The sequence below is a fragment of the Hyperolius riggenbachi genome, chromosome 10 (assembly GCF_040937935.1).
Source record: "Hyperolius riggenbachi isolate aHypRig1 chromosome 10, aHypRig1.pri, whole genome shotgun sequence".
NCBI classification, from domain to species: Eukaryota; Metazoa; Chordata; class Amphibia; order Anura; family Hyperoliidae; genus Hyperolius; species Hyperolius riggenbachi.
In genome coordinates this window covers 271156189-271278084 of record NC_090655.1, presented here as the reverse complement: position 1 = coordinate 271278084, position 121896 = coordinate 271156189, and the positions used below count along the sequence as shown (strand labels likewise).

The 121896-nt window shown below is 44.8% G+C and overlaps 1 pseudogene; it reads right to left on the bottom strand.

Annotated features, from left to right (window-relative positions):
* Nucleotides 1–23409: 23409 nt before the first annotated feature.
* On the bottom strand, nucleotides 23410–92239 carry LOC137535435 (zinc finger protein 585A-like; annotated as a pseudogene).
* Between the last annotated feature and the right edge of the window lie 29657 nt (nucleotides 92240–121896).

Genomic DNA, 121896 nt, shown 5'->3' with positions numbered 1-121896 from the left:
TTTTTCTTGGATTAGTAAATCGGTTGTGTATATGCACAAATGTGATGATTAAATATAGAGAGTGCTGAGTATATTTTCCCAGCGCATGTAACAAACTCATTTGTGATGATACCACCTGCAGTTATTTCTGAATGTAGTTCTGTTGCATTGTAAATCTCACCTGCTCCCGCTGCAGTGACTCCCGGTCTCCTCCACTGTCTCCCTGTTCCATTGTCACATGTAGCCACCAGGTGGCAGCACTCGGGGGAGACCAAGGAGGAGACTGGGAGTCGCTGCAGCTGGAGCAGGTGAGAGTTACAATGTTTGGGCACCGGAAATATTTACATTTGGAGATACAGCGGTATTAGTCGGTTATTGTGATATCGCATGCCACTACTTGCACCTCATCCACCACGTCAGACCAAGATTTTCCAGCTTGATTGACCGATGCATTTGACCAATTTCAGATCAAAATGGTATCAATAAAATTATTTTATTGGATGGTCGATTGGGCCACAATTTCACTAGCTGTATGGCCAGCTTTACTGTTACAGAGATCAACATGGGTCAATATAACATTTTAGTAGTGTTGATATTTGTCCCTGAGAATCTCATGGAGGAAACAGGATTATCCTTATTATAAATATTATATATGTGACTTATTTCTTCCTATGGAATGACTTGGTGACCCCTGTAGGTGTAGTTACTGGGAGAACTATAATAAGCTGTGATAATGAGGGCATTTAGTGGCCCTAGACTGAAGCATTGGAGGCCCCCAGGCCTCATTGCATTTGTGGAGTGATGGATAGAGGGAGCAAGAGCTCATTTTCTGCTGACACTCCCAGGCTGCCATTGTGTATGGTTGGTGTGAATATTGGCAGAGCCTTCTCCGGGCGCACCGATAGAGCACACATTCATTCATGATATATAAAGTCAGACACACTTATATATTATAGGAAAACAACCTCAGGTTAATATAGATTACAGACCAGGTAATAGCTGCTATTGTACTAGATCAGGGGTCTCAAACTCGCGGCCCGCGGGCCATTTGCAGCCCTCGATACAATATTTTGTGGCCCGCGCCGGCAAAATCTTCCTTATAGTTCGCTTCAGTGCTCCCAAGTAATCCGCCGCATCTCCGCCGCTAAACGAGGGCTGCAGAGCCCCCAAATCGCACGGGGGGCAATCCGCCAGCATTTCCTGGAAGGGGCAGAGCTTTCAGCTTCAGCTCTGCCCCTCCTGACATCAATCGCTGCACGGATCGCCGCCTCTGCCCGCCCCTTTCACTTTTCCTTCACAGAGAGGGGCGGGCAGAGGCGGTGATGCGCCGCGATTGACATCAGGAGGGGCAGAGCTGAAGCTGAAAGTTCTGCCCCTTCCAGGAAATGCCGGCGGATTGCCCCCCGGGCGATTTGGGGGCTCTGCTGCCCTCGCTTTGCAGCGGGGACACGGCGGATTACTTGTAATGGGAGCACTGAAGCGAACTATAAGGTAAAATAGGCAAAATAGTTCGCTTCAGTGTGATTTTGAAATAAAAATCAATGCAAGGGGGGGGGGGGAGGGGGGAGGGCCAGGAGTTGGTGATTGATTCATTGATTGATTCCCTTATGCGGCCCAGCCTCATCCTGACTTTGCCTCCTGCGGCCCCCAGGTAAATTGAGTTTGAGACCCCTGTACTAGATACTAGATAACAAGTTGTCCCTGTCTTAGGCCTTGCTGGTGGATAATATAAGGCACTGTGATAAATGGTGGATGCGACCATGCTAATGCATTAATGGGGTAAGATCTAGACCTATGACTGTTATGACTTATAGTGTCACTGTGACTTTAAGTCTCAGTGGCACTAAAACTTAGAGAGTTTGAAGCCTTCTAAAATCATCTTTTTATTAGACATTTATCTTTAGCAATATCAGCAGTGCTAAAATGCCGCATTCCCATAGCAGAACTATGTCATTAAACCCCACAAATCCCCGGGGGAAAATGCGGGGAGCGCTTCTTGTAAGAGGCAGAGCTTTGTGCTGTAGCTCTACCTCTACTCACGTCAATCCCCGCTGATCACCGCCTCTCCCCGCACTGCTGTCTTCCTTTATGTAAGGAGAGGCGGTGATCAGCGGGGATTGACGCTAAAGGAGGCAGAGCTACAGGGCTAAGCTCTGCCTCCCAGGCAGCAAAATCAACAACTTGGAAAGTCGTGAAATCTTGCCCCGGTATTTTGGGGGTTTAATGACATTGTTCTGCCACGGGAATGCAGAGTTTTAGCACTGCTGATATTGCTAAAGATAAATGTCTAATAAAAAGATGATTTTTAGAAGGCTTCAGACTCTATTTAAGTGATTACGGAGGGGGACAGCAGAAGAATGGCTGAGCGTAGGATGATGGCAAGAGAGCAAGAGGACTTCTGGGGGCTGAAAGAAGTCCCAGGTAAGTAAATGATAGTGTTGTCCGGATCTCCCCTTCTCTGTGTGTCCACCCCCCTCCCCTTCTCCTGTCCTGCTAGTCCTTTTCACCCCCGAATGCTTCCCTTGTAAAATGATCCGAGATTCGGATCAAAGATCCGGATCTTTTCAATGATCCGATTCGAATCATCCGGATCATTGAAAAGATCCGAACTTCGCATCTCTATTTTACATCACTTCCTTTCTTTGGCAAAACTACTTCCTTTGTGTGTGATCTCCATCTTGTGGTGAATAAGCTAATTGCAGCTTCTATTTGTGAAATCACCTGCATTAAGCCATCTAATATTATTCTCATTGTATTATTTTATGTTGCTGCATTGCAGTAATAATAATAATAATAATAATAATAATTGTTATTAGTTCCCAGACTGGAGATGTAGAGTAGTGATGGATGAATATGTTTTTCAGCAAACAGTTCCTGGTGAACTATGTTCACATTTACGTTTCCCCCATTAGTCAGTAGAGGCGGTCACCTGGAGCGCCGTGCAGGGTGTGGCCTGCCGTCACATTTACCTTTGACACGCTCCCTCACTTGTGCCTCCCTGACCAAAAGAGCACAGTCAACAATGCTCTTCTCCCCCCCCCCTTCTCCTAAAGCTGGCCACTGCTTCTCCATTAGCCACCACAGCCCACAGGTAGTCATTTGAAATGTCTGATGACATGGGTTCCATTCCCGCTGTCAGCAGCTTCCCTGCCTGTGTCTCCAGAGTGCAGACTGCAGGTGATGCTAGTAGCTGAGCTCCTTGGGGTAACGGGATGTGCTGTGTGGGGGAGGAGGAGGTCCAGGGGGACAGAGAGCTTCTGTGCAGAGAAGGGATGAGGCTGCAGCTAAAGGATGTACTCAGGGAGATAGGAAACTCCAGGCCCAGGACACATCCCTTCTTTCTACTGGGTGAGTAGTAGCAGGCTGTCTGCTGTACAGGATGGCCAGGCACTTCTCAATAATCACTGACTATTCAGTGATTGTGCCAGAATGCAGTATAAACTGATAGAGCATAGTATTGTATATGGGAAGAGAAATCGGGGATACAGGTGATCTCTTCCCATTCTCTTTTGAGAGCTAATGTTCTTGTGATGTGTTTTTTTTTTGTGTGTGGCTCACTGACACTGTATATACAGCCCTGTCTGTCGCAGCTGGCCCTTGCTAATTGCTATACTGTGCCAGGCCCAGCACATTCAGTGCATACCTTTTCACTGCACCTGTGTGACTGCACATTGCATTATACCACCAACAGTCACTGCATACCTTTCACTGCATCTGTGTGACAGCACGCTGTTTTATATACCAGTCAGTGCATACCTTTTCACTGCACCTGTGTGATTGCACATTGTGTTATCCTACTAGGTATCCTAAAACACACTGCCTTTATATATTTTATCGTATACTACCCCTCCTCTTGTTTCCCCCCATTTAGATTGTAAGCTCGCAAGGGCAGGGCTCTCTCCCCCTTTTGTGTCTTGGAAATCATTATACATTTTATTCATTATGTTACTTTTATCACTGTCATTACCACTTCTGTATTTTGTATTCTGTATGCTGTATCATCTTTTGTATTTTGTCACTAATTATGTATCTTGTATATTAGTGTACACCATTGTCTGTATTATGTACCCCATGTTTGTTTCTTACTTTGTACAGCGCCACGGAATATGTTGGTGCTTTATAAATCAATAATAATAATACCAGCAGTCAGTACCTTTAACTGCATCTCTGTGACTGCACATTGTATTATACCAGTCGGTGCATATCTTTCACTTGAATGGATGGCAGACTTGCCCTCCATAACAGATACTCCTTATAGGATTTCAAGTGTATGTATTTGTCTCATCATTATACAGCAGTCAGTGTATACCTTTCACTGCATCTCTGTGACTGCACATTGTATTATACCAGCAGTCAGTGTATACCTTTCACTGCATCTTTGTGACTGCACATTGTATTATACCAGCAGTCAGTGTATACCTTTCACTGCATCTGTGTGACTGCACACTATATTAGTCAAGTCAGTGCATACCTTTCACTTCATTCCCCCCCCAATATGGACAAAACAACAGGCAGAGGCAGGCCACCCGGCAGGTCTGTTCGAGGTCATGCTGACGTAATTTCGTGCGGCCCTTGACTAAAATACAGTGTTCAGAAGGAATGTGCCATCAACTCCCAAGATTGTCAGGTTGTAGTTTAACACAGAACACATCATCTTTCTCAGCTTCCGCATGGAACCATGACATATCTTCCTCCTCCTACTCTGATTCTGGCACCCCACTTAACACTCAGTCAGCAGCCACCACCAAAGTGCCATCATCCCAGGGCTCAGAGGTGTGGAAATTTTTGTGTGTGTCTGCCTCAGATAGAGCGATGCCATCTGTACTCTCTGCCACCAAAAATTGAGCCGTGGAAAGACCAAGACCTGCGTAGGGACAACTGCCTTACGAAGGCACATGATGAAAAAGCACAAACTGCAATGGGATGACCACCTGAGGAAATGCAGCACACAAAAGCAAAGCCACACACCGCAGTGGAAGATACCAGGCCGCAATTATTTCTCAAAAAAAAAAGGCAATACCCAAACTGTACAGTGATGTTGAAAGGCAAGTAGTGTCATCTCTGGCACACAGCGTTGGGTCAAGGGTCCATCTGACCACTGGATGCCTGGTCTGCAAAGCACTGTCAGGCCTGCCCAAAGACTAAGTCGGTCCCCACACAGCATCTCTGCCTGTAGGCTGCTTGACTGCTTTCTCCGCCACCATCAACAGGGTCCAGGACTCCAGGTGGATTCCTAAATTGTTACGGCCGCTACTAGCAGCTGCCGCTAACAAACACAATAATAATTTGTTCGGGTGTACATGCCTACCTAATTTTTCTGGCTGCACTGTGGCTGCAACAACAAAACAAAAGGCATGTACATGTGTCAATTCCCCTTCTTGATCGTTACCTTGCAGCGGTGAAGGGGCTTGCGTATCACAATGAAGCAATGACCGGCTATATGTGTGTTGGGGGGCACACCCAAGATAATAAGGTCGTTGCAGATGAAGGAGGATCCGCAAACTCAGTGGAATGGTAAAAGCTGGAACTCTATTAAAAAAAACACATACAAGAAACATGAAAAAGCCACAGGAACAACTGACGCTTATTGGGCTCAGGATTCACCATTAATCATAGTTGTACTAAACCTGGAGGGGAGGTGGGAGCTTTATGGCCGGAATGGGGAAGGGAGGGAAAAAAAACCCCGCCTCCACCGGCCAACAAAGAAACACATCCCTCTTAAAGAGACAGGTACATATTGTTTAATACATTATTGAATATTATCATAGTATCACTAAACATGTACAAAAGATAAACAAAATGCTCTAAAACCACTTTCTTATTTAAAATATGCACAAAAAAGTACAAATAAGGAGAGGAAAGGAACAGGGGAAAAGAGGTACAAATACCTGGCATGAAGAACAATTCATAGTAGTTTGGAAATTTAGAAATCGTATACGAGACATATCCCGACGGGTGTTGAGACTTGCCGGGGTACGAGTGCCCATACGATGAATCCAGAAAGCTTCTCGTTTGAGGAGGAGTCTCTGTAGATCTCCACCTCTAAATGGGGAAACTACTCTTTCCACTCCCTGAAATTTAAAAGAGGTCATATTCCCATTGTGACAGTTCTCGAAATGTTCAGACACTGCAGATTTTTGGAAGGTGTTCCAGTTGGCCCCACAGTAGTGTTCACCTATTCTTGCCCGAAGATGACGGGTGGTGCAACCTACATATTGTATACGGCAACTGGTGCAAGAATTACATAAATTGTGTATTTAGTGTCACAATTGATATATTGCACAATGGGAAAAGACCTATTCGCTGTGAATGAAAAAACGGAGGTGCCCCTTTGATGACACTTGCAATAATGACATGTGGAAAAGCCACAAGGATAAGAGCCCACCATAGTGAGCCAGGTTGGAGGCGGTGGATCTGAAGAGGCTAGGGGACAGTGTGGACCCCAGAGTGCGTGCCCTTCCAGCCGAGAAGCGACAGCCTCTGTCAAGAACCCGCTTGAGTTTTGGGTCTGAATGCAGAACTGGAAGATATTTTTTGATAATATCAATAATGTTTTTGCATTCCAGACTGTATTCTGTTACAAACGTCACAGCTCCTGTCCCCGTCCGGTCACGCCGCCTCCGGCCCCCCAAGTTCACTCCTAGATTTCTTGGCAGCCTTGTTTCGGCTTGACTTAAGCTGTCTGTCAGTATAGCCTCTCTGTCGCAACCTAGACTCAACCAGGGTGCACTCATCATTGACATCCTTCATATTAGAGCAATTACGAATGGCTCTAATGAATTCACCAGTCGCGATAGCATTAATGGTATGTTTAGGGTGGCAGGAATTGGCCAACAAAATAGAATTGCCTGATGTCGGTTTTCGAAAGTTGCGTGTAGATATTGATCGTGACAAAGGGTCAGCAGTAAGAGTAAGGTCCAAGTAGTCAATAGTGTTTGCATCAGTATTCATTGTGAAATTCAAATTCAATTGGTTATCATTCAGATAACTCAAAAATGAGGCCAGAAGCCCAGGAGGACCCCCCCCCCCCCCACACACACACACACACTAACAACAAATCATCTATATACCTCCCATACCATTTGATATGGGAGGAAAAAGGGTTGTCATCCCCAAAGATGCGGAGCTCCTCCAACCAGCGCATATAAAGGTTCGCCAGGGAGGGGGAAAACTTTGCCCCCATAGAAGCTCCGCATCTCTGTAGATAGAACCTAGAGTCAAAAACAAAAAAATTGTGTGCGAGGGTTTTAGAGCATTTTGTTTATCTTTTGTACATGTTTAGTGATACTATGATATTATTCAACAATGTATTAAACAATATGTACCTGTCTTTTTAAGAGGGATGTGTTTCTTTGTTGGCCGGTGGAGGCAGGTTTTTTTTGCCCTCCCTCCCCCATTCTGGCTATAAAGTTCCCACCTCCCCTTCAGGTTTAGTACAACTATGATTCCTGAGCCCGATACGCGTCAGTTGTTCCTGTGGCTTTTTCATGTCTCTTGTATGTGGTTTTTCAATAAAGAGTTCCAGCTTTTACCATTCCACTGAGTTTGCGGATCGTCCTTCATCTGCTGCTATTCCTGGTTTGGCATACCTGATCCTGCACCAGTGGATGGATTTCATGGGGGTTTAAGAGCGTATTGGCTTTCTGCCTACATAATAAGATCGTTGCTTCATTGTGGAAAGACCATATTCGATCAGCTGGACAGTCAATGTTGTTCTGTCATTGAGCTACCTCAGTCCGACCATATGGGCTTGAAAACCGCCATTGCCTGCACTCTCGCCATGGTGCGCACCAGTCCAGCAAGGCAGTCACTACACAAACAGCTGTTTGCGGTGCGTTGCACAGTGAGTTTGGTCTGTCAGTGTGAAGCAGTACACTAATTACACTACCTGCTGATCCATGTATATACAAGCAACATGTTTTCAAGCACTTTATGCCTCCAGTTTAGGAATGCAATGTGATTTCTGCCCTTCAGGGATTATAACGCTGCTGTGCGTCAAATCTGTAATGTTTCCCAGGACTTTGGGCATGTATCCCACTCCGCCATGACCCCATCCAGGTGTTAGACCCCTTGAAACATCTTTTCCATCATTTTTGTGGCCAGAAACAGTGTTTGTAGTTTTGAAAGTTCGCCTACCCATTGAAGTCTATTGCAGTTTGCATATTTCGCGCAAATGCAAACTTTTGCGGAAGTCCGTGTTTGAGGTTCGTGAAGCTAAAATCAGAGGTTCGAGCCATCTGTAATAAAGTATTGGATCTTATTTCACATACACTGATCTGCTGTTTTTTGGTTGTCATGGTGATGGTCACCGGTCTATGACATTCTTGAGCACTGGGGGACCAACAGGAAAGCAAGCGCTGAGGATTATAGTTCTACATTTGTTTTTCCTTTTCACTTTGTTTTATTGCCATAGAAAAAGTCATAATAAAACTTACAACAGTGAACTGACCAATCAAGGCCAATATCTACAAAACAGTGCAATTTAAATTTGCAGATTATCCATAGAATGCATGAACTGGATATTTAAGACAAAGTGACTCTAATTATAAGAACAAAAGAAAATACTAATAAACAAGATACCACTCCTGTAGGTTTTCCTGATAAAATAAAGCACAAAACCCATCCCTTAAAAGGACAATACAACATATGTCTCCCGGGTCAATACCACAAGCTAATTATCAAGAAGCACACCCTGAGGCCAAAGTTCCCAGTTAAATTGGAATATTTGATAAGTATCATGTAAAGTATGGTACAAGTAATCCACTAATCTGATATCCTCCACTCTTCTGAGCATTAGGGATAGAAGGCGATTTCCAATTTCTAGCCACTGCCCATAGAATCGCACATATCACCGCATAATAAATTATTTTCCACTTTTTGGGAACACTTTCATTATATTTAAGTAATAATACATGTTGGGGTTCCAATTTGATAGAAGTTGAGGCAACTCTAGATAATTTATTTCTAAATTTATGGCAGATAGTACTTACTACTGGGCATTCCCAAAATAGGTGTAAGTAAGAGCCCTCTTGGTTACACCCTCTAAAACATAATGAGGAGATATTGGGGAAGATTCTATGTAGTTTTTGTGGGGTTCGATACCATCTCGTAGCCAGTTTAATCCCAGTGTCTCTAATCATTGGGGTTTTGGTGATAGACATCATATTATCTCCAATTTTGTGCCATTCTTCCAAAGAAAAATTCACATGAAGCTCTGCCTCCCACTCCTTCATGCCCTTAGTTTTATTTAAATTTGAAAGAGCAATCATATGTGAGTATAGCCTGGAAATGGCTCCGGTTATGGGGGCAGAAGATAAATACAAGTGCTCATTAAAAGTGCAATTGAGAAGGCCATATGGGCTAGAGTGTTTTAGAAAAAAGTGGCGTATTTGTCTATACCTGAAGTATTCTTGTGTAGGTATATCTCTGCCAAACTGTAGAGTCTGGAAAGAGATAAATTTATCTGCCAACCAAAAACCGTTGGAAGTAGTCATCAAATTCGATGTCCACCACTCGAACTGAGAGTGATCTTGCAAAGCAGGAGGAAAATCAGGATGACCTATAAATGATAGTCGCGGATGCTTAGGGGAGCAGAGCTTCATGCTATCTCCATATAAAGACCAAAGCACAAAATTTTCGTATACTATAAGGTTTAAGCCTTGAATAGAGGCTTTCATATTAGGTGAAAAGGTGGGTATAGAGGCCAAATTATAAGGGCAGACCGAATCTGCTTCAAAATACAACCAGGGTGTATCTAAATTTAATGAGAACCAAGGCAATATTTGAGCAAATCTGGCTGCAAGAAAGTAGTAGCAGAGATTTGGAAGGCCTACCCCGCCATCTGACTGAGATCTGTATAAATGTGTGTTTTTGAAGCGGGCAGGTTTGGAGTCCCAAATAAATTTGGTGAACAGCTTTTGAAATTTTGTTATTAAAGAACGTCCAGGATTAAGAGGAAGTGCCCTAAAGTAATAAAGAATGCGGGGTAAAATAACCATTTTCAGAGCAGTAGATTTACCTAACCATGAGATCTGATAACGTGACCATTCCTCCAGGGTATGAGTAATAGACTTTAATAAAGGGAGGTAATTAGCCTTGATTAGTGAGTCATAAGATGCAGTTAGTTTAATACCAAAATATGAGATACTTGAAGCGACCCACTTAAAATCAAAGTTAGCCTGATATAGTTTTACTGCTTGTAGTGGTAGATTAACTGGGAGTGCCTGGGACTTAGAGGTGTTGACTTTTAAACCCGAGAGATTGCTAAATTGATCCAGAAGTTGGAAGAGAATTGGCATAGAGGTAATTGGTTGTGACAGAAAAAGCAAAGCATCATCAGCATATAAGCTAATTTTATATTCTTTATCTTGTTTAACCTGCTGAGCGGTCTGGACGAGCTCAGCTCGTCCATTACCGCCAGAGGCTGCCGCTCAGGCCCTGCTGGGCCGATTTTAATGAAATAAAAAGCAGCACACGCAGCCGGCACTTTGCCAGCCGCGTGTGCTGCCTGATCGCCGCTGCAGCGCGGCGATCCGCCGCATGCAGCGGCGAAAGAGGGTCCCCCCAGCCGCCTGAGCCCTGCGCAGCCGGAACAAACAGTTCCGGCCAGGGCTAAGGGCTGCATCGGAGGCGGCTGACGTCAGGACGTCGGCTGACGTCCATGACGTCACTCCGCTCGTCGCCATGGCGACGAGGTAAGCGAAACACGGAAGGCCGCTTATTGCGGCCTTCCGTGTTACTTCTGGCCGCCGGAGGCGATCGGAAGAACGCCTCCGGAGCGCCCTCTAGTGGGCTTTCATGCAGCCAACTTTCAGTTGGCTGCATGAAATAGTTTTTTTTTTATTTAAAAAAAACCCTCCCGCAGCCACCCTGGCGATTTAATCAGAACGCCAGGGTGGTTAACATATCCTTTGATATCTGGGTTTGTTTGAATGGCCAAGGACAAAGGCTCCATTGCCATTGCAAACAAAAGGGGGGAGAGGGGGCATCCTTGTCTAGTTCCCCGACTAATTAAGATTTGTTTGGAAAGGACCCCTGGAATACGTAGCCTAGTCTGAGGATTATCATACAGGGCCAACACTGCACTCAAAAATGGGCCGTGAATGCCCATCCTTATATACTCTATTTAAATAAGGCCAAAGTACAGAGTCAAATGCTTTATGCAAGTCAAGACTCAACAATAAGAGAGGTTGATTGAATAATTTGGAGTCCTGTAAGATGTTGCATGCCAATCTAGTATTATCTGTAGTTTGACGAGAAGGAATAAATCCAGACTGGGAGGGTGAGATTAATTTAGTGATTAGAGGATAGACGATTGGCCATGATCTTTGAGAAAAGCTTCACATCATTGTTCAACAATGAGATTGGTCGAACATTCTGTGGAAGTGTGTGATCAAGATTAGGTTTTGGGATTAGCGCAACAAATGCATTAGTAAGTTCCACCGGGAATTTCTGACCATTGAGTACATTATTGTAGAGGGTTCGCAGTTGTGGGGTAAGAATTTGGGCAAATTTCTTATAATACATACTAGTAAAATCATCTGGCCCTGGGGCCTTACCATTTTTCAGTGAGGAAATTGCATCCTCAATCTCTTTAGTTGTAATTGAAGAGTTGATACTAGCCAACTGATCAGCTGATAAACTAGGAATTGGCAACAAATTTAGCCAATCGTCTATTCTCTCATCAGCAGGTCTATGAGGGGCAGTGAACAGGTTCCTATAATAATCCTCAAAGATGTCCATAACTTTACCTGGGATAGTTTCTAGTGATCCTTTTTTATTCTGAAGCTTATACAGATGGGGCAGTTTATAAAATTGCTGTAATTTCCTCGCAAACATTGTACTAGAGGCATTACCGTACAGGAGAAACCTGGCCTTGGAAAACCTTAGAGCTTTTTCCGCCGCCTCTGAGAGCAACCTATGTAAAGAATGTCTCTTTTCTCTAATAAGAAGTAGAGTTGCCTGATCAGAGGTAGAGGAATGAATCCTATATAAATGGTCAAGCTCTCCTGTAAGGTTTAGTATAGAAGTCATTTTCTCTTTTTTCTTTTTGGCTGCCATCTGTATAAGCTTACCTCTAATGACAGTTTTATGTGCTGCCCACAAAGTACTAGAGGATACTTCCCCATTATCATTAATAATAAAATATTCCTCTAAGGCTTGTTGTAGGTCACTTATTATAAGAGGGTCCTGTAGAAGAAGTTCATTAATTCTCCAATTCTCTGGTAAGAAAGGGGTTCCAATTTCTTTCAATTCGACCAAAATTATCTGATGATCTGACCATACACATGTATTAATATTTGCGGATCTAGAACCAGCAAGCAATACGGGAGAAAGAAAAAAATAATCCAGTCTTGCATAGGTGTTTTGAGGATGCGAATAATATGAGTAGCTCCTGTATCCCATATTGTATGCCCTCCAAACATCTACCAATTGATGGGTTTTAATTGTGTAATTTAAACATCTGGGAAAAACCCTGCTATTTTCAGATGCAGTGCTTCTGTCTGTCAGTGGATTGCTTACACAGTTAAAATCACCTGATAGTATTAAATGATTAGAGAGATATGATTCTAAACGAGTAAAGACATTCTTGAAGAAGGTTGCCTGAGATGTATGAGGTGCATATAAATTACATAATGTAACCTCTTTACCTTCTAAGGTGCCCTGTAAAATTAAATAACGACTTTCCGGATCTTTATATATCTTTTTGATATTAAAAGAAACACCATTACGTAGTAATATGGCAACGCCTCTAGTCTTATTTGTAAATGAAGTAAAATATACCCTTTGGTAATCTTTATCAAAAAATTTTGGGGTGTTTTTAGTTGCAAAATGTGTTTCTTGTAAGAATAGGATATCAGCTTTTAGCTGCTTGTACTGCTTAAATGCTTTTTTTACGCTTTGAAGGCGAATTAAAGCCCTGGGTGTTATGACTTATCAAACGAAGGGGCATTGGATATTATAAAAATAATAAGCGATTGATGTTTCACTATATAGATACAACAAGAGGCGCAGCCATATTTTTCTATACCTTTTCACACACTTTGAACTAACCCGGGGGAACATAGCATAAAATGATAAAACTGTACAACAGTGATAATGACAAGTTTCCCTAAAACAAGGAAGCGGGTTAGTGCATTCAATGTTAGAGTTTCGAACCTGGTTCAGAAGGGAGCAAGAAAACAGAAAACTAAACATATAACCAATAAATGCAAACATGGATAGAAATAAACCGGTAGGTCCGCAGGTAATAACCCCAATAATATTTAGTAGGGGAGAGTCCTGTGGTACAACAGTCCCACTATAAACAGGGAACTGAGGGGGGAGGCAGTGCACCGTGCACAGCTCAACAGCAGCCGCATGGCCACGCCGCATTGTAATCTAACGTTATCATAAGATGGCGGAGAAAAAAAGTTAGGCCCCATTCACAAAAAAAGAAAAAAGCCATTTCCATTAAAGCTAGGTGAATATCCTCTTGGTTAGAGTTGGAATTACATGGTTCAGGTCAGTTCAGCAGAGGGTGGAGGTGATGTATTGCATTGAGAGCCCTTCCGAGACCAGATGGGGAGAGATGACGTTTTCCCTGTTTGGCTGGAGAAGAGGTAGGCGTAGAGCATTGTAATCCCAGCTTATGTATCAGCTTGAGTCCCTGTTTAGGTGACTGCGCCACATGAGTGAGGCCGTTATGCAACACAAGGAGTTTAAATGGGAAACCCCAGCGATACTTAATTTGAGCTTGCATTAATGCGGCTGTAATGTGCTTCATATTTTTGCGTTTTTCCAATGTTATGGGTGAGATGTCCTGAAATATCTGGATAACATGATCTTCATACCGGATCTCAGTAGAGCTTCTAGCCGCTTTAATGATCTGTTCTTTAATCAAGAAATCCTTTAAACACAGGATAATATCTCTAGGTGGCTGATCTGGCGCCGGTTGGGCCCTCAATGCCCTATGAATTCTGTCGCAGGTAAAAGCTGTGTCAGGCAAATCAGGCTGCAAGGATTTAAAGATTGCCAGCACAGGTGGAGTAATTTCTTGGTAAGATTCTGGAAGACCGCGTATCCGCAGGTTATTTCTGCGGTTCCGGTTATCTAGGTCTTCCGACTGTAGTTGTAAAGTGTCCACTGAATCTTTCAGAGTGTCATGCTCCACACGTAATTCTTTATGTGCGGTTAATAAATTGTCGTGCTTAGTCTCTAAAATGTCTGTGCGGCTGCCCAATGAGGCTATCTCCTGCGATAGTGTGGATTCAACTCTGCGCAGTTCAGATTGAAATTTACCTGCAAGATTTCTATACATCTGCTCCAGGCTCTCCTCGAGATCTTGCTTCGTTAGTGCTCTACTACGCTCTGGTTTGGAGCTGGTCCAATCCGGGCCCGTGTCTGAGATCGAGTCCTGTGAGCCCGTAGGGGAGCCGCGGCCATCTTGGGACGTCATCGCAGAGTCACGCGGCCTAAGGAAATAGTCTGATACTGGCTTCTGGCTCTGTGAAGGGCCGGTTTTCTTCCGCCCTGGCATACACCGGCGAGAGCGGGGATCGAGGATGATGATCTGTGCTCAAGATAAAGGCTAAAAACCCTGCGGTGCAGCTATCCGAGCTGGGCAAGAGCGGAGCTACATGAAGCTGCGTCCGTCTTCCTGCGCGCCGCGCATGCGCCCCTACATTTGTTTTTCCATGGTGATTTTCCACATGCACTGTCAATTTAAAATTTTAATATATGCACATGCAACTGTTTACCTTGCACTGGCCACCTATCATTTCACACCGGGGGGTTGATTCACTAACACACACACACACACACACACACACACACACACACGCGCACACACACGCACGCGCACACACACACACGCACACACACACACGCACACACACACACGTACACACACACACACACACACACACACACACACACACACACACACACACACACACACACACACACACACACACACACACGTAGTCCTCGGTTAACAAGATAGGGACTGTAGGTTTGTTCTTAAACTGTATCTGTCCATTATTAACACTGTGCCAGCTCAGTCTCCTGTACATCCTCTATGCCCCCCTCCCCCGTGCCTCCAGTATCCTCCTTTGTGTCTCCGCTGTTCTCCTGCGCCTCCTCAATGCCCCTGTGCCCTTCTCTGTTCCCCTGTGCCTCCAGTGTCCTCCTCTGTCCCCTGTGCCTCCAGTGTCCCTCTATACCCCGTGCCCTCCTCTGTCTCCCTGTGCCTCCAATGTCCCCCTCTGTCCCCCTGTGCCTCCAGTGTCCCACTGTGTCTCCTCTGTACCTCCTCTATGCCCCCTGTGCCCTCTTCTGTCCCCCTGTGCCTCCAGTGTCGCACTCTGTTCCTCTGTACCTCATCTATGCCCTCCTGCTCCCCCAGCGTCCTCCTCTGTGTCTCCTCTGCACCTCCTCTGCCCTTAGTGTACTGCAGCAAAATGTCAATTTACTGAATTGAAAAACATTTTTTATTTGATTTCTGTTTAAAACTACAAGGTCTTTTTCATTTTTCTTTTAATTGCTCCCACAGAATCAAATCTCAAAACAAGTAGTGGGCAGCACTCAACAAACCAGGTTCAGACGTGCTCAAGACTTTTTGCCTTGATCCTGGGATAGCCACGTAGTAGTAAAAGAGAAGAGTCCCAGCACCATCTTCAAAGTTAGTAATTATAGCTTCAATTCATGTATCAGCAGAACGGCATTGCAAAGGTGTAAACAGGCTCGTCATGATGGAATGAAGAAGACATTTCAAGAGGCAGCTCCTTCCTTTTTCAAGCCTGACAAGCATAAATACTAGTCTGTAAATTCCAGCTATACATATATATGTATTAATCAGCCAGTCACTGATCCAGCGGCGGTGGAAGAAAAGCATTTCTGTGACTGGCTGACATCGGGAGGGCTCACACATGAATGTTTAAACTGTCACAGGTTGACACAGTTTCCCATCAGGGCCGTGCACTAATGGGCGTGGTTATATGCCGCTCTTACAGGTAGCACTGGTTCTATTGGTCGCACGGCTGCCCACAAGTCCTTTTCGATTAGCTCTCAGTAAGAGCCATTCATATAAATAGCAGGAACTTGCTATTATACTGGACTTTGTGCATTCAGCTCAAATCTCCTCATGTTTCCTCATCGTTAGACAGCGAGAAATAGAAAGAAAACTCCTTTACACAGTTCAGTCTGGATGAATGGGAACTTTTATTATTGAAAAATCTGCAGCTCATAGTAAGTAAATAATGTTATATAGAACTTTCCTGGAGTCTCACATTCTTATTTTCACTTTAATAGATAAAATTCTGCACAGCAGCCATATCAGTGTGATGTAACATTAGAGTCATACAGCTGCCAATCAAAACAATCATCGTTTCATCACTCTCATTATCAGGTGTGTTTGCTCAGCCACATAAAGCGGTTTTGGCTTTTATTAACTTTTCAGCAGAGCCATGGCTGTATGTGCCTGCAGACCCTGCCTCATTTACATACATAAAGTACCAGGTTTATTAACCATTGCAGCAGTGGAAAAAAAAAAAGTTAACACAGGCATAATACTATACAGTATGTACCCATGTTAAAGATACTGCAGATACTTTTTATTATTATTATTGTTATTGTTTAGTATTTATATACTTACCTTGTTATATATACCTGGGGCTTCCTCCAGCCCCATGTGCACGGATCGCGCCCACGCCGCTGTCCTCCCGTGCCGGGTTACATAACTTCCTCCAGTCGCGTCCAGTCTGAGGCAAGTGAAATACGCTTCACTGGCCCAGAATGGCTGCGACTGATGGAAGCGACGGGACCTGGTTCCCAAAGCTGTGGGCAGCTGAGGATGGCGGCAGAGAGTTTAATGCTTTATAAACCAATGCACTGAGTAGCATGAAAGAGTCCTCAGGATTCAGTGTAAAAATATTTCCATGTTTAAGAAATAAAAGAACTATTGTAAAAGAACATTTATGGCCAAAACATTCTCCACACTCAACACACTAGCAAGCAGTGATTTATACCCAAAATACTTCCCACACTCAGCACATAATTAGGGCTTCTCTCCAGTGTGACACAAGGTTTTTATTTTCTTGAAAATATTTCCCACACTCTCCATATGAATAGGGCTGCTCACCAATATGAAACTTCTCGTGTGGCAAGCTGCGATTTCCACATTTCCCACACTCAGCTCAGCTCCCACACTCGACACTGTTCCCCACAAAAGTCTGGTGCAAAAGTTGAGGATGCAAGGACTGGGGAAGAGTCTGTGTTCATGGATAGGGAACTGGCTAATGGACAGAAAACAAAGAGTTGTGATCAATGGATCGTACTCAAAATGGGTGACTGTTAGCAGTGGGGTCCCACAGGGGTCTGTTCTGGGTCCAGTGCTCTTCAATTTATTTATTAATGACCTAGTAGATGCAGTAGTGAGCAATGTTGCTATTTTTGCAGATGATACAAAATTGTGCAGAATCATCAACTCTCAGGAAGATAGTGTCATATTGCAACAGGATCTGGATAGGATGGCTATATGGGCACATACATGGCAGATGAAATTCAATGTTGAAAAATGTAAAGTCATGCATTTTGGTCGTACTAATGGTCTAGCACCATACAAAATAAATGGGATACAGTTGGGGACATCAAACTTGGAGAAGGACTTAGGAGTACTCATCGACAACAAGTTAAATAATCGTACTCAATGCCAAGCAGCTGCAGCTAAAGCGAACAAAATTTTGGGATGCATTAAAAGGGAAATAAAAACTTGAGATGCTAGCATAATATTGCCCCTGTTTAACGCTTTAGTAAGGCCACATCTGGAATATAGAATTCAGTTCTGGGCACCACATTACAGGAAAGATATTGCAGTTTTAGAGCAGGTGCAGAGACGAGCAACAAAATTGATACGTGGGATGGAAGGTCTCACTTACCAAGAAAGGTTAGATAAACTGGGTTTATTTAGTCTAGAGAAAAGACGCCTTAGAGGGGATCTAATTAACCACTTCCCGACCGCCTAACGCACAGAGGCGGCTGGGAAGTGGAGCCCTGAAGGACCGGCTCACCCACAGAGGCGGCGGTCCTTCTAAGGGCATGGGCGGAGCGATCGCGTCATCCGTGACGCGATCCTCCGCCGGCGCCTGTCACCGCTCGCCCGCCGCAACATCCCGCCGGCTATACGGAAGCGCCGGCGGGATGTTAACCCCGCGATCGCCGCATACAAAGTGTATAATACACTTTGTAATGTTTACAAAGTGTATTATACAGGCTGCCTCCTGCCCTGGTGGTCCCAGTGTCCGAGGGACCACCAGGGCAGGCTGCAGCCACCCTAGTCTGCACCCAAGCACACTGATTTCTCCCCCCCTGCCCCAGATCGCCCACAGCACCCATCAGACCCCCCCCCCCGCCCACCCCCCAGACCCCTGTTTGCACCCAATCACCCCCCTAATCACCCATCAATCACTTCCTGTCACTATCTGTCAACGCTAATTTTTTTTTATCCCCCCCCTGCTCCCTGCCCCCTCCTGATCACCCCCCACCCCTCAGATTCTCCCCAGACCCCCCCCCACACCACCACCCCCCTGTTTACTGTATGCATCTATCCCCCTGATCACCTGTCAATCACCTGTCAATCACCCGTCAATCACCCCCTGTCACTGCCACCCATCAATCAGCCCCTAACCTGCCCCTTGCGGGCAATCTGATCACCCCCCCACACCAATAGATCGCCCACAGATCCGACATCAGATCACCTCCCAAATCCATTGTTTACATCTATTCTCTCCTCTAAACACCCACTAATTACCCATCAATCACCCATCAATCACCCCCTATCACCACCTGTCACTTTTACCTATCAGATCAGACCCTAATCTGCCCCTTGCGGGCACCCAATCACCCGCCCACACGCTCAGATTGCCCTCTGACCCCCCCTTATCAATTCACCAGTGCATTAATTACATCTGTTCTTCCCTGTAATAACCCACTGATCACCTGTCAATCACCTGCCAATCACCTATCACCCATCAATCACCCACTGTCACTGCCACCCATCAATCAGCCCCTAACCTGCCCCTTGCGGGCAATCTGATCACCCACCCACACCATTAGATCGCCCGCAAACCCGCCGTCAGATTACCTCCCAAATGTATCGTTTACATCTGTTATCTTCTCTAAACACCCACTAATTACCTATCAATCACCCATCAATCACCCCCTATCACCACCTGTCACTGTTACCTATCAGATCAGACCCTAATCTGCCCCTTGCGGGCACCCAATCACCCGCCCACACGCTCAGATTGCCCTCAGACCCCCCCCCCCCCCCTTATCAATTCGCCAGTGCATTAATTACATCTGTCCTTCCCTGTAATAACCCACTGATCACCTGCCAATCACCTGCCAATCACCTATCACCCATCAATCACCCCCTGTCACTGCCACCCAACAATCAGCCCCTAACCTGCCCCTTGCGGGCAATCTGATCACCCACCCACACCAATAGATCGCCCGCAGATCCGACATCAGATCACCACCCAAGCGCAGCGTTTACATCTATTCTCTCCTCTAAACACCCACTAATTACCCATCAATCACCCCCTATCACCACCTGTCACTGTTACCCATCAGATCAGACCCTAATCTGCCCCTTGCGGGCACCCAATCACCCGCCTACACGCTCAGATTGCCCTCAGACCCCCCCTTATCAATTCGCCAGTGCAATATTTACATCTGTCCTTCCCTGTAATAACCCACTGATCACCTGTCAATCACCTGCCAATCACCTATCACCCATCAATCACCCCCTGTCACTGCCACCCATCAATCACCCCCAGTCACTGCCACCCATCAATCACCCCCTGTCACTGCCACCCATCAATCAGCCCCTAACCTGCCCCTTGCGGGCAAACTGATCACCCACCCACACCAATAGATCGCCCGCAGATCCGACATCAGATCACCACCCAAGCGCAGTGTTTCCATCTATTCTCTACCCTAAACACCCACTAATTACCCATCAATCACCCCCTGTCACTGCTACCTATCAGATTAGACCCCTATCTGCCCCTAGGGCACTCAATCACCCGCCCACACCCTCAGAATGCCCTCAGACCCCAGCCCTGATCACCTCGCCAGTGCATTGCTTGCATCTATTCCCCCCTCTAATCACACCTTGAGACACCCATCAATCACCTCCTGTCACCCCCTAGCACACCTACCCATCAGATCAGGCCCCAATTTGCCCCATGTGGGCTCCTGATCACTCGGCCAAACCCTCAGATCCCCCTCAGACCCCCTTCCGATCACCTCCCCAGTGCATTGATTGCATCTATTTTCCCCTCTAACCACCCCCTGAGACACCCATCAATCACCTCCTGTCACCCCCCTAGCACTCCTATCCATCAGATCAGGCCCAATACAACCTGTCATCTAAAAGGCCACCCTGCTTATGACCGGTTCCACAAAATTCGCCCCCTCATAGACCACCTGTCATCAAAATTTGCAGATGCTTATACCCCTGAACAGTCATTTTGAGACATTTGGTTTCCAGACTACTCATGGTTTTGGGCCTGTAAAATGCCAGGGCGGTATAGGAACCCCACAAGTGACCCCATTTTAGAAAAAGACACCCCAAGGTATTCTGTTAGGTGTATGACGAGTTCATAGAAGATTTTATTTTTTGTCAAAAGTTAGCGGAAATTAATTTTTATTGGTTTTTTTTCACAAAGTGTCATTTTTCACTAACTTGTGACAAAAAATAAAATCTTCTATGAACTCGCCATACACCTAACGGAATACCTTGGGGTGTCTTCTTTCTAAAATGGGGTCACTTGTGGGGTTCCTATACTGCCCTGGCATTTTAGGGGCCCTAAACCGCGAGGAGTAGTCTAGAAAACAAATGCTTCAAAATGATCTGTGAATAGGACGTTGGGCCCCTTAGCGCACCTAGGCTGCAAAAAAGTGTCACACATGTGGTACCGCCGTACTCAGGAAAAGTAGTATAATGTGTTTTGGGGTGTATTTTTACACATACCCATGCTGGGTGGGAGAAATTTCTATGTAAATGGACAATTGTGTGTAAAAAAATCAAACAATTGTCCATTTACAGAGATATTTCTCCCACTTAGCATGGGTATGTGTAAAAATACACCCCAAAACGCATTATACTACTTCTCCTGAGTACGGCGGTACCACATGTGTGGCACTTTTTTACACCCTAAGTACGCTAAGGGGCCCAAAGTCCAATGAGTACCTTTAGGATTTCACAGGTCATTTTGCGACATTTGGTTTCAAGACTACTCCTCACGGTTTAGGGCCCCTAAAATGCCAGGGCAGTATAGGAACCCCACAAATGACCCCATTCTAGAAAGAAGACACCCAAAGGTATTCCGTACGGAGTATGGTGAGTTCATAGAAGATTTTATTTTTTGTCACAAGTTAGCGGAAAATGACACTTTGTGAAAAAAAACTATTAAAATCAATTTCCGCTAACTTGTGACAAAAAAATAAAAACTTCTATGAACTCACCATACTCCTAACGGAATACCTTGGGGTGTCTTCTTTCTAAAATGGGGTCATTAGTGGGGTTCCTATACTGCCCTGGCATTTTAGGGGCCCTAAACCGGGAGGAGTAGTCTTGAAACAAAAATGACCTGTGAAATCCTAAAGGTACTCATTGGACTTTGGGCCCCTTAGTGCAGTTAGGGTGCAAAAAAGTGCCACACATGTGGTATCGCCGTACTCGGGAGAAGTAGTATAATGTGTTTTGGGGTGTATTTTTACACATACCCATGCTGGGTGGGAGAAATACCTCTGTAAATGACAATCTTTTGATTTTTTTACACACAATTGTCCATTTACAGAGGTATTTCTCCCACCCAGCATGGGTATGTGTAAAAATACACCCCAAAACACATTGTACTACTTCTCCCGAGTATGGCGATACCACATGTGTGGCACTTTTTTGCACCCTAACTGCGCTAAAGGGCCCAAAGTCCAATGAGTACCTTTAGGATTTCACAGGTCATTTTGAGAAATTTCGTTTCAAGACTACTCCTCACGGTTTAGGGCCCCTAAAATGCCAGGGCAGTATAGGAACCCCACAAATGACCCCATTTTAGAAAGAAGACACCCGAAGGTATTCCGTTATTAGTATGGCGAGTTCATAGAAGATTTTATTTTTTGTCACAAGTTAGCGGAAATTGATTTTAATTGTGTTTTTTCACAAAGTGTCATTTTCCGCTAACTTTTGACAAAAAATAAAATCTTCTATGAACTCACCATACTCCTAACGGAATACCTTGGGGTGTCTTCTTTCTAAAATGGGGTCATTTGTGGGGTTCCTATACTGCCCTGGCATTTTAGGGGCCCTAAACCGTGAGGAGTCGTCTTGAAACGAAATTTCTCAAAATGACCTGTGAAATCCTAAAGGTACTCATTGGACTTTGGGCCCTTTAGCGCAGTTAGGGTGCAAAAAAGTGCCACACATGTGGTATCGCCGTACTCAGGAGAAGTAGTATAATGTGTTTTGTGGTGTATTTTTACACATACCCATGCTGAGTGGGAGAAAGATCTCTGTAAATGGACAATTGTGTGTAAAAAAAATTAACAAATTGTCATTTACAGAGATATTTCTCCCACCCAGCATGGGTATGTGTAAAAATACACCCCAAAACACATTATACTACTTCTCCTGAGTACGGCAATACCACATGTGTGGCACTTTTTTGCAGCCTAACTGCGCTAAGGGGTCCAAAGTCCAATGAGCACCTTTAGGCTTTACAGGGGTGCTTACAATTTAGCACCCCCCAAAATGTCAGGACAGTAAACACACCCCACAAATGACCCCATTTTGGAAAGTAGACCCTTCAAGGTATTCAGAGAGGGGCATGGTGAGTCCGTGGCAGATTTCATTTTTTTTGTCGCAAGTTAGAAGAAATGGAAACTTTTTTTTTTTTTTTCTCACAAAGTGTCATTTTCCGCTTACTTGTGACAAAAAATAATATCTTCTATGAACTCACTATGCCTCTCAGTGAATACTTTGGGATGTCTTCTTTCCAAAATGGGGTCATTTGGGGGGTATTTATACTATCCTGGAATTCTAGCTCCTCATGAAACATGACAGGGGGTCAGAAAAGTCAGAGATGCTTGAAAATGGGAAAATTCACTTTTTGCACCATAGTTTGTAAACGCTATAACTTTTACCCAAACCAATAAATATACACTGAATGGGTTTTTTTTTATCAAAAACATGTTTGTCCATATTTTTCGCGCTGCATGTATACAGAAATTTTACTTTATTTGAAAAATGTCAGCACAGAAAGTTAAAAAAATCATTTTTTTTGCCAAAATTCATGTCTTTTTTGATGAATATAATAAAAAGTAAAAATCGCAGGAGCAATCAAATAGCACCAAAAGAAAGCTTTATTAGTGACAAGAAAAGGAGCCAAAATTCATTTAGGTGGTAGGTTGTATGAGCGAGCAATAAACCGTGAAAGCTGCAGTGGTCTGAATGGAAAAAAAGTGGCCGGTCCTTAAGGGGTAGAAAGCCCTAGGTCCTCAAGTGGTTAACATGTATAAATATATCAGAGGGCAATTTAAAAGCTTGGCGGATGAGCTTTTTGTCCCTAGGCCTTCTCATAGGACTAGAGGACATGATCTGCGCATGGAGGAAAACCGTTTTAGCCATTTATTTAGGAAAGGGTTCTTTACAGTAAGAGTGATTAAGATGTGGAATGCATTGCCACAGGAAGTAGTTATGGCAAATTCTATACCTGCATTTAAAGGGGGCTTAGATGCTCTCCTTGCGTTGAAAGACATCCATGGCTACAATTACAAGGTAATGCCTAATGATGTTGATCCAGGGATTTTATCTGATTGCCATCTGGAGTCGGGAAGGAATTTTTTCCCTTTTGGGGCTAATTGGACCATGCCTTGTAAGGGTTCTTCGCCTTCCTCTGGATCAACAGGGATATGGTTGAACTCGATGGACGTATGTCTTTTTTCAACCCAAATAACTATTTAACTATGAATATGGCATCTCACCTGTGTGAGTTCTCTCATATATTACAAGCTGTGATTTACATCCAAAACGTTTCCCACACTCAACACACATGTCTGACAAGCCACGACTTACTCCCAAAAGATTTACCACACTTAGCACATGAATAGGGCTGCTCACCACTGTGAGATCTCTCATGTCTGACAAGATTTGAGCTAATCGCAAAACATTTCCCACACTCAGCACATGAATAGGGCTGCTCACCAGAATGAAATCTCTTATGAATGACAAGTTGTGATTTAAACCCAAAACATTTCCCACATTCATCACATGAATAGGGCTCCTCACCAGTGTGAGTTCTTGCATGTATGACAAGGAATGATTTTAGTGCAAAATATTTCCCACACTCTGCACAGGAATAGGGCTTCTCCCCAGAGTGAGATCTTTCATGTGTGTTAAGAGTTGATTTTTGTCCAAAACTTTTCCCACACTCAGCACATGAATAGGGCTTCTCACCAGTGTGAGATCGCTCATGTGTGACAAGGAACGATTTGTGTGCAAAACATTTCCCACACTCAGCACATGAATAGGGTTTCTCACCAGTATGAGATCGCTCATGTGTGACAAGGAACGATTTGTGTGCAAAACATTTCCCACACTCAGCACATGGATAGGGTTTCTCACCAGTGTGAGATCTCTCATGACTGACAAGTTGTGATTTCTGTACAAAACATTTCCCACACTCAGCACATGAATAGGGCTTCTCACCAGTGTGAGTTCTTTTATGAGTGACAAGATTTGATTTTTTAGCAAAGCATTTCCCACACTCAGCACATGAATAGGGCTTCTCTCCAGTGTGAGTCTTCTCATGTGACACAAGATTTTTCTTTTCTTGAAAAAATTTCCCACACACACCACATGAATAGCGCTGCTCACCAGCATGAAACCTCTCATGTGTGACAAGCTGCTGTTTCCATACAAAACATTTCCCACACTCAGCACATGAATATGGTTTCTCACCAGTGTGCATTCTCTCATGACTGACAAGCTGTGATTTCCATGCAAAACATTTCCCACACTGAGCACATGAATAAGGCGTCTCACCAGTGTGAGATTTCTCATGTGTTTGAAAGTTTCCTTTAGTTGTGAAACATTTCCCACACTCAGCACATGAATATGGTTTTTCACCAGTGTGAGATCTCGTATGTGAAACAAGCTGTGATTTCCAAACAAAACATTTCCCACACGTGGAACAGGAATGAGACCCTCCAGCAGGGGGAGAACTGTGCTGGGTATGAGGCCCCTCAGGGTTAGACAGCTGAGGGGAGTCTGGGGGAATATTTGGGGTAACCAGGATATCTGCAGGAGACTCTTGTCCAGTGACATCACCATCCGTTGTACAGTCTGTGGATACAGAGAGACGAGTCTCTGAGAGGTTCCTGATGCCGGGACTCCGCCCTGCAAATAGAGAAACATCATCACTTCCTGTTAGAGAATTCTGAGGGGAGGAACAATTATCATTAGGGAGGGTCAGTGAGCTGCTGATAATTCCAAGTTGATGCAAAGTTTATGCTGCAAGGAAATAGACCAGATGCAGCAGCTGCATAACTTTGCAGATGATACAAAATGTACAGAATTATCAACACTAAGCAGGACAGTGACCTCTATAGTATGGCCATATGGACAGACAGAGGGGAGATGACATTTCATGTAGATACATGTGAAGTCATAAATCTCACAGGTACAGTTTGGTTGAAAAGAAGACATCCATTCATCAAAATCTACCGGAGAAAAAAAAAAATAAGGATCACTGCCCTGAACCCGCACATATCCCAGCAGATCTTGGGAAAGACAGAAAACCTTTACAGGCCCAGCCCAATTAGCCTTATATAGGAAGAAATCCTTCCTGACTCCAGATGGCGGTCAGATAAATCCCTGGATCAGCTCTGCTGGGAACACCTGGACACCTAGGTTAGGTGATAACAACCAGGGAAAAATATATTACACCTGGTGTGTCTTGTGGAGCCTCTCCATAGCACACCTCAGCACATGGCAATCCCCTTTGCCCCCCCCCCCCCCCCCCCGGCCAGCTAAATTAGCCTCCACTGCCTAATTCCTAGAAGTTCAGAGTGAGCAGGAAGAGCCTGACGAGAGAGGTGACTGCAAGCTATGCATGTGACATGGAGTAATGGGGAGGGGTCAGTGTGTGCAGGAGCAGCCTGATGAGAGAGGTGACTGCAAGCTATGCATGTGACATGGAGTAATGGGAAGGGGTCAGTGTGTGCAGGAGCAGCCTGATGAGAGAGGTGACTGCAAGCTATGCATGTGACATGGAGTAAAGGGGAAAAGTCAATGTGTGCAGGAACAGCCTGACGAGAGAGGTGGCTGCAAGCTATGCATGTGACATGGAGTAAAGGGGAAAGCTCAGTGTATGCAGGAGCAGCCTGACGTGAGAGGTGACTGCAAGCTATGCATGTGACATGGAGTAAAGGGGAGGGGTCAGTGTGTGCAGGAACAGCCTAACGAGAGAGGTGCCTGCAAGCGATGCATGTGACATGGAGTAAAGGGGAGGGGTCAGTGTGTGCAGGAACAGCCTGACGAGAGAGGTGACTGCAGGCTATGCATGTGACAGCCAGGTGACTTCAGGCTATGCATGTGACATGGAGTAAAGGGGAGAGGTCAGTGTGTGCAGAAACAGCCTGACGTGAGAGGTGCCTGCAAGCTATGCATGTGACATGGAGTAAAGGAAAGAGGTCAGTGTGAGCAGGAACAGCCTGATGAGAGAGGTGACTGCAAGCTATGCATGTGACATGGAGTAAAGGGGAGGGGTCAGTGTGTGCAGGAGCAGCCTGACGAGAGAGGTGGCTGCAAGCTGTGCATGTGACATGGAGTAATGGGGAGGGGTCAGTGTGTGCAGGAACAGCCTGACGAGAGAGGTGACTGCAAGCTATGCATGTGACATGGAGTAAAGGGGAGGGGTCAGTGTGTGCAGGAACAGCTTGATGAGAGAGGTGACTGCAGGCTATGCATGTGACAGTCAGGTGACTAAAGGCTATGCATGTGACATGGAGTAAAGGGGAGAGGTCAGTGTGTGCAGGAACAGCCTGACGAGAGAGAGACTGCAAGCTATGCATGTGACATGGAGTAAAGGGGAGGGGTCAGTGTGTGCAGGAACAGCCTGACGAGAGAGGTGACTGCAGGCTTTGCATGTGACATGGAGTAAAGGGGAGGTCAGTGTGTGCAGGAACAGCCTGACGAGAGAGGTGACTGCAAGCTATGCATGTGACATGGAGTAAAGGGGAGGGGTCAGTATGTGCAGGAAAAGCCTGACGAGAGAGGTGACTGCAAGCTGTGCATGTGACATGGAGTAAAGGGGAGAGGTCAGTATGTGCAGGAACGGCCTGATGAGAGAGGTGGCTGCAAGCTATGCATGTGACATGGAGTAAAGGGGAGGAGTCAGTGTGTGCAGGAGCAGCGTGATGAGCGAGGTGACTGCAAGCTATGCATGTGACATGGAGTAAAGGGGAGGGGTCAGTGTGTGCAGGAACAGCCTGACGAGAGAGGTGACTGCAAGCTATGCATGTGACATGGAGTAAAGGGGAGAGGTCAGTGTGTGCAGGAACAGCCTGATTAGAGAGGTGACTGCAAGCTATGCATGTGACATGGAGTAAAGGGGAGGGGTCAGTGTGTGCAGGAACAGCCTGACGAGAGAGGTGACTGCAAGCTATGCATGTGACATGGAGTAAAGGGGAGGGGTCAGTGTGTGCAGGAACAGCCTGACGAGAGAGGTGACTGCAAGCTATGCATGTGACATGGAGTAAAGGGGAGGGGTCAGTGTGTGCAGGAACAGCCTGACGAGAGAGGTAAAAATAGCCAAATGTGGTCGTATCCGCTCTACTGAGCCTGTGAAGCAGAGCAGATATGATCGGGTTGGGCTATTTCTGCCTTAACCTGAATGGAGAGCTGCTTGTGCGCCTGCGCGGGATCGCAGAGAGGTAAATATTTACCTCGCTGCTGTTCGGGGGTCGCAGCGCTGGATTGCCGGGACACTGGAGGACGGGGAAGCCTTGTTAGGATCCAGAGGCTTCCCCCTCCCGAGGTAAGTACCCCCAGAGGGTTTTCTTTTTCTTTACAGGTTTTCTTTAAAGGACACCTGAAGTGAAGGGATATGGAGGCTGTCATATTTATTTCCTTTTGGGCAATACCAGTTGCCTGACAGCCCTGCTGAACCTCTGCCGCTAATACTTTAGCCATGGCCCCTGAACAAGCATGCAGCAGATCAGGTGTTTCTCACATTATTGTCAGATCTGACAAGATTAGCTGCATGCTTGTTTCTGGTGTTATTCAGACACTACTGCAGCCAAATAGATCAGCAGCGCTGGCAGGAAACAGGTATAGTTTAAAAGGAAGTAAATATGGCAGTCTCCATATTCTATTCTTCTCACTACAGTTCTGTCAGACTAAAGGTGGCCACACACCATACAATTTTTGAAATATCTTTTCAATTCAAGAATTCCAATAATTTTTTTCTGACGGATTGTAACATGTCAAAAATCTGACCAATGTACTACACACATGTTCAATTTTTCCTCAATTATGGAAAAAAAAATGATTGAAAACTCAGAAAAAAAATTGCTTGCGTCTGTACATCAAGACGTTGTTAATCTACCCTACGCCATTCAATTTTTATATAAATTGATCAGAAAAAACGAACACTCCCGAACTTCTTTTATCAAACAAAAACTGGAAATTCTATCAGATTTACTGAAAGAACAACCGATTGTATTTATCGAATTGGTGTAAAATTGGATCTTTAAATTGTATGGTGTGTGGCCACCTTAAGTGTTAGCGCGCTCAGATACCTTAGCATAGAAAAGTGGAGGAACTGAAGCGCTTTTTTATTACAAATGTCACATGCATGTCACATGTCTACAAGACTATATAACCCCTAATATGGCCAGTCTGTGAGCAGTGACAGTCATACTAACTAAACATATTAAATATTTAATGCTGATTACTCACCTGTTCTACCCTCTATAAGCGGGTCCTCATGTATAGTTGTCCCCATCATGTCACCCTCCTCCATACACTGATCACTCCTCACATACGTCTCTTCTTCTTCCTCTTTAATCACTCTTATTATATAACCTTCCTCCATAGACTGCTGATCACTCCTCACATACGACTCTTTTTCTTCGCCCTCTTTTTTAATAGTCCCCATCATGTCATCCTGCTCTGTAGACTGCTGATCACTCCTCACATATGTCTCTTCTTCCTCTTTAATTGTCCTCATCATGACACCATCTTCCATAGACTGCTGATCACTCTTCACATACGTCTCTTCTTCTTCCTCTTTAATTGTCCTCATCATGTCTCCCTCCTCCATAAACTGCTGATCACTCCTCACATATGTCTCTTCTTCTTCCTCTTTACTAGTCCTCATCATGTCACCCCCCTCCATAGACTGCTGATCACACCTCTCTTGTTCTTTGAGCTCAAATCTCAGTTCTGAAAAGGATAACAGATTATAGCTGTAAGATATTAGCAGTAATAAACAGAGCACAGAAAAGCACACAATTTGCTAGGGGGTGATAATCTCCCATAAGCACATTCAGTACCACAGTCCTCTCTTCCAGTGTGCCTTGCTCATCATCTGGTGCTTCTCTCCTCCTCTCCATGCACACATTCCTGGGAGGTTACAGCAGTGCCAGCAGCGGTAGATGGATGAGGATGTGAGGAGAGAACAGCTGGAGACAGAGGGAGATAGGAGCAGAGGCCTGCAGCTAATTGGCTATAAATTATCATTACTTATGGCTCTGGCACCTGATGGACTAGGCAGAGGGGACTGCAGCTCCATATCCTGACCATACCTGAGCCCACCTGTCCATCACCTACTAACCCCAAACCCTCCAAGAGCCGTAGCAACAAACCTCCCAGCTGGAGAAGTGCCAATACCAGGACCAAAGCAGCAGAGGCCACCCACCCCTCTCGGGGATAGAGGCGAGTTTCAAATCCCCTGCCGCTGGCTTGGAACTCTGCAGGGGATTGGGGGGGAGAGAGGTTGGAATTCAAGGAATGCGGCCCAGCCCTGGTCTAAAGGGATGCAGGGATGATGTTTTTCCTATGATGCACAGCAGCTGAAGATGTGTGTGATCCTGGCTGACAGCAGCCAGGAGAAAAGGTGACAGTGCACTTTCCTCTCCCGGGATCCCGGCAACACATGTGGAACCGCTCACAGAGATAAGCCTCGTACACTCCGGCAGCTTGGGAGTCTCAGCTACTTTCTGAGTGAAGTGCAGTCCAGCTGCTGCTAGCGTGAGGCTATCTTCAGTGCAGCAGTGTGAGCCTGAGAGCCTCAGATTACGGTGGCAGGAGGGAGAGAGAAAGGGAGGGACAGGAGGGGCAAGAGAGGGAAAACACACAGAACTGTGTCCACAGGAAACTGATGAGTGTATAGTATAATCTTGTTTTAGTGATCTCCAAGGGACCATGAAAGTGGTTTACTAGATCAGCAATTATCCTAGAAATGGCCCAGCATACCCTGGTACATTCTCTACTGCACAGGACCAGCTCTGTCCTCCCATTGCAAGTACAGTGCAAGCACTTGTCCTAGAAATGACCCAGCATGCCCTGGTACATTCTCTGCTGCACAGGAGCAGCTCTGTCCTCCCATTGGAGGTACAGTACAAGTACTTGTCCTAGAAATGGCCCAGCATGCCCTGGTACATTCCCTGCTGCACAGGAGCAGCTCTGTCCTCCCACTGGAGGTACAGTACAAGCACTTGTCCTAGAAATGGCCCAGCATGCCCTGGTACATTCTCTGCTGCACAGGAGCAGCTCTGTCCTCCCACTGGAGGTACAGTACAAGCACTTGTCCTAGAAATGGCCCAGCATGCCCTGGTACATTCTCTGCTGCACAGGAGCAGCTCTGTCCTCCCATTGGAGGTACAGTAAAAGTACTTGTCCTAGAAATGGCCCAGCATGCCCTGGTACATTCCCTGCTGCACAGGAGCAGCTCTGTCCTCCCACTGGAGGTACAGTACAAGCACTTTTCCTAGAAATGGCCCAGCATGCCCTGGTAAATTCTCTGCTGCACAGGAGCAGCTCTGTCCTCCCATTGGAGGTACAGTACAAGCACTTGTCCTAGAAATGGCCCAGCATGCCATGGTACATTCTCTGCTGCACAGGAGCAGCTCTGTCCTCCCATTGGAGGTACAGTACAAGCACTTGTCCTATAAATGGCCTAGCATGCCCTGGTACATTCTCTGCTGCACAGGAGCAGCTCTGTCCTCCCATTGGAGGTACAGTACAAGCACTTGTCCTAGAAATGGCCCAGCATGCCCTGGTACATTCTCTGCTGCCCAGGAGCAGCTCTGTCCTCCCATTGGAGGTACAGTACAAGCACTTGTCCTAGAAATTGCCCAGCATGCCCTGGTAAATTCTCTGCTGCACAGGAACAGCTCTGTCCTCCCACTGGAGGTACAGTACAAGCACTTGTCCTAGAAATATCCCAGCATGCCCTGGTACATTCTCTGCTGCACAGGAGCAGCTCTGTCCTCCCATTGGAGGTACAGTACAAGCACTTGTCCTAGAAATGGCCCAGCATGCCTTGGTACATTCTCTGCTGCACACGAGAAGCTCTGTCTTCCCATTGGAGGTACAGTACAAGCACTTGTCCTAGAAATGGCCCAGCACACCCTGCTACATTCTCTGCTGCACAAGACCAGCTCTGTCCTCCCACTGGAGGTACAGTACAAGCACTTGTCCTAGAAATGGCCCAGCATGCCCTGGTACATTCTCTGCTGCACAGGAGCAGCTCTGTCCTCCCATTGGAGGTACAGTAAAAGCACTTGTCCTACAAATGGCCCAGCATGCCTTGGTACATTATCTGCTGCCCAGGAGCAGCTCTGTCCTCCCATTGGAGGTACAGTACAAGTACTTGCCCTAGAAATGGCTCAGCATGCCCTGGTACATTCTCTGCTGCACAGGAGCAGCTCTGTCCTCCCATTGGATGTAGAGGACAAGCACTTGTCCTAAAAATGGCCCAGTATGCCCTGGTGCATTCTCTACTGCACAGGAACAGCTCTTTCCTCCCATTGCAGGTACAGTACAAGCTCTTGTCCTAAAAATAGCCCAGCATGCCCTGGTACATTCTCTGCTGCACAGGAGCAGCTCTGTCCTCCCATTGGAGGTAAAGTACAAGCACTTGTCCTAAAAATAGCCCAGCATGCCCTGGTACATTCTCTGCTGCACAGGAACAGCTCTTTCCTCCCATTGCAGATACAGTACAAGCACTTGTCCTAAAAATAGCCCAGCATGCCCTGGTACATTCTCTGCTGCACAGGAGCAGCTCTGTCCTCCCATTGGAGGTACAGTACAAGTACTTGTCCTAGAAATGGCCCAGCATGCCCTGGTACATTCTCTGCTGCACAGGAGCAGCTCTGTCCTCCCACTGGAGGTACAGTACAAGCACTTGTCCTAGAAATGGCCCAGCATGCCCTGGTACATTCTCTGCTGCACAGGAGCAGCTCTGTCCTCCCATTGGAGGTACAGTACAAGTACTTGTCCTAGAAATGGCCCAGCATGCCCTGGTACATTCCCTATTGCACAGGAGCAGCTCTGTCCTCCCACTGGAGGTACAGTACAAGCACTTGTCCTAGAAATGGCCCAGCATGCCCTGGTACATTCTCTGCTGCACAGGAGCAGCTCTGTCCTCCCACTGGAGGTACAGTACAAGCACTTGTCCTAGAAATGGCCCAGCATGCCCTGGTACATTCTCTGCTGCACAGGAGCAGCTCTGTCCTCCCATTGGAGGTACAGTACAAGTACTTGTCCTAGAAATGGCCCAGCATGCCCTAGTACATTCCCTGCTGCACAGGAGCAGCTCTGTCCTCCCACTGGAGGTACAGTACAAGCACTTGTCCTAGAAATGGCCCAGCATGCCCTGGTACATTCTCTGCTGCACAGGAGCAGCTCTGTCCTCCCATTGGAGGTACAGTACAAGCACTTGTCCTAGAAATGGCCCAGCATGCCCTGGTACATTCTCTGCTGCACAGGAGCAGCTCTGTCCTCCCATTGGAGGTACAGTAAAGCACTTGTCTTAGCAATGGCCCAGCATGCCCTGGTACATTCTCTGCTGCACAGGAGCAGCTCTGTCCTCCCATTGGAGGTACAGTACAAATACTTGTCCTAGAAATGGCCCAGCATTCCCTGGTACATTCCATGGCCTGGTACATTCTCTGCTGCACAGGAGCAGCTCTATCCTCCCATTGGAGGTACACTACAAGCACTTGTCTTAGCAATGTCCCAGCATGCCCTGGTACATTCTGTGCTGCAGCGGAGCAACTCTGTCCTCCCACTGGAGGTACAGTACAAGCACTTGTCCTATAAATGGCCTAGCATGCCCTGGTACATTCTCTGCTGCACAGGAGCAGCTCTGTCCTCCCATTGGAGGTACAGTACAAGCACTTGTCCTAGAAATATCCCAGCATGCCCTGGTACATTCTCTGCTGCACAGGAGCAGCTCTGTCCTCCCAGTGGCGGTACAGTACCAGCACTTGTCCTAAAAATATCCCAGCATGCCCTGGTGCATTCTCTGCTGCACAGGAGCAGCTCTGTCCTCTCATTGGAGGTACAGTACAAGCACTTGTCCTAGAAATGGCCCAGCATACCCTGGTACACTCTCTGCTGCACAGGAGCAGCTCTGTCCTCCCATTGGAGATACAGTACAAGCACTTGTCCTAGAAATGGCCCAGCATGCCCTGGTGCATTCTCTGCTGCACAGGAGCAGCTCTGTCCTCCCATTGGAGGTACAGTACAAGCACTTGTCCTAGAAATGGCCCAGCATGCCCTGGTACATTCTCTGCTGCACAGGAGCAGCTCTGTCCTCCCATTGGAGGTACAGTACAAGCACTTGTCCTAGAAATATCCCAGCATGCCCTGGTACATTCTCTGCTGCACAGGAGCAGCTCTGTCCTCCCATTGGAGGTACAGTACAAGCACATGTCCTAGAAATATCCCAGCATGCCCTGGCACATTCTCTTCTGCACAGGCACAGATCTGTCCTCCCATTGGAGGTACAGTACAAGCACTTGTCCTAGAAATGGCCCAGCATGCCCTGGTACATTCTCTGCTGCACAGGAGCAGCTCTGTCCTCCCACTGGAGGTACAGTACAAGCACTTGTCCTAGAAATATTCCAGCATGCCCTGGTACATTCTCTGCTGCACAGGAGCAGCTCTGTCCTCCCATTGGAGGTACAGTACAAGCACTTGTCCTAGAAATATCCCAGCATGCCCTGGTACATTCTCTGCTGCACAGGAGCAGCTCTGTCCTCCCATTGGAGGTACAGTACAAGCACTTGTCCTAGAAATGGCCCAGCATGCCCTGGTACATTCTCTGCTGCACAGGACCAGCTCTGTCCTCCCATTGGAGGTACAGTACAAGCACTCATCCTAGAAATATCCCAGCATGCCCTGGTACATTCTCTGCTGCACAGGACCAGCTCTGTCCTCCCATTGGAGGTACAGTACAAGCACTCATCCTAGAAATGGCCCAGCATGCCCTGGTACATTCTCTGCTGCACAGGAGCAGCTCTGTCCTCCCATTGGAGGTACAGCACAAGCACTTGTCCTAGAAATGGCCCAGCATGCCCTGGTACATTCTCTGCTGCACAGGACCAGCTCTGTCCTCCCATTGGAGGTACAGTACAAGCACTCATCCTAGAAATGGCCCAGCATGCCCTGGTACATTCTCTGCTGCACAGGAGCAGCTCTGTCCTCCCATTGGAGGTACAGCACAAGCACTTGTCCTAGAAATGGCCCAGCATGCCCTGGTACATTCTCTGCTGCACAGGAGCAGCTCTGTCCTCCCACTGGAGGTACAGTACAAGCACTTGTCCTAGAAATATTCCAGCATGCCCTGGTACATTCTCTGCTGCACACAAGCAGCTCTGTCCTCCCATTGGAGGTACAGTACAAGCACTTGTCCTAGAAATGGCCCAGCATGCCCTGGTACATTCTCTGCTGCACAGGAGCAGCTCTGTCCTCCCATTGGAGGTACAGTACAAGCACTTGTCCTAGAAATGGCCCAGCATGCCGTGGTACATTCTCTGCTGCACAGGAGCAGCTCTGTCCTCCCATTGGAGGTACAGTACAAGCACTTGTCCTAGAAATACCCCAGAATGCCCTGGTGTATTCTCTGCTGCACAGGAGCAGCTCTGTCCTCCCATTGGAGGTACAGTACAAGCACTTGTCCTAGAAATATTCCAGAATGCCCTGGTACATTCTCTGCTGCACAGGAGCAGCTCTGTCCTCCCATTGGAGGTACAGTACAAGTACTTGTCCTAGAAATGGCCCAGCATGCCCTAGTACATTCCCTGCTGCACAGGAGCAGCTCTGTCCTCCCACTGGAGGTACAGTACAAGCACTTGTCCTAGAAATGGCCCAGCATGCCCTGGTACATTCTCTGCTGCACAGGATCAGCTCTGTCCTCCCATTGGAGGTACAGTACAAGCACTTGTCCTAGAAATGGCCCAGCATGCCCTGGTACATTCTCTGCTGCACAGGAGCAGCTCTGTCCTCCCATTGGAGGTACAGTAAAGCACTTGTCTTAGCAATGTCCCAGCATGCCCTGGTACATTCTGTGCTGCACAGGAGCAACTCTGTCCTCCCACAGGAGGTACAGTACAAGCACTTGTCTTAGCAATGGCCCAGCATGCCCTGGTACATTCTCTGCTGCACAGGAGCAGCTCTGTCCTCCCATTGGAGGTACAGTACAAATACTTGTCCTAGAAATGGCCTAGCATGCCCTGGTACATTCCATGCCCTGGTACATTCTCTGCTGCACAGGAGCAGCTCTATCCTCCCATTGGAGGTACACTACAAGCACTTGTCTTAGCAATGTCCCAGCATGCCCTGGTACATTCTCTGCTGCACAGGAGCAACTCTGTCCTCCCATTGGAGGTACAGTACAAGCACTTGTCCTAGAAATGGCCCAGCATGCCCTGGTACATTCTCTGCTGCACAGGACCAGCTCTGTCCTCCCATTGGAGGTACAGTACAAGCACTTGTCCTAGAAATATCCCAGCATGCCCTGGTACATTCTCTGCTGCACAGGAGCAGCTCTGTCCTCCCATTGGAGGTACAGTACAAGCACTTGTCCTAGAAATGGCCCAGCACGCCCTGGTACATTCTCTGCTGCCCAGGAGCAGCTCTGTCCTCCCATTGGAGGTACAGTACAAGCACTTGTCCTAGAAATGGCCCAGCATGCCCTGGTACATTCTCTGCTGCACAGGAGCAGCTCTGTCCTCCCATTGGAGGTACAGTACAAGCACTTGTCCTATAAATGGCCTAGCATGCCCTGGTACATTCTCTGCTGCACAGGAGCAGCTCTGTCCTTCCATTGGAGGTACAGTACAAGCACTTGTCCTAGAAATGGCCCAGCATGCCCTGGTACATTCTCTGCTGCACAGGAGCAACTCTGTCCTCCCACTGGAGTTACAGTACAAGCACTTGTCCTAGAAATATCCCAGCATGCCCTGGTACATTCTCTGCTGCACAGGAGCAGCTCTGTCCTCCCATTGGAGGTACAGTACAAGCACTTGTCCTAGAAATGGCCCAGCATGCCCTGGTACATTCTCTGCTGCACAGGAGCAGCTCTGTCCTCCCATTAGAGGTACAGTACAAGCACTTGTCCTAGAAATGGCCCAGCATGCCCTGGTACATTCTCTGCTGCACAGGACCAGCTCTGTCCTCCCACTGGAGGTACAGTACAAGCACTTGTCCTAGAAATGGCCCAGCATGCCCTGGTACATTCTCTGCTGCCCAGGAGCAGCTCTGTCCTCACATTGGAAGTACAGTACAAGCACTTGTCCTAGAAATGGCCCAGCATGCCCTGGTACATTCTCTGCTGCACAGGAGCAGCTCTGTCCTCCCATTGGAGGTACAGTACAAGCACTTGCCCTAGAAATGGCCCAGCATGCCCTGGTACATTCTCTGCTGCACAGGAGCAGCTCTGTCCTCCCACTGGAGGTACAGTACAAGCACTCATCCTAGAAATATCCCAGCATGCCCTGGTACATTCTCTGCTGCACAGGAGCAGCTCTGTCCTCCCATTGGAGGTACAGTACAAGCACTTGTCCTAGAAATGGCCCAGCATGCCCTGGTGCATTCTCTGCTGCACAGGAGCAGCTCTGTCCTCCCATTGGAGGTACAGTACAAGCACTTGCCCTAGAAATGGCCCAGCATGCCCTGGTACATTCTCTTCGGCACAGGACCAGCTCTGTCCTCCCATTGGAGGTACAGTACAAGCACTCATCCTAGAAATGGCCCAGCATGCCCTGGTACATTCTCTGCTGCACAGGAGCAGCTCTGTCCTTCCATTGGAGGTACAGTACAAGCACTTGTCCTAGAAATGGCCCAGCATGCCCTGGTACATTCTCTGCTGCACAGGAGCAACTCTGTCCTCCCACTGGAGTTACAGTACAAGCACTTGTCCTAGAAATATCCCAGCATGCCCTGGTACATTCTCTGCTGCACAGGAGCAGCTCTGTCCTCCCATTGGAGGTACAGTACAAGCACTTGTCCTAGAAATGGCCCAGCATGCCCTGGTACATTCTCTGCTGCACAGGAGCAGCTCTGTCCTCCCATTAGAGGTACAGTACAAGCACTTGTCCTAGAAATGGCCCAGCATGCCCTGGTACATTCTCTGCTGCACAGGACCAGCTCTGTCCTCCCACTGGAGGTACAGTACAAGCACTTGTCCTAGAAATGGCCCAGCATGCCCTGGTACATTCTCTGCTGCCCAGGAGCAGCTCTGTCCTCCCATTGGAAGTACAGTACAAGCGCTTGTCCTAGAAATGGCCCAGCATGCCCTGGTACATTCTCTGCTGCACAGGAGCAGCTCTGTCCTCCCATTGGAGGTACAGTACAAGCACTTGCCCTAGAAATGGCCCAGCATGCCCTGGTACATTCTCTGCTGCACAGGAGCAGCTCTGTCCTCCCACTGGAGGTACAGTACAAGCACTCATCCTAGAAATATCCCAGCATGCCCTGGTACATTCTCTGCTGCACAGGAGCAGCTCTGTCCTCCCATTGGAGGTACAGTACAAGCACTTGTCCTAGAAATGGCCCAGCATGCCCTGGTGCATTCTCTGCTGCACAGGAGCAGCTCTGTCCTCCCATTGGAGGTACAGTACAAGCACTTGCCCTAGAAATGGCCCAGCATGCCCTGGTACATTCTCTGCGGCACAGGACCAGCTCTGTCCTCCCATTGGAGGTACAGTACAAGCACTCATCCTAAAAAATGGCCCAGCATGCCCTGGTACATTCTCTGCTGCACAGGAGCAGCTCTGTCCTCCCATTGGAGGTACAGTACAAGCACTTGTCCTAGAAATGGCCCAGCATGCCCTGGTACATTCTCTGCTGCACAGGAGCAGCTCTGTCCTCCCATTGGAGGTACAGTACAAGCACTTGTCCTAGAAATGGCCTAGCATGCCCTGGTACATTCTCTGCTGCACAGGAGCAGCTCTGTCCTCCCATTGGAGGTACAGTACAAGCACTTGTCCTAGAAATGGCCCAGCATGCACTGGTACATTCTCTGCTGCACAGGAGCAGCTCTGTCCTCCCATTGGAGGTACAGTACAAGCACTTGTCCTAGAAATGGCCCAGCATGCCCTGGTACATTCTCTGCTGCACAGGACCAGCTCTGTCCTCCCATTGGAGGTACAGTACAAGCACTCATCCTAGAAATGGCCCAGCATGCCCTGGTACATTCTCTGCTGCACAGGAGCAGCTCTGTCCTCCCATTGGAGGTACAGTACAAGCACTTGTCCTAGAAATGGCCCAGCATGCCCTGGTACATTCTCTGCTGCACAGGACCAGCTCTGTCCTCCCATTGGAGGTACAGTACAAGCACTTGTCCTAGAAATGGCCCAGCACGCCCTGGTACATTCTCTGCTGCACAGGAGCAGCTCTGTCCTCCCATTGGAGGTACAGTACAAGCACTTGTCCTAGAAATGGCCCAGCACGCCCTGGTACATTCTCTGCTGCACAGGACCAGCTCTGTCCTCCCATTGGAGGTACAGTACAAGCACTTGTCCTAGAAATATCCCAGCATGCCCTGGTACATTCTCTGCTGCACAGGAGCAGCTCTGTCCTCCCATTGGAGGTACAGTACAAGCACTTGTCCTAGAAATGGCCCAGCATGCCCTGGTACATTCTCTGCTGCACAGGACCAGCTCTGTCCTCCCACTGGAGGTACAGTACAAGCACTTGTCCTAGAAATATTCCAGCATGCCCTGGTACATTCTCTGCTGCACAGGAGCAGCTCTGTCCTCCCACTGGAGGTACAGTACAAGCACTTGTCCTAGAAATATTCCAGCATGCCCTGGTACATTCTCTGCTGCACACAAGCAGCTCTGTCCTCCCATTGGAGGTACAGTACAAGCACTTGTCCTAGAAATGGCCCAGCATGCCCTGGTACATTCTCTGCTGCACAGGAGCAGCTCTGTCCTCCCATTGGAGGTACAGTACAAGCACTTGTCCTAGAAATGGCCCAGCATGCCCTGGTACATTCTCTGCTGCACAGGAGCAGCTCTGTCCTCCCATTGGAGGTACAGTACAAGCACTTGTCCTAGAAATACCCCAGAATGCCCTGGTGTATTCTCTGCTGCACAGGAGCAGCTCTGTCCTCCCATTGGAGGTACAGTACAAGCACTTGTCCTAGAAATATTCCAGAATGCCCTGGTACATTCTCTGCTGCACAGGAGCAGCTCTGTCCTCCCATTGGAGGTACAGTACAAGCACTTGTCCTAGAAATATTCCAGCATGCCCTGGTACATTCTCTGCTGCACAGGAGCAGCTCTGTCCTCCCACTGGAGGTACAGTACAAGCACTTGTCCTAGAAATATTCCAGCATGCCCTGGTACATTCTCTGCTGCACACGAGCAGCTCTGTCCTCCCATTGGAGGTACAGTACAAGCACTTGTCCTAGAAATGGCCCAGCATGCCCTGGTACATTCTCTGCTGCACAGGAGCAGCTCTGTCCTCCCATTGGAGGTACAGTACAAGCACTTGTCCTAGAAATGGCCCAGCATGCCCTGGTACATTCTCTGCTGCACAGGAGCAGCTCTGTCCTCCCATTGGAGGTACAGTACAAGCACTTGTCCTAGAAATGGCCCAGCATGCCCTGGTACATTCTCTGCTGCACAGGAGCAGCTCTGTCCTCCCATTGGAGGTACAGTACAAGCACTTGTCCTAGAAATACCCCAGAATGCCCTGGTGTATTCTCTGCTGCACAGGAGCAGCTCTGTCCTCCCATTGGAGGTACAGTACAAGCACTTGTCCTAGAAATGGCCCAGCATGCCCTGGTACATTCTCTGCTGCACAGGAGCAGCTCTGTCCTCCCATTGGAGGTACAGTACAAGCACTTGTCCTAGAAATATTCCAGAATGCCCTGGTACATTCTCTGCTGCACAGGAGCAGCTCTGTCCTCCCATTGGAGGTACAGTACAAGTACTTGTCCTAGAAATGGCCCAGCATGCCCTGGTACATTCTCTGCTGCACAGGAGCAGCTCTGTCCTCCCACTGGAGGTACAGTACAAGCACTTGTCCTAGAAATGGCCCAGCATGCCCTGGTACATTCTCTGCTGCACAGGAGCAGCTCTGTCCTCCCATTGGAGGTACAGTACAAGCACTTGTCCTAGAAATGGCCCAGCATGCCCTGGTACATTCTCTGCTGCACAGGAGCAGCTCTGTCCTCCCATTGGAGGTACAGTACAAGCACTTGTCCTAGAAATGGCCCAGCATGCCCTGGTACATTCTCTGCTGCACAGGAGCAGCTCTGTCCTCCCATTGGAGGTACAGTACAAGCACTTGTCCTAGAAATGGCCCAGCATGCCCTGTTACATTCTCTGCTGCACAGGAGCAGCTCTGTCCTCCCATTGGAGGTACAGTACAAGCACTTGTCCTAGAAATACCCCAGAATGCCCTGGTACATTCTCTGCCACACAGGAGCAGCTCTGTCCTCCCATTGGAGGTACAGTACAAGCACTTGTCCTAGAAATGACCCAGCATGCCCTGGTACATTCTCTGCTGCACAGGAGCAGCTCTGTCCTCCCATTGGAGGTACAGTACAAGCACTTGTCCTAGAAATGGCCCAGCATGCCCTGGTACATTCTCTGCTGCACAGGAGCAGCTCTGTCCTCCCATTGGAGGTACAGTACAAGTACTTGTCCTAGAAATGGCCCAGCATGCCCTGGTACATTCCCTGCTGCACAGGAGCAGCTCTGTCCTCCCATTGGAGGTACAGTACAAGTACTTGTCCTAGAAATGGCCCAGCATGCCCTGGTACATTCTCTGCTGCACAGGAGCAGCTCTGTCCTCCCACTGGAGGTACAGTACAAGCACTTGTCCTAGAAATGGCCCAGCATGCCCTGGTACATTCTCTGCTGCACAGGAGCAGCTCTGTCCTCCCATTGGAGGTACAGTACAAGCACTTGTCCTAGAAATGGCCCAGCATGCCCTGGTACATTCTCTGCTGCACAGGAGCAGCTCTGTCCTCCCATTGGAGGTACAGTACAAGCACTTGTCCTAGAAATGGCCCAGCATGCCCTGGTACATTCTCTGCTGCACAGGAGCAGCTCTGTCCTCCCATTGGAGGTACAGTACAAGCACTTGTCCTAGAAATGGCCCAGCATGCCCTGGTACATTCTCTGCTGCACAGGAGCAGCTCTGTCCTCCCATTGGAGGTACAGTACAAGCACTTGTCCTAGAAATGGCCCAGCATGCCCTGGTACATTCTCTGCCACACAGGAGCAGCTCTGTCCTCCCATTGGAGGTACAGTACAAGCACTTGTCCTAGAAATGACCCAGCATGCCCTGGTACATTCTCTGCTGCACAGGAGCAGCTCTGTCCTCCCATTGGAGGTACAGTACAAGCACTTGTCCTAGAAATGGCCCAGCATGCCCTGGTACATTCTCTGCTGCACAGGAGCAGCTCTGTCCTCCCATTGGAGGTACAGTACAAGTACTTGTCCTAGAAATGGCCCAGCATGCCCTGGTACATTCCCTGCTGCACAGGAGCAGCTCTGTCCTCCCATTGGAGGTACAGTACAAGCACTTGTCCTAGAAATATTCCAGAATGCCCTGGTACATTACTAATCCGCCCACTGCTCCCCCATACCCATGGCTGTACTATTCTCCCTCACTACAATGTACACTACATCCTGTACAATGCCAAACAGACATACATTTGCTAGTATATAACAAGAACCACACAATTACCTCTTCCAGCAACGTCTCTTTATTTCCAGCTACTAAAACTTCCTGCTTTCACATCACTTCCTTTCTTTGGCAAAACTACTTCCTTTGTGTATGATCTCCATCTTGTGGTGAAAACGCTAACTGCAGCTTCTATTTGTGAAATCACCTGCAACATCTAATATTATTCCCATTGTTACTACTATTTTCTGTTGCTGCATTGCAGTAATAATAATAATTATAATTATTATTATTATTAGTTCCCAGACTGGAGATGTAGAGTAGTGATGGATGAACATGTTTTTCAGCAAACAGTTCCTGGTGAACTATTTTCACATTTATGTTTTAAGTTTTCGTTTCAAAGGATTGCATTTTCATCAGAGGTGGACATAGACCCGTGCAGGCTGTACAGCTGCACAGGGGCCCCATGTCCTCTACATACCTCCCAACTTTTTGAGATAAGAAAGAGGGACACTTTTAAGGATACCAGAAGTGACATATGACATGATGAGATAGATATGGGTATGTACAGTGCCTAGCACACAAATAACTATGCTGTGTTCCTTTTTTTTCTTTCTCTGCCTGAAAGAGTTAAATATCAGGTATGTAAGTGGCTGACTCAGTCCTGACTCAGACAGGAAGTGACTACAGTGTGACCCTCACTGATAAGAAATTCCAACTATAAAACACTTTCCTAGCAGAAAATGGCTTTTGAGAGCAAGAAAGAGATAAAAAGGGGAATTTCTTATCATTGAGGTTCACACTGTAGTCACTTCCTGTCTGAGTCAGGACTGAGAAAGTAAGGAGGTTGGTCAGCACACCGGCTTCTTCAATGAAGTGAAGTTTTAATCAATCACATGTCAACACTTAAGTTAACAATTGTTTCGGGGCCACCAAGGGTCCCCTTCATCAGAACAGTGCAGACAAATATTGTGACAAAGATTGCACCAATATATACACCAAGTGATAAAACAAAGCCACCCCCAATCATGAGATACACCCCTCCCTCATCTCGATGTAAACATTACGTTTCTATCCCCTAATTCAACAATCACAATTCCAGCAAATGCTTATATGTAATCACCATGATATAAGGAGATGAAAAACATGAGGCATGAGTAGATATACATGCATAATCATTATACATACTCCTAATCAGTATCCCACCATTACCTGTCAATAACACAAAGTTTCAAATCCATTGGCTCCAAGAACCGCGCCAAGCCGCCGCCTCCCGTTGGTCTGGCCGTTATCCCCGCCGGGTCTGCCTCCGTGGTTAGTTGCCAATGCAACCTGTTACCCATAGGACTGTGCGCTGCTAACAGGCCAATCCGCGCATCGCGGACTGGAGACTCCCCGCCTATCGTGCGCGTCACAGGTCATGCGTAGTGCGTATCATGGGACGCGTCTGCGTCGCTATGGAAACGACGTAGTGCGGGTTGCGATGGTAATCATAAACAAAGTTAGAACACAAGGATTGTGCGCATGCGTACTAAGAGGTACGGAGAGTTGCTATAGAACCGACGCTATGCAGGTCGCGATGGCAACACAGCCATCTGCTCCATACAGCCATAAACGCTAAGGGTCCTCCTGCTGCAAAAGGCAGCGGAGGACACTTCTAAGTGGTATGTCTGTGAAGGACAAGCAGTAATTGCTGTCTCGATCACAATGAGGTTAGGGAGTGCTTGGAATAGGTGGGTCATATGTTAGTATGGCCCATCATATATAAAAAGGCGATAATTACATGTAGGTCCAATTGGACTCACCCTAGGGAGGCAAAAGGCCACTCCTGTACAGTAATTATCATAAAGGAGCCAAAGGATTCAAAAATTACCTGTGAAAGCAAAACTTGTAGTTAGTAAACACAGGGGTGGGGGAGGGAAGGAGAAGGAAACAGGGAGCAGGAAAGGGAAGGGGATCAGGGAGGAGAGGGGAGGGGAGCAGAGTCATGATCAGCAGTGAACAACAGAGCGTGCAATAGAAATGCATATACATAAAACTCAACCGTGGAACCTATGTCATGGTAATGAAGAAATCATGAGCATCCTGCTCCAAAAGTTAATAATATTACGATGGGTTAGTCATCTATCATCAAGATAGCAGGTAAAAGAGTTATACTGATTCAGTCCTCTAGGGGCAACAGTGTCCAATGTATGTATCCAGAAAGTTTCCTTGCGGAGCAATAACTTATCTCGATTTCCACCTCTCCTCAGTTTCCTGACATGGTCAATGACCAGGCCCCTCAGTTCGCTCACTCGGTGACCCAATTGTACAAAGTGTACCGCTACTGGTTTAGATAGATCAAGTGGTTTGCTTTCTCGTTCTGCCTCAATTGCCAATCGTACATCACTCCTGTGTTTCTGGAATCTCACTTTAAATGCTCCAGTGGTCTTCCCTACATAGCCCCACCCATATGGACATTTAAGTAGATAGACACAATATTCAGTGTTGCAGTTGTAGTAATCTTTGATAAGGAATTTCTTACCAGTACTTGGATGCATGAAGTGGGTACCTGTAATCAGAGAATTACATATATTACAATTGTAGCATCTGTAGCAGCCCTTTCTGTCAGAGAAAGCAAATGGTTGTTTAGTATATTTATCATATGGATCAGCTTGTACCAAAGTATCTCTAAGACACCTACTCGATCTGTATGAAAACAACGGTTTCTCTTTAAGTGTTGGATTCAAATTTCTATCCGATTGTAGTATTGATATGTTTTTTTCAACTAATCTCTTGATGGTTGTAGACATACAATTAAAGTCTTGGACAAAGGGAATTGCATGATTATCTTTCTTGGATGCTTTGCCTTCAAAGATGGCATATGCTCTCGTGATTGCTTCTTGTAATATCTTATCCGGGTACCCTCTCTCTTTGAATCTCTCAAACATAGTCTTAATTTCCTTTCCCACATCACCAGGATCACTGCAAATCCTTAGTACTCTCAAAAATTGTGATATGGGTAGTCCATTCATCAAATGGTTAGGGTGGGCGCTATCATACATAAGTAAGGTGTTCCTATCTGTAGGCTTTCTGTAAAGTGTGGTGCTCAGTCCCTTATCAGTTTTGTTCACCATCACATCAAGAAAAGGTACCGAGTGATCAGAAATCTCTGCATTAAACATAATGCCCTCAAAAAGTGTATTAAGATATTCGACAAATCCTGTCAATGTGTCTCTATCGCCCCTCCATATCAAGAACACGTCGTCAATGAACCTTGTCCACATACTAACGTGTGCAAGGAACATTGACGATCTGAAAACAAACTCCTCCTCCAAGTATCCAACAAATAGATTTGCATACGCAGGAGCAGCCGAGCTGCCCATGGCCGTTCCCCTGCATTGTCTATACCATTTCTGCTCAAATCTAAAGCAGTTACATGTCAGTATGAGCTCCATGCCTGCTATGATAAATTCTGATGGTACAAGTTCACTATGTTGTTTTAACAGAAAGTGTCTTACCGCTCTTAGACCATCATCATTAGGAATGGACGTGTATAGAGAGCCTATGTCCATGGTACACAGAAACATCTCACCTTCTTCCATAGTAAATCCATTCAACTTGGTTAGAAAATGTTGTGTGTCCTTTAAATAGGCTGGCAGCGACTGGACCATTGGTTGGAGGTGAAAATCGATAAATTGGGCGATGGGTTGGGTCACCGAGTCAGTACCTGAGATGATCGGGCGATACTTTAATGGTTTGGTCCCCTTATGTATCTTCGGTAATCCATACAAGACTGGTTTCTGAGGATGATCCGGTAATAGAAACTCAAATTCCTTTTCTGTAATCCACCTGTTTAAAAGAGCTGATTGTATCAGTTCTTTAAGCTTACCAAGGATAGACAATGTAGGGTCACCGTGAATTTCACTGTAGCTGGTCTGAAATAAAAAGATTCCTAAAGGATTTCGTCTTGGTATCCAGCCCACGATCAGCCGTAACAAGAAGGAATTCTGTGAAAGGTGGTGTGCTATGTCTACACAACACTCGATGAATTATATGTTAATGGTGATTGAGGAAGTTCGAGTACTGCTTCTACAGGTTGAGAAAGAACTACACACAACATTTTCTAACCAAGTTGAATGGATTTACTATGGAAGAAGGTGAGATGTTTCTGTGTACCATGGACATAGGCTCTCTATACACGTCCATTCCTAATGATGATGGTCTAAGAGCGGTAAGACACTTTCTGTTAAAACAACATAGTGAACTTGTACCATCAGAATTTATCATAGCAGGCATGGAGCTCATACTGACATGTAACTGCTTTAGATTTGAGCAGAAATGGTATAGACAATGCAGGGGAATGGCCATGGGCAGCTCGGCTGCTCCTGCGTATGCAAATCTATTTGTTGGATACTTGGAGGAGGAGTTTGTTTTCAGATCGTCAATGTTCCTTGCACACGTTAGTATGTGGACAAGGTTCATTGACGACGTGTTCTTGATATGGAGGGGCGATAGAGACACATTGACAGGATTTGTCGAATATCTTAATACACTTTTTGAGGGCATTATGTTTAATGCAGAGATTTCTGATCACTCGGTACCTTTTCTTGATGTGATGGTGAACAAAACTGATAAGGGACTGAGCACCACACTTTACAGAAAGCCTACAGATAGGAACACCTTACTTATGTATGATAGCGCCCACCCTAACCATTTGATGAATGGACTACCCATATCACAATTTTTGAGAGTACTAAGGATTTGCAGTGATCCTGGTGATGTGGGAAAGGAAATTAAGACTATGTTCGAGAGATTCAAAGAGAGAGGGTACCCGGATAAGATATTACAAGAAGCAATCACGAGAGCATATGCCATCTTTGAAGGCAAAGCATCCAAGAAAGATAATCATGCAATTCCCTTTGTCCAAGACTTTAATTGTATGTCTACAACCATCAAGAGATTAGTTGAAAAAAACATATCAATACTACAATCGGATAGAAATTTGAATCCAACACTTAAAGAGAAACCGTTGTTTTCATACAGATCGAGTAGGTGTCTTAGAGATACTTTGGTACAAGCTGATCCATATGATAAATATACTAAACAACCATTTGCTTTCTCTGACAGAAAGGGCTGCTACAGATGCTACAATTGTAATATATGTAATTCTCTGATTACAGGTACCCACTTCATGCATCCAAGTACTGGTAAGAAATTCCTTATCAAAGATTACTACAACTGCAACACTGAATATTGTGTCTATCTACTTAAATGTCCATGTGGGTGGGGCTATGTAGGGAAGACCACTGGAGCATTTAAAGTGAGATTCCAGAAACACAGGAGTGATGTACGATTGGCAATTGAGGCAGAACGAGAAAGCAAACCACTTGATCTATCTAAACCAGTAGCGGTACACTTTGTACAATTGGGTCACCGAGTGAGCGAACTGAGGGGCCTGGTCATTGACCATGTCAGGAAACCCAGGAGAGGTGGAAATCGAGATAAGTTATTGCTCCGCAAGGAAACTTTCTGGATACATACATTGGACACTGTTGCCCCTAGAGGACTGTGGCAGGCGCAGCACTATGTAGTGCCTTGTGCGCTGTGGCATTAGAAGAATTATGCAATCTCTGTCTCTTTAGTCTAAGCAGACTGTCTATTACTCTGTAATTCCTCTAACACCGTTCTATGGAAGCAGTAGGTTTAAAGAGCACACCAAATACTTTAGAATAACTTCTTTAATAACTTCAACTTCTCTTCATATAACACTGCAACATGTGCAGCAGATACTCCATGTACAAAATGTGGTGGATAAAAATCACAAAAGGTGGTTTAACAGTTCAATCTTGTCAGATTACATAAGATTGTCAGATAACATAAGATGGTGGATGTATTTGACTCTCTGTGCTTGAATCTGTACTCTGGATCTGATTGGATCTATACTTTGATGATGAATCTGCATTTGATCTTGTATTTGTGCTCTGAATTTGATATTCAACTTGTATTTGAATTTGTATGTGTTATTCGATTTGATTTGCATTTGAATTTGTACTCTGAAGATGAATTTGCATCTTATTCAATTTGGATTTGATTTGGTGGAACTGCAAGAAAACATATAACAACAGATTCACTATATAGGCCTACTCTCACACTACTAAACAATAAGGGAACATAGATAAGTGTATTAAATACCTATTTGGCCTTCTGTACTTCCATAAAACTTCTCTGGAACTCTGGTCTCTTCTCTCTCTGATGAGCATTGACTCTAGAATGATCTAGCTAGGGGGTTTCCCACACAGGCTCAGTGTGTAACTAGCTGGGATTGGTTGAGGCTCTGGTGCAGTGTGAGGCTGGCTGTGATTGGCTCATCTATGTGATGACTCTTAAAGGCATATTTCCCCTGTTGCCTTTGATAACACAATGCATATATATTCTGTTATATAACATTCAGAAACATACATTTTAGCAATAACTCTGCTGTTTGGCTTAACCTTATGAACATGTGAACTGTACTGAGGTTACTGGCAGGTTTTGGTGTATATTTATATAAACTATAATGGCAACCTAGGACAGGTCTTAGCTGGCCAGCTACACTCCCACCAAAATTACCTATAATTCTATGTTCTCAGTAGTAGGATTTGAACATGAATTTGTGGAATTTTCTATCAGGTTCTCAACTCTCAAGTGTCTCTTGTTACTCTCAAGCAGAACAACTAACTTTTGTATTGGACGTTCCAACTTGAGTGGAGTTGTGAGACGTCTTCCTTTTTTGTCAAGTTTTGAGTCTCCTATTTGTAACAAAGCTCTTCTTACTAGCCCGTCTTTGTCCTTTTGAACTTCTAGGACTTTGGCCAACTTCCATTGGCTTCTAGGTAAGTCGTCTTCTTTTACTATCACTATGTCATCAACTTGGACATTTCTTCTGGGTGTTTGCCATTTACTTCTTAGCATGAGATGAGCTAAGTACTCTTTGTTCCATCTTTTCCAAAACTGTTCTGATAGATATTGAACTCTTCGCCATCTTTTTCTGGCATATAGATCCTCTTTGGTGAATTTGCCAGGTGGTGGCTGTATGTAATCAGACTTGAGGTGAAGTAGATGATTGGGAGTTAAAGGTTCCAAACTTGTTGGGTCGTTGATGTTGTCGACTGTAAGTGGACGACTGTTAACAATGGACATTACTTCATAGAATAGTGTCCTAAGTGAAGCATCATCTATTCTTCCGGCGTTCCTTTTCAACACTGAACTTAGCACGTTTCTTACAGTTCTGATTTGCCTCTCCCAAACTCCTCCTGTATGGCTTGCATTTGGAGCATTCATGTGAAAATCACACTGTTTCTCTAACAAGTACTCAGTTACCTTTTCTTTATCAATCTCTTTTAGAGCCTTGTTCAATTCGTTCTTTGCTCCAACAAAATTAGATCCTTGGTCAGATCTAAGCTCTCTGACAGTACCTCTAATGGCTATGAAACATCTTAAGGCGTTGATAAATGCGTCAGTTGACATATCTTCCAACATTTCCAGGTGAATTGCTCTGGAGCTTAGACATGTAAATATTAGTCCATATCTCTTGTATTCTTTGCGGTTCTGTTTGGTGATAAATGGACCAAAACAATCCATTCCAGTATAAAGAAATGGTGGTGATGGGTTTACACGATCAGCCGGTAGATCAGCCATTCTTTGTTCTTCTGTAGGTCTACGTATCTTTCTACAGGTTACACATTTACTTATGTACTTCACTATGACTTTGCTTCCTTTCACTATCCAGTAACCACCTTCTCTCAAACAACTTTGGGTAGAGCTTCTTCCTTGATGTAAGGATTTGTTGTGGTAATGATCAATAATCAATCTTGTGAAGGTAGAATTTTTAGGAAGAATTGCTGGATGCTTAACTCTGCTTGGCAACGATGCATTTTCCAATCTCCCTCCCACCTTCAGTATACCATCCTGCAGAACAAGATTAAGCTTGTACAATGGGTGGTTGTTTGGAAGCCTTTTTGGTTCTTGACTAAGTCTCTTCAGTTCTTCACTGTAGAATCTCTGTTGAATGAGTCTTATGACTGTTTCTTCAGCTTTCATTCTTTCCTCTACATTCAAGAATTCTTTCTTTCTGATTCCTTTTGCCAAGCGTTGAATTCGAGCTACTACGTTTATGACTGTATTCCACTTTGAACATCTGGCTAGTCTTTCAAGCATGTCATCTTGACACTTGGCAGCAGTGCTCAATGTTTGAACAACCTTTACTTCTGGATCACCAATAGACAGTTCTGTATAACCTTCACTGGGTATGATTTCCTTTTCCCAAAGGAACTCTGGACCGGTGAACCAGTTTGAATTCTTCAATTCTGTTACATTCAGGCCTCTTGAAGCATGATCTGCTGGGTTATGCTTTGTGTCAACATAATGCCAATGTTCTGGATTTGTTGTTTCTCGAATTTTCTGAACTCTGTTGGCGACAAAGATGTGGAATCTTCGAGCTTCATTGTTTATGTATCCTAGGACAACTTGTGAGTCTGTCCAAAAATACTCTTCATCTATTTTCATTTCCAATTCTTCTTTCAGAAACTGGCTTACTGATGCTGAAACAACAGCTGCTGTCAGTTCAAGTCTTGGTATTGTCTGAATACTGTTAGGTGCGACTCTGGCTTTTCCCATAACCAGGGCACAATGTACCTTTTCTTCTCCTATCACTCTGATATAGGAGCACTGACCATAACCATGACTACTGGCATCAGAAAAGTGATGAAGTTCTATCTTCCTGTACTTTCCGAAATTGGGAGGTACAACACATCTGGGTATTAGAACTTCTTTCAAATTTTGCAAGTCTCTTATCCAACTCTCCCATCTTGGCCTCAAACTTTCCGGTATGAGTTCATCCCATCCCAACTTCTGTCGGCACAACTCTTGCAGTATTTCTTTTGCTCTGAGGATTACTGGTGCCAAGAATCCCAATGGATCATATATTGAAGCCACAGCAGAAAGAATGGTTCGTCTGGTTGGAACTTTCTCTTCTATAGATACTTCAAAGAAGAAATTGTCGTTTTCTACATTCCATGCCAATCCGAGTACATTCTGAACTGGAAGATGATCATAATTAAGATCTACATTCTTCATTGTTGATGCACGTTCAGAGTCGCTTATGGATTCCAGTACCTCTCTGTTGTTCGAGATGAATTTGTGAAGGCGTAGGTTTCCCCTTGCGCACAACTCTTGGCTTTCTTTCACCAATTGTATTGCAGATTCTGTGGACTCTAGACTTATAAGACCATCATCTACATAAAAGTTTTTCTTCAGAAAATTTGCTGCTGATGGACAATCCTTTTCATTCTGATTGGCCAGATACTTCATACCATAATTGGCGCAACCTGGAGATGATGCTGCTCCAAACAAGTGTACTTTCATCCTGTATTCCACTGGCTCTGTATCTGTATCTCCGTTCTCCCACCACAGAAACCTCAAGAAGTCCCTATCTTCATTCTTCACATGAAACTGGTGGAACATCTTTTCAACGTCACACATGACTGCTACGGGATACTTTCTGAATCTACAGAGTACTCCAGGCAGGGTGTTTGTAAGATCTGGTCCTTTCAGTAAATGATCATTCAATGAAACATCATTGTACTTTGCCGAGCAATCAAAAACGACTCTGATCTTATCGGGGTTTTTTGGGTGATAGACACCATGATGTGGGATGTACCACACTTCTCCTACTTTAGGCTGACTATCAACTTTCTCTGCATGTCCTTCTTTGATGACGTCTTTCATGAATTTCAAATAATCATCCTTGAATTTTGGATCTCTTCCCAACCTTTTCTTTAAGCCTTTCAATCTTGCTAGGGCAAGATCTCTGTTATTTGGCAGACGCGGTCGTTCTCTAAAGGGTAGGGGCATTTCAAGATGACCTTGTTGATTTTGGTGAATATCATCTTCTAGAGTGTGTACAAACTTTATGTCCTCTTGGGATACATTCTTTTCACTGGAACTTACATCTGCAAAGTCGGATTCTAGGATCTTGATTACTTTCGCTGGACTTACAGTTGGTAACTCTTGGACAGATATTCGATGACACAATCCTGTCACCTGTCTTGAGTTTGCAATCTGCTGTTTTCCTCCAACAACACCCCATCCTAGATCAGTTTGAACTGCGTAGGGTTCACCCTTTCCTCCTGTGATTACCTTTCGTGGCACCAAGGCTTCGGGACAGTCATAGCCTATCAACAGTCCTACACCAAACTCCTTCAGCGGGGACATTTCATGAGATATGACAGACAGGTGCTCCCATTTGTTGGCTGTTTCACAGGTAGGTATGCGATCTCGATCTAGAGGTATGTCATCCTTTGTATAAGCTGGAGGTAGATCTATTATGCAGTTTGAATGAAGTCCTCTAACTCTCAGTCCTTTGACCCTTTGACTGTTCACCAGTGTGTCTCTTCCCGTCATTGTGGTGAGTTTGAGTTTCACTGGTTCTGTAGCCACTTGTAATTTCTTGCAGATTTCTTGATCAATGAAGGTGACATCACTTTGGGCATCCAGTAGCGCATAAGCGTATACTTTCTTGTTCCTCCTTTTAGGATTTGAAATGCACACTGGTACAACCATTGACGTGCCATTGAGTTCTCCTTCCCTCACTCTGCAAGAGAATACAGATACTTTCTTTTCTTCCTCAGTTTCTTTGAGCATTAAGGATTTCTCTTTCTTTGGACGCTCTTCGTGTAGTGGTGTAGGATGGTGTCCTTTACAGACATTGCATGTGGCCCTTTTCTTGCATTCCTTAGTAACATGGCCTTTTCTTAGACATCCAAAACACAGTTGGTTATCAAGTACAAACTTCTTCTTTTCATCTGGAGACTTTTCCTTCAATCGTTGGCACTTATGTATGGAGTGGTTCTCTCCACAGAACATACACTTGAAGGTGGTCTGAAGATTTGACTGTTCTGACTCTTTACTATTCCCAGTAGTGACTTTGTACTTGCTCTCATATGTATCTTGACCTTTAGTAGCTGTGTTGGTTGCAAAGCTAGTTGCTCTTGCGCGTCTTGTCTCTCTTGCAGGCCTTGTCTCTCTTGCAGGCCTTTCTTCAAAGGATTTTAAGACGTAAGATGCTGTTACTGGATTACATGCTATCCTTGCTTCCTCATTGACAAAATCAGAGAACTCTTTGAAACTTGGGAAGTTTTTGCCTTGATCTAACTGCTTAGTCACATAGCGATTCCATCTAGAAGCCACTTCTTCAGGTAGCTTGGCTAGCATCCTGTGATTTTCTAGGTAATCGTTCAGCACTTCTAGTCCTTGAACATGTGGGATTGCATTGCTGCATGCTTGCAGGAAGTCACCATACTCTTGGAGTTTGAAATGTTCTTTAGGACCTATTTTAGGCCAGTTTATCAATTTCTCTCTGAAAGCTCTTTGTACTAAGAAGGGATGACCATATCTTGCATTTAATTTGTCCCAAGCTTGCTTGTAGGCTTCTTCGTCTTTTCTATAGAAGTTACCTTCAAGAACTTTCTTTGCTTCACCACCAGTATATCTCTGCAGGTAGAATAACTTGTCAACTGGACGGAAGCAATGATGCTCAATGATCATTTCAAAACTTGCTTTCCACTCTATGAACTTCAGTACGTCTCCGGAGAATACAGTAGGTTCCGGAACAGGAAGTCTAGTGAGGAATCTTCTCTGAGGTCTAGTTGGGACAACCGTTGTAACATCCTCATGACCGTTGCCATAGCATACAGGAATAGAGTTATCTGGTTCTATTTTCTCACTTGGTTCTGACTTAGGTGAGTCTCTCTGAGCAGGGATGGAAGGACTGTGACTTATTTCTTCACTACATGCTGGAGATTTCCTTCCATTCTCCTGGGCGTTTGGAAGAAAGTAGGAGTCAGCTTCTTCACTTAGTACTGATTTTGACCCATGACTACCCTGAATTATATCCTCTTCATGTACTCTGAGTCTTGCTTCTATAATCTTAACTTCTTTTTGCCTTTCCAGACTTTTCATTTGTGCATCCATTTCAGCTATCCGTAGACGCTGTGCCTCAATGGCAGATTCCATCTCAATTTCAGCTCTCTTGGCAGCGAGTTGTTCAGCTAATTCCTTTCTTTTGGCTGAAGTATTTGAGGACTCTGATATGCAGCTGGCACTTCTGCTAGGAAAGGAAGTCCCACTTGAGATTGTGGTTCCCCCTAAGGACCTGGCATAGTCTTTCATGAAGAGCTCATTCATACCTTTTCGTGCTCTAACTTCATCATAGTTTGCTGCAGATGATAGTTCTTTCATGAGCCTTACTAAATCTCTAGTGACTGCTGTGCATGTGTCCATGTTCCTTACAATATCCTGGGAAGGTGTCATAGACGACCGCAGGTGGACATATGCTGCCATAAGTTCTGACTCAGATTCCTCTACTGACTCTATCATTTCACTCAGGTTCCCCATTATGCTTTCTTGTTTTAGCTTTCTACGAATGCCTATAATATATAATTTCCACCTCTCATACATTCTGGTGAACCTTTTTCCTTTCAGTGCTGCCTCTTGCTCTAAATTTTCTAGCACCTTTTGGGTAGGTTTTCTGTTACGTGATGAACGTCTCAGTTCACCTGTTTGGGCTATATCTGTTTGGGAGGCAACTACTGTTACATTAGACCTTTCTGGCTCTGACAGGTTCTCTTGCTCTTCACCTTCTACCATATCTATCTTTGCATTCTCTAATGGTGGAGTGATAATTCTAGGCTCAGACATTTTTGCAATAATAATACAAATAACAGGAAACTGTCACTTTACATGCAATACTGACAAATGCAAAGAAAAAACAAATGACTTTCACTTTAAATACTTTAGAGTCCGTATACTATAAACTGTCCTTTTTGCTTTAGACAAAAAAAAAGCAAAGTCTGTTTTTCTTGAACACACACAAAAAATAAATGTCTCTTGCAAAAAGCTTATGTGCAAAGATAAGTTATAAACAGGAAAGCTCTGACCTTATTTGAAGAGCAGGATACTGTGATCTGAAAGTTGCAGGAACAAATGTCAGTCTTAAAGGAGACTTGTCTTTTCTTGATGCGATGACTTGCGATGCTCTGATGACTTGTGATGCGCTGATAACTTGCGATGCGCTGGCTTGGATACGCTGCTGCAGGCTTTGGGCCTAGTGGCGGGAAACTAGCTGGCTGCAACACGGGGTCTCTCTGTGGATAGCGGTGCGGGCACTCTAACTCTGGACTCTGGCCTCCCACCATGCGTCTTCTACTCTCTCTAGGGATCGCAGGGAGGTTGGCGCTCTTTCTCTGATTATCTTGCCTTTGCCGTTCTGCCACTTTAAGAGTCGGCTGCAGTGTCACTAATGCACACGTTCTATGGCCTGTATGGTAGCTCTGCTGAGGTGTCCCTGCGTGCTCACTCAGGGAACAGTTGCTGCGTGGCGGTATATGCTGGCGTTCCGCTTCTCTAATGCACTCTTTACTTTGCTAGTTGAGGAACACTTTGCTTTGCCCTCTGAGGGTAATAGTTCCACTGAGGGTAATAGTTCCACTGTGGCAGGCGCAGCACTATGTAGTGCCTTGTGCGCTGTGGCATTAGAAGAATTATGCAATCTCTGTCTCTTTAGTCTAAGCAGACTGTCTATTACTCTGTAATTCCTCTAACACCGTTCTATGGAAGCAGTAGGTTTAAAGAGCACACCAAATACTTTAGAATAACTTCTTTAATAACTTCAACTTCTCTTCATATAACACTGCAACATGTGCAGCAGATACTCCATGTACAAAATGTGGTGGATAAAAATCACAAAAGGTGGTTTAACAGTTCAATCTTGTCAGATTACATAAGATTGTCAGATAACATAAGATGGTGGATGTATTTGACTCTCTGTGCTTGAATCTGTACTCTGGATCTGATTGGATCTATACTTTGATGATGAATCTGCATTTGATCTTGTATTTGTGCTCTGAATTTGATATTCAACTTGTATTTGAATTTGTATGTGTTATTCGATTTGATTTGCATTTGAATTTGTACTCTGAAGATGAATTTGCATCTTATTCAATTTGGATTTGATTTGGTGGAACTGCAAGAAAACATATAACAACAGATTCACTATATAGGCCTACTCTCACACTACTAAACAATAAGGGAACATAGATAAGTGTATTAAATACCTATTTGGCCTTCTGTACTTCCATAAAACTTCTCTGGAACTCTGGTCTCTTCTCTCTCTGATGAGCATTGACTCTAGAATGATCTAGCTAGGGGGTTTCCCACACAGGCTCAGTGTGTAACTAGCTGGGATTGGTTGAGGCTCTGGTGCAGTGTGAGGCTGGCTGTGATTGGCTCATCTATGTGATGACTCTTAAAGGCATATTTCCCCTGTTGCCTTTGATAACACAATGCATATATATTCTGTTATATAACATTCAGAAACATACATTTTAGCAATAACTCTGCTGTTTGGCTTAACCTTATGAACATGTGAACTGTACTGAGGTTACTGGCAGGTTTTGGTGTATATTTATATAAACTATAATGGCAACCTAGGACAGGTCTTAGCTGGCCAGCTACAAGGACTGAATCAGTATAACTCTTTTACCTGCTATCTTGATGATAGATGACTAACCCATCGTAATATTATTAACTTTTGGAGCAGGATGCTCATGATTTCTTCATTACCATGACATAGGTTCCACGGTTGAGTTTTATGTATATGCATTTCTATTGCACGCTCTGTTGTTCACTGCTGATCATGACTCTGCTCCCCTCCCCTCTCCTCCCTGATCCCCTTCCCTTTCCTGCTCCCTGTTTCCTTCTCCTTCCCTCCCCCACCCCTGTGTTTACTAACTACAAGTTTTGCTTTCACAGGTAATTTTTGAATCCTTTGGCTCCTTTATGATAATTACTGTACAGGAGTGGCCTTTTGCCTCCCTAGGGTGAGTCCAATTGGACCTACATGTAATTATCGCCTTTTTTATATATGATGGGCCATACTAACATATGACCCACCTATTCCAAGCACTCCCTAACCTCATTGTGATCGAGACAGCAATTACTGCTTGTCCTTCACAGACATACCACTTAGAAGTGTCCTCCGCTGCCTTTTGCAGCAGGAGGACCCTTAGCGTTTATGGCTGTATGGAGCAGATGGCTGTGTTGCCATCGCGACCTGCATAGCGTCGGTTCTATAGCAACTCTCCGTACCTCTTAGTACGCATGCGCACAATCCTTGTGTTCTAACTTTGTTTATGATTACCATCGCAACCCGCACTACGTCGTTTCCATAGCGACGCGGACGCGTCCCATGATACGCACTACGCATGACCTGTGACGCGCACGATAGGCGGGGAGTCTCCAGTCCGCGATGCGCGGATTGGCCTGTTAGCAGCGCACAGTCCTATGGGTAACAGGTTGCATTGGCAACTAACCACGGAGGCAGACCCGGCGGGGATAACGGCCAGACCAACGGGAGGCGGCGGCTTGGCGCGGTTCTTGGAGCCAATGGATTTGAAACTTTGTGTTATTGACAGGTAATGGTGGGATACTGATTAGGAGTATGTATAATGATTATGCATGTATATCTACTCATGCCTCATGTTTTTCATCTCCTTATATCATGGTGATTACATATAAGCATTTGCTGGAATTGTGATTGTTGAATTAGGGGATAGAAACGTAATGTTTACATCGAGATGAGGGAGGGGTGTATCTCATGATTGGGGGTGGCTTTGTTTTATCACTTGGTGTATATATTGGTGCAATCTTTGTCACAATATTTGTCTGCACTGTTCTGATGAAGGGGACCCTTGGTGGCCCCGAAACAATTGTTAACTTAAGTGTTGACATGTGATTGATTAAAACTTCACTTCATTGAAGAAGCCGGTGTGCTGACCAACCTCCTTACTTTCTGTGATCACTATGGATGTTGCTTAGCATCCCAGGTCATGCACCCGACATTCACCACTGGGACAAGTGTGCCTCCCCGCATCCTCTTCACTTACTTGAGTCAGGACTGAGTCAGCCACTTACATACCTGATATTTAACTCTTTCAGGCGGAAAAAGAAAAAAAGGAACACAGCATAGTTATTTGTGTGCTAGGCACTGTGTCTATCTCATCATGTCACATGTCACTTCGGGTATTTAAAACACACACAGGCCACACCACTTATCATGCCCTACACCTCAGAATTAAAAGATGTAGTTTTATCATTCACAGGGGCGTTTCACCCACCAGTCAGTACAGGCGGTCACCTGGAGCGCCGCGCAGGGAAAGGGTACCTTTGACACACTCCCTCACTTGTCCCTCCCTCTGCCTCCCTGACCAATAGAGCAGAGTCAACACTGCTCTTCTCTCCACCCCTCCTCCTAAAGCTGTGCTACTTCTTCTCCATTAGCCACCACAGCCCACAGGTAGTCATTTGAAATGTCTGATGACACGGGGTCCGTTCCCGCTGTCAGCAGCTTCCCTGCTTGTGTCTGCAGAGCGCAGACTGCAGGTGATGCTAGCAGCTGAGCTCCTTGGGGTAACGGGATGTGCTGTGTAGGGGAGGAGGAGGTCCAGGGGGAGGAGGAGATCTCTGTGCAGAGAAGGGGGAGGCTGCAGCTGAAGGATGTCCTCGGAGATAGGAAACTCCAGGCCCAGGACACATCATTTCTTTCTACAGGGTGAGTAGTAGCAGGCTGTCTGCTGTACAGGACGGCCAGGCACTCCTCATTAATCACTGACTATTCAGTGACTGTGTCAGAATGCAGTATAAACTGATAGAGCATAGTATTGTATATGGGAAGAGAGATCGGGGATACATGTGATCTGTTTATGAGTATATATTGCATGCTGTGTTATGCCTTGATGTAATATGGAAAAAGCTGAGTGCTTGTTATAGTGGCCCACTATGTGTGTATTTTATCCATTATTGCAAACTGTTGTATATTAGCAATAAAGTATTGGATCTTATTTCACATATACTAATCTGCTGTTTTTCAGTTGTCATGGTGATGGTCACCGGTCTATGACATTCTTGAGAACTGGGAGACTCTAAGTGGCTGACCAACAGGAAAGCAAGCGCTGAGGATTATAGCTCTACATGTTTTTCCATGGTGGAGTGGTTACCTGTGGCTGCTGCTACCATCTCTATCTGCGGCCAGCTGGAAGAGTTTATATACTTTTAGCAGTTCCTTTATATTGTACAGTATAGGCAAATCATTAGGTTGAGCTTTCTCTGTCTATAGCCAAGCAGCTTATATTGTAAGCCTTTGTCAAGGTCCTCCTTTCCGTAGTGATTGTGTGCTCCTTTCCTATGACAGCCTCGTACTTTTATTACTGAGCCTACCTAACCAGCCCAAATCACATGATCATGTATCTTGTACCCCCCCCCCCTTTTCCCTAGTGTAATCTACAGGATCGTGTGCTCCTTTTCTATGACAGGATCATACTTGTACTACTGGGCCTACCTAACTAGCACAAATCACATGATCATGTATCTTGTATCCTCTCCCTTCCCTAGTGTATTGTACATGATCGTGTGCTCCTTTCCTATGACCGCCTGGTACTTGTATTACTGGGCCTACCTAACCAGCTCAAATCACATGATCATGTATCCTGTACCCTCTTCCTTCCCTAGTGTATTCTACATGATCGTGTGCTCCTTTCCAATGACAGGATCATACTTGTACTACTGGACCTACCTAACTAGCCCAAATCACATGATCATGTATCTTGTACCCTCTCCCTTCCCTAGTGTATTCTACATGATCGTGTGCTCCTTTCCAATACAGCCTCATACTGGTATTACTGGACCTACCTAACCAGAGCAAATCACATGATCATGTGTCTTGGGGTTTGGAAAGGTAGAAGAAAGGACGGGAGGAAGACCGGGAGCCCAATCTACTGCAGTACTGTGAGTAACAATAGGTGTTCTTCAAAAATAAAAAGCTGTTATACCCACAAAAGATGGTTGCAGTAACAGCAACCACTAAGATTGCATGTGGGGAAGTACCGTCCCCACTCTGACTTTTCCGCTGATGGTCGCAGCTCCTTCAAAAAGTCCACTTGACACAGTTGTGACCCCAGTTCAGGGGTGAGAAACATCCATAGAAGGGTTAAGGAGGCGCCCGATGTATTTGCACAGCTGAGAGTGTGATTTATATGCTAGGGGGCAGTATACTCAAAGTTAGAAAGTAAAAAAAAATTCCTACCTTAAGAAAGTAGTCCATCCATTAAGTTTTGTAAAAGGGTAGGTATTTTATTGTACACTTAACTGACAATGCGTTTAGCTGTGAAAACCGCTTCTTCAGGTCGAATACTGTGCCTATTATATGCAGCAGCTATCCTGGGCGCCTGTAGCTACTGTAACCAGCCCAAATCACATGATCATGTATCTTGTACCCTCTCCCTTCACTAGTGTATTCTACATGATCGTGTGCTTCATTCCTATGACTGCCTCGTACTTGTATTACTGGGCATACCTAAACAGCCAAAATCACATCATCATGTATCTTGTACCCTCTTGCCTTCTCTAGTGTATTCTACATGATTGTGTGCTCCTTTCCTATGACCGTCTCTTACTTGTATTACTGGGCCTACCTAACTAGCTCAAATCACATGATCATGTACCCTCCCCCTTCCCTAGTGTATTCTACATGATCATGTGCTCCTTTCCCATGACCGCCTTATACTTGTATTACTGGACCTACCTAACCAGCACAAATCACATGATCATGTATCTTGTACCCTCTCCCTTCCCTAGTGTATTCTACATGATCGTGTGCTCCTTTCCTATGACAGCCTGTACTTGTATTACTGGACCTAACTAACCAGCCCAAATCACATGATCATGTATATTGTACCCTCTCCCTTCCCTAGTATATTGTACATGATCGTGTGCTCCATTCCTATGACTGCCTCGTACTTGTATTACTGGACCTACCTAACCAGCCCAAAACACATGATCATGTATCCAAATCATGAAGACAATGGCAGAGTGGTGTCCAAGAATGAACTATTCATGCGCAGGTGAAGAGTAGCTGCTTCCGCCCCAATTGGGGCCTAAACTGGGAATGATTGCAGGGTAACGGAGCCTGGCAGGGGAAAATGGAGGCAGCAATTCTGGTGAAGATACAGGCTCCTTTAATGTTTCCAATTTCAACTCTGATATCTTTTAAGGTTAGACTGACCACAGGTGGTTGAGGATAGGGCAATGGGGGGGGGGGGGGGGGGTTACCAGGCAATGAGGGTTGTAGTTTGGCTGCAGAAGCTAGTGTTAGGGGTAGGGTAGGACTAGGTTAGGTACCAACTGTAAAGGATCATACACACCATGCAATTTCCCATCAGATCGACTGGTTGATTGAAAATTTCCAGCATGTCCATTCTGCTTCTGATCAAGAAAGGGGTCAATTGTGTGCAGTACTGATCTCAAAATTGATCCCTTTCTTGATCTGAAGCAGATCGGACATGCTGGAAATGATTTATCAATTTGGAAAAAAATTGCATGTATAAGTCTTTAAGATCAGACACTAGGTAATCAGGGTTCTTGGCTGGGTTACTAGTGAGCATGCAGAATATTTCTGAGAAGATTACAGCTCCCCAGGAATTTCGTGCTGCAGTAATGGCCTGTGAAAGTGGGTTTTGACCATGTACTGAAAAGTGATATTTTGTTATGTCATAGTTGCTCAGGTTTATTTGTCACATTTGGGAAAAGAAGGGTCCCTCAGGATTGAGCATTTTGGGCCCCACCTCATGGTTGCTGCATTTGTCACTTAGGGCCTGTCTGGGATTGCTGCTAATAAAAGGGTTTGAAATAGCAGGTTGCATCCATAAATGTAGCCTAAAAAACGAATGTACATCCCCCCCCCCTCCCAAAAAAAAAAACTGCAACCACACCCATAGTTTAAGTGTGCTGTTGACTCCACCCCCTGTCCATCCAAAATTTTTGACTGTGGAATGTACTCTAGCTTGTCACTTATCTATATTAATGGCCGGACATGTGATAGCATTTCAAAGGGTTAAAAAGGAACTTATTTACAAATATACATATGTACACGTTATATCTTATAAGATATATGATATTACATAATTGCCCGCTACCCTACCAACACATACATGCATCTTGCGTCTGCTGAGCCAAGAATCTCTGCTACATGTGTCCACATTGCAAGTTACCAACTCCTTTCTGTCCATCAGTCAGCATTGCAAGAGACAGTGCCTTAGAAAAATAGTTCCTTTTATATTTCCTTTGAAGACTCCGCCTCCATGGCTTGGAGCCCTGGTTGGGAGTTGTTGATAGTCCATCTGTAGCTAGCCTAGCCCTTGACCACACCAAATTAACAGGTTAGGTGGCATCCTCAAACTTGGTCCCTTAGAAACTGTTAGAGGACCTTGAGGCCATCCCTCCATTAACGGTCAACCTTTGAGGGCTAAGCTATTGTCCATTGTTGGTTACACATTCATTTGCAGATGTTGTGTGGCTTTGAGAAGTAATTTATGACCCACAGCTGCTTGACATGTACTTTTAGTAAACCAGATCATTTATTTCCCTGAGAATTGAGTGTAATACAGGAATATCCCAACACACTTATCCATGCAGGCACACGTAAAAATATGCAGTTTATACCGATAAAATACAACATGGACATCCAGATTTTTGAGGGCCTTTGTCCTTCAAAAATTAGAATGTAGGTTGGCAACCCAGGTAGGAATGATGATGTGAAACAATCATGCTGAGCTGATGCTGCATTGCTGCTAATGTTCAGATTTCTAGCTGTTTTGCTCTTATATTCATGGGTGATGTTTTTAAGAGGGGATTTCCGGGGCTATACATGATAGCTGCCTGCTTATCAAGATCATGCTATGGCGCCAGCCCAAAAATATCCTCTTCCCCGCTGGGACCGCCCATGTATATAGGAAACACTGAGAAAACTGCAAGCTTTATTTTCAAATCAGCTTATTGAAATATGGAAGATTCAGAATCAGTTTCTCATTTCGCAAAGAGTTTCGAGAGTTGTACCTAGAATGGATTTTTGCACAACAGGGTCAGTGGTGGTACAGTAGCAGAGTGGTGCAATAAGCATACAGTAGATACATACGGTGGGACAATTGCATATGCATGCCTATACATGCATTTACCATATTCAAAGAAAACCTATACTGAGAAAAACCCTCCCCTGGGGGTACTCACCTCGGGTGGGGGAAGCCTCCGGATCCTATCGAGGCTTCCCCCGTCCTCCTGTGTCCCGCGGCGGCAGCAATAAAGCTCCCCGAACAGCGGGGATGTAAATATTTACCTTCCCGGCTCCCGCGCAGGCGCAGTATCAGCTCTCTGCCTCGGAGATAGGTGGAAATAGCCGATCACTGTTGGTCCGCTCTACTGCGCAGGCGCAAGTTTCCTGCGCCTGCGCAGTACAGCGGACACGATGGAGATCGGCCATTTTCGCCTATCTTCATGCAGAAAGCCGCTAGAGCCAGGAAAGGTAAATAAATCTAAGCTTATGATTAAAGAGAAACTCCAACCAAGAATTGAACTTTATCCCAATCAGTAGCTGATACCCCCTTTTACATGAGAAATAGAATGATTTTCACAAACAGACCATCGGGGGGCGCTGTGTGACTAATTTTGTGCTGAAACCCCTCCTACAAGAGGCTCTGAATAACGCGGTACTCCTGGCAAACTGCCACAATGTAACAAAGTTCACAGACAGGAATGGCTGTTTACAGCTGTCTAACAGCTAGAAACAGCTAAATAACCTGCCCACAGTAACAATGTCACCATGTAATAAATGTCAGAATGTGAATCTGGGAGAGGAAAGATTTTACAATGAGCAAACACTGACTAAATCATTTATACATAATTATTGTAAAAATGAAGCACTTTTTTTATTACATTATTTTCACTGGAGTTCCTCTTTATGAGCGCTTGTCAGGCTTGTCAAGGGAGGAATCCTGGGACACATCGGGAGAGCCAGCGCTGGACTGCCTGCAGCTACAGGGGTGGGGGAAGCCTCTTTGGGACCCTGAAGCTTCCCCCTCCTGAGGTAAGTACCCCCAGGGGAATTTTTTTTTGTTACAGGGTCTCTTTAAGAAGATGGAATCCTCTGAATCCTCTATAGGTTTGCTTCCTATGGCATCCTCTGTTCCCCATCACTGCTTACGGACGACCCCCATAGATTCCCGACCAGCGCCACACTTCTTTGCAAGCATGAACGCGGCTAAATTGGGCCTCTGCCAGTAAGCCACGCCTAAATAACCACAGACATGGCTGTTGTAGCTCAGGTGCAGCAGGGCCGTGCATGCACTTTAAGAGGAGTCACAGGTGGAGTGACAAAAAGGCTAGAAACGCCCCTGATCATTCAGGCCACACCGGTCCTTCCTATCATCATTAGTTTTCCTTTATTTTAACATTTGAAAATAATATATCAATTTAATTGATGGGAATAAAGTTTAGAATTAAACATTTTTTCTTTTTCAGTAGAAAAATACATATATTTGCACAGATCTGAACATAAGTCTTGAAAGAGGGACAAATGAAGAAGAAAGAGGGATTTGCTTCCCAAAGAGGGACATTTGGGCCCCATGCTCTCTAGGGCCCGCACAGCTGCAGCACAGTTAGGGCATGATTATTCAGTACGCTGTTCTCTGTGTATTTCTCTCTTCAGGAGGAACAGTGATACTTGCTTATGGCCCCAGTCATACACAAGTATGAAATGTGTGCTACAATAACACAGCGTCTAAAGAATGTCAACTACATTTATCCACTTTAATGCTATCAACATTATTTGGATCCAACAATAATCTGATAGGATTATGGCCACTCAATTTTTGGTTTTGTCCGCCACTGATTCACATTTAAAATTACAGGACACCCAAAGTGAAAATAAACGAATGAAATAAATGATTGTATCTATCTTCCTTCTCCTAAAAATACCCCTGTTTTATTTTATGTTTAAACCTACTTTTTAAGTTTTAACTGTTTTATTGTTTTTGCTCAACGACACATTCATTAAAGTATTTCAGAGCTAAAATAGATGAACTATTGACCCTTTTTATCTCTTTACTGCTCTCAAAAGCCATTTTCTGCTAGGAAAGTGTTTTAAAGTTGGAATTTCTTATCAGTGAGGGTCACACTGTAGTCACTTCCTGTCAGGACTGAGTCAGCCACTTACATACCTGATATTTAACTCTTTCTGGCAGAGAAAGGAAAACAGCATAGTTATTTGTGTGCTAGGCACTGTACATACCCTTGTCTATCTCATCTTGTCACACTTTAGCGCTTAATAGCAAATCCCCCATACATGCTAGAATCACCTCATTTTTAACGTCCCTAGCGTTCTGGACAAGCTGAGCTCGTCCAGAGACGCTAGAGGGCACCGCTCAGGCCCTGGTGGGCCGATTTTGATATTTTTTTTTTCAAACACGCAGCTCTTTGTTTGCCGCGTGTTTGCTCCAATCGCCGCCGATCCGCCGCGAAAGAGGGCCCCCCCACAGACCCCGTGCGCAGCCTGGCCAATCGCCGGCAGGCTGCACTTTGGGGTGGATCGGGAGTCCCTGTGACGTCACTCCGTTCGTCGCCATGGCGACGGGGGAAGCCCTAAAGGAAATCCCGTTCAGAACGGGATTTCCTTATGGGCGTGATCGCCGGCGGCGATCGTAAGGGTGGGAGGAAGCAGGAAGGGGAGAATCATGTAGCTAGCGCTAGGCTAGCTACAGGATTTAAATAAATAAAAAAAAAAAAAAAAAAAAAAAAAATCGGGCAAAAACAACCCTCCCGCGGACGCATGGCCGTGGGAATCAGAACGCCCAGCAGGTTAAGGGAAGTGAAGGAGAAAACTGGGAAACGATACAAAGAAAACTACTTTACACAGTTCAGTCTGGGTGAATGGAAGCTTTTAATATTGACAAATCTACAGCTCATAGTAGGTAAATAACAATGGTATAAATAACTTTTCCTGGAGTTTCACATTCTTATTTTCACTTTAATAGATTAAATTCTTGTGCACAGCAGCCATAGTAGTGTGATGTAAAATCAGATTCATTCAGCTGCCAACAAAAATAATCATTGTTTTCATCACTCTCTTGTTATTAGGATTGTCTGTTCAGCCAGATAAAGCTGTTTTTAGGCTTTCATTAACTTTTTAGGAGTGCCATGGCTGCATGTAACATTAGATCCCTCCTCATTTACATACATAAAGTACCAGGTATATTAACCATTGCAGCACTGAACAAAAGCAAATTCTAACTATATATAAGAGAGAGAGAGAGAGAGACATACACACACATACAGTGGCTTGCACAAGTATTCGGCCCCCTTGAAGTTTTCCACTTTGTCACATTGCTGCCACAAACATGAATCAATTTCATTGGAATTCCAAGTGAAAGACCAATACAAAGTGGTGTACACGTGAGAAGTGGAATGAAAATCATACATGATTCAAAACATTTTTTACAAAAACTGCAAAGTGGGGTGTGCGTAATTATTCAGCCCCCTGAGTCAATATTTTGTAGAACCACCTTTTGCAGACTCCAAGAGGTTTTCTTCCAATATTGCCCTGTATTTGGCTCCATCCATCTTCCCATCAACTCTGACCAGCTTCCCTGTCCCTGCTGAAGAGAAGCACCCCCAGAGCATGATGCTGCCACCACCATATTTGACAGTGGGGATGGTGTGTTCAGAGTGATGTGCAGTGTAGGTTTTCCACCACACATACCGTTTTGCATTTTGGCAAAAAAGTTCCATTTTGTTCTCATCTGACCAGTGCACCTTCTTCCACATGTTTGCTGTGTCCCCCACATGGCTTGTGGCAAACGGGACTTCTTATGCTTTTCTGTTAACAATGGCTTTCTTCTTGCCACTCTTCCATAAAGGCCAACTTTGTGCAGTGCACAAATAATAGTTGTCCTATGGACAGATTCCCCCACCTGAGCTATATATCTCTGCAGCTCATCCAGAGTCACCATGGGCCTCTTGACTGCATTTCTGATCAGTGCTCCCCTTGTTTGGCCTGTAAGTTTAGGTGGACGGCCTTATCTTGGTAGGTTTACAGTTGTGCCATACTCCTTCCATTTCTGAATGATCGCTTGAACAGTGCTCCGTGGGATGTTCAAGGCTTTGGAAATATTTTTTTGTAGCCTAAGCCTGCTTTAAATTTCTCAATAACTTTATCTCTGACCTGTCTGGTGTGTTCTTTGGACTTCATGGTGTTGTTGCTCCCAATATTCTCTTAGACAACCTTTGAGGCCGTCACAGAGCAGCTGTATTTGTACTGACATTAGATTACACACATGTGCACTCTATTTAGTCATTAGCACTCAGCAAGCAATGTCTATAGGCAACTGACTGCACTCAGACCAAAGGGGGCTGAATAATTACGCACACCCCACTTTGCAGTCATTTGTAAAAAAAAATGTTTGGAATCATGTATGATTTTCGTTCCACTTCTCATGTGTACACCACTTTGTATTGGTTTTTCACGTGGAATTCCAATAAAATTGATTCAAGTTTGTGGCAGTAATGTGACAAAATGTGGAAAACTTCAAAGGGGTTGAATACTTTTGCATATATATATATATATATATATATATATATATATATATATATATATATATATATATATATATATATATATATATATATATATACACACACATACATATATACATATATACATACATACATACATACACACACACACACAGTCTTAAATGCTTTATAAACCAATGCACACAGTAGAAGAAGAGTCCTTAAGATTCTTTGTAAATATACTTACATGTTCAAGAAGTGACATAAAAACATTGTGAAAGAACACTTATAGCCAAGACATTTCACAATCATGTCTGCCAAGCAATGATTTACAACCAAATTATTTCCCACACTCAGCACATAAATAGCGCTGCTCACCAGTAAGAAACCTCTCATGTGTGACAAACTGCGGTTTCCATGCAAAATATTTCCCACACTCCCCTCATGACTGACCTGCTGTGATTTATGTCCAAAACATTTCCCACACTCAACAAACATGTCTGACAAGCCATGATTTACTCCCAAAATTTTTCCCACACTTAGCACATGAATATGGCTGCTCACCAGTGTGAGATCTCTCATGTCTGATGATTTGAGCTACTCCCAAAACATTTCCCACACTCAGCACATGAATAGGGCTGCTCACCAGTGTGAAATCTCTTATGAATGACAAGGTATGATTTACTCCCAAAACATTTCCCACATTCATCACATGAATAAGGCTTCTCACCGGTATGAGAACTCTTATGTATTTGAAGGTTTCCTTTAGCTACAAAACATTTCCCACACTCATCACACGAATAGGGCTTCTCCCCAGAGTGAGATCTCTCATGTGTGACAAGAGTTGATTTTTGTCCAAAACTTTTCCCACACTCAGCACATGAATAGGGCTTCTCACCAGTGTGAGTTCTTTCATGTATGACAAGAAATGATTTGAGTGCAAAACATTTCCCACACTCAGCACATGAATAGGGTTTCTCACCAGTGTGAGATCTCTCATGCGTGACAAGGAACGATTTGTGCGCAAAACCTTTCCCACACTCAGCACACGAGTAGGGTTTCTCCCCAGTGTGAGATCTCTCATGTGTGACAAGATTTGATTTTTTAGCAAAGCATTTCCCACACTCAGCACATGAATAGGGCTTCTCTCCAGTGTGAGTCCTCTCATGTGACACAAGGTTTTTCTTTTCTTGAAAACATTTCCCACACACACCACATGAATAGCGCTGCTCACCAGCATGAAACCTCTCATGTGTGAGAAGCTGCGATTTCCATGCAAAACATTTCCCACACTCAGCACATGAAAATGGTTTCTCACCAGTGTGAGTTCTCTCATGACTGACAAGCTGCGATTTACGTCCAAAACATTTCCCACAGTGATCACATGAATAAGGCTTCTCACCAGTGTGAGATCTCTCATGTATTTGAAGGTTTCCTTTAGCTACAAAACATTTCCCACACATAGCACATGAATATGGCTTCTCACCAGTGTGAGATCTCTCATGTATGACAAGCTGTGATTTCCAAACAAAACATTTCCCACACATGGAACAGGAATAAGACCCTCCAGCAGGGGGAGAGCTGTGCTGGGTATGAGGCCCATGAGGGTTAGACAGGTGAGGGGAGTCTGGGGAAATATTTGGGGTAACCAGGATATCTGCAGGAGACTCTTGTCCAGTGACATCATCATCCGTTGTACAGTCTGTGGATACAGAGAGACGAGTCTCTGAGAGGTTCCTGATGCCGGGACTCCACCCTGCAAATAGAGAAACATCATCACTTCCTGTTAGAGAATACTGAGGGGAGGAACAATTATCATTAGGGATGGTCAGTGAGCTGCTGATAATTCCAAGTTGATGCAAAGTTTATGCAGATTAGAAATGGATCAGATGCAGCAGCTGCATAACTTTGCAGATTATACAAACTTATGCAGAATTATCAACACTAAGCAGGATAGTGACATTTTACAGCAGGATCTACAGTGTGGCCATATGGACAGAGGAGAGATGACATCTTATGTTGATAAATGTAAAGTCATGCACCTCACACAGTTACAGTTTAGTTGAAAAAACAAAAACAAAAGACATCCGTCCATCAAGTTCAACCAGAAAAAAAATTAAAAAAAATAAAATGCTCACTGTCCTGAACCTGCACATATCCCAGCAGATAACTATGGCAGCCTTCACATTCTTCTCACTTCAGTGGTCCTTTAAATGCAGTCAGAGTTTGCTACATCTATTTGTTATTCCAGATTTTAAATTACTCTTAGGGACGGTTTCCACTAGGAGCCGTGGCTGTTTCCAACTTGGCCGTGGCTCCCGTTCTGCTGCGCAGTCACAGCATAAATCGCCAAGCCCTGCCACGCGTGGCTGTTAAGATTTACAGTAGCTGCAGGCTGCAGAAATCTGCAACATGCTGCCCAGATTTGCATGTCGTTGTGATCTGGATGGCAAGCCCATGTTAGAGATGGGTGGTGGCATTTCTCACCTGCACTAGTGGAAATCGTCCCTTACTGTAAAGAACCCCCAAATAGATGGCAAAACCTTTTTTCTCTTGCGTAGTCACCTACATTGTGCAGAGGTATCACAGTATTCATAGGTACCTCTGTGTGATGTTGGTGAATACATAAAATAATGCATTATTTTGTACCAAAACCCCAGGTTTTAACTTAGCTGCATGGATAGCAGTGAATCCTGGATGACTGATTTCTTTGAATGTATTTGTATGAACAGTTGCTCGTGAGTGTGCGAAGGGTTAACCGACTTTGTTATTTTGTTGGTCACACCCCCTTTAGCACCTCCCTAATAATGTATTTAAATGTCCTAACTTGAGGCGATGTGCCTGGATCTAAGTGTTTTACTATGTGTATAACTTCAGTTCCCAAAGCACATTGCCTAGTGGTATTATCTGATTCCTTTCGCTCATTTATTCCTCACATTCACACTCTAATCAGCTCCTGTCCTCTCCAGCACAAAAACGTATCTCATATCCGGCCTTTTCTCACTCAGGACACTACTAAGATGTTAGTACATGCACTATTAATATCTCGTGTGGACTATTGTAAAATACTACTGCGTGGACTACCAACTGACAGACTGCCACCGCTCCAATCTGTACTGTATTCAGCTGCTCGTCTCATTCATCTTTCTTCTCGTTCTTCCTCTGCTGCTTCTCTCTGTCAAAATCTTTATTAACTTCTTATAAACCATATGATTTATTTTAAACTCTTAATTCCTAACCTACAAAGCTCTCCACAATCTCTCTCCTTCATGCAACATCTCTCTAGTTTCCAGATACCAACCCAAATGCAACCTCAAATCTGCACATGACCTTCTTCTGTCCTCCTCTAGTATCACCTTCTTGCACTCATGTAAACAAGATTTCTCCCATGCTTCCTCCCTCCACTGGAATTCTCTTCCAAAACACATCCTTCACTCTCCATCTTTTGAAATCTTTAAGCGCACCCTCAAACCTCCCTTTTTTCTGACAAACTTACTTCTGACTAACTCAGGTCATTCTCCTTCAACCTCTGGTCAAGTTATAATCTTTACTAAATATAACCTAAAACACACCGCCTCTAGGAGGGTGTGTGTGTGTGCGTGTGCGTGTGTGTGTGTGTGTGTATACACACTGTACATGACTTCACATGTGCTTCACCCTCTTCTGGAATGCCCTTCCACAGCTCATCCATCGCTCTCCAACCTTTGAAATCTTTAAATGCTCCCTCAAAATTCACTTTTTCTGACAAGCATACACTTTAACCTAGGCTATTCCCTCTTTGACCTCTCGCCAAATTGTACTCCGAACTGGATAACCTAAACATGCACTGCCTGTATGTATACTTTCCCATCTCTTGTTTCCCCCAATGTTTTAGATTGTAAGCTCGCAAGGGCAGGGCTCTCTCTCTCATCCTTTTGTGTCTTGGAATTTGTTTTTTATTTCAAAGCTTGCAGTCTGCTATACATTTTATTCATCTTGTTAAATTTATCATTGTAATTATAAGTTCTGTATTTTGTAACAATGTCTATATTTGTTGTATAGCATTGTCTGTATAATTATGTACCCCTTGTTTGTTTTTCTTACTTTGTACAGCACTAAGGAATATGTTGGCGCTTTATAAATCAATAATAATAAGTTAGCCAATGGGATCATCACTAGATATATGGCTACCTTAACTCTTGTGACAACAAACCTACATGTACTTATAGCAAGAAATCTGTGTAATGTTTGCAGAGCAATGTGGTGTCACTTACACATTCTTATTACCACTGTATCCTCGTGTCTCATATGCCTCTTGTAATGTACCTTTATCTCTATCTTGTTCCCAATTGTACAAATAAAGATACTCTGACGGTACAACACACTAAAGTATAGGAGCTGTGAGGTGGAGGAATTATCAATTTATGTAATGGCGATCCCAAACCACTAATACTTCTGTAGCTGGATATAAATATATACCGTATATACTCGCAAGCAAGCCGAATTTTTGACCCCCCAAAAGTGGGCCAAAAGTTGGGGGGTCGGCTTGCTTGCGAGTCATGTCCCCCCGGCCGCCGCTGCCGCTGCTGCTACTATTATTTTACCGGCGGCCTCCAATTTTCCCCTCTCCGTCTCTCCGTGCAGGCATGTAAATAGTTGGCAGCAGCTCGCCCTACGGCGGCTGCTGTGTGATGATGGAGGAAGCGTAGAGAGCGGCTTCCTGTAGCGGCGATATGTATCGCCGTTACTATGGGAACCTCTCTCTCTACGCTTCCTCCGTCATCACACAGCTGCCGCCGTAGGGCGAGCTGCTGCCAACTATTTACATGCCTGCACGGAGAGACGGAGAGGGGAAAATTAGAGGCCGCCGGTAAGATAATGGCAGTGGCGGCGGCGGCGGCGGCCGGGGGAGGGGAAACGACCTAACTACCTACCTACCAACACTGAGCACTATACTGGGGCACTATGCTAGCTATACTGGGCACTATGCTAGCTATACTGGGCACTATACTACCTATACTGAGCACTATGCTAGCTATACTAGGCACTATACTACCTATACTGAGCACTATGCTAACTATACTGGGGCACTATGCTAGCTATACTGAGCACTATACTGGCTATACTGAGCTCTATACTGGCTATACTGAGCACTATACTGGCTATACGGAGCTCTATCCTGGCTATACGGAGCTCTATCCTGGCTATACTGGGGCACTATGCTAGCTATACTGGGGCACTATGCTAGCTATACTGAGCACTATGCTAGCTATACTAGGCACTATACTACCTATACTGAGCACTATGCTAACTATACTGAGCACTATGCTAGCTATACTGAGCACTATACTACCTATACTGAGCACTATGCTAACTATACTGGGGCACTATGCTAGCTATACTGAGCACTATACTGGCTATACTGAGCTCTATACTGGCTATACTGAGCACTATACTGGCTATACGGAGCTCTATCCTGGCTATACTGGGGCACTATGCTAGCTATACTGAGCACTATGCTAGCTATACTGGGCACTATACTACCTATACTGAGCACTATGCTAACTATACTGGGGCACTATGCTAGCTATACTGAGCACTATACTGGCTATACTGAGCTCTATACTAGCTATACTGAGCACTATACTGGCTATACGGAGCTCTATACTGGCTATACTGGGGCACTATGCTAGCTATACTGAGCACTATACTAGCTATACTGGGCACTATACTAGCTATACTGAGCACTATGCTAACTATACTGGGGCACTATGCTAGCTATACTGAGCACTATACTAGCTATACTAGGCACTATACTACCTATACTGAGCACTATGCTAACTATGCTGGGGCTCTATGCTAGCTATACTGAGCACTATACTGGCTATATTGAGCACTATATTGGCTATACTGGGGCACTATGCTAGCTATACTGAGCACTATACTAGCTATACTGAGCACTATACTAGCTATACTGAGCACTATACTAGCTATACTGAGCACTATACTAGCTATACTGAGCACTATACTAGCTATGCTGAGCACTATACTAGCTATGCTGAGCACTATACTAGCTATGCTGAGCACTATACTAGCTATGCTGAGCACTATACTAGCTGTACTGGGCACTATACTAGCTATACTGAGGCACTACCTACCCATACTGGGCACTATACTAGCTATACTGGGACACACTGGGGGGATCACGCGGCCAGCATTTCCTACCCCCGGCTTATATGAGGGTCAATCATTTTTTCCTGTTTTTTGGGGTAAAAGTGGGGGGGGTCGGCTTAGTAACTACAGCACAGATCAAAAGTTTGGACACACCTTCTCATTTAAAGAGTTTTCTTTATTTTCATGACTATGAACATTGTAGATTCACACTGATGGCATCCAAACTATGAATGAACACATGTGGAAGTATAGTACATAACCACAAAGTGTGAAACAACTGAAAATATGTCATATTCTAGGCTCTTCAAAGTAGCCACCTTTTGCTTTGATTACTGCTTTGCACACTCTTGGCATTCTCTTGATGAGCTTCAGGAGGTAGTCACCTGAAATGGTTTTCACGTCACAGGTGTGCCCTGTCAGGTTTAATAAGTGAGATTTCTTGCCTTATAAATGGGGTTGGGACCCTCAGTTGCGTTGTGGAGAAGTCAGGTGGATACACAGCTGATCGTCCTACTGAATAGACTGTTAGAATTTGTATTATGGCAAGAAAAAGCAGCTAAGTAAAGAAAAACGAGTGGCCATCATTACTTTAAGAAATGAAGGTCAGTCAGTCCGAAAAATTGGGAAAACTTTGAAAGTGTCCCCAAGTGCAGTCTCAAAAACCATCAAACACTACAAAGAAACTGGCTCACATGCGGACCACCCCAGGAAAGGAAGACCAAGAGTCACCTCTGCTGCGGAGGATAAGTTCATCTGAGTCACCAGCCTCAGAAATCGCAGGTTAACAGCAGCTCAGATTGGAGACCAGGTCAATGCCACACAGAGTTCTAGCAGCAGACACATCTCTAGAACAACTGTTAAGAGGAGACTGTGTGAATCAGGCCTTCATGGTAGAATATCTGCTAGGAAACCACTGCTATGGACAGGCAACAAGCAGAAGAGACTTGTTTGGGCTAAAAAACACAAGGTATGGACATTAGACCAGTGGAAATCTGTGCTTTGGTATGAGGGGTTCAAATTTGAGATTTTTGGTTCCAACCACTGTGTCTTTGTGCGACGCAGAAAAGGTGAAGGATGGTCTCTACATGCCTGGTTCCCACCGTAAAGCATGGAGGAGGTGTGATGGTGTGGGGGTGCTTTGCTGGTGACACTGTTGGGGATGTATTCAAAATTGAAGGCATACTGAACCAGCATGGCTACCACAGCATTTTGCAGCAGCATGCTATTCCATCCGGTTTGCGTTTAGTTGGACCATCATTTATTTTTCAACAGGGCAATGACCCCAAACACACCTCCAGGCTGTGTAAGGGCTATTTGACCAGGAAGGAGAGTGATGGGGTGCTGCGCCAGATGACCTGGCCTCCACAGTCACCAGACCTGAACCCAATCGAGATGGTTTGGGGTGAGCTGGACTGAAGAGTGAAGGCAAAAGGGCCAACAAGTGCTAAGGATCTCTGGGAACTCCTTCAAGACTGTTGGAAGACCATTTCACGTGACTACCTCTTGAAGCTCATCAAGAGAATTCCAAGAGTGTGCAAAGCAGTAATCAAAGCAAAGGGTGGCTACTTTAAAGAACATATTTTCAGTTGTTTCACACTTTTTAGTTATGTACTATACTTCCACATGTGTTAATTCATAGTTTGGATGTCTTCAGTGTGAATCTACAATGTTCATAGTAATGAAAATAAAGAAAACTCTTTGAATGAGAAGGTGTGTCCAAACTTTTGGTCTGTACTGTATATGCTCCTATACATAAGTCACCCCTACTGTGACCAATCTGTGTATAGTAATGTACAGTGACCATTATCAGCTTATTACAGGCCGGTAACACTAAGTCACCCCCTACTGTGGCCAATCTGGGTATAGTAATGTACAGTGACCATTATCAGCTTATTACAGGCCGGTAACACTAAGTCACCCCTACTGTGACCAATCTGTGTACAGTAATGTACAGTGACCATTATCAGGTTATTACAGGCTGGCAGCAATACGTGTCATGTGACTGCACAGTATACAATTAACATAGGTAGGTAATTTACATTTTTAGTTGTATACAGCCCTCCTACAACATTTGTAAACAACAACAAGGACTTCAGTTTAAAAACAGGGATTTCTGTATTAGCAATAACATTAAAGAGGAACTGAAGTAAGAGGTATACGGAGGAGCGGGGGCGTGGACGGCTATGCAGGAGTGAAGACGCGTGTCTCCGCGGCTCCTCCAGCTCACCACTAATCCTGCGGCATCCTGGCTTCCACACCAACCCAATCCCCGCAACACCACTCTCCAGCGATGGCGGACAGCAAGGGCTCCAGACCGGCACCCGACTTGCCCAAATCAGCCCGCTCTAAAGCTGAGGAGGCGGCCGAGAAGCTGGCCAGATACGCACATGGCGCCAGGCAAGATGGCGGCGGCGCCGCTGCACCGCTCACAGTCTCCCAGCCCGTGACCACACATGCCTGCAGCTCAGCAGAGGGAGACACAGACATGGAGCATGAGGAGGGCCCAGAGCGGACCACCAACCGAGCAGTGAGTAGATGCCTCAGCCCCAAAGCACATCAGGGGGAATCTACCAGAAAGAAAAAGAGGGAACAGGCCTCCAGTGATGGGGACTCTGATAATGGGGAGAGGGAACCCACCAGGGCTGAACTGTTAGCAGCAATACAAGCAATACAATCATTACAGCTTAATGTATCAGCCAAATTAGACACTGTGCACTCTGATTTGTCTCTAGTGAAGGATGATTTAAGGAAGCTTAGAGAAAGAGCTGCTGAATCAGACAGGAAAATCAGTGACATAGAAGATGCCATGAAACCCATTCAGACAGCACAATCTGACCTCTCCAAAACCTCAGCCATGCATGACCTGAAATTAGATGATCTGGAGAACAGATCCAGGCGTTCTAACTTACGCTTTGTGGGTTTCCCTGAAAAAACAGAAGGGGCAGCCCCAGAGAACTTTCTGGAACACTGGCTGAAAACAGCTATTCCTGACCTGGCCCTATCACATACATTCTCCATAGAAAGAGCGCACAGGGTCCCCGGCGGCACCCCAACACCTGGGAAACCCCCAAGACCCATAATTGCGAAATTCCTAAACTTCAGGGACAAAGCTGAAATCCTCCGAAAAGCTAGATTGAGCCCTCAGTTGGAATACAATGGTGTCAGGATTTCCATATATCAAGACTTTTCTGCCGAAATATAAAGGCTCCGAGCCACATACCAGGCGGTTAAAACAGGCCTCAGGAATAAACAGATCAACTACAGCATGTTGTTCCCAGCCAAGCTGAAAATCCTCTTTAATGGCAAAGCGCTCTTTTTCACCACCCCTGCTGAAGCAGCCACATGGATGGAAGGTCAGGGTATGCCGATACCAGTGATCCCCGCAAAACCCAAGCGCTGAATGACTGCACTAAACCCACAACGCTCCTGAACACACCTTGAAATAAGCCTCTTGCTGCCTAGGCTGCACAGACTCAGGACTCAAGTCCTTTTTCCTCCTTTTCATTTTCTTTTTTTTCACATTCAAATGGACTGGCCAATATTTATATGCCTCTATATAATTTTTTTTTCCTTTTAGATTGCCCACAGACTTTCATTACAGTTTCAATTTAAAGAGACTCTGTAACAACAAAAACCTCCCCTGGGGGGTACTCACCTCGGGTGGGGGAAGCCTCCGGATCCTAATGAGGCTTCCCACGCCGTCCTCTGTCCCACGGGGGTCTCGCTGCAGCCCTCCGAACAGCCGGCGACTGTGCCGACTGTCAGTTCAATATTTACCTTTGCTGGCTCCAGCGGGGGCGCTGTGGCGACTTTCGGCACGGAAATAGACGGAAATACCTGATCTCCGTCGGGTCCGCTCTACTGCGCAGGCGCAAGTTTCCGGCGCCTGCGCAGTAGAGCGGACCCGACGGAGATCGGGTATTTCCGTCTACTTCGGCGCCGAGAGGCATCAGAGCGCCTGCGCAGGAGCCAGGAAGGTAAATATTGCGTCACGGCTGTACGGAGGGCTGCAGCGAGACCCCCGTGGGACAGAGGACGGCATGGGCAGCCTCATTAGGATCCTGAGGCTTCCCCTACCCGAGGTGAGTACCCCCCAGGGGCCGTTTTGCCGTTACAGTTCCTCTTTAAGATGCTCTCCCTACATTCCTTATACAACAGTGACATCTACTGGCACAATGTGGTATATAAATTTTTTTTTGTTGTGGATCCTACCTCAGGGTCTATCAGATGCACTTCTGTAGGGCCTCCTGCTATATTAGCAGAATTGTAGTAAACGCAAGATCACTTTACCAAGCTAACCCCCCCCCCCCCTCTTCCCACCCCCGACCCCCCCCCTCCTTCCACATCCCCATCATAGATCTTACTATAATGCTGTTACAACATTGAAAATTGGAATGTGTATATAAATGTTATGCTCAAGAGCTAGTAGGGGCCAAATGTTGAGAACTTTGTGAGGGAATATGTTTATGTATAAGGAAGAACTGTATAATGTTAAGTGGTGAGCTGGACATAGCTGACCTTTTTGTTGCTAACCAACTCTTTAACTAGTTTAGGGTGTAAGACTCTCTATAGTTCTATTAGAGAGTAGGGGTTTAAAGAGGGTAGACCTGGGCTCAGATCACCCTCATAGGGATTTATGTTTTCGATTGTTATTGTTTTTTTTCTGTTCCAGTACAATGTTATCCTATATATTCTCCATTTCACTCCAGCAAGGTATGCAGTACAGTCTCGTTCTCACGGCACTTCTCAATCTGTGTGTAGAAGTAGTGATGTATGGCCAACTCCTAATATGTATAGAATGTAACTCATGGCTCTGATTCCGATACTATCGTGGAATGTCAGAGGGATGAACAACTCAATTAAACGCAAACTGATATTTAATCATATCCGTAAGCTAGCTCCTCAAATAATTTGCTTACAGGAAACCCACCTATTAGGAGCTAGAGCCTTTCTCCTCAAGAAACCCTGGATAGCTAAATACCACTTGGCGCATTACTCCTCCTTCTCAAGAGGCACGGCTATTCTGATTGCCAAAACTTTCCCGGGCTGCGTCTCAGACGTCAGGGTAGATCCCAAGGGAAATTATGTCATAATTAGATGCCTACTTGAGGGACGTCCTTTACTATTAGCTTCAATATATATACCCCCTCCCTTTGACATAGCGGTACTAACTACACTAATGAGTAAAGTACACCCCTTATTAGATGGCCTGTTAATTATACTCGGGGATTTTAATGCGGTCTTAGACCCTGATAAAGATAGGCTGAAAACAGGGGGGAAACCCTTCCCAGCATTACTCAACTGGCTGGACACATACAACCTATGCGACATATGGAGGTGGAAATCCCCTGACTCTAAAGTTTTTTCCTGCTTCTCAGACTCCCACAAAACGATGTCCAGAATCGACATGGGTATGGGGTCTGTAGACGCCCTGCCACTAGTAGACTCAATTGCTTATTTACCGCATGGTGTATCAGACCACTCGCCCCTAATGTGTAGACTAAGATTACCAGCCCCGACCACCCAAACACTATGGCGAATGAATCCAGCCTGGCTGGAGGACGAGACTGTACTGCAGGAATGTAGGAAAGGTGCGATGGAATTCTGGCATATTAATAAGGGTACTGTTGGGGAACATGTCTGCTGGGATGCTGGTAAAGCAGTACTTAGGGGACATTTCAGGGCCTCCCTCTCAACCATCAGACATAATGAAACCGCGCTGCAGGAATATCACGAGAAGGCCTCTAATGAAGCCCAGATTAACCTAATCTCCAACCCCTCTGATGCTAACTATATCCATTGGCAGATTGCACGCAGAAAACTCGAGTTAACTAACCTACAGAGGACCAGACGCAAAGACATCATTCAGTCCCAACGTTTCTTTGAATTCGGGAACAAATGTAGCAAATTATTAACATACCTCCTAAAGTCCTCCCTAGACTCTAGGGCAATACCCACTATTAAAACCCCCTCTGGTCGCTTATGTGATATGTCCACAGATATCGCTAATACCTTCACGGACTTCTACACAGACTTATACTCCACTAAAACCGGAGAGGTGGATAGGGAAACAATGAATTTTCTGGTGGGCCTGGATCTGCCAACTCTTTCTGAGGAAGAGGCTAAAAATCTAGATGCTCCTATCACCGCCCAAGAAATTAGCGCAATTATCTCCTCCTTTAAACACAATAAAGCACCAGGCCCAGACGGCATCCCTATCGAATGGTATGCAAAAAATAAATCACTCATGGTCCCACATCTAGAATCTTTATTTCAACATATACTCAATACTGGCGCCCTTCCCGACTCAATGTATGAAGCACTCATTACTCTAATTCTGAAACCCAATAAAGACCCCACTCTATGTGACTCTTATCGCCCGATATCTCTCATCAACACGGACATAAAAATCCTTACCAAAATCCTTGCCACAAGGCTTAACAACTGTATCACTTCCATCATTCACCCAGACCAAACTGGCTTTATACCCGGTCGTTCCACTAGAATGAATATTAGGCGATTATATTCCAACTTACAATACCCACATGTAAACTCTGGCACTAGAGTGATTTTATCCCTTGACGCCAATAAGGCGTTTGACTCTATTGAGTGGCCATATGTAACGGCAGTGCTGAAGATTTTTGGCTTCGGGCCTGTTTTTCAGAGATGGTTTCGAATTCTGTATGATAGACCCCGAGCCAAAATACGTATTAACTCCTTAATTTCCCCCCTCTTTTCCATTGCTAGAGGTACTCGGCAGGGTTGCCCACTATCCCCCCTCCTCTTCGCCATCGCCATTGAACCCCTTGCCCAAGCCATTCGCAACAGCCCTGATATCCAGGGCCTAAAAATAAACAAGACACAGGAACGCATATCTTTATATGCAGATGATATGTTGGTTTACTTGGCAGATCCAGGTCCCTCTCTAGAAGCCACTCTAAGCATATATGACACATTTCATGGGATCTCAGGACTATCTATCAACTGGTCCAAATCCATTTTATTCTCTCTCGACACCTTCGATCTCCAAATCATCACCAAATCCTCACAATTACAAATCACTGAAGAGTTTAAATATTTGGGGGTATGGGTGAGACGTCACATCTCCTCATTTCTGGAAATAAACCTTGTCCCCACTCTGACACAGGTGGAGGCGAAATTGCGTAAGTGGTCCTCTCTGCCCCTAAACCTTTGTGGCAGAATATGCATTATCAAAATGGTAATCGCCCCCAAAATCTTATACATTATGCAAATGTCCCCAATATGGATACAACAATCCATTTTTAAAAGGATAAACTCCATAATAGTTTCTTTTATCTGGTCTGGATCCTCACCCCGTATCTCCCTGGCCACGCTCCAACTCCCTACAGCACTTGGAGGCTTAGCCCTACCCAATTTCTTTATCTATCATCTGGCAGCCCAATTAGTTCCTATTCAAAGCTGGCTTAGCAATGACAGATCAAATGCTACATTGGCAACAGAGGCAGATATAGCGGGCTCTTATGCGTCTCTCTGCAGCGCGGTTTACAGATACAAAGTGTCTGCCGGGTCTGAGGGAACAGCTCTTATTTATAACACTATTAGAACTTACAGGAGAGCACGCAAACTCCTTGGGGAACCCCTATCCTATGTCTCCTTCAGCTCTCCCCTGTGGGGTAATCCTAATTTACCGGAACTTCTGACAATCCCTGATATAATTTTCTGGCACAAGCACGGCATCAAATACGCAACCCAACTATATGCTGAAGGCCTCTTCAAAGACTTTAACACACTACGTACGGAATTTAGTCTTCCCAGACATTCCCTCTTCCGCTACTTGCAATTGCGACACGCGATGCAAACACAGCTAGGCCTGTCAGGAGTCTCTCTCGAACCTTCAGAGCTAGAGAAAATACTACTTAAAAATGAACCTACAAAACAAATATCTACTCTATATAACTTCTTAAACTCTAGGGGGAACGACAGGAAGGTCCTGGCCCTTAGAGAACGTTGGTCATCCCATGACCCCACTCTCACCCAGGAAAAATGGGCGGAGCACACGGAATTTTTCAATAGAGATATTATTGCCTCACACGATAAACTCATAAACATTAAATGGATTAACCAAGCATATATTACACCACTAAGACTAGCAAAAATGAGCCCAGCTCATAATGATTGCTGCTTTAAATGTAAAACCCCCCATGCCAATTTCCTACATTGTGTGTGGAACTGCCCCCTAGTTAACGGCTACTGGAAATCGGTCATACATTTCCTAAGGGACACCCTCCAACTACCAGTGGCTTTAGACATCCAATTATGCTTGTTAGGAATTGTGGGCGACATCCCCTGTAGCAAAAGTCAAGCGACCCTCACCAGAATTCTCCTCTTTTACGCCAGGAAAGCCATCTCCCTGAAATGGAAACTATCTACAGCCCCATGCCTGAGGGACTGGAAAAGACTGGTGAACTCAGCCCTCCCTCTATATAAAATCACTTATCAGTCAAGGAACCAATTCAAAAAATTCGATAGAATATGGTCCAAGTGGGTAGATGCTTCCGAAAGCACAATCCCCAACCTTGACATTAATGTGGCCATTCAAGATCTACAATGGATCTAAAGTCGCTAGATACACTTCTGCTAGACGGGAATACGGGTTATATCATACAGTCGCTGTGAGATTTGACTACTATATGTATAAATATGTTAAGCATAGTTTGGTATACTTGCTGGAAAAATTCCTTTTATCCTTCATGTACTGTTTTTTTTGTTCTTGAAATTAATAAATAATCTCTTTAAAAAAAAAAAAAAAGAGGTATACGGAGGCTGCCATATTTATTTTCTTTTAATCAATACCAGTTGCCTGGCAGCCCTGCTGGTCTATTTCTCTGCAGTAGTATCTGAATTACACCAGAAACAAGCATGCAGCTAATCGTCAGATCTGACTTTCAAGTCTGAAACACCTGATCTGCTGCATGCTTGTTCAGGGGCTATGGCTAATAGTATTAGAGGCAGAGGATCAGCAGGACAGCCAGGCAACTGGTATTGTTTAACAGGAAATAAACATGGCAGCCTCCATATACCTCTCTCTTCAGTTCCCCTTTAAAGGGCAACTGAAGTGAAACGGATATGGAGGCTGCCATATTTATTTCCTGTTAAACAATACCAGTTGCCTGGCTGTCCTGCTGATCCTCTGCCTCTAATACATTTACCCATAGCCCCTGAACAAGCATGCAGCAGATCAGGTGTTTCTGACATTATTGTCAGATCTGACAAGATTAGCTGCATGCTTGTTTCTGGTGTTATCTAGACACTACTGCAGCCAAATAGACCAGCAGGGCTGCCAGGCAACTGGTATTGTTTAAAATGAAAAATATGGTAGCCTCCATGTTCTTCTTACTTCAGTTGCCCTTTAAGTCCTCTGGGTTCTCTTCTCTGTCAGTTCAAACCAGTAGGCTGCAATCTCCAATCCTCAAAAACAGGAGAAAGAAAGGTCAGATCATAGCGCAGCCTGCATATCAATTGCATCCAGTGGCCACCGCCGTAGTGTAGGATCCCCATGGGAGATTTATGCAGGGTCACCCTCCATCGCCGTGTCCTATAATTACATAGATGGCACGCTCCCCCGACTCACAGACAGCGCACATAATGCTTGTTCAATGGCAATTAGCTATCCAGGATCAGCTAGCGGTCACTCAGGTAGAGACACTGGCATCAACCATTGCTGTTTTTTGTACACCGAAGATTCAGTATAGAGACTGGGACCATGGTGAGAAGATCGGCGAGAGACGTAACAACCATAACCACTAAAAGTAAACCAAAGACGTAGAAAAATAAATATTTGATTCTTACCTAGAGTTTCCTCCAGCCCCATAAGCACGTCTGAGTCACTCGCTATCCTCCCGCGGTCTGCCGTTCAGCCGCAATCAGCCCCGGTAACAGCTCGGTCACAACATGCCGGGGCTGGTTGCGGCTGAACGGCAGACCGCAGGAGGACGGCGAGGGACTTAGACGTGCTTATGGGGCTGGAGGAACTCCAGAGTAAGTATCAAATCTTTCTTGTTCTACGTCTCTGGTTTACTTTAAGCTGATGATCCAACAATCGGTGAGATATACATTGACTGCCTATATACTCTGCAAGCCTCACGTAGTGCGCCCCACATCTGACAAAACCTGAAGTACCGGATAGAGGTGTGAGCGATAAAGTAGTGTGTTGACGGCTGTATGGGAGCGCTCCACCCAGCAAGCTATTTTAGTGATTTTAATTGGTCGGTCTGTTATTTATAATTGTGTTTTGCATTAAAAGTGGATTTTGTACATTAACCTCCCTGGTGGTAATCCCAAGCTGAGGTCGGGCTAGCCACTGGTAGCTCTATGCAGAGTATTGCGCGCAGCGGGAGCCTGTACTCACCTCCCGGGGGATCCAGATGTCGGTAGCCGTTCTCCTTCCTGTCCTACGAAGCTCTGAAACACTCTGGTGAGATCGCCGTCATTGATCTCACCGAGTTAATGCGCCAACCGGAGGTAAAATTGCAGCGCTGGAGCCCAGGGAGGTGAGAGTGCTGGGGCTGCTGCAGGCATGATTATTTCCTAATTGTAGGGTCTGAAACCTTTTAAAATGACCGCTTTGAGCAATGTCCCTTTACACGTTACATTAATGCTATTGGCCCTTGACAGGGATGTTGCTTCCCCCTTCTTTAGGGGGTTATAAGCGGTAGGTTACTGTGGTGATTGAGATAGGCAAGCTACTATATATTTCTTGGGGCACACTAAAATCCATGGTACAATGTCTAGACTCCCTGCCCCTGATGAGTCAAGAGACAATGGCGAAACATGTCGGGCAGAGACTTGGGGCGCGATTCACAAAGCGGTGCTAACCCAGTTAGCATGCCTAAAAGACTTTAGGCGTGATAACCATTGCACCACGCTGGTGAAAAGCCAGTTTAGGCGTGATAAGTTTAGGCGTGATAAGTTTAGATTGCGCGCAAAGTCCCGCGCGCAAAACTCTAACGCGAAGTGCACCAGACTTTGCTAGCACAAAAAACTTTTGATCAGCTGTGCACTGCGGTGCTAACCTAGTTGGTGCTATAGTTATCACGCCTAAACTTATCATGCCTAAACTTATCACGCCTAAATTGAGTTTAGGCGTGATAAGGGGCTTTTCACCAGGGTGTTAGCACCGCTTTGTAAATCAAGCCTATGGTGTACCAGGAAGGAAGAGACAATGCATGGAGATGAGGGACCAAGCAGTGGGCATACTCTGAGGGGACCACGGCTGACTGGAGGCAACGGGGGAAAAGCCCGTACAAAATCTCTGAGTGATATGGATTTTAACAGGACACAAGTGTATTTTATAATAAAGATTTGTATTGGTTAATCTGGATGATGCTATGGGAGTCCCTATTATGTATTGAGGTATATGGCTATACTGGAATGTGGGGCGCCGGGACGGCTGAGGCACCCAGGATCTGAGCACTGTATGACCAGGACTAGCAGTGGTCACTACAGCAGGGCAAGTATGTTCCCCCGGCGGGTGTCCGTGGTGGTGGGTCGGATCCCCCTAATCTGAGTTGGTTTGTCTTCTTTCCTGTCACAAGTGAAAGTGGAATGAACTGCTGGAAATCTAAAGTGCGTGCAGGACTGTCTTTTTATGTAGTGGAGATAGAGGCTGATATTTCTACCATTGGGTTTTTATGCAGAATTATGTGGAATGATATCAATGTGTATATGCTGCACTTTGTATTTTTATACAGAGTGAAAATCGTGCGGGTAAAATTGGCACGTGTATTTAGACTGACTGTTTAAAGTTGTTTTTTGTTTTTTTAATTGACGCAGATTGAGATCAGCACATGTAAGCACATTAAGGTAGCCATACACTGGTCGATTTGCCATTAGATCGACCAGCTGACAGATCCCTATCTGATCGAATCTGATCAGAGAGGGATCGAATGGCTGCCTTTACTGCAAACAGAGTGTGAATCGATTTCAGCCTGAAACCGATCACAATCTGTTGAGCTGCTCCTGCCGCCTGTCCCCCCCCCCCCGCCCCGTATATATTACCTGAAGCTAGCTCCGGGTCCTCTTCTCCGCGCTGCAGCGCATCCCAGCATCCCGCACCGCATCCCAGCGTACACTGTGTCACTCCGTGACCAGGAAGTTCAAATAGAGTGCTCTCTATATGAACTTCCTGGTCACTAGAGTGACACAGGAAGTTCATGTACGCTGGGATGGAAGCAGGAACAGAGCGGTGCAGCGCGGAGAAGATGCCCGGGAGCCAGCGTCAGGTAATGTATACTTGATCGGAACGGCCGCCGCTAGCGACGCGTTCCCTACCTGCGGGCAACCGAGGGTAATTTCCCGCACGGCGCGATCGACGGACCGATCCGATTTCGGGAGGAAATAGGATCGGCGGGTGCGTTTAGCGCGAATGATTGGCAGCAGATTCGATCCCAGTGATCGAATCTGCTGTCGAAACGGGTGCAAATCGGGCCAGTGTATGGCCAGCTTTAGTCTGTGTGGATGTGTGCTGAAACTATATCACAGGGTTTTATTAAATGTCTGCCAGACTAAGTGCAACCGCACTCAGATACCCTAGAATAGCACAGTGTAGGAACTGAAGTGCTTTTTTATTTGTAGACTGTACAAATAATACAGTCCAGTCTGTGAGCAGTGACACAGTCATACCAACTAAAGATATTCAGTGTTTAATGTATATTACTCACCTGTTCTGCTCTCTATAAGCTCCTCATCTATAGCTGTCCCCATAATGTCTCCCTCCTCTGCAGACTGCTGATCACACCTCACATATGTCTCTTCTTCTTCTTCTTCTTTAATCACTTTTATTATTAAACCTTCTATAGACTGCTGATCACTCCTCACATACGTCTCTTCTTCTTCCTCTTTTATTGTCCTCATCACGTCACCCTCCTCCACAGACTGCTGATCAATCCTCACATACGTCTCCTCTTCCTCTTTATAGGTCCTCATCATGTCACTCTTCTCTGCACACTGCTGATTACGCCTCACATACGTCTCTTCTTCTTCCTCTTTAATTGTCCTCATCATGTCACCCTCCTCCATAGACTGCTGATTACGCCTCACATACGTCTCTTCTTCTTCCTCTTTAATTGTCCTCATCATGTCACCCTCCTCCATAGACTGCTGATCACTCCTCACATATGTCTCTTCTCCTTCCTCTTTAATTGTCCTCATCATGTCACCCTCCTCCATAGGCTGCTGATCACTCCTCACATATGTCTCTTCTTCCTCTTTAATTGTCCTCATCATGTCACCCTCCTCCATAGGCTGCTGATCACTCCTCACATACATCTCTTCTTCTTCCTCTTTAATTGTCCTCATCATGTCTCCCTCCGCCGTAGACTGCTGATCACTCCTCACATACATCTCTTCTTCTTCCTCTTTAATTGTCCTCATCATGTCTTTCTTCTATGGCCAGCTGATCACTCCTCACATATGTCTCTTGTTCTTTGAGCTCAGATCTCAGCTCTGAAAAGGATAACAGATTATAGCTGTAAGATATTAGCAGTAATAAACCGAGCACAGAAAATAACATAATTTGCTAGGGGTGATAATATCCCATAAGCTGTAGTATCCTGCACATTCAGTACCACAGTCCTCTCTCCCAGTGTGCCTTGCTCATCATCTGGTGCTTCTCTCCTCCTCTCCATGCACACATTCCTGGGAGGTTACAGCAGTGTCGGCAGTGGTAGATGGATGAGGATGTGAGGAGAGAACAGCTAGGGACAGAGGGAGATAGGAGCAGAGGCCTGCAGCTAATTAGCTATAAATTATCATTACTTATGGCTCTGGCACCTGATGAACTAGGCAGATGAGACTGCAGCTCCATATCCTGACCATACCTGAGCCCACCTGTCCATCACCTACAAACCCCAAACCCTCCAAGAGCCATAGCAACAAACCCCACAGCTGGGACAGTGCCAATACCAGGACCAAAGCAACAGAGGCCACCCAACCCCTCTCCAGCTGCAGCCTCCATCTCCTCTGCCTGTCCTACCAGCTACACCCCTAGTTACCTGGCTCCACCCTCTAGCTGTGACCCACCAGCCATCATCTTTGTGCAGCCTTCATCTCCTCTGTCTGTCCTACCAGCCACGCCCCTTGTTACCTGGCTCCACCCCCTAGCTGTGCCCCAGCAGCCATCATGTTTGTGCAGACTGCAACCTCTCCCACTGCGGGACATAAACCTCCTGTGACTGCAGTAATAAACACAGATGATAACAGGTGTATTTAGATGGAGGATTTAGAGCATAAGATCTCAGTTCTGAAAAGGATAATAAATTATAGCTGTAAGATATTAGCAGTAATAAACCAAGCACAGAAAAGAACATAATTTACTAGGGGTTGATAATATCCCATAAGAAGTAATAGAAATCTAGAAATAAGGTAATACAGAGAGTGTGCAGACATGTGAGGCACCAGCTGGAGGTGGCAGCTGCTCCACGAGGATCTTATGGGCTCAGTATTCAATGGCACAAAGCTCCACACTCCACTATTCACAGATTATATTCTTTTCTACGGCCTCAATTCACAAAACATTATTGAATGCGGTAATGCAAAAAAAAAAAATTTAAAAAATTAAAAATAAAATTATTTTACTGAACAGGTTATAAAAACTCAATTCTAGGCTGTTACCACAAGGAAATGTAAAATGACCGACCATTGAGATAAATACCTCAGTGCATGTCAGTAATTTGCACTTCACCATTGGGTAAAAAAGGTAAGTGTTTGGTAGTAAAGACTAGGTCTGAGCTGATGGTAACTTACAAGCAGACATGCAGTGAAATGACAGTGGCAGACAGCCAATAGGAAGAGGCTTCCCATTCTGCTACTCACTCCATTGGTGCTGATGCACTGCCAGGCGGACATAACAAATTACAGGAGAAGAGTACATTTTAAAAAAAAGTTTCCCTGTATGCCTTTAGAGCAAATCTGTCTAGAGGGATGCAGGGATGTTTTTTCTTATGATGCACTGTAGCTGAACATGTGTGTGTTCCTGGCTGACTGCACTGTCACTGTTATTAGCGAATGGCCCTTAGTGAATTGAGGCCTACGTCTCCAAACTAACCCAGCATATGGATACTTTCGATCATTCTTGATACTAAAAGCCTACTATACTAAAAATAAGATGGGGGGTAGGAGGCGCCCTGGTGGGTACTTGTCAAATGTTCAATGGTATTGAAAAACACACGTAGAACTCTAAATATATATATATATATATATATATATATATATATATATATATATATATATATATATATATATATATATATATATGGAAAATCCTACCTTAATGAGTAGTCATTCACGAGATCTGATAGTACATACTTTATTAAGGCACTTAATAAAGTATGTACTATTTCGCGGTGTTAACCACTTAATCAGGTCGAATACCATGCCTTTGGAAGGAAAAGCAAATGAGGCACTAAGCATATGGTAAAATTACAGATTGGGCTATCTATTATAATAAGCAGTCATCTATGCATCGTGTTCAGTACATAGAAAGACATTTCAGACAATGTATCCGTATGCATGATAGCGATGAAGCGGTATACACCACGAAACGCGTTGTCATTTTAAGTGCCTTAATAAAGTATGTACTATCAGATCTCGTGAATGACTACTCATTAAGGTAGGATTTTTCCTCACATATATATATATATTCCATATACATCTTCTCTTGTCTCTGTGATGTGACTGAATTATTACCAGGAAGGTGAGATGCCGGCACTGGAGGGACATGGCTATATTCCATATACATCTTCTCTTGTCTCTGTGATGTGACTGAATTATCACTAGGAAGGTGAGATGCTAGCACTGGGGGGACATGGCTATATTCCATATACATCTTCTCTTGTCTCTGTGATGTGAATTATTACTAGGAAGGTGAGATGCCAGCACTGGAGGGACATGGCTATATTCCATACACATCTTCTCTTGTCTCTGTGATGTGACTGAATTATTACTAGGAAGGTGAGATGCCGGCACTGGAGGGACATGGCTATATTCCATATACATCTTCTCTTGTCTCTGTGATGTGAATTATTACTAGGAAGGTGAGATGCCAGCACTGGAGGGACATGGCTATATTCCATACACATCTTCTCTTGTCTCTGTGATGTGACTGAATTATTACTAGGAAGGTGAGATGCCGGCACTGGAGGGACATGGCTATATTCCATATACATCTTCTCTTGTCTCTGTGATGTGACTGAATTATTACTAAGAAGGTGAGATGTCGGCACTGGGGGGGCATGGCTATATTCCATATACATCTTCTCTTGTCTCTGTGATGTGAATTATTACTAGGAAGGTGAGATGCCAGCACTGGAGGGACATGGCTATATTCCATATACATCTTCTCTTGTCTCTGTGATGTGACTGAATTATCACTAGGAAGGTGAGATGCCGGCACTGGAGGGACATGGCTATATTCCATATACATCTTCTCTTGTCTCTGTGATGTGAGTTATTACTAGGAAGGCGAGATGCCAGCACTGGAGGGACATGGCTATATTCCATATACATCTTCTCTTGTCTCTGTGATGTGAGTTATTACTAGGAAGGCGAGATGCCAGCACTGGAGGGACATGGCTATATTCCATATACATCTTCTCTTGTCTCTGTGATGTAACTGAGTTATTACTAGGAAGGCGAGATGCCAGCACTGGAGGGACATGGCTATATTCCATATACATCTCCTCATGTCTCTGTGATGTGACTGAGTTATTACTAGGAAGGTGAGATGCCAGCACTGGAGGGACATGGCTATATTCCATATACATCTTCTTTTGTCTCTGTGATGTGAATTATTACTAGGAAGGTGAGATGCCGGCACTGGGGGGACATGGCTGTATTCCATATACATCTTCTCTTGTCTCTGTGATGTGACTGAATTATTACCAGGAAGGTGAGATGCCGGCACTGGAGGGACATGGCTATACTCCATTAACATCTTCTCTTGTCTCTGTGATGTGACTGAACTGATACTAGGAAGGTGAGATGCCGGCACTGGAGGGACATGGCTATATTCCATATACATCTTCTCTTGTCTCTGTGATGTGACTGAATTACTACTAGGAAGTTGAGATGCCAGCACTGGGGGGACATGGCTATATTCCATATACATCTTCTCTTGTCTCTGTGATGTGAGTTATTACTAGGAAGGTGAGATGCCGACACTGGAGGGACATGGCTATATTCCATATACATCTCCTCTTGTCTCTGTGATGTGACTGAATTATTACTAGGAAGGTGAGATGCCAGCACTGGAGGGACATGGCTATATTCCATATACACCTCCTCTTATCTCTGTGATGTGACTATATTATTACTAGGAAGGTGAGATGCCGGCACTGGAGGGACATGGCTATATTCCATATACATCTTCTCTTGTCTCTGTGATGTGAGTTATTACTAGGAAGGTGAGATGCCAGCACTGGGAGGACATGGCTATATTCCATATACATCTTCTCTTGTCTCTGTGATGTGACTGAATTATTACTAGGAAGGTGAGATGCCGGCACTGGAGGGACATGGCTATATTCCATATACACCTCCTCTTATCTCTGTGATGTGACTGAATTATTACTAGGAAGGTGAGATGCCAGCACTGGAGGGACATGGCTATATTCCATATACATCTTCTCTTGTCTCTGTGATGTGAGTTATTACTAGGAAGGTGAGATGCCAGCACTGGGAGGACATGGCTATATTCCATATACATCTTCTCTTGTCTCTGTGATGTGACTGAATTATTAATAGGAAGGTGATATGCCGGCACTGGAGGGACATGGCTATATTCCAGATACATCTTCTCTTGTCTCTGTGATGTGACTGAATTATTACCAGGAAGGTGAGATGCCGGCACTGGAGGGACATGGCTATATTCCATATACATCTTTTCTTGTCTCTGTGATGTGAGTTATTACTAGGAAGGTGAGATGCCGGCACTGGAGGGACATGGCTATATTCCATATACATCTTCTCTTGTCTCTGTGATGTGAATTATTACTAGGAAGGTGAGATGCCGGCACTGAAGGTATATTCCATATACATCTTCTCCTGTCTCTGTGATGTGACTGAATTATTACTAGGAAGGTGAAATGCCAGCACTGGAGGGACGTGGCTATATTCCATATACATCTTCTCTTGTCTCTGTGATGTGACTGAATTATTACTAGGAAGGTGAGATGCCAGCACTGGAGGGACATGGCTATAGCAGCAGTTATATAAAGCCTCTTGTGCGGCAATTACTTCAAGGAGGATGATCAGGATAGCGACAGGTGTACTATGACCTCCTTTGTAACAAAGTATGTCCACCCCGACCTCTGCTCTGCTCAATATATAACAACAATTAGTCACTCAATTACCTCTTCCAGCAACGTCTCTCCACCTCCTGCAAATTCTGCAACTGCGTAACACCATTTCCTGTCTTTGGTTTTATTACTTCCAGTCTGTGCGTTCCACCTGGTTTAGGCAATGTCGCCATCTTGTGGTGAATAGGCTAACTGCAGGCTCTGTGTGTGTGGCCTGTACTCATTCATCCATTACAGTGGTGCCCACGAGCAAATACAGGGTTTTCAAGAAGGGGACTCCTGAAAGTTCTCTCTCAGCCATGCATAATATGAACTGTTTAAGAGGTTTGGGGAGGATTCTCTACTAATGGATCTAAGTATAATTACTGTACAGCAGGGCCGGGCCGAGGCATAGGCTGGAGAGGCTCCAGCTTCAGGGCGCAGTGTAGGAGGGGGTGCAGAATTCATTCAGCTGTCATTCCTAATTGTGTTTGAAGCAGAAAGAAATAAGAAAAGGGGATACATGGCAGTGACTGCAAGCCAGATAACTAGATATTAAGGTGTTGGGGAGGTTGTGGGCCCTGTGACGCCTCTTAGTCTAATAGCAGTCAGTGTGTGACGGCTGGGGTGGCAGGGATGGGGAGGAGCCTCTTAGTGTAATAGCAATCAGTGTGCTATGGCTGGGGTGGCAGGGATGGAGGGGCGCACTTTGGTGTCTTAGCCTTGGGTGCTGGGGGACCTTGTCCCGGCTCTGCTGTACAGTATTATAGGAAAAGGTGTCTTTCCAAAGAAGATTCACTCGGATAGAATATAAGGAGTCTTTATTATCAAGTGGTTAATTACAATTAAGCAATTTATTATTGTAATTACAAATACAATTTATTATCAAGTGGTCTACAATTAACCACTTGATAATAAAGACTCCTTATATTCTATCCAAGTAAGTCTTCTTTGGAGGTAAGTCACCTCTTCCTATAATACTGTACAGTAATTATACTAGACACCTCTTCCTATAATACTGTACAGTAATTATACTTAGATCCATTAGTAGAGAATCTGGGCGCCTCCCCAAACCTCTTAAACAGTTGTTACCCACACCCCCAAATGGGGTGCTAGCATTTTCCACTCGTATACCTGTCGTACCAGTGGAAAGGCCAACAGGAGGAGAGCAACCACACTGTTCCAGAAGGTTCCGGGATATCGAGCGGGAACGTTTTTTTTTTCACATGCTTATATGGTGGTTACAGGACTGCAACCAATCCTTGTGATTATAAATTACCCACAACCCCGCACCGATTAATCACTCAAAGATGCTGCTCTATTGGGCTCCCGGCCTCTCCCCCTTTCTACGGGCCGAAGGATCTCCATTGTAATTGTGAAGGGACTTCCAGAGACCTGGACCAATCCTATGCATAATATGATAATATAGTAGGACTACTTGGCAGCAGCTAATGGACCGATATCTCACGCGCTCTTGTAGACGTGAGAACAACGTGGACACAGCTCCCAAGATGGCACCAAAGAGCAAAAGCAATTAGACGCACGGACAGTCTCCGGCTTGCTCCACCTTGGACTGGACCGAAGCAGCACAATCCAGAGACTGGGACACAGACTCCGATGACACCGCAGATGGAGGTGAGACTCATGCCAAATACACAAAGATAGCCAAAGCGGTGGTGGTGCAGTTAAGGCCTGACTAACAGCCATCACGCAGTCACTAAAAAAAAGTTCACTAAGACCTGCAAATGCACACTATACGGCTAAACCAGATGGAAAATCATATCTCCACTGTAGAAGATGAAACTACGTCACACAGGGAGCTTATTCAAACACTTTTGAAAAACAATAAGGACATGCACAACAAACTCCAAGACCTGGTTGTGAAAAGTTGAATGCAGCTTGCACTGAATGTATACATCGCCAATGGAAATTTTTCCTTGCTCTATCCAGCCATTCTAAAATGCACGGATAGTGAAAATGTGCCTAGATTCTTTAAAACTCCACAGAAAGCTGAATACTTTTTCTCCATGGTAAACCGCTCAGGGCCTCATTCTCCTCAAAATCACAGTGATGAAGACTCCTGAAGTCCTTGCTCACTCTGGTTTCTACTTTCTTTTAATCTTTACATCTCAAAAACTTACCAACAGATGTGCAAGGGGCGCTGCTTATCTATATTTGCAAGTACATGCGTTACTCTCCGGGACCTTAGTTAATGTTTTTTGGGGGTTTTTTTGCAAGCTGACACTTCTCACATGTGTTTTTACTGAGCAGGATGGGATCCAGGATTCTGGTGGACTGATTTTTTTTTCTCTCAGGGGCAGAAGTGAAGTCACTGTGTTTTTCATTTTTCCTGAGCCACCACTGTGTGCCTTATTTACACGGGCACTGAAGATGTGCACACTATTGCTATTACTACAATTGTTATCTTCTTACAGGGGAAAGGGGTTGCTCTAAGTCCTGCCTTTTGGCAGGCGGTTATGAGGATCACCGTCTCATGGTGGGGTTCTAGGTCAAAATTATGCAAATATTTGTCTGTACACGAACTCTCGTTGTCTAAGCGAATTATCTGGGCATAAATCTTTGTAGCTGGAATGTCAAAGGGCTGTGTTCTCCTTGCAAGCGCACTATGATTCTAAGACATTTGAAGAAGCTGCGCGTAAACGTAGCCTTACTTCAGGAGACTTATTTATCTTCTGAACATTTTCATTCTATGAAAAAGTCATGGTTGGGCCACATTTTTGGTTCCTCTTCAAAAAAAAAACGGGGGTGCTGCTAGTGCTATTTCATAAAAGTTTCCAGGGAAAAATACTTAATCATCAATCAGATAACATGGGAATATGGTTCGTGTACAGATAGGGGAAGAGGTGTTTAACATTTGAAATGTGTATAGGCCTAATGGAGACCATTATGTATACATGAGAGAGCTCAGCAAACTTATTCTCCAAGATTCTTCATCTAAATGGCTAGTTGGAGGTGACTTTAACGCGGTTATAAACACAGCAGAGGATAGATCCTTAGGATCTATAATTCCAAAAAATTATCAAAAAAGAGCTGACCACCTTGCGGCTTTCGTACAAGACACTCAATTGATCGACACATGGCGTTTACTGCACCCTTGTGATGGGTCATTTACATGTTTCTCCCCACCACATGACCTTTGGACTAGAATTGACTTATTTCTTGTATCTAGCTCAATTATATCTCGGATACTTCAATCTGAGATCTCAGATATGGTCATTTCTGACCACTCCCCAATCCTCCTCTCCATATGTGAAGTCACCCCCAAAGGGTCAGATATCCTTTGGAGGTTCCCTACTCAATCTTACCAAGATAAACAGTTCACTGAGCTCCTCACACAATGGTGGCCGAAATACCAGGATAATAGCAAAGAACATATTTCCAATGCCAAGTTATTCTGGCCAGAGATAAATAAACACTGTTTATTTATCTCTGGCCTGATAACATCACTACAGAGTTGAAAAGGAATTACAGCAAACCCCTCTCCTCCTCCCAGGGAATTCAATGGCAGAGTTAATTAGTAAACAAGTTTAGAATACACACTCCAGGAGCAGACAGTAGACGATTGTATGCATCACTTAATTGTTACATCTAATATATTATCAAAACAAATAAACAGGAGGGATAGACAAATCAAATGTGTGGGTTTAATGTACAATAGAACTGTTTACATTAAAGCTACAAAGTATTAAAGTGGATAAATTGTGTATTTTCTTTTCCTTATTTTCCTTTTAAAATGCATGGAAAAAAAAGGTAATTACTAAAAACAAATATCAGCCACAAAAAAGCCTATTTTGTCCTGAAAAAAAAAACCCAATGCATAGATTATTTAGTTGTGATAATCAGAGCCGGGAGAAGGTCCTCCAGCACCCAAGGCTGAGACACTAAAGTGCGCCCCTCCCACCCCAGCCGTCACACACTGATTGCTATTAGGCTAATAGGCGCCCCAGGGCCCCCAACACCTTAATATCTAGTTATCTGACTTGCAGTCACTGTCATGTATCCCCTTTTCTTATTTCTCTCTGTGCCCCCTTCTACACTGCACCCTGAGGCTAGAGCCTCTCTTACCTCTGCCTCGGCCCGGCCCTGGTGATAATTATTGATAAACTTATTGCCAAACTAATCAGAGCTGAGCTGACCAGGGTAAGGAAGCGGTTAAACATAGTAGGATGGTCAGGGATGACTGGACTACATGGAAAGAATTAAGGACAACTTGCTCACAACCAGCCAGAATATCCAAATACATGCCATTATGGGTACACCTTGCCCCCCCTCCCACCGAGTATATCCCATCCCACCAAGGTTTTTCAATTTGGGAATCCAAAGGTATCACCAAACTTAGTAATTTATGGCATTTCAAAAAGAACAGATGGTATAGCTTTTTGGAATTGAGGGTACTATATGATATCCCAAGATCACATTTTTTGTTTTATGCTCAATTAAAGTCTTTTATATCATGCTTAGGGGGCAACATGACTAATATCATGACCTTGAGTAATTTTGACTACTTCTTTAATCCACAGAGCCTAAAAATGTCCCTATCAGAAACTCTGTTAAAACGGTTAACATCTCTCACTTGAAAAACAAGCTCACAATTTTTCAACATGGATTAAAGAAAATTCAGGTGAAAACCTGAGTGCCCAGATCATTGAAGGAAATAATTTAATTCACTCATTAATTCTAGATGAATCCTGGCGAGAATCTCATGTCACGATGATACACCGCGCTAAATACGCCTTTAATATCAAGTGCAAAACTCCCCCTCCCAATTACTAGTCGTGTTGCCCTAAATGCTCTACTCAAAATGCTAATATGTTTCACTGCATGTGGGAATGTAGGATTGTTAAAATATTCTGGCAGAAGATTGAACAATATATCTCTAATATGTGTAAATGTAAAATTGTTCTTTCACCTCAATTATGCCTTTATAACCACTATGACCCAACTATTTGTTTCTCCTAGTGCTAGTTCTTAACAACTCCGGAAAAACGTACCACCCTTAGTACACGTCATTCTTATAGCTTCACGTAAAGTTTTATACAAAAAAATGGATCTATCCAGGCTCCCCCACCACTTGGGATGTGAAACAATAACTGCTCCACGTATTTCTACTGGATAATCTGGAAAGTCAAATGCATAAAGAAACAATGACAATTTTATTATACATTCATTTTCAAGCACAGAAATTAAAAAGTTAATGACCCCTTTCCAATACACCTCTTGGTATGCTAAATGAGAACTACTAGAAGAACTAGGTAAACTTAAAATCTAAACTATTACAAAAATGGCATATGAGCTTACTGCAGTCTAATTCATAATATACCGGTACTTCTACTGACTGTACTTGTCTATTTATTTCCTACCTTACATGACCAGTGATGCTCATCCAGATTCCAGATACCCGAACTATCCAGATATCCAAACTTTTTTCTGGTATCCGAACTAGAGATGTAGCGAACTGTTCGCCGGCGAACTTTGGGGGTTCGCGTTCGCCTGCACCAGGCGAACTTTTGCGGAAGTTTGATTCGCCCCATAATGCTCTATTGAGCAAAAATTTGACCCTCTACATCACAGTCAGCAGTCACATTATTGCCAAACACACTGCTCTCACTGCTGGAGGCCCGCCTCCCTCCCTCCTCCTAGCAAGGTCCTTATGCCATTTCACTCACTTGTCTGCCTACACTAATTAGTTAAGTGACAGCTGCCTCCCTCCACCCTTCTACCTATTCCGCCTACCGGAGGGAGGAGGGTCTCATCTGCCAGGGAATTATACTATTTCAAAAACCAGTTTACATACCATGGCTGGGAATCGAACCCAGATCTAACTGTGTGGTGGGCAAGCACCCTAACCGCTGTACCACAACAGTACTAACTGAAGCTGGTCTAGCATTTAATATTTATGCTCCATGCAATAGAAACATTAGGTTGCTTAAAGGGAACCTTAACTGAGAGTGATATGGATGTTTCCTGTAAACAATACCAGTTGCCTGGCAGTCCAGCTGATCTCTGTGACTGCAATAGTGGCTGAATCACACCCTGAAACAAGCATGCAGCTAATCCAGTCTGACTTCAGTCAGAGCACCTGATCTGCATGCTTGTTCAGGGGCTGTGGCTAAACGTATTAGAGACACAGGATCAGCAGGCGATTAAGGCAACTGGTTTTATTTTAAAAGGAAAAATCCATATCCTTCTCCGTTTAGGTTTCCTTTAAGGATTTATACCATAAAAGCCAACTCACATTGGCTGGGATTTGAGCCCGCGTCTCTCACTGTGTGGTGGGCAAGCACCCTAAACACTGTACCACAACAGTACTAACTGAAGCTGGCTTAGCATTTACCATTTATGCTCAATACAAGAGAAAAAGTAGACAAGACAAATAACATTTATATCACGCTTTTCTCCTGGCGGACTCAAAGCACCAGAGCTGCAGCCACTAAGGCATGCTCTATAGGCAGTAGCCAGTGTTAGGAAGACTTGCCTAAGGTCTCCTACTGAATAGGTGCTGGCTTACTGTCTACTTTTTCTCTTGTATTGAGCATAAATGGTAAATGCTAGGCCAGCTTCAATTAGTACTGTTGTGGTAAAGTGGTTAGGGTGCTTGCCCACCACACAGTGAGACCTGGGTTCAAATCCCAGCCAATGTGAGTTGGCTTTTATGCTACAAATCCTTAAAGGGAACCTAAACGGAGAAGGATATGGATTTTTCCTTTTAAAATAATACCAGTTGCCTGAATCGCCTGTTGATCCTGTGTCTCTAATACATTTAGCCACAGCCCCTGAACAAGCATGCAGATCAGGTGCTCTGACTGAAGTCAGACTGGATTAGCTGTATGCTTGTTTCAGGGTGTGATTCAGCCACTATTGCAGTCACAGAGATCAGCTGGACTGCCAGGCAACTGGTATTGTTTACAGGAAACATCCATATCACTCTCAGTTAAGGTTCCCTTTAAGCAACCTAATGTTTCTATTGCATGGAGCATAAATAGTTAATGCTAGACCAGCTTCAGTTAGTACTGTTGTGGTACAGCGGTTAGGGTGCTTGCCCACCACACAGTTAGATCTGGGTTCGATTCCCAGCCATGGTATGTAAACTGGTTTTTGAAATAGTATAATTCCCTGGCAGATGAGACCCTCCTCCCTCAGGTAGGAGGGAGGAGGGAATAGGTAGAAGGGTGGAAGGAGGAGGGTGTGCCTCCAGGTATTAGAGCCCTTGAAACATGTTTTCTATCATTTTTCCAGCTGGTAGAATTTTTTCAAAATTTCAAAGTTCGACACCCCATTGAAGTCTATTGCGGTTCGCGAACTTTTTCGCGAACTGAACCTTTCGCAGAGGTTCATGAACCGAAAATCGGAGGTTCGCGACATCTCTAATCCGAACTCGGATACGGATTCCAGATAGCTAGATAAATCCGGAATGCACTATCCGAGTGAATCCAGATACATATTAGGTATCCGGAAATCCGTCCAGATACGTAGTTCGGGTACCCAGATCCGGATAGCGTAACCACGGAGATGACATCCATGACGTCATTGAGCCAATCAGAAGGCTCCCAGCCAAAACCCTAGCAACCAATCACAGAGGGTACCCCTGGCCAACCCCTCCTGTATATAAGGCGGATGCCATGATAAGAATCTTGTCCTTGCTTGTGACTGCTCACTGTGAGTGCTGTGTCTCACTGCACTCCAGTGCTGTTGGCTAAGCAAGTGCTGTATTACTTTGTTAAACCTAGCGTTTTTGCTTCTAAACACCTGTAATACACCAGTATTTTATTGTTTTTTAGATAGCTAGCTTGTATTTTGATTTTAGTCAGTGTGACAGTCAGACTCAGTGCTGCAGCTGCTAGGCTAGGTTAGGGCCTGCTGTGTGCACAGGCTAGGCCTGCTGCCAGCCTTAGCTACAGTATAGCTTGTAGGTTATTAGGGATTAGATTACTGTACTACTACTAGTCTTATATTGTGTGCAGTTAGTTGTTAGAGAGAGTACTACTACTGTGGTAGCTTCATTTACTACAGATAGTTACTGCAGTGCTGCGGTTAAAGTCAGTCAGTGTGTGACAGAGAGACAGTTAGTGTGTGTGTGCTCCTGTCACTCCTGTCAGTTGAAGTTCTACTAGTACTACTACAACTAGCCTACTACTACCAGTTATATATAGTTAATTTGTATTGAGTTAGCTTACTTTAATTGCAGTGCTGTTACAGTGTGACAGATAGACAGACAGTTAGTGTGTCAGTGTGTGCTACTCTGCTGTCACTCCGTTAGTTGAAGTTCTACTACTGCTACTATCTACTAGTACTACTGATTTGAATAAAGTACAAGTACCCCTTTGGACATATATAAAGTTGTGCTATGTCTGCTGGCATTGGCAGCCGGGGGAGGGGCAGCATGAAAAGCAAGGGCAAGAGGAGAGGGAGCAGCATGAAAAGCAAGGGCATGAGGAGAGGGAGCAGCATTGCCGCCACCGTCGGCAGTTCTGCCGCGTCAGTGTCCATTCCGCCGCTAGCCACTGGCCGTGGACGCACTGGACGCCCAGCTGTTAGGGGGAGTCACACTGCAGATGTGCAGCAGCGTGTAGCGGCCATTTTCCAGCAGGGTCGTCGGCGCACATTGAAGGAAAAAAACACCGAGCCTGTGATGGAGCTGATGGTGGATGAGCAGGCCACCACCAGCTCTACAACAGAGATCTCTACCCACCGCCAGGATCCACACAGAACAAATCTTCTGCTGTCAGTCTGCCACCAGCTATCACGCCGCTACAAAAAAAAACTGTTTAATTTTTTTGAGATTTCTGGGCTGAAAACTGTGATGTCCCAGTTGTGCATTGGACACAATGTGGGCTGCACGACCGCTGTCTGGAACCTCTTGATGTTAATTTACAGCCATTTCTTTTTTTTTCGTATTATACCTCCCCACATAAACAATTGCTGTTTTTCTTTAAAAAAAAACATGATGCTTCATGCATCATTTACTATAAAAGACGTTTTGGAACTAATTTAAAGGCCAGTTCCGGATTTCAATCCAGATTCCGGATTTCAATCCGGATAATGGGTTTGGATATCTGGATAGATTAGGATTTCCGAACGGTTTCGAATCCAGATTTCTGGATTTATTCAGATTTTTTGCTATCTGGATCCGGAGCAATCCAGATATCAAAAAGAGGTATCCAGATATCTGGATTTATCCAGATTTTTTGCTATCTGGATCCGGAACAATCCAGATATCAAAAAGAGGTATCTGAGCACCACAGTGTCTAGCTGGAGGTAACACGGATGCAGTAATGTGATAGGCTTGAAGAGGCGATGAAAGGATTTTTGCTGACGAGTTTCCCTCCCCATTTGCAGATGAGCTGAGGATGAAAGAGAGTCCATCATTTAAACAAGCGACTGGAGATTCTCAACCGCTGCACAGCATGGACTTCTGTCCCACCAACTACCACATCAACCTCATGGAGGTCTCCTTCCCAAAGACCAGCACGTCGGTGGGGTGCTCCAGCATCAGTATCCGCTTTGGCCAGAAGACCTCCTCCTTTGGCTTGGACCCGGATCAGGGTAAGCTATGAAGCCGACTCACATCTGTCTGAAGTGACACTTCCTGAAAGCATACCTCCCAACTTTTTGAGATGAGAAAGAGGGTCACTTAAGCCATGCCCATGCCACACCCCTGATCACACCCCCACCACGCCCCTAGTCACGCATACCATAAAGATTTCATAAGAAAAATATCTTTTATAATTCAAACAACATTGGTCCTCCTGGTTCATTTTCCTTCATTTTAACATTTTACAATTAGAAATATATTAATTTAAAGGATGGGAATAAAGTTTAGAGCTAATCAAACACGTTTTTTAGTAGAGCACTAAATATATTTACATAGAAAGAGGGACAAAGTCCTGAAAGAGGGACCAATGAGGAGGAAAGAGGGACAGGGCTCCCAAAGAGGGACTGTCCCTCCAAAAGAGGAACAGTTGGGAGCTATGCTGAAAGTAGTGGACAGGAAGTCAGCTGTTGCAGGAAATCTCCTCCTCAGGGACTCCACCTATATAACCGGTATCTTAATCTCTAATAACTCTAATGCCTTGTGATCACACTAGATGGTTGCAGACCAAGGTGGGCAGTCAGGGCCACGTCTGCCAAGAATGTAGCATGCATATGGCTACCCCAATGTGTTGCCGAGAGATCCAAAGTGTATTGTATTAGCCAAGCGCAGTCTGAGCCTATTTTTCTCCTTCTTACCTTGGCCTCTCCATCGTGCACTTGGCCATCATTCCTCCTCCACCTCCACCCTCCGTCTGTACTGCACTTTGCCGAGGGCTGGAGTCCTGGTGCCTGCGAGTAACCGTGATTGTGTGTGTGAGTAGGATATGGACCAGAGGTGCCAAAAAGAGTAAAAACAATACTAGGTTTAAAAGACTTGGGGGGAGCCGTACTCACCCCCTATCAACAGACCAAAAGCCAATAGAACCAACAATCTTTGGTCAAAAATTCAACAATTTATTGGTACTCCCAGGTGCTACGCGTTTCACGGGATTATCCCGCTTCCTCAGGCAATCATACAGGAGTACAAGCTACAAAGAATACAAAACAATAACATACATAAATATATAGACCCCAAATGCTTGTATTACTTAAAAACAATTACACATAATGGTTGAGGACATACAGGGTTAAATGCGAATTACAATGTAAGCCTGTAGCTTAAATTTATAATCATTGGAAATTATTTGAGCCATAGTGTAAATAAGTATTCTCAAAAGTTCCCTACAACAAATTTAAGAATTTTAAAAAATATTAAAAATTATTAAAAAATATTAAAAATACGTGTCGTATCAGCCAATATGTTTAAATGACCTAAGTTGGTCGGAATGGCTCATTATACTTGTTCTACAGTGGTATTGACTAGCCTTAGACATTGGTATAGTGTGTTATTTTTATGCAGGTGATCAAATAAATAAGGGAAGAGGCAGGACTAAAAATGAAGTAATTGCCATGAAATTACTATAATCCTAAATAATGCTACATATCTCCGTATTGAGTCTGGACAAAATGTGAGAAAGAGCTTACCAGTTGGGGGTCTGGAACGCAGTGCAGCGCCTCAGTGGGAAAGCGAGGCGATCCGGGCACTATAAATAGCCCAAATGAGCGGAGAACGCCGTCTCCGCATTGTCCTGGCTGACTTCCGCTGTGCTGGGCGGAAGTGATGTATGGCGCGCATGCGCCGGAAGATAACAGCGCCATTTTGGATTAGGGCTATTATGGGCAGCATGTGTAATGTTGGTAGGCGTCCATCCTGACGCTTTTTGTGCGTCCGAACCGCTGTGTATATGCGTCCAATGCTAGCGCTGTATGCGCTATAATGCCAAGGAACTGTCAGTACGTTTTTTACGTGTCCGAACCGGCGCGTGCATGCGTCCACTGCTAGCGCTATATGCGCCATAATGCCAAAGAATTGTCAATATATTATAGTGTTGGAATAGAAAGTCAACTAAACAGTGGTGAAAGTATATAACCAGGGGGGTAGGGGCAACACATGGATGCCGATTGGGTATATGTGGGTTTAGGGGACTTCACTTTACTGGAATATAGCGTACAGATCCTATTTTCCCTATATAGCACCAGAAACAGAAACATAAATTAGTACAGTTTTGTACAATATCAACTGATATAGCAAATTAGGCACAAATGTAATAATAAAGTTTATATGATACAATAGAGGATAATAAATGTTGGAAAAATAATAAATAATAGAGACAAAAAAATAATAAATAATGGAGACAAAAAAACAACAACACAAAAAACACACAATATTGCAGAGGATTACACTATAGTCACAGAGATTATATAAACAACTAGAAGCAACTATTTATACAAAACTGGAGTATATATATAAAAATTGATATAAAATCCGCTTCAGTACAACTGATACCGTAATAAAAATAAAAGCTATTATTATCTCAGTAGATCAAATTTAGATAAAAGGGAGGATAATAGATAAACGAAGTAGAGAATTGGATAAAAGAGAGGACAATCATGATAAAACTATATTGGTCGTGTGCAACTCATGGCACCCATACAATCACTATCGTTTGGGTATAAACCCCGTTTCTATCTTTTTTGTCTAAAATGCTTTTTCCAAGACCTCGTTTAAACCGTTAGGGACCAGACTTTTTAGGATAGTAATCCAGTAAATCTCCTTCTGGCGCAAGGCTTCAAATGTGTTCGGGATGTGTGGGGAAATCGCCTCTATAAAAGTGATCCGGAATAGTGAGGGATTGCAATCATGATGTGTGCCAAAGTGCCTAGAGACGCTGTGAAGTGCTAGGTTATTGATAATATTTATCTTGTGTTGGCCGACCCTGCTACGGGCCTCCTGGGTAGTACGGCCCACATATTGGAGGCCGCACGGACAGGAGATCAGGTAGATGATAAACCGGGACTCACAATTAATGTGTTGTTTTATGGGGTAGATATTTAATGTGACAGCTGAATGAAAGGTATTTCATTCAGCTGTCACATTAAATATCTACCCCATAAAACAACACATTAATTGTGAGTCCCGGTTTATCATCTACCTGATCTCCTGTCCGTGCGGCCTCCAATATGTGGGCCGTACTACCCAGGAGGCCCGTAGCAGGGTCGGCCAACACAAGATAAATATTATCAATAACCTAGCACTTCACAGCGTCTCTAGGCACTTTGGCACACATCATGATTGCAATCCCTCACTATTCCGGATCACTTTTATAGAGGCGATTTCCCCACACATCCCGAACACATTTGAAGCCTTGCGCCAGAAGGAGATTTACTGGATTACTATCCTAAAAAGTCTGGTCCCTAACGGTTTAAACGAGGTCTTGGAAAAAGCATTTTAGACAAAAAAGATAGAAACGGGGTTTATACCCAAACGATAGTGATTGTATGGGTGCCATGAGTTGCACACGACCAATATAGTTTTATCATGATTGTCCTCTCTTTTATCCAATTCTCTACTTCGTTTATCTATTATCCTCCCTTTTATCTAAATTTGATCTACTGAGATAATAATAGCTTTTATTTTTATTACGGTATCAGTTGTACTGAAGCGGATTTTATATCAATTTTTATATATATACTCCAGTTTTGTATAAATAGTTGCTTCTAGTTGTTTATATAATCTCTGTGACTATAGTGTAATCCTCTGCAATATTGTGTGTTTTTTGTGTTGTTGTTTTTTTGTCTCCATTATTTATTATTTTTTTGTCTCTATTATTTATTATTTTTCCAACATTTATTATCCTCTATTGTATCATATAAACTTTATTATTACATTTGTGCCTAATTTGCTATATCAGTTGATATTGTACAAAACTGTACTAATTTATGTTTCTGTTTCTGGTGCTATATAGGGAAAATAGGATCTGTACGCTATATTCCAGTAAAGTGAAGTCCCCTAAACCCACATATACCCAATCGGCATCCATGTGTTGCCCCTACCCCCCTGGTTATATACTTTCACCACTGTTTAGTTGACTTTCTATTCCAACACTATAATATATTGACAATTCTTTGGCATTATGGCGCATATAGCGCTAGCAGTGGACGCATGCACGCGCCGGTTCGGACACGTAAAAAACGTACTGACAGTTCCTTGGCATTATAGCGCATACAGCGCTAGCATTGGACGCATATACACAGCGGTTCGGACGCACAAAAAGCGTCAGGATGGACGCCTACCAACATTACACATGCTGCCCATAATAGCCCTAATCCAAAATGGCGCTGTTATCTTCCGGCGCATGCGCGCCATACATCACTTCCGCCCAGCACAGCGGAAGTCAGCCAGGACAATGCGGAGACGGCGTTCTCCGCTCATTTGGGCTATTTATAGTGCCCGGATCGCCTCGCTTTCCCACTGAGGCGCTGCACTGCGTTCCAGACCCCCAACTGGTAAGCTCTTTCTCACATTTTGTCCAGACTCAATACGGAGATATGTAGCATTATTTAGGATTATAGTAATTTCATGGCAATTACTTCATTTTTAGTCCTGCCTCTTCCCTTATTTATTTGATCACCTGCATAAAAATAACACACTATACCAATGTCTAAGGCTAGTCAATACCACTGTAGAACAAGTATAATGAGCCATTCCGACCAACTTAGGTCATTTAAACATATTGGCTGATACGACACGTATTTTTAATATTTTTTAATAATTTTTAATATTTTTTAAAATTCTTAAATTTGTTGTAGGGAACTTTTGAGAATACTTATTTACACTATGGCTCAAATAATTTCCAATGATTATAAATTTAAGCTACAGGCTTACATTGTAATTCGCATTTAACCCTGTATGTCCTCAACCATTATGTGTAATTGTTTTTAAGTAATACAAGCATTTGGGGTCTATATATTTATGTATGTTATTGTTTTGTATTCTTTGTAGCTTGTACTCCTGTATGATTGCCTGAGGAAGCGGGATAATCCCGTGAAACGCGTAGCACCTGGGAGTACCAATAAATTGTTGAATTTTTGACCAAAGATTGTTGGTTCTATTGGCTTTTGGTCTGTTGATAGGGGGTGAGTACGGCTCCAGCCAAGTCTTTTAAACCTAGTATTGTTTTTACTCTTTTTGGCGCCTCTGGTCCATATCCTACTCAGAATGCAGTCCACCGTTGGTGGCAAGGATTTTTCCTAATTTCTTCTACAGAGAGCGACATCTTATACCTGAGTGGGGTCAGGTCCTAATTCTCCCCACCTGCATATGGAGTGGTTGCCTAGGGGCAACCTATGTTTGTGAGTATAAATCTATTTTAATTAATTGTATCTCTCCTGCTTTGAAATACCACACCATTTGGGCTCTCGGTCTTTTGTTTTTGTCTCTGAAGTGATTGTGTGTGTGTGCACCTTTTAAGCACTGCTCACACTTAGCATTGTGAAAAAAATGACCTCATGCATGCAATTTTGTATTCATATGCAGTTTTTTTCCCCCCGAATGAACGGAATTGGAAATTCTGAGTATTGTCCTTTGTTATGCTCAATTGCTGCATTAAAGCCTACCCGAACTCTTGAACAGCACACAATGAAAAGTCTTTATTCCACATACAGTTGAAGAAATTCTCTTCTGTGCTCTGTTTTTGTTTAGACATATCAACGTGTCTATTTAGTTCTCATCAGTAGCTGTGAATAGACTGCAGGAGAGCTCAGCCAAGACAGCTCTCATATAGTAAACGCAAACTGTTTTTTTAATTTTTTCCTTATTTTTCCCCCTTTTTTTAGGGTTTCCATGAAATGCAATGAAGACATTTTTCCATAAAGGTTATCATGCTGTTACTTACCTTTTAGAACAGAGAGGAGTTCTGAGTTTAGTTCCTTGTAAGAGCATGTGGTATTCAGGAGGCACCTGCTAGAAAACTGCATGCCCAAGTGCTAAGGTTGACAGCTATTGGGTAGACAGTGGAATTCTTTGGTACAGGACAGCAGTTGATGTGAGGAGGGGACTTCTATCTACTTTGGGGATTTTTCCTCACCACAGTTCTTTCTTCTCTGTCTAGTGGGCAGTTTGAGTCCCATGTTGTACTCCCGGCACTGCATTGCCAGCACAGTGGCCCCGGCCTGGAGGATTACGAGAACAGAAGAGCCGGATGGGATGACCGGGATCTTCCTGGACAGCAGCTTCTCTAAGTTGAATGGGGGGATGAGCCTGGAGGAGCATGGTCTGAGCTTACTGCTGAAACACGATGATATGGAGATCCAGGACTCATATTTGCAGCTCTTATAGCTGGATGTGGTGCTACAGTAGATGAAGCAATGTGTCACTCAGATCAACAAGTGAGGAAACTACTGACCAGTGATGATCACATCTAGGAGAACTCGTGGAGAAATATGTGATCATTTTGGTCAGGTGATAGATATGCAAGTCTCTGATTTGCTAGCCTTGATCATGTGCTAAAGCAGGATACCATCACAGCAAGTCAGAGCTTTGCAAATCTTATCAGCTGATCAAACAAATCACATGCTTTTCCTAGACATGACCATGATTGCTACGGACTTTCTTTTCATTAGGGATGGAGCGACAAGCTAGAGCAACCAGTTATCACTAATCCTACTTTTCCTGACTGGGGGAACTTCAGCTGTCTCTCTTCATAATAATCATCGCCACCCAGAATTCGTAAATTGCATTTAATGTATACAACTTTTATAAGTTGATATTTTGCATTTGTTTTCTCTTTAATGGGGAATTTTCGAAATACAAGATTCTTTCCTCAGGGGTGTAACTACAACTCATGCCCCGCCCCCTGCAAATCTTTCATGGTGCCCCTTAACCTTGTGGGAATCACGTGTAGTAAATCCTACGCCGCACTTGTGGCTGCCTAACTCTGATGCAGCGTAGGATTTACGCCACCTGCCATTTTCGCTCACGATGCAATTATTCGCTCCCGACAGAGGAAATTAAGCTGTCATATGACAGCTGACATCTCCCCTCAGTGATCAGGAGCCATCACGATTGGCTCCTGATCACTACGATCGCTGGCCGATCATAGTGATCAATATTGGCAGCGGCGGGCTCTCTTCCCACGTGTATACACACTCACGCACGCACGCACGTATACACACACACAGGCCCATATGCAATTCCCCTTTTCTCCTGAGATATCTCCTAGGACAGTGGTTAGCAACCTTTTTGACGTTGTGACACATCATGCCAAATGCTCAGATCGCTGTGACAAGTCACGTATGTATAATAGAAAAAATACTATTAATAACCACGAATGGATGGAAAGAGTGTATTATCCTGAATACACTTAAAAATGAAGGCTAGAACCTTTCAGGAATATTAATAAAAAAAAAACAGTGGGACAGTTAGCCGCCTCCCCCCCATTTAGAATGATAGCACAGCACTGACAATTTGCACCACGCGTTATAGCCGCAGTGCGCCCCCCCCCCCAAACGCCCTCAGACTCAGTATAGGTAGGTAGCCAGGTATAGGTGCCCCCAGTATAGGATCTCATGTGTAGGTGCCCTCAATATAGGTTGCCAAGCATAGGTGCCCCCAGTATAGGAAGTCAGTTGAAGGTCTCCATCCCCCCATAGGTAGCCATTCGTAGGTGCCTCCAGTATAGGTAACCAGGTGTTGGAGCCCTCAGTAAAGGTAGCCAGCTATAGGTGCCCTCAGTATAGGAAATCAGGTGTAGGTGCCCTCAGTATAGGCAACCAGCTATAGGCGCCCCCTTGGATATCAAAGGCCGGCTATGCTCGTGCATGCGCAGTATGGAGCGGCCCGTCTTCAGGAGTACTCGTGCCCCCGAAGACTTTCTGAAAATCACCTTCGCCGGCGGAAGGAGTGGCTGGATAGTGCAATGGTTAAGGGCTCTGCCTCTGACACAGGAGTCCTGGGTTCGAATCTCAGCTCTGCCTGTTCAGTAAGCCAGCACCTATTCAGTAGGAGACCTTGGGCAGGAATCCCTAACACTGCTACTGCCTATAGAGCGCGTCCTAGTGGCTGCAGCTCTGGCGCTTTGAGTCCGCCAGGAGAAAAGCACAATATAAATGTTCTGTGTTTGTTTGTTTGTTGTTTGTATTTGACCAATTTAGTCAAATACTGCTCCCGGGGAAAGCGCAGCACCAAGGGCACCGGGAGAGAAGAGGGAAAGCTCATTAGGACCCAGAGCCTTCCCTCTCCTTAGGTAAGTATCTGGTTTCTGTTTTTTTATCAAGCAGTTCCCAATGACTTCTCAGTTTTTGGCCAATTGTCACATTACACTCCTCCCATTAATTTGCCAGTAACTTTATTGTTACTTATCACACAGAAATGATTTATATATATTATTTTTTTACTTCGCAAATAGTTATTCCTGGTAAGGAAAACCATCATTCTCAAATGGTTCTCTCCGGACCGGCCTTGGGTGCCACATTGGGAAGACCCTGATTCTGGAAGTTATCCAATTTGAGAAGTAACAAAAATCAGTTCGCACCCTTGTGGAGGCAAATTAAGTGTGCTAAAGTCAAAACAACAACACTATGTATAAAGTAAAGAAACCCTGGAACAAGCAACACTCAATATTATATGGTGAAATATAAAAGATCTTTATTACAAGTGATCTACCTCACGGTACAACAAATTGGCAGGGATACACTCCCAGCAGCTAATAAAAACACATGCTAAAACATCCCATAAAAAATTCTCCATACTGAATAATTGTATACATGTTGCTCAATAATTGATATAAACACACAATATATATATGATATGCAAGAATACAGGTTCTCAATAGGACCCGTATCTTGCTTGAACCCGGGTTCAGTAATTAAGTGCAGTGCAATAGCTCAAAAAGTGTTAAAAGGATCAATCAACCCCACAATTACCCCCTCAAACTAATTAGGTACATGTGAATACATTGATGAAAAAACCATAACATGTGGTAGCTAAAAGAAAGTAATATGATCCACTATTGTGGAAAAAGTGCTATAGTGCAAACATTTCATAGGAAAAAACATACATGATTGAGCTTGTGCAAAGTAGCTTACGAATGAAATATTGACAGTGTAGCAGCCCACAGTCTAGGTGCATAGGAATAATGAAAAGAGTGATACTTAGCCCAGGTAGATGGTAGGATAGGCAACAGTCAGCAGGAGAGACGGCAAATCCCCTCAAGCAACCCCACTAGTTACGCGGGCGCAACCCCGCTTTGTCAAGGAGAGGAGGAACCGTGTTCTTTCACCGCAAGCCGGCGTTTAAATGGAGCTCGGAAGGTGCGCTCGTAACCCGTGACGTCACCGGAAGTGACGTTACGCAGAAGGAATAGGAAGTACTGGTACGCCCAGATCCATGCCTTGCTGGAACGCACGGAAGGTAAATACAGACAGTTATTAAACCAGACAGCAGGAAGCGAAAAGACTGTGCACAACAAAGATCTCACCTATATACATAACTGGCAGTTTAGGAGACTGCCCAAATTCCCTGTAAATAAAGGGGCTTGTTCAAACAAGCCAGAAAGTCCAGTCCAAAACTGCCCCAATGTTGGAGAAACATCCAGGTCCTTGTGTTATTACTCTTTTCAGGCCAAGTCCAATGAGTCCAGCCAAAAGTTCAATAAGGTCCATTCATATATGGGGCAGCAACAAAAAGAACAAAGGGTCCATCAGGGTTACTGCACGTTGCTCCAAGTAGCGTCTCTTGGTGTGAACCAAGTCCATCATACTGTTTTTTCAAAAGAACACTCTATACATATAGGATAAAAGAAAAAGAAACATAGTATAAGTATAGAACACATTCTAGATATTACAATCTTATAGAGATGACCACACTTCCAAACAGATCAATTGTGGTAACCATCATAGTTAAGATAAAGGCCTTTAACCCAGGAACCCTGACCAGTCTATGTCCTCATTAATACCACTTGGAGACATGGTATTAAGTTGGTCTATCCATCTGGCCTCTCGCTTGAGAAGACATTTGGATAAATTCCCACCTCTTATACCCATTTTGATTTGCTCAAGCCCACAGATTTTGGTCCCTCTGTAGGATCCCCTATGTGCATAGAAATAGTGCGCTGCCACTGATGTAAGACTCTTTCCTTCCTCCAGATCTCTTTTGGCTAGCCTAATTGTTGAGAAGTGTTTTTGAATCCTTGTTTTCAACATATTGGTTGTTTGGCCTACATAAATCTTGTTACATGGGCACATAATGGCATAAACCACTCCTTTACTCTTGAATTCCATAAGCGCTTTTTCTCCCACTGTCCTGCATTTCCATGCATCGATGCATATACTCACATATATTGCAATTTCCACAGGGGTGGCTGCCACATAGCCTGCCTGGAGTGCGTTGGTTGCCTGTAGGTCTGTAATGACTAGAGCAAAGTTTATCTTTTAGAGTTGGACACCTTCTTGCTGTTATGGAGGGATGTGGACTAATATGTTTAGCAATATCTGTATCTGAACAGAGGATGGGCCAGGTTTTATTCAAAATTTTGTAAATGTCTCTCCATTGGTTGTTGAAAACTGTACTGAGTCTTACCATGGGCATGGTCGTTGGCTTTTTCATATGCAGGAGTTTCGGACGTTCAGACGATTTCGCTCTTTCATAAGCCCTGGATATAACTTTCCGGGGGTAACCTCTTTCCCGAAATCTCTCAGTCATTGTATGAGCCTGTGTGACAAAATCATCTGAGTTAGAACATATACGTCGCAATCTAAGGAATTGATCTGTAGGTATATTATTTTTCAAGGACCTGGTGTGTGCACTGTTATAGTGTAAAAGTGCATTCACTGCCGTTTCCTTACGATAAAGATCTGTACTTAAACATCCATCTCGGGTTAATTTGATTTTCAGGTCCAGAAATTCCACATCTGTTGATGAAACATGTCTTGTTAGTAATATGTTCATTTGATTCTGATTTAGGGCATTTATAAATTGGTCACACAGTTCCCTGGGTCCCCCCCAAAGCATAAAGATATCATCTATTAACCTATATCACCCCAAAATGTAGGGGTGGTATAGTTCCATAGTTTGGCCAAACACCACTTCTCTCTCCCAGAGGCCCAGAAAAAGGTTTGCTACCGAGGGCGCGCATTTTGCACCCATAGCTACTCCACAGATCTGTTTGTAGTATTTATTATTAAAAATAAAATAGTTGTGGCCCAATACAAAGTCCGTCAGTTGTAGGATAAATTGTTGTAAATCATCCTGTTGGCTGTTCTCCATATCTAGAAAATACTTTACTGCTTTTACTGCCCATTCATGTGTAATATTAGTGTAGAGGGATTGTACATCAAGACATACCATTACTGTTTCTGCTGGAACCGTCATGCCCTCCAATATTTTCAATAGATCGGTACTGTCCCTCAGATAAGAATCCAGGCTGATGACATGATGCTGAAGAAAGAAATCAATAAATTCACATGATGGTGCTGTTAAACTTCCAATCCCGGAGACTATTGGTCTGCCGGGCGGACGTGCAGGATTCTTGTGTATTTTAGGAAGTAAATAAAAGGTTGGTACAGTAGGTTCCTTTACATGCAAGAATTCAAATTCCTTTTTCGAAATAGTACCTGTGTTTCTAGCCACAATAAGAATGTCCTCAAGTAGAGCACTGTAGTATGTTGTAGGATTTCCTGGTAGTAGAACATAATTGTTGGGGTTTCCCAGTTGTCTGTGTACTTCTTCCAAATAAAACTCTCTAGGCCATAGGACCACGTTTCCCCCTTTGTCTGCTTCTTTAATAAGAAAGGATGGATTATTAGTGAGGCATTTCAAAGCATTAAATTCTTCCTTGTTTAGGTTTCGCACTTGACTGGGAATCAGGGGTAAAGCCATTATCTCCTTCCATATCATCTCAAAAAATATCTTTATCACAGGGCATGTGCCAAATGGCATGGTGTATTTAGAGGGGGGGTCTAAACGTCCGCGCACGTCTACTCACCAATGTTTCTTCTTCATTTTCATTTAATAAGTCCATCAGATCTCCAAGCACCTGTCTATCCAAAGGTTCCAATTGTGCAGTAATTCCACATCCTCCTTCAAAGTATTTCTTAATTAACAATTTCCTACAAAATAGATGTACATCCTTTAGTAATTCAAACTTATCCAAGCCTCTACTGGGAGAAAATGACAGGCCCCTGGATAGAACACTCTGTTCTGTCTCTGATAGTGTATAATTGGAGAGGTTAATTACTTTTAGTTTGGTAGATCGTGAGCCCTCTGTCGTTTCCCCTTGGGTGTTAGTGGGATTGGATTCAATCTTCGCCTTGTATCTCCTACCACCCCTTCTGGTTCGTTTTCTAGATCGCTGTCTGATGATAAAAAATCCTCACTAGTAGATCCAGTTTCAATATTAGCTCTTGGCTCTGTTTGGCGTCGCCTGCAATTAGTGCAGAATGCTGCTGCCAGATTGCTAACAAACCAGCCTCGCCACTGTCACATTACACCGATCCTTCGCTCACTGCACTGGCTACCAGTAGAATGGAGAATACTCTTCAAGATTGGACTGCTGACATTCAAATCCCTGCACAATCTGGGCCCTGGATACATGAAGGACTTGCTGAAGCTGCACCACACCTCTCACAACCTCAGATCAGCAAGTTCTATAAACTTGGTCACTCCCAGAGTGCACCTCAAAAAATCTGGAGACAGAGCCTTCTGTCATGCTGCCCCTACTCTTTGGAACTCCCTACCACACCCAGTAAAGACAGCACCATCCCTGGAGCTATTCAAATCCAGACTGAAAAGCCACCTGTTTAGCCTGGCATTTCCAGATTTATAAAATTCTTCCTCTGTACCACGATGGTCGGAGCCATGCTTATGCGCTTTGAGTCCCACGGGAGAAAAGCGCTTTACAAATGTTATTTGTTGTTGTTGTTGTTGTTGTATTTGATGGTAACCTGGGGTTGGGGTTAGGTGGTCCATTAGGTCTGCGTCAATTGGGCTTAGGATATCTCCTATATCTCCTCCTGTTACCCCTATGCTTCCATCTGTAGGCTACTCCACTGTCAAAATACTGTCTATCTCTCGCCAACTTCTTTTGTTTACGCTCAACAATCATTTTTTCAAAATTATTCATATCCTTTTTCAATTGTTCCATGAAAGGTTGTAAAACGGTATCCCTGTCAAAGGCTTTTAGTGCTATTTCTAAATTTTTTTGTTCAATTTTCTTTTTAGTCAGCAGGTCCTCATCATGTTTCATGAGCATGTCTATGATGATGACTGAGCATTTTCCTAGGCCCTCTTCCCAGGTGGCTTTAAAATCATCCACAACCTCCCATGCGGGGAATATTTGTACCCTTAATCCCCTAGGATATATTTGATCTTTTTTATACTGTTTCAGACTGTGGATATTCCACCATAGTTTTAGGATAGTTCTATTGATCTCTTTAAATGATCTGCACATTTGTTTTGCCCCTTCTGGGATACCGTTTTCCTGACGGGGAACATTAGTAGCAAAAAGGGTTTCAAGCTTCCTATTCCAACCAGACTCCAATGTATCCATAAAACCTTCCATACTGGACATGGGCCCTGCCATGTGGACCTCAATTTATAACAAATTTCAATATATTTCAGATAAAGTTAAACATCAGATAAAGTTAAACACAAGTTTCCTTCACAAGGCGCTGAACCAGAGAAGAGGATAAAAGATTCCTCTTTAGAAGCAAGAAGTAACAAAAATTAGTTTGCACCCATGTGGAGGCAAATGAAGTGTGCTAAAGTCAAAACAACAACACTATGTATAAAGTAAAGAAACCCTGGAACAAGCACCACTCAATATTATATGGTGAAATATAAAAGATCTTTATTACAAGTGATCTACTTCACGGTTGTAACGATCGGTGTAACACAGAGAGGATCTGATTACCGGTGATCTGCAGTATCACCGAGAATACAGATATATACCCGATTATTGATGATCTGCAGTATCACCGATAATCAGATATATCACTAACCTCTGGACACCTGAGTGATAAGAGTGTTATGGAGCAACAGTAATACTTTGAGGACTGCACCTGAGGAGCAGGTGCAAGGCAGTAAGGAATACTGCACTAAAGCAAGTTCCTTCCGATAGCCTGAGATTCTCCTGAGGGAGGAGTCAGGCTGAGAGTAGGAAGGGCAGAACGTGAGTGACACCAAAGAGGGAATGTCACTGACAGAGCTGCGAACTATCTCTAACAGGGGAGAGAGTTCTCGAGGTCGGGCAAGCCAGGTCGTTAACAAACAGACAGATCAGGTACAGAGACAGGAGACAGATGCGGAATCCTTAAGGCAAGCAGAGTTTGGAAACAGGGTATCAGAATGGCAGAAGTACTAAATCAGAGATCAGAAAAATGGTCAGGAAACAGTGGCGGCTCCAGGAATTTTTTTTAGGGGGTGCTATGCAGGTGCTGGACCAATTTCCGGGGGAGCTGACGACCTGCGGCGCGTGAAGCGCGCCGCGCCAAAAATGGGTGTGGCTACAACCTGCGGCGCGCCGCGGCGAAAAAATGGGCGTGGTCATGACCGGATGAGGGCGGGGCTAACTGTAATTTAAAGTGAACCCAGGGTGAGAGTGATATGGTGGCTGCCATATTTATTTCCTTTTAAACAATACTAGTTGCCTGGCAGCCCTGCTGATCTATTTGGCTGTAGTAGTGAACTGAATTACACCAGAAACAAGCCATGCAGCTAATCTTGTCAGTTCTGACAATATTGTCAGAAACCCCTGACCTGCTGCATGCTTGTTCAGGGTCTATGGTTGAAAGAATAAGAGGCAGAGGACCAGCACGGCAGCCAGGCAACTGGTATTGCTTAAAGGGAGATAAATATGGCAGCCTCAATATTATTCTCACCTCGGGTTCCCTTTAAAAGTGCAACGCAAAGACAGAGGGCCCAAGTTTTGGTGACCCTTTTCCCAGAAAATTCACATAATTGTGCAGGTTTTCTCAAGAAAATACACGTAATCTGAGCAGATTTTAACAAAAAACACGTCCAATGACCCCAATATGCACAATTGTTATCAGATATGGCCCCAATATGCACAATCGTTATCAGATATGGCCCCAATATGCACAATCGTTATCAGATATGGCCCCAATATGCACAATCGTTATCAGATATGGCCCCAATATGCACAATCGTTATCAGATATGGCCCCAATATGCACAATCGTTATCAGATATGGCCCCAATATGCACAATCGTTATCAGATATAGCCCCAATATGCACAATCGTTATCAGATATAGCCCCAATATGCACAATCGGTAGCAGATATGACCCCAATATGCACAATCGGTAGCAGATATGACCCCAATATGCACAATCGTTATCAGATATGGCCCCAATATGCACAATCGTTATCAGATATGGCCCCAATATGCACAATCGTTATCAGATATGGTCCCAATATGCACAATCGGTAGCAGATATGGTCCCAATATGCACAATCGGTAGCAGATATGGTCCCAATATGCACAATCGGTAGCAGATATGGTCCCAATATGCACAATCGGTAGCAGATATGGTCCCAATATGCACAATCGGTAGCAGATATGGTCCCAATATGCACAATCGGTGGCAGATATGGCCCCAATATGCACAATCGGTAGCAGATATGGCCCCAATATGCACAATCGGTAGCAGATATGACCCCAATATGCACAATCGGTAGCAGATATGACCCCAATATGCACAATCGGTAGCAGATATGGCCCCAATATGCACAATCGGTAGCAGATATGACCCCAATATGCACAATCGGTAGCAGATATGACCCCAATATGCACAATCGGTAGCAGATATGACCCCAATATGCACAATCGGTAGCAGATATGACCCCAATATGCACAATCGGTAGCAGAAATGACCCCAATATGCACAATCGGTAGCAGAAATGACCCCAATATGCACAATCGGTAGCAGAAATGACCCCAATATGCACAATCGGTAGCAGATATCGCCCCAATATGCACAATCCGTAGCAGATATGACCCCAATATGCACAATCCGTAGCAGATATGACCCCAATATGCACAATCCGTAGCAGATATGACCCCAATATGCACAATCCGCATCACCTGAAAAAAGAAAAGAAAAACCCATTTACTCACCTACAGCCAGAAGACCTTCTTTCCCGACCTCCTGTCCCGAGTCCCGACCTCATTGTGGCGCGCAGCGCCCGCGCGCCCACGATCCTCTTCCTTCCCGACGTCACCACGAGACTTCCTGCCTGCATGCAGAGAGCAGGGCTACGGGAAAATGGCCGCCCGAAGTCTGCAGAACAGGGCTCCGGGCGGCCATCTTACCGTAGCCCTGCCTGCTGCTCCGTGCTGCCGGTGTGTGAACTGACTTGGCGTCTTTTAGACGCCTGAAGTCAGTTCACTCCAGGGGGTGCTTTGGGGGTGCTTGGACAATTCTAGGGGGTGCTCGAGCACCCCCAAGCACACCCCTGGCGCCGCCCCTGTCAGGAAAGCAGAAGGTCATAACAAATAATCAACAATGCCTAGTCTTGGGTGTGAGCTCCTTGATCATCAACACCCTGGAACTAGTCTAGATAATAACTGGATGATAAGCTAATTCCTAATCTGAGGTGTGAGGTCCTTGGTCACCAACACCCTGGAACTGGTCTAGATAATAACACAGATAACAAGCAGAATTCCTAGTCTAAGGTGTGAGGTCCTTGGTCATCAACACCCTGGAACTGGTCTAGATAATAAACACAGATACTGACAAAAGGTCTGAGTGCTACCACGTAGTGATCGCAACGCCAGACACCAGAGAAATGACCAGCACCCAGTATATATACTAAAGTGCTCCTCAGCTCCTCCCCTAAGTGCTGGACCAGTGAAATCTGACAGAATTGTCAGCTGACCGGCTTGGTCAGCTGACACCCTTCTGACTGTCATAAAAGCTTTGTCTCTCAGCGCGCGCGCGTCCTTCTGAACCTGTGTGCACTATCAGTCCCAGCCATACCAGACATGTGTTGCAATGTATCTGCTATGTTGGACGCGGAACCTGCCACACCGCTATCCGAGCATGCGGCGGTTTCTCCGCGTTCAGCCGCACTGATAACTGTGGACCTATGCGTGCAATCTGCCGCGTCGGACGCGGAATTCGCCGCCTTGTTCCCAGGACATGCGGCGGTTTCTCCGCGCTCCGTCAAGCTGGTGGATGCAGGCCCAGGCCCGCAAGCTGCCGCGTTGAACGCAGAATCAGCCGCCTTACTCTGAGTACCTGCGGCAGCTCTTCCGCGTTTTCTCACAGTACCCCCCCCCCCTGAGGAGTGGACTCCGGACAGCTCCTACTCGGTTTCTCAGGATGCAAAGCGTGGAACTCCTTCTTTAACTCATCCGCATGCATGCGACACTCAGGTACCCATGTTCTCTCCTCGATACCATACCCTTTCCTGTGAACTAAATACTGTACTGAGTTCTGTACAACACGTGAATCTTAAATCTTTTCTACTTCGTACTCAGGTTGGTCATCCACCATCACAGGGGGAGGAGGAGTGGAACCCACATGTACTGCTGGCTTAAGCAGGGACACATGAAAGGATTTTACACCACGCATGCTGGCAGGAAGATCAATGGCATAAGTTACATTGTTGATCTTCCTGGTTACTGGAAAAGGGCCCACAAATCTGGGTCTTAACTTGGGCGAAGGCTGTTTCAGGGTCAAATGACGAGTGGACACCCAGACCAAGTCTCCTGGGCGAAATTTCCACTCCAAAGAATGTTTCTTGTCAGCTTGACCTTTCTGACTTTGAAAGGCCTTCTGCAAATTCTTTTTCACGATCCCCCAAATGTTCTTAAAAGACTTTTGCCAAGCCTCCAAAGCTGGAAACGGAGTGGAAGCTACTGGCAGTGGGGAGAATTTAGGCAACTTTCCAGTTACCACCTGAAACGGAGAGAATCCAGAGGAAGAGCTTTTCAAATTATTGTGTGCAAACGGCAAGAACTTGACCCAATCATTTTGTGCATCAGCAACATAGCACCTTAAAAACTGTTCCAATGACTGATTCATTCTCTCCGTCTGACCATTGGTCTGTGGGTGGTAGCCTGACGAAAATGACAGTTCCATGCTCATTTGATGACAAAATGCCCTCCAAAATTTAGAAACAAATTGGACTCCCCGATCTGACACTATATTTTCCGGAATGCCATGTAGCCGGAAAATGTGAATGATGAAAAGATCGGCCAACTCCTGGGCCGAGGGGAGTCCTTTCAGGGGCACAAAATGGGCCATTTTACTGAATCTGTCGACTACCACCCAAATGACCGACATGCCTTCAGACCTCGGGAGCTCACCCACAACATCCATGGACAAGTGGGTCCATGGTTCACTCGGGGTGTGTAAAGGCTGCATTGTTCCCACAGGTGCCAGACGGGAGGGTTTGCTTTTTGCACACACTGCACACTCTCTCACATACTCCTTGCAGTCAGTTGCCAAAGAAGGCCACCAAGCACACCTAGCAACAAGGTCCTGTGTTCTGGCGGCTCCAGGATGTCCAGCATTTTTGTGGGAGTGGAACAACTGCAGAATCTGGAGACGGAACGGCAATGGTACGAACATGACCCCCACAGGCTTTCCCTCAGGAACGTCCTGCTGGAAGGGACTTAACGTCTCCATCCAGTTCCTCCAGGTCTCTGTGGCTGCCAGTACCACTTTCTGTGGGATAATGGTCTCTGGGTCTGAGGGCTGTGCTGTCTCTAGAGTTGGGCCGAACGGTTCGCCGGCGAACGTGGTTCGCGCGAACTTAGGTGGTTCGCGTGCGGGTACCGCACGCGAACGTTTTGCGGAAGAAGTTCGGTTCGCCCCATAATGCACCTGAGGGTCAACTTTGACCCTCTACATCACAGTCAGCAGGCCCAGTGTAGCCAATTAGGCTACACTAGCCCCTGGAGCCCCACCCCCCTTATATAAGGCAGGCAGCGGCGGCCATTACGGCCACTCGTGTGCCTGCATTAGTGAGAGTAGGGCGAGCTGCTGCAGTCTCTCATATAGGGAAAGATTAGTTAGGCTTAACTTCTTCCTGGCTGCATACCTGTTCTGTTCAGTGAGCCCTCAGCCCACTGCATACCTGTACTGTGATCCTGCCACTGCATACCTGTTCAGTGATCCTGCCACTGCATACCTGTTCTGTGAACCCACCCACCACCACTGCATACCTGTTCAGTGATCCTGCCACTGCATACCTGTTCTGTGAACCCACCCACCACCACTGCATACCTGTTCAGTGATCCTGCCACTGCATACCTGTTCTGTGAACCCACCCACCACCACTGCATACCTGTTCAGTGATCCTGCCACTGCATACCTGTTCTGTGAACCCACCCACCACCACTGCATACCTGTTCAGTGATCCTGCCACTGCATACCTGTTCTGTTCAGTGGACCCGCCACTGCATACCTGTTCTGTGAACCCACCCACCACCACTGCATACCTGTTCAGTGATCCTGCCACTGCATACCTGTTCTGTGAACCCACCCACCACCACTGCATACCTGTTCAGTGATCCTGCCACTGCATACCTGTTCTGTGAACCCACCCACCACCACTGCATACCTGTTCAGTGATCCTGCCACTGCATACCTGTTCTGTTCAGTGGACCCGCCACTGTATACCTGTTTAGTGAACCCGCCACTGCATACCTGTTCTGTTCAGTGGAGTTTGGTGTGTCAGTGTGAAGCAGTACCTTAATTACACTACCTGATTAATGTATACACATGCAAGATGTTTTAAAGCACTTTAGGCCTGTCATTTAGCATTCAATGTGATTTCTGCCCTTAAAACGCTGCTTTTCGTCAAATCCAGATTTTTCCCGGGGACTTTTGGCGTGTATCCCACTCCGCCATGCCCCCCTCCAGGTGTTAGACCCCTTGAAACATCTTTTCCATCACTTTTGTGGCCAGCATAATTTTTTTTTTTTTTCAAAGTTCGCATCCCCATTGAAGTCTATTGCGGTTCGCAAACTTTAACGCGAACCGAACCTTCCGCGGAAGTTCGCGAACCCGGTTCGCGAACCTAAAATCGGAGGTTCGGCCCAACTCTAGCTGTCTCTGGCTCAAAGCATCTGAACAAGGCATCTGCCTTAATGTTTTTACTACCCGGAGTGTACGTAATTACAAATCTGAATCTCGAGAAAAACAATGACCATCGAGCCTGACAGGGACTCAATCTTTTAGCCCCCTCAATGTATTCCAAATTTTTGTGATCAGTGTAAACTGTAATCGTATGTTCTGCTCCTTCTAGCCAATGACGCCATTCTTCGAAGGCCAACTTAATGGCCAGGAGCTCCCTGTTGCCTATATCGTAGTTTTTCTC